General features: G+C 38.9%; 9 protein-coding genes and 1 long non-coding RNA gene across 16 annotated transcripts in view; 4 read left to right on the plus strand and 6 right to left on the minus strand.

Moving 5' to 3' along the window:
* Positions 1-2,141: 2,141 nt before the first annotated feature.
* Positions 2,142-50,645, minus strand: LOC139941957 (conserved oligomeric Golgi complex subunit 1-like). The gene is made up of 29 exons (XM_071938604.1): positions 50,611-50,645; positions 47,907-47,994; positions 46,953-46,997; positions 45,916-45,982; positions 45,491-45,594; positions 44,433-44,499; positions 42,824-43,009; positions 42,517-42,558; positions 41,947-42,033; positions 41,773-41,809; positions 41,018-41,122; positions 40,585-40,641; positions 40,371-40,442; positions 39,403-39,590; positions 38,977-39,081; positions 38,229-38,470; positions 36,797-36,988; positions 36,078-36,179; positions 35,305-35,418; positions 34,274-34,325; positions 33,577-33,644; positions 33,105-33,198; positions 32,110-32,187; positions 29,999-30,075; positions 28,601-28,784; positions 27,474-27,596; positions 26,712-26,900; positions 25,765-25,920; positions 2,142-3,126 (listed from the first exon to the last, which is right to left on the minus strand). The coding sequence occupies exons 1-28, from the start codon at positions 50,633-50,635 to the stop codon at positions 25,777-25,779; spliced, it is 2,934 nt and encodes a 977-aa protein (XP_071794705.1). The 5' UTR covers positions 50,636-50,645; the 3' UTR covers positions 2,142-3,126; positions 25,765-25,776.
* Positions 8,916-10,873, minus strand: LOC139941744 (uncharacterized). The gene has a single exon (XM_071938359.1). The coding sequence runs from the start codon at positions 10,871-10,873 to the stop codon at positions 9,095-9,097; it is 1,779 nt and encodes a 592-aa protein (XP_071794460.1). The 3' UTR covers positions 8,916-9,094.
* Positions 32,839-104,155, minus strand: LOC139941959 (S-adenosylmethionine-dependent methyltransferase Rv2258c-like). 2 transcript variants are annotated; one of them, XR_011786635.1, is made up of 5 exons: positions 103,593-104,155; positions 89,704-89,915; positions 88,069-88,191; positions 85,223-86,811; positions 32,839-32,853 (listed from the first exon to the last, which is right to left on the minus strand). XR_011786635.1 is itself a non-coding variant. In XM_071938607.1 (4 exons), exons 1-4 carry the CDS (start codon positions 103,934-103,936, stop codon positions 86,246-86,248), a joined length of 1,245 nt encoding a protein of 414 aa, XP_071794708.1. In that variant the 5' UTR covers positions 103,937-104,155; the 3' UTR covers positions 84,729-86,245. The 2 variants fall into 2 exon arrangements, 1 of the variants encoding a protein (XP_071794708.1); XM_071938607.1 differs by lacking the exon at positions 32,839-32,853 and having other exon boundaries at positions 84,729-86,811.
* On the plus strand, positions 50,901-57,946 carry LOC139941958 (uncharacterized). Its single transcript, XM_071938606.1, has 5 exons — positions 50,901-51,188; positions 51,898-53,138; positions 53,527-53,610; positions 54,343-54,423; positions 54,936-57,946. Exons 2-5 carry the CDS (start codon positions 51,992-51,994, stop codon positions 55,010-55,012), a joined length of 1,389 nt encoding a protein of 462 aa, XP_071794707.1. The 5' UTR covers positions 50,901-51,188; positions 51,898-51,991; the 3' UTR covers positions 55,013-57,946.
* Positions 63,143-67,807, minus strand: LOC139941801 (anti-apoptotic protein NR13-like). 2 transcript variants are annotated; one of them, XR_011786624.1, is made up of 3 exons: positions 67,069-67,807; positions 63,402-66,538; positions 63,143-63,347 (listed from the first exon to the last, which is right to left on the minus strand). XR_011786624.1 is itself a non-coding variant. In XM_071938423.1 (2 exons), exons 1-2 carry the CDS (start codon positions 67,615-67,617, stop codon positions 66,419-66,421), a joined length of 669 nt encoding a protein of 222 aa, XP_071794524.1. In that variant the 5' UTR covers positions 67,618-67,807; the 3' UTR covers positions 63,143-66,418. The 2 variants fall into 2 exon arrangements, 1 of the variants encoding a protein (XP_071794524.1); XM_071938423.1 differs by having other exon boundaries at positions 63,143-66,538.
* On the plus strand, positions 68,272-71,183 carry LOC139941961 (uncharacterized). Its single transcript, XR_011786636.1, has 2 exons — positions 68,272-68,560; positions 69,331-71,183. It is a non-coding gene; the product is annotated as an uncharacterized lncRNA (long non-coding RNA).
* Positions 71,461-79,150, minus strand: LOC139941960 (fructose-1,6-bisphosphatase 1-like). Of its 2 annotated transcripts, none has more exons than XM_071938609.1 (7): positions 78,999-79,150; positions 78,000-78,210; positions 77,199-77,454; positions 76,452-76,595; positions 76,021-76,158; positions 75,636-75,755; positions 71,461-74,934 (listed from the first exon to the last, which is right to left on the minus strand). In XM_071938609.1, exons 2-7 carry the CDS (start codon positions 78,167-78,169, stop codon positions 74,746-74,748), a joined length of 1,017 nt encoding a protein of 338 aa, XP_071794710.1. In that variant the 5' UTR covers positions 78,170-78,210; positions 78,999-79,150; the 3' UTR covers positions 71,461-74,745. The 2 variants fall into 2 exon arrangements, with proteins under 2 accessions (XP_071794710.1, XP_071794709.1); XM_071938608.1 differs by having other exon boundaries at positions 78,969-79,150.
* Positions 104,156-106,445: 2,290 nt separating the features above from the next.
* LOC139942331 (FAST kinase domain-containing protein 5, mitochondrial-like) lies at positions 106,446-120,679 on the plus strand. Of its 2 annotated transcripts, none has more exons than XM_071939159.1 (7): positions 106,446-106,566; positions 113,663-115,311; positions 115,789-115,889; positions 116,730-116,895; positions 117,726-118,125; positions 118,262-118,376; positions 119,139-120,679. In XM_071939159.1, exons 2-7 carry the CDS (start codon positions 113,664-113,666, stop codon positions 119,244-119,246), a joined length of 2,538 nt encoding a protein of 845 aa, XP_071795260.1. In that variant the 5' UTR covers positions 106,446-106,566; position 113,663; the 3' UTR covers positions 119,247-120,679. The 2 variants fall into 2 exon arrangements, with proteins under 2 accessions (XP_071795260.1, XP_071795259.1); XM_071939158.1 differs by lacking the exon at positions 106,446-106,566 and adding an exon at positions 112,539-112,567.
* Positions 120,680-123,174: 2,495 nt separating this feature from the next.
* LOC139941370 (uncharacterized) lies at positions 123,175-134,291 on the plus strand. Its single transcript, XM_071937831.1, has 10 exons — positions 123,175-123,517; positions 125,592-125,756; positions 126,022-126,171; positions 126,970-127,071; positions 128,062-128,259; positions 128,990-129,154; positions 129,769-129,895; positions 130,623-130,801; positions 131,654-131,786; positions 132,930-134,291. The coding sequence occupies exons 1-10, from the start codon at positions 123,302-123,304 to the stop codon at positions 132,983-132,985; spliced, it is 1,491 nt and encodes a 496-aa protein (XP_071793932.1). The 5' UTR covers positions 123,175-123,301; the 3' UTR covers positions 132,986-134,291.
* A 3,065-nt stretch (positions 134,292-137,356) lies between these two features.
* LOC139941368 (thrombospondin type-1 domain-containing protein 4-like) overlaps positions 137,357-143,702 on the minus strand; it is a 149,974-nt gene continuing 143,628 nt past the window's right edge. For 2 of the 3 annotated variants that reach the window (XM_071937828.1, XM_071937830.1), the window contains 4 exons: positions 143,033-143,206; positions 142,495-142,671; positions 141,463-141,610; positions 137,357-140,035 (listed from right to left, as the gene is read on the minus strand). In XM_071937828.1, the coding sequence (XP_071793929.1) occupies positions 139,920-140,035; positions 141,463-141,610; positions 142,495-142,671; positions 143,033-143,206 (615 nt within the window). In that variant the 3' untranslated portion in view covers positions 137,357-139,919. Of the gene's footprint in view, positions 140,036-141,458; positions 141,611-142,494; positions 142,672-143,032; positions 143,207-143,702 lie in introns of all 3 variants that reach the window. The other variant, XM_071937829.1, reaches the window with a different exon arrangement.

Consider the following 143,702-nt stretch of genomic DNA (forward strand, 5'->3'; position numbering starts at 1 on the left):
CGAATAAAATGTTGAGTTGTCGGAACATAGGGATGATGGAATGTTTAGCAGTCACCGTCAAGACGTACCATGGAGGAAAGTTATACTTTGTTCCTCCATGTTCCTAAGCTCTATAGACTCAACCATTTTCCATATTTTTCTCACATATAATCTGAAAGTAATGAGATGGAACTGGAGCTATACAACATCTCACTAGTATCAGTATCAAAAGATACCACAGACCAGATGGCGCATCGACAGCGAATCCTATCCAAAATCCATCCCAGCCTCAAGTAGGAGAAAACACTATCTAAAATTATCACAGATGGCGTGTGACAAGTAGACTTTGACGTTTCATTCACTTAAACCGTTTTGGCTCTTTCTTGGCAGAAGGAAGACAAAAAAAAAGTACTATGAACCTCTGTTAAAAGAAAATCACTTAAGAACAACAACACTATAGGGTTCTAATCTGGAGGCTAGACAGTTTATTTAGAGTGCATGTATAAATCCTGACCAAAATGACTTACAGTTCTTTAGTGAACATGATGTACTGGCACTGAATGATCACTAGTGAAGCTTCATATGACACACAGCATTACACTTAAACCCTTTGAGTGTACAATGCATTCCATTGCTTATGCTTTTAAGACCCAATAAGAAAATAAGTGCTTCGAAGCGAGACTTGCAGTATTGCATAATCCAGTCTTCTTATTATAATATGATATAGAAAAAAACATAGTGGGTTAACAATGTTGTTGTCTTAAACTAAATAAATACTTATTCCAAATGCTAAGTTGTACAGGCACCTTTGATGAGGAGTTGAATAATGTTAAGAGCTAATTATAACACTGTCATGCATTCATACAACTTAGGTAACAGAAACAAGGCAGACTTTGTTGTAATACACTTTCACTATTGCACCGTTTGGCCAGACTAACTGTTATAACACACTGTGACGTGGCCCAAATTTCATAGAAATGCTACGCACAAAAAGTAAGCACAACATTATTATGCTCACCAGAATAATGTGACCAGCCTAATCCAATTTTACATGTAACATTTGTGACTGGTACCCTGTTGTGTTTTGCTTAGCAGAAATTAATAAGCAACATTTCATGCTTACACAGCTCTATGAAATTGCAATACCATCTGTTCAGACACTGCACCTTTAAGACAGTTACTATACAGTGCTAAAAGGTAGCCCTGCTATAAATAGCCCATTGATTGGTATGCAAATGAGGAGCGACTGACTGGCTGACTGAGGTGTGTGTCATATTATGCTAATGAGTTATGAATCACAGGTTGGCCAATAGGACGCTCTATACAAACTCTGACTCATACCTTGCCTGGGATATTACTACTGTCTCAGTTGTGTGTGTGCTTTTTGTACAATCCATAGCACTTGTTATTAACTTAGCTGTCAAGCAAGCAGTCAAATATTATGAGGAAAAACAGCTTGAAAATGACTGGGGCGGTGGCAGGGGTTGATCTTTGCTTATGTTATATTTCAGGCAGTTTGTTTTTCTCCGCTAGTGTCAGTCCTGAGTCAATTTTATTTTTGTCAAATAAAAAAATATTGAACTGGAAGGCACTCCATCTCCACCGCACAGTAAAGGTGTTTATATTAATTATACTGAACTACAGTAGTAGAGCAATACCTAGGTTTGTAAAAAACATATTATGTTATTTACAAACCTGGGTACTGCTCTAGTCTGACAGCAAAGTCAGAAATAGGGACATGGGGGGGGGGGGGGGCAGATCTGTGTCTAGGCACACACACCTACAGTATATGAGTATGTGCACACAGACATTTGATTTGAGCGAAGGGCTGTTTCTACATTATATTCCGAAATCAGTGGGAACAATGTACTCAATTTGACTGCCTCTCCACGTTTAATTAGACATATTAATTATTCAGTCAGGCAATCGGTACCACCAGTAAATTTGTAATTATAATTTTAGCTAAATTATAAGAGCTAATCTCTCATTTCCCAAATATAAACATTTAATTAATATCTGCAAAGTTCATCCGAATAAATTTCAGTTTTATTGAGTAGCCATAATTTGTATAAATTGGTTTGCAGTAACACCATGTGTGTATCTACTTGCCAGGTAGAATTTGTTCTTTAGAGAACTGTCTTGCTTTATTCTATTACCGCAGAGCAGATGTTCTGGGGTTCGGGAGACTTCTCAGTTCTGAAAAGAACTGTCCTACTTTTTAACTACAGTCTCCTGACGATGACTAGAGCAAGCCAGTCGAAACGTTGAGACCAATTTAAGAACTGACTCTGTGGTAGTACAGTTAACCATAATCCTATAAGCTAAAGTAGTAGTCCCAGCCTATTTTCTATAGTATACCATCCGCCCGGATAATAGTTAAAAAAGCTGGACAGTTCTTTTCAGAACTGAGAAGTCTCCCGAACCCCAGAACATCTGCTCCGCGGTAATAGAATAAAGCAAGACAGTTCTCTAAAGAACAAAGTCTACCTGGCAAGTAGATACAGACATGGTGTTACTGCAAACCAAATATACATTGATACCTCACCATCAATGCCTCAAATCCTATAGCCATAATTTGCACTAATCATGATATAATAATAACCCATTTTGTTGTGCACATAATGAATATTCTCATAAAACTACAAGTATTTCTTTACTTGTAAATACAAGCAACAACTATTGGTATTTTTTAAGGGTAAACTATTGAGCTATGGACATAGCTAACATCATCAGGGGGGACATTTTATGTAAATCATTGCTGCTCAGTCACCTGCACGTGTACATCCCAATAATGTGGAGATTGTGCAGTAATTCACCAGAACCTGAACCAAAATAACCAGGACTGATGCTTCACGGAGGCATTGAAGGTGATTGCCTCTATGCCCCCTGGTCTTTGCCTTGGTGCCCTTGAAATATTCCAATGTCCTCATAGGATACCCTTCACTTGACAAAGTTGAAGAACTAAGTGTCAAACAATTCGCACCGCCCCCTTTCACGCCCATCTCCTGTTTGTCTTGCCTTCCCGGTACAGTTGTTGGTTGACTGATGACGAAGCTTACATCTCCCATCTAGGTACTCCTGAAATGATCTCATTTCTAACCCTGCTTTGACCCCATTGGTTGACTCACAGCTTCCCGCCAAACCGACCTGAACAAAATACCACAACAAAGAAAATTGGGTTATCACATCTTTATTCTGACACCTATGATGCTGTTTTATTTCCAAATTGTGGTTATTTCCAAATTGTGGCAATCTTTTGTGTGATGTCAGGGGCTGGTGTGAGGAGGGGGGGGGGGGGGGTAGAAGGAAGGTAGAATTCCAAGTTCAAGGAGCACTACAACATTGGCACATGAATGATTCTGAAATGTGCAATTTGTGGCTTTTCATTGTTATAGTTTTTCTTGTCAACTATCTAGACAAAATAAAAAAATGAAACAGTAGAAGATGATTGATTAATGTACAGAAAATTTATGTTGGTTACAAATTTCAGATTGGAATTACAGTACTTCAAATGAATTTACCCCCCCCCCCCTTTGAGTTTAACAGGTGATTTCAACAATGTCACAGCTTGTTGGCTCTTTTAACAGCCTTTATTGATCAATTATTTGAGTTACATTTTGTTTGCAACGTTTCCTTTAACTTGAATCGCTTTCATGACTCAAGATGACTCACTCCTTGTACGGTGTAAAAAAAAATATTGAAAGAAAACGAAGAGAAAAAAAACCTGCTCAATATCAGACCATCAGACGGTCCGGTACTTAAATCATTTCGCTTGTTATTGTGTTTCTTAAAGGCTGATGTTTGTCAAAAACGATCACGAACAAGAAACTTCTTCAGTTTATTATTGTAAGCTCAACAATTATAGAGCAAGGACCAGACAATGGCAAACAATCAATTGTTAATGTTTGTAATTGCTTATAATGGTTAAGTTTTGATAATTAACAGAAACAAAATTCTACCTAGGATTAATTTTTAATAAAGATTTTTTTTTTACAAATTCCACATTACAGGTTATGCTAACTGTGTTCTGAATTGAGTCACTGTATTTGGGAATCAATAAATGTTATACACCATGTCAGGCCTGTATGCTTCGTTTTTGAAAGGGCAAGGGCACCAAGGCATTTTCTTCTTCATAAAGGGCACCCTATGATGAAATTGCAAATTTGTACTGGAACATTTCGAGGGCACCAAGGCAATGACCAGGGGACACAGAGGCAATCGCCTTTGTTGCCTCTGTGAAATATCAGGCCTGCCATGTGCTACATCAAGTCAACACATCCTACCAAAAGCCAACCCAGCTCCTACACTACTGCATTGCTACTGCAAGAACTCTCAAGCTCTCTGCTTTGAGGACAAAGCAACTACCTACATGTACACATGCACATGTTCATATGCCTGTATATTTCTGTAGGCACTCATGCATCTATAATGCAAACTCCATAGGGGTTCAGTCCTCTGCCTATATTTGGACAATTTCTGGCAGTGGATCAGGTTTCATGCAATCAGATGCTCTGTATGGGACTTATTCAGTTACATTTGCAGCACACCCTAGACATGCTCAGATCTAATCAGCGTTTAAAGGGCGAGTGCAGCCGAACAAATGGGAAACCTTCTGAGTGGACTGTGCAAGTCTTGTGCAAATTTAAATATTGGACCCTGTTAAAATGCGCATCTTTGTTTTACTCACACGTTAGAGCAATTATATTATGGAACCATAAGTGAGAATGGAACGTGAATGCTTTAAAAAAAAATGTCATTAAGCAACTAAACAGCATATAGAGCTCAATAGCCAAGGGCCCAATTTTATAAAGCCTGTAAGCACAAACAAAACTTGCTAAGCACAGAAAATTAGCAGAAACAGTCTACCTGCCAAAAAAACATAAAGTTTGCATTTTTGTGGCTGGTGCCCAACTTAACTTTTGCTTAGCAAAACAATTTGTCAAGCTGTATTATTAAGAAATTTTGCCCATTTTTTTCTCTTTTAAAACTTACATTCCCAATAGCATACAGTCGGCTAACACTGTAACAGTATTAAACAAGATCGGTGGGTCTGGCAAAGTACCTCTTTAAAGGCAGTGGACACTATTGGTAATTACTCAAAATAATTATTAGCATAAAACATTATTTGGTAATGAGTAATGGGGAGCTGTTGATGGTACCAAACATTGTGAGAAACGGCTCCCTCTGAAGTAACAGCTTTCGAGAAAGAAGTAATTTTATACTAATTTGATTTTGAGACCTCAGTTTTAGAATTTGAGGTCTCGAAATCAAGCATCTAAAAGCACACAACTTCATATTACAAGGGTGTTTTTTCATTCATTATTATTTCGCAACTTCGACGACGATTACAAGGTTTTTTTTTCTTTCATTATTATTTCGCAACTTCAACGACCAATTGAGCTCAAATTGTCACAGGTTTGTTATTTTATGTATATGTTGAGATACACTAAGTGAGAAGACTGGTCTTTGACAATTACCAATAGTGTCCACTGTCTTTAAAACAACGTTAATATATTGGAGGACAGCAAAACAAAGAAACACGAAGCAGAAATGAGATTTGGGACTTCAGAATGTACTCTTTATAAGCAGGACCACATTGAATGAAACAGTGCTCGACTTTATAACGAGAGTTACTGTAAATTAAACATGAAACAAACTCCCAAACCAATGATCTCTGGATGGAGCCAAGGGGCCAAGCTTGGACAGAAGAGGACTTGTCTCTTAGTGTTATGAGGAATTCATGAGTTCAAGGGAGTCCGTGCAGGGTCCCCCTGCCATCAAGTTTAACTTTTAGTCATCAGTACTATTGTCTCCATTTGTCATTCTAGATCTGTTCATGAGTGTCTTGGGATCTGTGAACAGTTTGCCCCAGGGGTCACTTATCAGTCCATTTCATCTATCCAGTATTCCTGTATAATATTCAGTCCTGTGTGTTTTATGCAGAGATATGAAATGAGATTGTATTGCTGGATGGTGTGTTTATGATGAGCCTGGAAAAATAACATTGTCTCTCGCTGGGTTCAATGTCATAAAGGTTGTATACATAGAGAAAACATGTGCAGGGAACCAGTGATGGGAAATGTGCATTAAGTAAGTAACCAGTAAGTTCACTGAGAGGTTGTCTTCAGCTGACGCCTTCTTAGGAAACTCTGATGGTCGTCTTCCATGCATCCCGGTCCAGCATCAGCGTCCTATTACTAACCTCAGTTGTTTCTTTGTGTGTTGCATTCATGGGATTTTTGTCGGTATACTTTCTTTACTAGCAAGTTTGTTGTGTGCATTGCAAACTGTGCTAAGCAGTTACAACAAAATGAATGCTGGGCATTTTGCTTTGCTTAAAAAGTTTGTTGTGTGCATTGCAAACTGTGCTTAGCAGTTACAAGAAACCGACCCCTAGCATTTTGCTTTGCTTAGTTGTGTGCACTGCAAACTGTGCTTAGTACTAGCAGTTCTAAGGAAACCAACCCCTGGGTATTCTACTCGGTCATGCTTTTCAACATCAGAGATGTTGGTTGGACAGTCACTAGTGAGGTTATGCCGTACACTAGGTTCTTTTTGCCTACTCATACAACGGATACAAAATGCGAGTCTTCTGTAAGAAACATGAGGTGACTTTCACACTCGTCAGTCTCATCTCTCTGTGCTAAAATAGATTGCAATATATACGTGTTTGAGTCATAAAAATTACAATAAAACCAAAACAAAAAACATGTCCAGAGACATAGAGTGACTTCCCCCAACCTTGAGATTTGTAGAGAGGTGCTCACAGTAATTGTCACTTTACAACAACCGCTACAATCAACTTAGCATCAAATTTCATTTAGAGTTGCTTAACAAACCAAATTAGAGAGTAGTTTTACATCTTTAATTGGCCGTCAATGGTTGAGGTCAGGTATTGGACAATGACCACAAAGGAACAGTCTCTCCAGTATTATTCCGAATGGGTTTCATGGAAGAAACTAACAGTGGAGGTGACTCCCTAGCTGCTGAAGATTTGAAGCCACTTTATAAAGGAACAGTCGACAGATGATATTTTGACACTAATAACGGAACTATTGCCTCCAGCAGCTTTCAGAGGAGCAACTGATACATGTTGTGTATCATTTTGCTTTGCTATACAAGGGAAATCGTTCGCTTGACTTATAATGACACTTTCACATGATAGCTGTAGCCATTTTAACATCACATCACTTGCACCGACTTGACAACTTCTATTTCTGTATAACGCTGCTTAACACTTTCCTTTGTACTTTTGATGTATCTTTGACTTGGCCATCCTACTACTAACTAGTACTTTTTATTATATTAATAACGAGTTGAAGGTTTTTCAACAATAGAGGGCTCACTACTATTACAGAGTTCAGAAATTTGTTCAACGCAAATACTTCTGTATGACAATACTATGACTTGTCATTGGGTATTGGAACCACTTCATTGTGGCTTGAACAAAAGAAACCTTCTTTGCTACAAAATAACACAAGACTGAAAACGAAATTACATGTATGTATCTTTTTTTCAATAACATTTTGAAAAGAAAACACACAGTGAAACTCTTTATCTGGGTGAACTGATGTGATTGAGCGCCACTAGTTTCAGAGTCAAAAGGTGAACATAAAACCCAACCAACCACAATTGACTCTTTGTGACGATTTCTGTAAAAAGGATCTCTACTTGGGATATTGGAATTTTTTTTTAAATACAAAGCAGGGTTCATTTAAAGGGCAGCTTCATTACTGAAATTCAAAAGTGTCAGAAGTTGATTTTTGGAGTGAAATCTTTATAATTTAAAGGCGGGACAGTTGTCACCTTCGGGCCTTGAACTTTGGTCTTGAAGGGGTGCAGCAATTTCCCTCTGGTAAGAGGTACTTTAAGAGAGAAATATAATGTATTATATTACACTTTGCAAAGGGCAACAAAGCAAAAGCAAAGGGCAACAAAGCAAAAGTAAAGGGCAACAAAGCAAAAGCAAAGGGCACCACAGGAATTGCCAAGGGTGCTTTGGGTTAATTTGAGGCTTGCACGATCATAGCGAACCTGCGGCTGAACATGTAATTATGAACTATAAATATTACAGGGATGTGATAGGCTGTAGACAAAAAAAAAAACATAACATAACTTAACTAACTTAAATGCATTTATAAAGTGCTTTAACACCGTTTCAAAGCACTATACAGCAAAGAAAACATTACAATGGAGGGCAAAAAACATGAGCAAAAATAGCAATATGGTTTAAAAATACATAAATACGATATGGTTTAAAAATACACAACAGTTAAAGACATCGGACACTATTGGTAATCGTCGAAAGACTAGTCTTCACAGTTGGTGTATCTCAACATATTCATAAAATAACCAACCTGTGAAAATTTCAGCTCAATCGGTCGTCGAAGTTGCGAGATATTAATGAAAGAAAAAACACACTTTTTGCACCATGGTCACACGAAGTTGTGTGCTTTCAGATGCTTGATTTCGAGACCTCAAATTCTTAATCTGAAGTCTCGAAATCAAATTCGTTGAAAATTACTTCTTTCTTGAAAACTGCGTCACTTGAGAGGTAGCTGTATCTCACAATGTTTTATACTATCAACCTCTCCCAATTACTCGTAATCAAGAAAGGTTTTATGATGAGATTATTTTGAGTAATTACAGATAGTGTCCACTGCCTTAAAAAAAGAAGCAGAAATTTAGTAAATTTTTACTGCTTACTAATATTTATCATTGGTTTTAAATGCCCTACTCTGCAAGCTGGGACCTTCCAATGGTTTATATCTTCATGTTTTTATTAATTTGAAAAACACCCTCGATTTCCTGTTTAAAATGGAGAAATCACACAGGCAGCGCGAACATGCGTGCAGTAACTGGGTGAGCTCTAATAAGTCATAACTTGGATGTGTAAATGGAATGGTAATGCACTTGTGTGAGCGCTGCATGTTTTCAGTTTGCTCTTTAATATGTAAATTTTTCTTTGACCATCAATTTGATTTTTTACGCTTCATTCTGACAGTTTGTTAGCCAAGGAATCACTGCAGGAGAGTGAACAGTGGTTTTGTACAGGATTTCCTTCAAGAGCCAATATAAATGCACCAAATGTTGCAATGGGAGTGTATCAGAAGCTTCACAAGCTGTTGTTCATTTGTCGTTTCTGTTCCCTCAGAATGTCGATCTCGAGTCGCAATTTCTCCGTTTCCAACCACAGTTTATCTTTCTCCAATTGTAGAATGTCCATTCTCAAGTCCGCCTCGCGTTGTGATTGGACAGTCTCAGAGACTCGGCGCTTCTTCCTTGCTGGCTCTTCAGGGGGAGGAGAGGAGGACTCTTGACTGTGACTGGAGGATGGAGCAAGGAGTGGGTCAATGATGGGAGAAGAGCTTGGAGGGATGGTTGCTGTCGTGACGGGAGGTTGGTGGAGTGATTCCAGAGAGATCTGATTTAAACTGGCCGAGGCTGCAATGGTCTCTAGATCATGCTGGACTTGGATGTCATATGCAGAAGTGCTCGCTATGGAAGCGGTGCTTAAACAATTTTTATACATTGAAGTAGCAGGACTAATACTCCATACTCCATTTCGTACTTGGATGTTAGCTGTTGAGTTGGGAGATGGGGACACGGTGCAGTTTGATGCGATGGAAAGAGTGCTTCCTTTTTGGGTCCGAGTCTGAGGAGTAGGTTGGTTGGCAGGGCCTTCTGAGTTGGTTGAGATGGTTCCTGTTGCAGATCCATCTTGAGATGTTGTAGTGGGCAGGGGAGTGACGACAGCTGACGTAGATAAACCACCCAACTTATCTACTGAAACAAGGCTTTTGTTTGATATTTTTCTCTTGGCTGCTATACACTTCTTAGGTTGGGTGGCAGGGCCTTTTGAGTTGGTTGAGATGGTTCTTGTTGCAGATCCATCTCGAGATGATGTAGTGGAACGGTGTGGCAGGGGAGTGACGACAGCTGACGTAGATAAACCACCCAACTTATCTACTGAAACAAGGCTTTTGTTTGATATTTTTCTCTTGGCTGCTATACACTTCTTAGGTTGGGTGGCAGGGCCTTTTGAGTTCGTTGAGATGGTTCTTGTTGCAGATCCATCTCGAGATGATGTAGTGGAACGGTGTGGCAGGGGAGTGACGACAGCTGACGTAGATAAACCACCCAACTTATTTACTGAAAAAAGGCTTTTGTTTGATATTTTTTTCTTGGCTGCTATACACTTCTTAGGTTGATTGGCAGGCCCTTTTGAGTTGGTTGAGATGGTTCTTGTTGCAGATCCATCTCGAGATGATGTAGTGGAACGGTGTGGCAGGGGAGTGACGACAGCTGGCGTAGATAACCCATTCAACTCATCTACTAAAATCTTTGATCTGTTTTTCTTTGCTGCTATCCGTTGTTTCTTTAATTTTTCCCTCTTTGCTACATGCATTACTTGATTCCGCGTTTCTGGTGAAATGGAACAAATCAGCTCTCTTATATTTAGGGGGCATAGTTCTTTAGCATTAGTTGCAGCTGTAGGTTTACGTAAATCACTGTCAAAAAACCTTGAAGGAAGATCGCATATTGAATCTTTCCAGTCTTCAAATTTAATGTTCCAGCGTGCTTCTACGGCTTTAATGCTCTCTGCTGACACAGTCACTCGCCGCTTCCGTCGATCATTATGAGCTGCCTTCCATTTCAGAAAATCTTCCTTCCCCTTGGCAATGAGATGATACCATTTACACTGGACCTCAACAACTGATCGGTCAAAAGCTGTGTCTTGGTTCATCCGCTCAGTGATACTTGCCCAGCACACCTCACACAGTTCAATTTTGTCACTGTTTTTAAGACGAGATAACAGTATCCTGTGCTGTGCATACAGGTCCAGCAACAACATGTTTTCTTCCACTGTCCAGTTCTGCTGACATTGAGACATTTTTTGGCACCTTCACTGGAACTTTTCTTCCTAACAATCAGCCTTGCCTGTACTTGTTTCTCTATTGTTTGACCTATGGTTTGATGATACACTAAACCATACAGACTAAACTAATGCAACCATAGAGATTCAGCAAACAATCACATGCAAGGAGAGCTGTAGGAGAGTGACCCAGTTTGATGGTACTATTAAAACTAGTGCATGATGCACATGTACAAGTACAACATTGTACACACAGCTGTAATGTATTACATGTATGATGGTACCTGGCTAGCAAGTTCACACATAAACAGTACATGCAGATTAAGCAAGATTAGTGTGTACCATTTGGCCAATCAAATCACAGTATGAATATGATGACCTTTGCCTTGGTCAACTGAGTTTTAACTGATCATCATCTGTACCTCTGTGCATGGAGCAATGAACAACTTGCTCTATGCATGCTCTGTGTACCATGGTTGTACACAGAACATAGTGTACTGTCCAGTTGGTGGGAAATCCAGGTCAAAAAAACCTTCAGGCTTCAATGTGTATACTACACATGGATATGCCCAGGACATACACAGTCCAGTTGGTGGGAAATCCAGGTAAAAAAAACCTTCAGGCTTCAATGTGTATACTACACATGGATATGCCCAGGGATAGTGTACTGTGTCACAGTACATACACAGTCCAGTTGGTGGGAAATCCAGGTAAAAAAAACCTTCAGGCTTCAATGTGTATACTACACATGGATATGCCCAGGGATAGTGTACTTTGTCACAGTACATACACAGTCCAGTTGGTGGGAAATCCAGGTCAAAAAAACCTTCAGGCTTCAATGTGTATACTACACATGGACATTCCCAGGGCCCAATTTAATAAAGCTGTTAAAGGCAGTGGACACTATTGGTAATTACTCAAAATAAGTGTTAGCATAAAACCTTACTTGGTAACAAGTAATGGGGAGAGGTTGGTAGTATAAAACATTGTGAGAAACGGCTCCCTCTGAAGTAATGTGGTTTTCGAGAAAGAAGTAATTTTCCACGAATTTGATTTAGAGATCTCAGATTTAGAATTTGAGGTCTTGAAATCAAGCATCTGAACACACACAACTACGCGTGACAAGCTTGTTTTTTCCATATAATATTATCTCGCAACTTCAACGACCGATTGAGCCCAAATTTTCACAGGTTTGTTATTTTATGCATTCGTCGAGATACACCAGAAGACTGGTCTTTGACAATTACCAATAGTGTCCAGTGTCTTTAAGAAGAAAATACCGGTTGACAAGTTTCTTTGCTCAGCAAAATTAAAATGTAACGTAAAGTTAATTTAATTTAATTTAATTTAATTTAATTTTGCCTGGTAAACTTTTTCTTTTAAGCAATACTTTTCTGTGCTTAGCAAGTTTGTGTGCTTACAGGCTTTATGATGAAAGCACACAAAGTTGTGCGCTTTCAGATGCTTGATTTCAAGATCTGAAATTCTAAATCAGAGGTCTCAAAATCAAATTCGTGGAAAATTTCTTCTTTATCGAAAACTACGTTTCTTCAGAGGGAGCCGTACTCACAGTGTATTTTACTATCAACAGCTCCCCATTACTCGTTACCAAGTAGGTTTTTATGCCAATAATTATTTTGAGTAATTACCAATAGTGGCCACAGCGCCTTTAAATAAATGCTGGTCCGGTTAATATTGTAACCTACAATGTGGTCTTGTTGTTTTTCCCCCACAAACCGAGCCCTTCCTAAAGTGCAATACCACATCAATAAAAAAAAAAAAACTGAAGATTTTATTGCACAGATTAATTTTTAACAATGCAAAAATGGAACATGTTCACACGTGTTTTTCTCAAAATTGTTCAACTGCACACCCTCTTCTTGAACATCACAGTCACACCGAACGAAAGCTCAACAATTGCTCTAAACAACCAAATGAGGGCGGTACATATGGGTGTTGCATTTTTTAAGTTATGACTGTTCAAAAAATTCCAATTTTATGTGTTTTTGTTGGTCGCAAGCCACCGTCTTGTGCACCAAAGGGTTAACAAGGATTCACTTTAAACCCTGTGGAGTTTCAAACTGCTTTTTTTCTTCATTTATTCCTAAAGAATTAATATTCTCCTCAACCATATCCAGCAACTAAAAATGAGGCACTTATTTAACGATGAGGACACCTGTCCAAATGTCCAGCCAATTGTTAGGATGATCAGGATAAAATACAAATGTACTTTATTACCAAACATGAACAATAAAATATACAAAAACACCTGGAAACTGGTCATGAATAACAGCATTGTGTTTAAAACCTTTAAAGGCAGGTTAACGTTTGGTAAGCACTCTAAAGATTAATGGCAATCAAAGCATTTGGCTAGAATCCTACAGCACCTCGCTTTTCGATAGTATAAAGCGTATTTCACTCTGAAGTATAATGCGGTTATGTTAAGGTAATTCAGTTTTTGTGCCTCAAACTTTCAACTCAGATTTGAAGGATCAGTCTTCCTGCATGAACATTTATTCGCTCCGGGAAGCGGATAGGCCAAACCCAAAAGCACAAACTTTTCACACAAAACCTTGATGTCAATTTGTTTTCATACACTCTAAAAACTAGCGAGTTGAATCCAACACTTGCATGAGTTCGGTGAGTGACTACACTTTGAAAGTGTTGGATCCAGCGTTGTGTTTGTTAAATCTAGCATTTTAATATTTTGATCCAACGCAAAAAGGGTTAATTCAACAATTTAAGTGTTAATTCAACATTTCTCAAAAAAATTCCTTTGAATTGTTGGATCAGCTTTTTAAACGTTAAACTGGCACTTAAATTGTTGACCGAATACTTTTAAATGCTGGATTTAACATAAAATGCTGGATTCAACACTTTCAAAGTGTAGTCACTCACTGAACTCATGCAAGTGTTGGATTTAACTCTTTAGTTTTAAGAGTGTACACAACTGAATAGGAAGTAGCTCAAAATTAAATCCTCTGGAACCTTCTATAATTTTTTTACTTCTTGGAGTAACTTTATGCACTTCAGGTTTTCAAAAACATTTGGAAAACGAAATCAGAAACTTTCACTGCATCACTACTGCAATACCCCAAAACTGTTACTTTCTCAGACTTTTTAGCAAAATTATCTGGAAAGAAGGACACAAAGTAGTCTTTGAACAATTTTCTGTGGAAGTGAACGTATTCTAAAGTGTCGTGTTCAAGAAAAGTTAAGTACTCACTGGAAAACAAATTCCCATCTGACTCTGATTGTCAAATCAGTACTGGGGAGAATAAAGAAATAATCTTCAAGATATGTTGACTCTTAACTGTAGATAAATGTCAGAAAATTGACATTCCTAAAACCCTGCAACTTGAATTGGGACTTTGGAAACTATCGACCTCTCATGGTGCAGCCGTCTTGAATTTTATGTAACCAAATCGAGGCTAGAAGAACAAAATAGTCTGGTTTCTATTTGCAAAATGATTATAAGCATTCATTTTTGTTGTTTGATAAAATGAAGATGACCAAGATGGAGACAGCATGATGAAGGGTTAGGTCTATTAACAGTTGTCTATTTGTTGTTTCTGTTTTCTCAGAATGTCAATCTCGAGTCGCAATTTCTCCGTTTCCAACCACAATTTATCTTTCTCCAATTGTAGAATGTCCATTCTCAACTCCGCCTCCCGTTGTGGTTGGACAGTCTCAGAGACGCGGCGTTTCTTCCTTGCTGGCTCTTCAGGGGGAGGGGAGGAGGACTCTTGACTGTGACTGGAGGATGAAGCAAGGAGTGGGTCAATGATGGGAGATGAGCTTGGAGGGATGGTTGCTGTTGTGACGGGAGGTTGGTGGAGTGATTCCAGAGAGATCTGATTTAAACTGGCCGAGGCTGCAATGGTCTCCAGCTCATGCTTGACTTGGACGTGAGACACAGAGTCTTTACTTGCGGAAACGGTGTTCTGGCAAACAGTGCTCGTTGATGCAGCTGGATTAGCTCTCCACACAACTTGAACCTGAGGAGGCTCTTGCATAACAGAGTCTTGAAAGTAAGTTGAGGGGATTCTGCTCATAGTCTCCGAGGCTGATGAGGACAGGTGTGTAACTAAGGCTGATGCAGGCAAGACACTGGTGCCAGGTTTCTCTTTTACTTGAACTTTGGCATTTGCTGGTGTGCTACCTGGTCGTGATGGAGCAAAAGGATTTTTTCCAGCGAGTTGCTCATGATTGAACATCTCAGGATCATTTAGGTCAAAATTTCTGATCTCACAATCATCCTGATTTGAGCCATCATCCCACTGAAGATCATCGGTTTGGTTTTTCCAGTTCTCAAATTTACTGTTAAAAAAGAGTTCCAGGGCTTTGCAGCTTCTAGCGGGCATAGTGCAGATTGTATTCTTGTCGTACTGCTGCATTCTCTTCCAATCGTAGAAATCTCTGCGTCCCTGCCCAACAAGATTGTGCCATTTGCGTTTGACCTCATCCACTGACCTCTTGACCCCTGTGTTGCCTTCATTCAGCTTGATTGTGATAGCACCCCAGCATTCTGCCTTATTCCGGGCCGTATTATGTTTAGATCCCAAAAAGTCTTTGTAGCTAGCATAGAGGTCAAGCATGCGGTTTTGTTCTGTTTCAGTCCAGTTTGGTTTCCTCTTTGGAAGTGCATGAAACATATAATAAGAATTCAAATCCTCCACTTCTTGTTTAATACTTTCTGAACCCATTTTTCTACTCCTACACAAAGAGAGCAAACTATAAATTGAACACAATCCTAAAGTTGAGTGGTTGAACGAATAACATATCACACATGTCTTATATGCAATCTTGATTATTATTATCAGCTGAGCATTGACTGCTGCATGCATGCAGCTCTGCATTGACTGCATGATCTGTGCATGCACCCACTGCATGGTATGTGCACCATTGACCAATCAGATAACAGAATAGTGACCTCATTGCCTCCTGTGCAGCATTTAGTTAATAATTATGCTCTGCCTGGTTCTAATCATATGGATTTGCTGAGTGTATTACAATTGTGTGGAGTGTATTACAATTAGAAAGTGTTTGCAGTGTGCACTGGTCTACTGTGCACTGCCTGGTTCTAATAAAATGGATTTGCTGAGTGTATTACAATTGTTGTATTCCAATTACAAAGAAGTGTGTTTATCATGGTTTACTGTCTCCCTCCATGTCTTACCAGACAATCTGTTTTGTATTAAAAAGACCAGCTGTGTGCACACTATACAATGCCCATGAACCACAGCTGCTAGCATACAAAAATGAATCAATGCTGCTTGTGATGAGTGAACAAAAATACACAACAAAGATGTGTGACTCATGAACAAAAGTACAGATTATTACAATAAACACAAAACTATCAACTTCAACCTGAATCACACATGGCAATCAGAAATAAACACCAGCTGATTTAACATTTTTTTGTTAGCCCAAATAAAACAGTTGATAATAATATAAAAAAAACAGTTGATCAGCCCCCTCTCTCATCCTATTTTGAGGCTGAATCCTTTTTTAATTTGTTTTTATATTATTTTACATTTTTTCCCCAAAAAGTATAATTTTTTTGGTATTTCTTAAACTTGCGTATCTTTAAAGAACTTGTAACACCATAAAGTATGTGGTGAATTTAAACTGAGGAATGGGTGGCAAATATGAGTTAAAATGCTTTGCGCCACCTTCGAAAAATAAAATAATAATAAAAAAATAAATAAAAAAAGGCCCTCATTCTCCTCCCTTTACAAAAACCCCGACGATCAACTGGTATTTTTTGTTTGTTTGCCTTATCCTTTAAGATTCCCTAGGTTCCTTGTATGCCTATTGTATTTGATGTTTATGTCCTTGTCCAATGTATTGTACTAGCAATCAATTACTTGTCCAATAAACAAAACACAAACAAAAGTCATCTCCTCCCACATATTTTTTGAAGGGTTACCATTTTTCCCCCCTTTTTTTTATTTTATTTTTTTAACCTTTGAGAAAGACTATGCTATGGTCAAAACATCAGGACATTCATTTTTTTCCCCATTTATACCATCGGTCCAATTGGTTGGTTAGTTGTTTGCATCAGCTGCTTCTATTTACTAATCCTTTTACAATCCTTTCAACACCGTCACACATCAAATTTTTCTATGCCCACCACATCAAATCATTTGGACTAATTGGGTCTATTTCAATTTTTTTAAATTGTTCTGACCCACCCATCCAACCCTACAACTTCGAGTTTTTAAATATTGAATGGTTTCATACTGAATGGCTAATTTATCTAAAACTAAAATTAACAATCTTGGCCAGCTGGTATTTTTTCTTTTTTTCCGTCTGATTTTATAAATGGTCTACAAATTTATTATTATTATTATTATTATTTTTTTTATTTCAGTTATTTCTTTTGATTCAACCTGAACCACCCACAATTTCGAGAGAAAAAAGAAAGAAAAAAAAAGGAATTAACAGCCCTGTAATATTTCACTTTGATGACTCAAGTGATTGCCTTGGTGTCCTTTGGAATATTCCAGTACCAAATTAAACTTCCTTCATCGAAGGGACTTTTTGTTGATAAAATTAAAGGGAAAGAAATACCTTACTCCTTCACCAACAAAGTACAAAACTTTTAAAGTCAAGCTAAATGCCCTCTTTACTTAGCAGTCAACATTCAGCAGATGAAACTAACAAGCTCTGATGATTCATCTTTCCAACCCACTCAAGTTTCAGGACAACCCTCAGTCCACTTCTAAATCCCAAAAAAAGCTCTTATTTACTCTTGGCAATGAGAACTGATATAAAGCTTAAGTACCCAAAAAAGAAAAAGCAAACATTCTTTCCCGGAGACAGGTTGTCAAATTCTGTTTGTTTTTCAAATGAGGCCAAATCTTTGTCGTGAAAGGTTTTGTCTGGACCATCGTCTGGAATGACAATGATGTTGAGATTGACAAATAGCAATTGTTGAACTCTGATCACACGCAACGAGAAAAAAAATATATATATATTCCAAGGGAAATATTCCCACGATTGAGAACAAATCAGAAGGGAAGGGGGTAGTTCAGTAGACAGCATGTATCTGAGTTGATGGAAGAGTAGACTTGTAGACAAGTCGTTAAAGGCAGTGGACACTATTGGTAATTACTCAAAATAATTATTAGCATTAAACCTCACTTGGTAAAGAGTAATGGGGAGAGGTTGGCAGTATAAAACATTGTGAGAAACGGCTCCCTCTGAAGTGCAGTAGTTTTCGAGATAGAAGTAATTTTCCACGAATTTGATTTCGAGACCTCAAGTTTAGAATTGAGGTCTCGAAATCAACCATCTAAACGCACACAATTTCGTGTGACTAGGGTGTTTTCTTCTTTCATTATTATCTCGCAACTTTGATGACCGATTGAGCTCAAATTTTCACAGGTTAGTTATTTCACCAACTGTGAAGGCTAGTCATTGACAATGACCAATAGTGTCCACTGCCTTTAAATCGGCCCCACGCGCTGAGATAGTCGAGTTGTGGCAGTGCTCGCGAGAGATCACTGCTCTCGCGCGAACTGATGGCTCCCCGATTTCTACGTAGAATGGAAGAGCAGTATAGGCAGCTCTTTTCACACATACATGCTGCCGGGACTTGCACAGGGGTATCATTCCTAACAAAAAATGTTTACAAACGATTGAAAACTCCAGTAAAGGCGAAGTGGGCCCCTATACCTTCGAATTTTTTTTTTTTTTAATGTTTTGATCAAACAAACATAGTAAATGTAGATATACAATTAGGCGTAATAAAAATAACTTATGAAAAGTCAAAAGGTGGTAGCATTTTTGAGATTATTGCCGAAAAACTGGGAGTAGTTTTGTCCGCGCAGGTCCAGGAAGAATAGTATGCAGAACAATTTCATGCAGCATCGTTTCTCAGATTAAAATTATTTTGAATCCCTCTCAACAAAAAACTTTGAAGGGAATTGTTTCTCAATATGTTATACTTCATCAACTGCTGCAGTGCTTCTTTTAAACAATTAAGTTTTGATGGTAATAAATTGTTGGAGATACCAACGGTACACTCTCCCTTGAACCAAAGATCTGCATCTCCAAAGTAATGGAGTAAGAATCCCAGTTTAAAATTGGGTTACAGCTTGTATCACTCTTTTCATAAGAGCCCTCCAAAAAGTGAACAATCAGTCCAAAAAGGGAACACAATTTTCTGTGTACATGAAATTCACAACTGCAGGATCAAGTTCACAACTGCACAACATTCATAACTGCCTTGCCCTGTCAAATCAAGCGGTCAGAATTAATTTCCAAATCACGTTCCTCATAATACCCTCTCACAGATATGTCAATCACAAAAGGTAATAGTAAGCTGTGATCTACCTCTTTTGGCGTTCTGGAGAACAAAAGATTGCTGTAGATCCTGCGTAACAGTAGATCTAACCAAGTACAAGAGCGCCATTAGGCACATATCAGCTACAAATATGCATTAAAGTTCCTCCCTTCTTCACCCAAGGGGACATTTCCTGTCGTCCCACCCCTCCTTCTTTTTGATTTATTGATTATTTGATTTACACTGGTACAACTTAAAACTTTTAGAGCAGAAGCCTACCACTTATCATCTCAAATTGCACCCCCATCAAACTATGGGGGTTATCCGTTACCGAGACTACGCGCATTAATTTGAATGAAATGGAAACGTTATCGGACAAAGCATGAGCCTGTTCTTGTAACCTCCATGGTAGAACGCTGCGGTTAGAGTTCATATGATAATACCTGCATTTTGTGCAATTTGTTGTAAACTGGGATTGTCATTCCAAATTCTAGCTAATTAGTTTATAATATTTGTGGTTGAACAATGAATTATTGACTAGAAAATTCATTAGGTCATTTAAGATATTCAGCCCAGACTTGTCTACAGACTTGTCTAACAACAAAACATCAATACTCAGCCATCCAATATGAACCTGAGTTTTATTTAGTCCAGCTTTGCTTGAACATGAATATTTATAAGATGCAAACGACTGGGGGACACCTGTTAATCAAAAACAAATTAAAGTATACAAAGGGTATTATGAAGACACACTAATATATAACTAGATTACTGCATGTTGGTTAAGAATGAGGATACTTGAAGCTTAGGTACAACTGTTTCAAGCAAGAACTACAACTAGCTAGCAAGAACTACCGCCCTCTGTTGGCAGCTGGAGATATTACACCGAGACCTTGTTCAAAGTTATCACTGGCACTTAGTCCTCTCATGTCATTTTGTGTACTTCATTGTCAACAAATCTGATACTTTTTTTCAAACCATCTATTAGTGTCAGTTGGAAAAACCCATTCCCAAGTACTTTTTCTGACGACCGCCCATTGTTTTCATAGACTTCATTCACAATTTGTTTTAACTGAGGTAAAAGGGGACATTCTTTGTGGCAGTGAGGACACACATGACATCTCTCGATTCCAACATTCTCTCAAAACCCATCTCTTCAGATTAGCCTTTGTAGATATTGAGTGAAGTTTTTTTCTTGTTCTTTGACCAGCGCCTTTGAATGTTCCACAGATTTAGTGCGCTTTATAAATGCTGTATTATTATTATTATTATTATTATTATTATTATTATTATTATTATTATTATTATTATTATTATTATTATTACTACTGCTTTGTAGGTGCTGGTCACCTGTTCCCCCTTGCCACTCACTGGCTTGGTATTTTAATCTAAATCTTTCCTTCTATCTTTATTTATCTATTTATATATTGTTATGCCAGTGTAAAGCGTAAAAACCAAACTAAACCACAAGGAAACAGAGGTTTTACATGAACTGTAAGCACATGATGTCATACAATTGTACACTAAGTACATAAACATAGTGCAGTGATGGAGGTGTACAAATGATAAAGTGCACAAAAGTCATGCACCCTTTCAGCTGAGGTCCCTCTAATAACAAAAAAATACATGATGTATCCAAGGCAACCACATTCCATACAGTTGAGGTACATGGGTTTTGATCACTGTAACTGGGAGTTTGCTGGTGGTCATTGGTTGTGGTTTTGTTAACATGACTGAGAACTGGTGTTTTATAATGCAGTAATGGGGCAGGGATCAAACACATAAAAGATACATGGATGTTGTCTGGTTTATCAAAGTTGCCAGAGCAGTGGCATTTGTCTTCAAAATCAATAAAATAAAAGACCAGTGACTGAAGTCAATTACTACATGGTGGCCTGATGATACGTTGTTGTTGTTGCTTGGGCCAGGCATGAGGGAACTGTAAACTTTCTTCTGGAAAATTCCAAAGTGCACCAAGGCATTGTGTGAGTGAATTATGAATGATTACAAGATTATAGACAGTTGCCTAGCCCTGGTACCTATTTGAAGTATCAGGGTCAAGTTTCATAGAGTTGCCCATAGAGTACAAAAGTAATATGGTTACCAGACAAAATGACATTTTGTAACTGGTATCCTGCTAAGACTTGCTTAGCTGAATTCTGTAAAGCAATATTTCCTGCTAAGCAACTTTAAGATATTGTGCCCTTGCCTGCTTAATGCTACCAAAGAGCAACATAATGGATAGCAAAGTCAAAATCAAATTCAAAGTTCGATTAGAAGCAAAGATATTAAGAAAACTAGTTTTATTAGGGTAATTTCTGAATCAATCCAAGATGGCGGCCATAACACTAACAGCATCACTGATCAGGGCAAATGGAAGCATTGGTTTTCAGACTGTGTAGGCCTGCACATATATAGGCTACATTCACACCAGCTTTCAAGAGTTAAATTGACAAATCCCTAGTTAGACCACAGCCAAAGATTTGGGTAGACCACAGATAAGAAGTAGACTAAACAAAATTGGGCAGGCAGCCAAATTAACAGTAACATACTTGCTGTTTTAGCTCAATGGTGGAAACATGCTGGAGCTATAAACCTCACCATTCATGGGGGTTTTGAGACCACACAACTGTAACAAACATCAGGTGTTACATAACAGTGTCCTTGGTAGTAAGGTCATCCTGGACTGCAGACAATTGGCCTCTAGGGGTGAGTAGAGACACCCAGCCTGGTGTTCTATAATCAAATCTTAGCTCCTACAGGTGCTTTCTCAACAGAGTCTATAATTAACAACAGACCCAGTGGACACTGGACAACAACAAGTAACTCATCACCTGACACTGATTGGGAAAAACACCATGGCAACACCTAAAAGTAGTCTTCAGCCTGGTGCGTACTTCCTGCAAATGGGAATGTGATACAAATTCTAAAGTTAAACGATTTTCCCATGCAAGTGCCCTTTGCAAAATGAAAATGGCCTTGCCCTCTCAAAGATGAAATTCCAAGTCTGCTCTTACGGTCTAACACGACAGACTGGGTGCACAGTAAGGAGATTCAACAGTAAGACCTAGGAGAGGTGTGTAAGACCAGACATTCCATACAATGGTGCATCTTGTTACAATGTTTAAATGTCAGAACAGCAAGGGGTCACTGAGCGAGCCTGTCCTAGGATGTCTGTTGAGTCCCACATGATAGCTGATCTCACTAGTAATTACATTCCTGTCTTCAAGGGAATACAAATTGCCATGTACTTTTTTTCCTTCTTCACCACTTGTCCTGGTTGAAGAGCATGCACTGTATAAATGTTTGTCATTGCAAATTGGTGTGGTGATGGAGCGTAAAGTGTCTAGGGTTCATTGTATAAATTATCCAATGATAAAACTGATGTGGCTTCTCGAAATAAAATTACTTCTTTCTCAAAAACTACGTTACTTCAGAGGGACCTGTTTCTCACAATGTTTAATACTATCCGTTACTCGTTACCAAGTAAGATTTTGTTGCTTATAATTATTTTGAGTAATTACCAATAGTGTCCACTGCCTTTAAGCTCCATCCACTTCATTCAAGCTTACTCTTTGCTCTGCAGACTCAGGTCCTTAAATCCAAAGACCTTGCCCTTGGTCTTCCAGCTGGCAGGAATATTTAACTTGACCCTTTGACCTGCTCGACAGGTTCTTATTACTCATACTTTGCCCATTGCTGCAGGGACCTACATACTACCCATGGGGCCCTCTTTCACTGTGGTCCCAAGCACTCCTTACTAAAAGACTGTCCAGCTTATCCTGAGCAATCGAAGTGTACAAGTTTGACCCTTTTTTCAAATCTGTTTGGACCCACGCAAAAACCCCAAACTTTAACAAATTTAAATATTGAGAAAATATAATTAGCTGTTGCGTTCCAACCAAAAGGTATTGTTATGGTATAAATGCAAAGAAACATTTTCACTTGGGTTGTTATTGTTTTCTGGAAGTTGCTTTCCAAGTTTTCAGAAAATTTCCCACAAATTATGCCTTGAGGATCAGGAAGAATGTTCTGATTCAGAATCCTACCTCCCCTTTAAATTATGACCAGTAAGTTGAGTCTCATTAAACAGTATGAGTTCTGTCATCATAGCAGATGCTGTCATTATACCATAGAGTCAACTGTCAGTGTAACTCTGGCTGTGCACTAAGGAGTTTCTGGCTAGCCTGCAGTCCAGTCCACAGTTGATCATCTCACACAGCATGGTGCCATGTAAAACTTCTTAATGTAATGGTATTAAGGCTAGATTACAGGCTTAGACATGGTATCCAAACAAGGTGTATAGGAAGAAACTATAAATAAATATGAAATTTGCAAGTACAACCATGTGTAAATCTCTTTTGTGGGAGTATTGGCTCTTAAAAGAGCCAGTGTGTCTCCTGACATTTCAAACAGTGTGCTCTGCTCGTCTTCAGGAGAATGCAAGGTTTAGCTCCACACTTAACCAATCCCATGAAAAAAGCTTAGACCTAAAGGCAATGGGTATACATGTATACAGATTATGCAGCTTTAGCAATTCCTCTTGGAAAGGGCAAGGCCATTTCAGTTTGTAACAGGTACTTCCATTGGAAAAACTTAATGTCTATGAGAAAGTTTTGAAGGGGCACCAAAGCCAAGACCAGGGCAACGGAGGCCATGGCCCTCCATGTTATTCCAGGTTTGTGATGCAAAGTTTTTGCATAATATATATACCGGTACAGGCCTGATACTTCTCGGAGGCAACAAAGGCAATTGCCTCCATGCCCTCTGGTCATTGCCTTGGTGCCCTTGAAATGCTTCAGTAGAATTTTACAATTTCCTCATAGGGTGCCCTTTACCAAGGAGAAAATGCCTTGGTGCCCTTGCCCTTTCAAAAATGAAGCATACAGCCTCCAGGCCTGAATATAAATATTACATTATATCAAAAATATGAAAACACTCCTCTCATAGTTGAGAAGGCCAACATCCCTATCGCTGAAAGTATATTTTGTATGATTTATGATAAATATTATATCAATGCCAAAATAGACGAGTAGCCTTCATACTTGTAGTGAGTGACATTCAAAGTTCAGGCCAAGGACTTACAACAAAAGGAACAATAGGTCAACGATTCGCTCATCCACAGCGCCTTGCTTTAACCAAAGGCGCTAGGATGGGCAAATGTATCATGCACTGTCATTGGTTTAATAATGCGCAGTCCCATCATGCATCACACTCACACTGCGCCATATTTCTATGCACTGCATACATGACGTACTTCTTGAACAAGAATCTGTCCAAGCGATTAGCCCATCCCAGCGGTCCTGGATAGACTGGCCGCTGGGGCCGAGCGAAGGTCAACGATTGCTATCAAAAAGGAAAACAATGGGGTCCACGTTTGCCTGGACAAAGAGTCGAACATAGGATAGCCTGAACATCTGAAGTCACACTTCGAGGCTCGTGAATTAAAACAGAAATCAGCTGTTCAGCCCATGTACATAATCACCTTTGACCTCATTGTTTTACATGGCCTTCATCATGGTTTTGGAGATTCGCAGTTATTCCGACATACATGTCGGATTAACTGCGACAACCACTAACTGTTCTTATCCTTGTGGATAGCATAGGGGACCAGTCTAGGCCCAGGACAGGGGGCCATTAGATTGATTTCTTCCAAACACCCCACAAAGGTTTTCAACTGGAGAGGTTTACTTCATGAGGGTAAGGTTTCACAAAACAAACCTTCCAGGTATAAAATATAGGTAGACACAACTTCTTCCAAGTGTTGACATCCAAATGGATTTAAATCAGATTTAAAGTTCAGGAGGTGTAGTACATTTTAAGCACAGTGTAGACTCATAGGGTGATATTTAGAGCTCACTGCTTGACATCAGGTCAAAGGTCACTGGGTCACACCATCTGTTAATTCTCACATGACCCTGCAACCAGTCCCCCACCCACACAAGGGTGCTAGCTGTAACTGAGCTATGTCAAGGCTACCTAATTACCAGACAGGGCTTCCACTTACAAAGTGATCAAAGATATGTAGCGGAATGTCACATTTGTTACATTTCAAAAATGTGAGACAGACAGACACCCTAGTTTCCAGAGAGCCTTGAAACTAGGTCTGTGAGGGGTTTCTGTTTCTGGGTGTGTCACTTCTACAGTCACCAAGGACCTGTAAACAACGTCTAGCTTGTGGGGTGGCTTAATGGATCATCTTGGAACAGGTGAGGGGGTTGTTTTATTCATGCACCTGTGGTTTGGATAGGGTGATGGTTAATAACCAGTGGAGGGATTACTGGATATTTAGGTTGACAACAATCCTCTAGTTTATGTAGGACACTTGTGGTTGTGGTATTTTTATTCTACTGTGAAACCTGAGACCAATTTTCCACACAGCTGTATTAATAAGCAGAAATGCTTCTGCCGTTTTCTGGGTTCACTTCTTTATTGTGCACTGTTTTATAATGTGCACATGTGCACTACCATCCTAGTGCATGGGACATATGGCTTAATGACTTATCCAAAGGACAAACCAATTAAGGTAACCATAAAATATCTCGCTCAAAGACACACAGTGCCTGGACTTGGGCCAGTACCCACTTGGGTGAAAATTTAAAATCACATGACTTACCATTTTAGCTGCCTAGTTAGCGCCCCCAATGTTGGCCAACCATCCCGTTTTGAGAGAGCCGAACTTAGAGTAGAGCGAGTACGGGGCAGTGTGCGACTTGTGCAGAATGGGCGGGGCTGAAGGCTGGTCCTGGTGAACCACAGAGGGCGCTATTGACTGCAATGTAATCATGTAATGAAGCGTTACAGACCCTAGCATGTTGAGGTTCAAATAACATAATGCACTGATAAATGAAGAATAAGGCAGCATCTTATTTGCCCTTTAAAGTCATTGGACACTTTCAGGATTGTCCAAAGGCCCACACTTTGTGAATCACAACTTATATATAAAATAACAAACCTGTGAAAATTTAGACTCAATCAGTCATCGGAGTCAAGAGAAAATAACGGGAAAAACCCACCCTTGTTTCCGCACGTTTCGCCGTGTCATGACATGTGTGTAAAATAAATCCGTAAATCGCGATATCAGGAATTGATATTGTTTTACCGTTTTCTCAAAAAGTAAAGCATTTCATGGAATAATATTTCAAGAGAAGTCTTTCACCATTACCTTCTGTAAATCCTGTAGGTTATTTGTAAATCTGTGAGCTTTTAATTTGTTTTTTGTTCCGAAAGTGTATAATGGCTTTAACAGGCCCTAAGGATCAGGGAATGTGAACACTCCTTAAAAATGGCTTGGTGGTCTGGCTCCCTCTCATTCTAGACACAGAACCGTGCAGATGTTACAATTCAGGAGAATTACAAACTCTATGCATCATAACCAAAACGGCAAAAAACAGGTTTGTTCACAACGTGGACCACTTCTATTTCATTTTGCCGATTGCTTTATTTCTTTCATGAAAATTAGAAGGCTCAAGGCAGTATTGAGGGGAAACCTGAGAAACCAGTAAAAAATCCTCAGAAATCAGGAAAAAACTGAAACAAAATCCCATGCTTGAGTACCCTTACCTGTGGTACCGGCCTTGGCAATGACCTGGGTAGAGATTGTGACGAGCTGGTGCTGAGTGGAAGTAGAGTGAATCGACCCTGGCTGTTAGACAGAGGGAGTATGTTATGCTGCTCCTGGTATCCTGATGGTACGGCACGGTGCGAGGAATAGAGGTGCTTCTCTGGGTTAGCTAGCGCACCCAACAGCATCTATGACGAAGAGGAGCGGTGATGTTAGGCAAAGCATTTTAAGCAGTCCTGCACGCTTCTTTTTTTGGGGGTCACATTACCAATTCAAAATGTGATTTAAAAAACATAAAATGCCAACTGACACATCAGAAAAGAAAAACTTAGTCTGAACTTAGCCAGTGCTGGTTACACGGTTCAAAACAGATCGTTTAGTTACACTATTCTTGAGAAGGTGAGCTACAGCTCAGGGAACTGTACACATTAAATAAAACCACTGTAAACATATTCAATGTCTCGTCCAACATGTTTCTGTCATTATTGTGTGTTGAACAGTGGCAAAACCAATGGTCATTTGAAATTTTTAAAAGAATGGCAGCCATTTTGAAAATTGGTTTCAAACAAATGTTAACAACAAAGGGTGACCGCCAACATTAGCTGGTAGAGCGCTGGCATGTTAATCCAGAAGTCGCAGGTTCACGTCCCACTCTAGTCTATTTTGATTTGTTCAACCCTAAATTATTTGAAAACTAATACCGTCAGTGGGACACACAAAATTGTGGAAACCCTGACCCGACATAATTCCTAGGTCCTCACCGTGCACCTCTGGGAGTGTCGACTTAGATTGGTCTGTAGGTGAGGTAGGAAGACGTCCAGGTCAAACGGATCAATTGCATTCTCAAGACGCTCAACTAACTTCTGTACATCTTCAGTAGTCCTCTGCAAGAGAGAAGATACAGAGTTTTTATCAAACAAGGAAATTCTTAAAGGCTGTGGACACTATTGGTGATTCCTCAAAATAATTGTTAGCATAAAAACTTACTTGGTAACAAACAATGGAGAGCTGTTGATAGTAAAAAACATTGTGAGAAACTGCTCCCCCCGAAAGTAATGTAGTTTTCCAAAAAGAAGTAATTTTCCACTAAAATATTTGAATAAGATTTTGAGGTCCCGAAATCAAGTATCTGAAAGCACACAACTTCGTGTGGCAAGGGTGTTTTTTCTTCCATTATTATCTCGCAACTTCAACGACCAATTGAGTTAATTTCACAGGTTTGTTATTTTGTGCATATGTTGAGATACACCAAGTGAGAAGACTGGTCTTTAACACTTACCGAAAGTGTCCAGTGTCTTAAAGGGTGTGCAAAACATTGGTAATATCAAAACCATAGATACTCACAGATTTGCACATAACCCACAGGGTATAAAGAAACACACAAGGTATAAAGATGGTTTGCTTTGGTGGACAAGGTTTGCCCTTAAATTATTCAGTAAACAGCCAGCAGGACCAGCTTGTCATTTCACAAGTTCGTCAGTTTTTACACTAGTCCAAATTTTTTATATCAGTTACAATGTGGTCGGCGTGCTTCAAAGGAGAAGTAGATCGATATTTAATGCAAAGAATGCTCAGTTAATGTCAAGTAAGTACGCCAACAAGCAAATATTCCTTGCTACAATCTCGGCAAAGATTCTTGGGCCACCCATTCGCAACGTGACTGTAAACATTCTTTCCCCCGTACCTGCGCTCAATGTTGATGGGAGCACAGACTGCGTAATGAGAGCCAACATTGAAAGGGGGCCCGGGGCCTTGGTGTGGGGGCACAACAAGATATGGCCGGCTTGTGGCCTGTGATATAGGCTTTCGTCAAGCGCCAACTTCTCTAGGTTTCCGTAGGTATCAGTTTTCGCTTACAGTAAGTGCAGCCATGAAATTGAGCCCTGACCTTAGCATTGTCTCCGCATCCGGACATGACGTTGGCGACAAAACGGATATCAAATAAGAGTTGTAGAGACTGCGTCTGTATTAAAGTCAGCCCAGAGCCCTTGCTGTAATTCTCATCCAGAAAACTCTTATAGAGACCAAAGATGCTCCTACTCGTCTCGCCAATCAAGCCGGTCAGAATCTTTCTGCAACAAGAAGAGATACAATCCAGTCAAATCAGGGCCCAATTTCATAAAGCTGTTAAGCAGAAAAAAACTGCTTAGCAAATTTATTTGATAAGCAAACTATTAGTGGGATACAAGTTCCATCAGTGTAAACTTTATGGATTTTTTTCTGGTACCCGTTTTCTGCTAAGCAAGAAATTTCTGTGCTTAGCACATTTTTGTGGTTACAGGGGCCGATTTCACAAAGAGCCAAGATTGATCGCAACTGAAAATTAAATCGTAGTTGCTTAGTAAAGTGTGATGTCACAATACAAATCACTATGGCGATACTGACAATTTGTCTTGATACTGACGATTTTATTGCTTTGTGAAATCGACCCCTGGCTTTATATAACTGGGCCCAGATTTGCAGTAAATACCATGGGTCTTTTTGCGCGATCGTCGCGAATCAAACTGTTCCAGTTGAAATGCCTATTGGTTAATCACTGGTCCATAACCGAAACAGTTTTTTGGTTACAGCTGCGAAAACGCACCCAAGTAAATGTACACAAACCAAATCTTTCTTGATATTAATTTTGGTTTTTACCCATAGTGTATACCGATGTGTGCTCGCACTCAGTACCTTCCCCGAGTCTGTGAAAAAATATCACAGGCATATTACTCGGGTGGGATTCGAACCCCTGACCCTTGCAATTCTAGAGCAGTGTCTAACCAACAACACTAACGAGATTGCCTGATAGCTAGAGGCAGTTCCAATCCTACATTTCGGCAGCAGGTACCGCAATGATATAATAGATATAAAAAACAAAATTAAAATCTTTCTTATTAGTAATGGTGGCGCTGGGATTAACAAAGACAAATTGACTAGAGTGGGATTTGAATCAATGACCTCCAGCTTTAAAGTGCCGGCGCTCTACCAACTGAGCTATCTAGCCCTATCTTGGCGGTCTCCCTATATCTTTGCATTCAGAGGTGCACGTCAGAAGCCAAACAACAATTGGCTGCCGTATAGCTAGGAATCACACCTAAGTTTACGATACAACCTGGGAAGCGGCAGCCAAGTTGTCATCATGTTACTCGAAATAGCACGGGTTATCTGATCTAGTCCAAGACTTTAAGGGTGAACGTTTCAGGTCGTTGCCGATCATAAAAACATGCATGCACTACAATGTGCACCAAGAGTCAACAGTGTCTTTGAGAATGGCAAACAAAAATCACTTAGGGTTGAACGGTACCTTGAGAGGGCATGTCCACCAACTCGATTGATTTCTTCGCAGAGCGAGTACAACACTGTTTGCACATACCACGATGCCTGTAAAGTAAACACAGAATAATGTATTTGCGTTTGTAGTTTCGGGGCACCCGGCCTCCATGCAATCGGTACTCTAGAACAACGAGGGAACCTGCATGAGTCAAGAAAAGTCTCTGATAAATCTAATTTGAGGGCCGTTCACAATTATCAATATTTTCACATGCGTACAAACCGTATGCTGGTAGGGAGGGGGGGGGGTTAATGCCCGTTTTGTCAGGCACTCATTTTCTAATAGATAGAGTGTTTATGGAGCAATCTTTTGTAAGAAGCAGATACAGAATCACACTTAGCAACAAAAATAGGCTACTATACAAATCGCCGTGTTGTTTTCAACGCTTGTGACAAGTCAACCTACATGTTCTGTAATTTTTTGTGCCACAGTATTCCCCGCCACAAATGTCAACAAAACAACACAAGGCAGCAAGTTTGTTTCGCTTTGGGAGTGTACAGACTACCACCATGGGAAACCCTGAACATTTCCTCTATTTTGACTTTTTGGGTTGGGTACAAGTAGATCAAATCTTGCTGCCATTTGCAACCCTATTTAAAAACTTTGGGAAAAGTCAACTCCGACGGGCTTCTATGGTCTGGAATAGGTAAAAAAATGTGTACTGATAAATCTAGGCTATCACATCGTTAACAATAACACATAGCTATTTTGGTAACATCACAATAGTATGTAGGTCAGAGTTTTTATTGTGAAACGTGAGAGGCTTAGAACAGGTCCAGGGTCACAAAATGCACTTTGTTTTCAAAACATGTCTGCTAAATTAGAACAAAATTTTAACAAAACCCCCAAAATAGAGTTATGTTTACATCAGTCTTTTCAGACACTTAGTGACAGGCTGATCCACTTGGCCTTGTCCTTAAAGCAAAATTGGTTCAGGCTACGGTCGCCTCAATCCACAACTAGGGTATAAATTTTGAAATATTTTTGAGCAGCTAACTCTTAAAGGCACATTACAGAATTGGTTTTGCTAGCACAAAAGTTGCTGGCAGTGTAAGCACTTTATGTAATCCACCATATACACAAACTGACAAACCTGTAGAAGTTTGAGATCGATCGGCCATCTGGGTCACGAGAGAATTGTGAAAAACCGATTACAAATTTTGCGTTGCATCGATGCCAAAATAAAATGAATAAAACTCTCACTGAGCGATAAACTCCAAATGCAAAGTTAGATTATTTATTTTTCATCAAATATGACATCTCAGACAGAAATAGTTCAAGGGATGTTTTCAACTATCATCATCATTAGACCGTGTAAGTTTGATGTAAATCTGTGATCTTCACGATTTGTGTTTCTTACCAATTCTGTAACGTTCCTTTAAGAGACTATAGCGTCTGCAATAGGTGTCTTGTACAGCAAAGCAATTGACCTATTTCCACTCACTCACTCACTGCTAAGAGTCTGTCTGGAATTAATGTTTTCCAGATAAACATAGTATGAGAGTTTATGCAACAAAACTTAATTTCTGTTTTCAGATTTTTTTTCTCAAGACACTTGAGAGGGGAGTTCGGGGAGAATTACACACAACTTAACTCTTATGGAATAAAGATTAAAGCTGTGTTCCCGTTGACCCGAAGACTTTCTCTTCAGTTGCCACATGGAAAGTTACCGTGAATGGCTTTGGTGTAATTCTACCGTGCGTTCCCACCCGGACCATTCTAGGACGTTTGCATATCGTTTTACAACGTGGTCATGGTAGGTTTACACAAACTCTTTCGGCCTGTTAATTTTACATCATGGTCGCGGTAAGTTGACAGAGGGGTCAGTTTACCATGCGTCCCCATTAGATTTAATTTCACAGAAAAGTCGCGGTACTTTAAAAATAAAAGGCTAATGGGAACACAGCTTCAAAAATTTGAATCAATATATTATTATAAATATATTTTTATGTTAATACAATTTTAAAATTTTAATGTGTTTGTAGTTGATGGGCACATCTGAAAAACAGTGTTTCACTGAGAGGTTTCCCCAGGGTAAATAATAAATAAATAAAATAAAATAAATAATTCTGTTTAATTTTTACCTGGACAGGAAGACGGATCTTAGATGTGACTTTCTTACCAGCTTCCGACTCTTCTTGAATCTCAATGATGTCCCAGTGCTACCAAAGAATAAAGCAAAAGTCTTGGTCAGGACTGATACTTCACAGAGGCAACGAAGGAAATTGCCTCCATGCCCCCTGGTCATTGCCCTTGAAATGCTCCAGTGGAAACTTACAATTTCCTCATCTTAGGGTGCCCTTTACCAAGGAGAAAATGCCTTGGTGCCGTTGACTTTTCAAAAATGAAGCATACAGGCATGCTTGGTAACTTTGTGGTCTCATATAAACATTGATTGATCATGAACCATTATTAGTATTTTTTAGCTCTTAGCTAAACATTTGTTGTTGCATTTGATTAGCTTCCCTGGGTCGAACCCCAGTGGGCTCCTCCCTGTGAGCCCCTGATATGAGCTAATCCAACTAAACTCCTCCAGCAATCACAGCCGACCGGTACTACTACTTTCATTGTGTGCATTGCGTCTAAAATCTTTTAATAGGGAGGTTAAATTGCACATTACGCGAGCAAAAGCGTTAATGTCAGGAAATTGTGTCATTAAAATCTCACATTTTTAGCATACGTGAAGTTACCATTTTTGATGTCAGGTACCTACGTGCAGACATACTACACGAGCTTGAAATAAGCCCTAAGTGGTGACGTCACCTAGAAACGACACAATTTTCTGAAGTTCACGTTCATGTTTTTGCTGGCGTTACGTGCAGCTAAACCTCCCTATAGATTCAAAAACATATGGCAAAAAAATTGTTCTTAAGGTAAAACTGCAACATTCAATTAACTTACAAGTCTACTTTGATACAAAGTTCTCCATATTCTTTAAATAATTGTTTTTTTAATGCTCACAAAGTCACTGTTTTTAAGGGTAAAAAGGTGTAAAACTTCTTGAAAGTGTTCCGCAAAATTACAAACAAATTGGTGGCTACTGAGAAGGGAAATGGGGGGGGGGGGTAAGGTGACTTACTGTGGCTGCTTTCAGAGATGCCTCAATGCTAGAATCCATTAAGAACTTGCTCAAATCTGCCACAACTCTTGATGATGTAAAATCACTCCAGATTCTGAAGATGTACAGAAATACAGTCAAACAGGTGTGAACTCATGGAAAGAGCCACAATTCTTATTGTCATAACACAACCGCAATGTATGACATGAGAGCATTATTGGTTTTTTATCCTTACAACAATGTGTGGTAGGCAATTTTTACTCGGTGGAATGGGCTTTCATGGTACATTTGCTTTTCGCCATCATTGGGCATTATTTACAAAAGCTCTCAAGGGAGATCTTGTTGCGGAAAATAAAGCCATGTCAGGGCTCGATTTGGGTGGGAAAATCCAGAAGACAACTGGGCTAGAATCTGGCAGGGCAAGGCGGAACTTGCATCAAGATGGTTGTTGCATAGGGACCTGAGAATTGAATCGTTGTTGCATGAAAATTACCTGTATGCATCCTGACTGCGCTGAAGCAGAAGTCCTTTCAGCTTATCCCATTCTGTCTCCTCATGACTCTGCAACCCAAAAAATGTAATCAATCAATCAATCAATCAATCAATCAATTAATCAATCAATCATTATCAAAACATCAATGATTTTGGGTTTTGCATGGTGCAGGCTTATTTTCCTATCTGGTTAGCATCACACTATGTAATGGAGGTAGTCTTGAAATTGCCGCAAGTCATCACAAAAAAAACCACAGTTTTTGTCTCCCGTGATACATCATCTTCATTTCAAGAGTTCTTCTCATAAAGACAATTGTTTGACAGCTGAAACCATCTTAGGGGTCTTGTCAAAATAATTTCAGGACAGATAGTCGAATAACAATTCTCCAATGTCAAGTATTTTTGATTGGATTTCCGTTGGTGCTAAGCAAAACATTAGTGGAACTTTGACTGGTAACCAGTTTCTGTTAAAGCAATATTTGTCAGTGTTTTTTTTTACAGGCTTTATAAGATCAGGGGTCGATTTCACAAAGAGTTAGGACTAGTCCCAACTTAGGACTAGTCCTAGGAGATATTAAAAACGTATGACTCGTCCTAAGTCAAGATAAGACTAGTCCTAACTCTTTGTGAAATCTACCCCAGGCCCAAGTTATTAACATGAGTATTTACAAAAACAAATTCAAATCATTTTAACTCACATCGGTCGTTTTGCTTGTAGCTCGTTTTCCCATCAGTTTGCTTCTGAGCCAGCTGGTTTGCAATTAAAAAGGTAATCAAGAGACGAGATTATAGACAAGTTAAAGGATAAATGAACAAAACAACAACAACAACAATGACTGAACAATAACACAGGTACATATGTTCTTAAAATGTACATGGGATATTGCAAGATGATGTGTATTTAGTCCCAAAATGTTTTCTGTGATACAAGGTCAGCAGCCGATTGTGTGCAAACAGGCCAGCACTTTCCACTGTGTGGCATGTGCACTGTGTACTGTTTTACACTTTGTGAGCCCCGTAGAAAGAGAGACAAGACAAACTGGAATTCATACTCTATTTTGCCAGATTTGCAATTCCCAATTCTAGATCTTCGTCATTTTGTCTGAGACATAGACCATATAGAGTAGAGACATTCATTCATTCATTCAGTCGATGCGAAGCATTGGATGATGGCCCTCCAACACGTTGGTCCTCATTGCTGTACACAGCTTTTCCCATCGCAGCCCAGAGTCCCGACACAAGGTGTGTGTCCACTTAGGTGGTTTGTGGTCTGCCACGGGAACAGTGACCCTGAGTAGGGACCCATATACCCATAAAAACTGTCGGTACGGTTTTCAGGGGCGAGAGTTATTACTAACGAAAAAGTCTGAAACTTGGATACAAATTCAAAGGTATGTTGAAATGATGGCAGTTCTACTGTTTGGTAACCGTGGGTTATAGATTCCAAGGAGCTTTTTGAAACAGTATCCAAAGCACTAGAGAAGTAGACCAATGAGCAGGATTTCTTTATTTGTAAAAAAAATATTGTCTAATTTTCTTCACCAGGCCGACATAAAAAGTCTGAATTCAGCCAAAAGTTTGAACAATCTCATCCCTGGGTTTTATGTGCCTCATCAAGTCAACAGAAATGAAACATTACTGAATTGGACAGGGCCATCATTCATTTACAATCAGCTCCTGAATCACAAAGCTGCTCACTCTACAAAGTGGCTGGCTTTATTTGTCTTACCTCTGAGGTTCAGGTTTAGCCGGCCTGGATTCAGGCTCGGATATATTAGCAGCCTTCTGTAGATTAGGGCAGAGCTCGGCGATAGCCAAACACAGACGACCCAACAGCAATGCCCTAAATAAGGTAAACAAAGTAGATGGATAAATAACAAGGCTCTGGAAGTTGCTGAAATGCATTCTCGACAAAACACTACCTATTTAAAGGGAAGGTACACGTTTGGTAATTACTCAAAACAAATATTACCTTAAAAACTGACTTGGTAACGAGCATTGGAGAGCTGTTGATAGTATAAAACATTGTGGAAAACGACTCCCTCTGAAGTAGCATAGATTTTGAGAAAGAGATAATTTCTCACTAAACTAATAAAAGACTTCTAGCCAGAAGTCTTTTATTCCTATCTGAAAGCACACAAAGTCCAACAAGGGTGTTTTTTCTCTCATCATTTTCTCGCAACTTCGATGACCAATTGAGCCCAAATTTTCACAGGTTTGTTATTTTATGCATATGTTTAGATACACCAAGTGAGAAGACTGGTCTTTGACAATAACCAAACGTGTACCTTAACCTTAATAAATACACAGATGTTTGTAAAGCAATGTACAATAACAATGTAGCAATAGCTCTAGTTGTTCAGCTAACCTAGAAACCTTTTCACACAACAGTTCAGCTCAGTACAAACAGACCGGACTTGTTCAAGACCATTAACACAAGGACGTAATATAAAGTTAGGCAAAGAGTGGAGACATCCAAAACATTTAAAATACGTGTGTTACCTGTCCACGACATTGGAGCTTTGTTTCAACTGCCCAAGATGAATTGAAGAATCCAACTGAGTTTTAGTCTCCTCTAACTGCTTCTGGAAGAAACTCAACATTCTAGAAAGAAATAATACACAACATTATTAAATAAGTAATGGAACAATCAAGATCTCCAACAAATTATTATTATTAATATTATCATGTTTTTTTTTTTTAATTATCTGTATTGCATCTGATCACTTCAATGGTGCTGACCATCACACACTTCAGTTACACTAAACGCAAAACATGACATCTAAATTCATGTTTATTGTTTTGTGGCAGTTGTAACTGATTTATGAATGTTGTTGGAAGAAGTAATAAATGAGTAACAAATATTTGTAAAATTATGTTGAATTTCGAAGTGGGTACCCAACCGACAAATGGAATTTCTTCTCTAAAAACTTCTTCCGATAAAAGCAGTTTACATTAAAAAATTTTTTTTTTTTTAAATCTCATTTTGATCCTGGGGTCGATTTCACAAAGAGTTAGGACTCAACTTATCTCGAGTTAGGACGAGTTACTTGGATTATTAATCTTAAGGTCTGCATGCTACAGTGCAGGGTTGGGACTCATCCTAAATCCTAAGATTAGTCTTAAGTTAGGAAGAGTTTTGTGAAATCGACGGCAGGTTTTGTAATAGAAATCTGGTGCACTAAAGGTTTTGAGGTAGAAGCCATGGAGGTCCGACTTACCGCTGCAGGCACGATGTACATGAAATCTGCAGGAAGCTGTGTAGAGTACCAGAGTCAGCTAGTTTATCAAACGGCTTAGTCGCTTTCCCCGCCTTGTCGACGTTCAATTGTTTCCCCTGGTCTTGGATTTCAGTGTAGTAGGTCATATCATCTAGGAGTGACTTTAGTTGTCTGTCCAACGCAGAGCAGATACTGAAGAAAAAGTGTCATAAAAAATGGTGTAAGATTCATACACCACAGTTTAAAGGCACTGAACATGTTTGGTAATTGTCAAAGACCAAGGTCTTCTCACTTGTTGGTGTATCCCAACCATGGAGGAAGAAGTCCCAACATAAGCGTAAAATAACAAGCCTGTGAAAACCTGAGCTCAATTGGTCATCGAAGTTGCGAGAAAATGATGAAAGAGAAAACACCCTTGTCGGATGAATTTGTTTGCTTTCAGGTAGGAATAAAAGACTTCTAACTAGAAGTCTTTTAATAATATTTTAGTGAGAAATTACCTCTTTCTCAAAAACTCTATTACTTCAGAGGGAGTCGTTTCCCACAAAGTTTTGTACTATCAATAGCTCCCCAATGCTCGTTACCAAGTCCATTTTGAAGTTAATTTTGTATTTAGTAATTACCAAGCGTGTACCTTCCCTATAAATGGATTCTTGTTTTTCCTTCCACGTCTAAAACTGAGCATTTGTTGTGGTTTCCTGCTCATCCTATTATTGCCACTAGTTGTGCTGTTGGATGTGTAATCCAATAAACACACTTGCATCAGGGATAATCATTGGGTTTTTCTCACACACCGATGGGTGTAAACTTAAGCACTTTATACTCAATACTTTCCCAGAGTCCTGTGACAAAAATTACTTGGTACGCCCATATAAAATAAAGGATTCGAACTGCCTCTAGCTATAGAGCAATCTTGTCTAGTGGTAAAGACATCTGCTCTCGATTGGTAAAGGAGGTGGGTTCGAATCACACCAGAGTGACATGGTTTTTGTTCCGACACTATAGATGATGTGACCTGTGACACCACATTTACAAAAGAGCCACAGAGCCTGGACTTCCTGCAGGCACGATTTGTACACAGCCTAATGGAAGAAGTCAGAAATCTTATATTTTATGGAGATTGCACTGTCTAATTCCTATCAACTAGGGTTAGGGAAAGGGGGCACATCTCAAAACTTGTCTAGCTTTTACTTTCATAATTCTTGGATTTATGTGGAAATTATGACACAAAATGTCAACTTTCTCATATGAACCGTCCAGTATTGTGTTTGCCAGAATACGCAAAGAATGTACAAGGTCACACTCATTGTACTTATTGTAAACAAACTTCATGTGGTCTATATTCAGTAAAGTTAAAGGAAATATCCACAATTGATTTCACTGTGCTGGAGTTTAAGATGTTCACAAAATTTATAAAATTCACAAAATTTACCCCTGTGTTCTTGGAGTGAACGCTCTCGCCTTCAAGTACAACCCTCCTGGCTCAACAACCTCTTTAGTGTGTGCCCCTCTAGCCTTCCAGGCAGCTGGGCTAGGGGTATCACTGGGTGCCTCAGACCATATGTAGGCAGCTACATCCCTATCGGCTGACGCAGTGTCTAGATCATTAAGTGCTTGCTGGGTATGCTTCTGGGTGCTGGTGGACGTCTTGTCTAAGGCATCTTGGATGATGGCCTGTTGGGGTTAAAATGATTTGTTCTAAATCTTAGTTTTTCCAAAACTCAACATACATAAAAAATAATACAAGATTATTATGTTTAATAAACGAGTTGCTTTACTTTTGCCGATGGAGCCTTCTCAGTCTATGGACCCAAACTCAGGATTAATACCATACCAGGGAAGCGACATCTAAGACACATTTAAGACACTTCTGAAAGCCCAATCGTTTCAGGAGGCATACCATCAATGACTTATTTAGTTATTTCTTTAGTGGTTCAGCCCCTTTAAGCAAACCTTTGATTAAGCAGCGTTATAAAACTGGAATGATTGACTGATTGACTGATCTTATCAAAGCCATTATTTCATACCTGGACATCCTTGTACTAAAGCAGCAAAAAATGCAACTGGGCAACCGAAATCAAAGAGAAAATTGGCAAACCACACTTCAATTTGTCAGTGTTTTTAAGCTTTCACATACACTAATATTACACAAAAAATTATGCTTGTTGGAGCACACTTACCTGCACTCTAGTGAGAAACAATGGTCTGATGAATTCACCCCACAATGATAGGTGTCTGTTGACCACACACTGACAGATGACCGACCAACTAACGTCTACATTATCCTGCATAACATAGTAGGGATGAATAAGTTTTATTGTCTCTACTTTAAGTCATTTTAACACTGTGTATCAGTACTTTCCCCCAGAGTCCTGTGAAAAAAATCTACGGGCAAATCACCCAAGTGGGATTCAAAAGGTTGTGGGTTTCGAATTCAACCAGAGTGACTTGCCAGTGGATTTTTTTTCACAGAACTTGGGAAAGTACTGAGTATACAGTGTTTAATACACATCGTTGTATGGGTACAAAGCAAGTTTTTAATCCTTGTCCCCCACTGCTAAAAAATCTGTCCAGGAGAAATATGGTTTGTCTAAAATCTTGCCTACCTCAGTCAGAAGATCACACACAGCGTCTCGTATGGCAGCCAGAGCCTTCATTGATGTTACATGATTGAGTAGTTTGCTAACACCGTTGTGTACATCTTGTATACATGTCTCAATCCATTGCTCTACACTCTGCTGAAGGTAGGATGCAGCTATCGATGAACTGGGGGTGCTGGGCGAGGGTCGGAACTCTGTCGATGGAAAAAAATAAACATTTTAAACTCATGATAGTTTGACTGCTTTAAAGCCATTGGACCCTTTCGGTTCAGAAAAAAAAAAAGTTCACAGATTTACAAATAACTTACAGGGTTTACAGAAGGCAATGGTGAAAGACTTCTCTTAAAATATTACTCCATGAAATGCTCTACTTCTTGAGAAAACATCAAAACAACGAGAATTACGGATTAATTTTAAACACATGTCATGACACGGCGAAACGCGCGGAAACAAGGGTGGGTTTTTCCGTTGTTTTCTCCCGACTCCGATTGAGCCTAAATTTTCACAGGTTTGTTATTTGATATAGAAGTTGTGGTACACAAAGTGTGGGCCTTGGACAACACTATTTACCGAAAGGGTCCAATGGCTTTAAAAGAACTTCTTAAAAAAGTCTTAACAATGGCTAAGGTCGTGGATTCAAATCCTACCCCAGTACTATGTCTGTGCTTCGGAAATAAGGGTAACCCCAAATAATAGTGTTTTAGTTGCTTGCACGTAAAAGGTCCTAAAAACGTTACTGAAGATGTGGGCTTAAAGAGGAGTAACGAGTTGTGAGGAGCAATGAAAGAATAGTAAATTAACTGACTTGGTGCAAGAACAGACCCCAGTAAAAAGATTGGACAAGTTGTAAAAAGTAGGGTTTACATTGGGCACACATTGCTAACAAAGGCAGGGGTGACTGTCAAATTTAGGGACACTCAAAGGTAGACAGTATACTTTCAAGTTAACTAAGGAGTTTAATAATGTGTACTTACTAATGACTGATAGCGGGAGATGTTTTGTGAATGATGCTGTCGCCATCTCACTTTGCAAGATGCCCTTCTTATCTGTTATAAAGAAAGTACAGAGTTGGTAATCATAAATTTGAAAGAAAAAACAATGATGTACTCGTACAAGAAAGCGCTTTCGGAATACAAAATAGATCGTACATGTTCGACCTTGGAACTGAAAGAGTTGACAGCTACTCACTAGAATGCTGATCACTAGTCACCTCCTCCAGAGTCCTCAGTAACAGGTTGCAGTGGTCTGTGGATATAAACATCAAATTCATTGTCAATCAAATTAGTTTTATCATCAAACCAAGAACGCGCTAAATGTGCTGACTCATCCAAAACAAAAAGACTATGGTTCTTGAAACTCAAAGTGGCATACGCTCCAGTAGAACATCAGGACTCTACACCTGACCGTTGGGCATCATATTCAAGTTGCTTCGTTTTATATTAGTGACTCATAATTAAATCAGAGACTTGAACTCAGGAGTACACTACTTTGATGAAGACTACAGCCGCAACCTAAGCATCATTCATAGCCATAGACACAAATAAGGATAAGCCCTAAATTCCAGTGAAACAATAACCAAAGACTTTTATTGAGAACTATGGTGGGCTTGTCTTTCACTTACCTTCTTCTGGCCTGTCTTGCTGGTGGTAGAATACTGCATACATCTGCTTCACTGTCACACATATCAACTCAATAACACTGCATATCTGACCTTTCACACCCATACCTGCCAAGAAAAAGCCAAATTCGTTGTTTTGATCAAACGCTATTGACAGGAATGGTAAATTTCATTATTTTTTTTTTCTATTTTCTTTTATGTGTTTGTTTGAATGATTACACATCCAACAGCACAACAAGCACCATAAACAGGATGAATAGGAAATGAGAAGAAATGTTCAGCTTTGGATGTGGGAGGAAAACCCCAATGGGGAAACCCATGCAATCTGGTAGTGACTGAAAACCCAGTCCACATGCAAGGCTCTGGACTTAGGTGGGATTTGAACAGGGCTCCACACAAACCACTAAGCCAACCTGATTCCACATTTATTAGGCTACATATCCAAGTAACTTAAAGCCATTATACCCTTTCAGTACAGAAAAAAAAAAAAAGTTCACAGATTTACAAATAACATGGGTGGGTTTTCCCGTTATTTTCTCTCGACTCCGATGACCGATTGAGCCTAAATTTTCTCAAGTTTGTTATTTTATATATAAGTTGTGATACACGAAGTGTGGGCCTTGGACAATACTGTTTACCGAAAGGGTCCAGTGGCTTTAAACAACATGTAAACATCTAAAAGCAACTACAAGCCTTCCATTAATTATGAATTTGTCATCTTAGATTTATAGAAAATTAAACAGAGAGTGATCCCTTACCGTGTTGACTTGAATGAAAGCAGTGCTGGACAGCCGCCTAAATGCAAAATATAATAAGTGACATAAGTAACTTTAGGGACATGCTAATGTTGATGTGACAATTACATCGAAGATAAGGAATATTATCTTCCTGGAAAGACTTAATGTCTTCAAATGTGAGTTAAAAACACAAACCTTTCTTGCCAGCAGGAATTCAGAGAACACCTGACGGGGTGAGGTTTCCTCCAGCAGCATGATGGAACAAAGTGCTTCAGCTGTTGCCTAAAGAACCATTCAGAAAAGACATGTTAAGAACTCAAAGTACCTGCCATTTATCTTTTAACTTATTTATTTATTTATTTCCTCAAAACCTCCGAAAAATGGAGAAGATAAAAAGATTTATAAAAATTACATCAAACATACAGTATAAGGGACATAAACACGTAAATAAAGAAACAGGATAACCCTGACACTCTTGGACATCCCCCAGACCATAATGAAAAGTACGCAGTGTTAAACATAGTGTTAGCACTGCAGTACAGACAGATTCAGAAGCCAATATTACTACAAACTTTCCAAGAACAACTTAGGAAAACACATACGCCAAAAAACAGTTAGTTCCCTTATACCATTCAGTATTCCAAAAAGTAATGATAGCTGATGATTCTTGCACGAGTATTAAAAAATTGGAAAACCAGTTCTCCAAGTAGAACATTTTGCAGTCCAAAGTTTAGAGACGTACTTAATTATCGTTTCCTAACTCACCTGATCAGAAACACTGCCGTTTTTCAGCAATTTCCGGCAACTCTGGAAAGTACAACAAATAGAGCAAAGAAGTGAACAGATCAACAATTGAATTGCCTCATTTATCAGTATTTGTGTTTCCTTTCACATTTTGATAATCTATAGCTAGTTTGATATACTGTACACAGCGATGCAAGTCAATTGATTAATGAAACAATCATCGCATGTCATCCTTTATTTTGCCATGTATACTTCAAAAACGCTCCAAAATATAGGAGTCCTACATGGATAATTATAGTGCGCTTGCAGACTACTGAGTTTTACTGACCTGTAGAATACCAGCCTTGAAGTGGCTGATGGCAGCCCACTGACGTGATAACACGGGAAACCATGCAAGAAGTTTAGCAGACTGCTGAGTGTTGCCATCTAGCTGTAGACTGCTCACAATGTGGCAGGACAAGAGGTACAGTTCAGCTGCTTTAAGATGCTCACTGTTTTCAACAGCACTCCAAATCTACAAACGAACATAAATTCTTAAGCTCTCACACTTTATTTGATTTGATTTTTTAACACATCGAGCAGCACAAACAGCCCGAATAACAGGTTGAATAGGACAATGAGGAGAAATGTTCATTGTTCAGTTCTTAGATGTGTGAGGAAAACCCCAAAGGGGAAAACCCATGCAATCAGGTATGGAATGAAAACCCAATCCACATGCAATGCTGTAGTTTTGAGGTGGGATCTGAATGGGGGTTCACAGAGTTGAAAGGCACATATCTCACGACGAGTCGATCACCCACTCAAATACACCTTAATAATTCCAACCATTAATGCATACAAATACGCCTTCTTCCCAAGTTTGGAACAGGCTCCCACCATTTGCTGCCCTACACATAGCTCCATCCATAACCCTAATCCATACACATAGCTCCATCCATACAGGTTTTCCAAACATCAGTCATCCCTGCCATCAGAGCAATGCAGCCTCTGCGGAAGGCACTAAATACTAAACTCCACAGCGGTTCGGCCCATCGGAGAATACCCGAGCGTAACAACCAGGTCCTAGTGGTTAGTCCACTCTTATGTAACAACTCCCCAAACCTGCTGCTACAAATGTACTTGAATAAAGAGGTCTGAAGCAGTGCTTGCATCTTTTAAACATGAAAATATAAACAACCAGGTCCCAGTGGTTAATCCACTCTTATGTAACAACTCCCCAGGCCTGCTGCTACAAATGTACTTTAAAAAATATAGAGGTCTGAAGCAGTACTTGCATCTTTTAAACATGAAAATATAAACAACCAGGTCCCAGTGGTTAGTCCACTCTTATGTAACAACTCCCCAAACCTGCTGCTACAAATGTACTTGAATAAAGAGGTCTGAAGCAGTGCTTGCATCTTTTAAACATGAAAATATAAACAACCCGGTCCCAGTGGTTAGTCCACTCTTATGTAACAACTCCCCAAACCTGCTGCTACAGATGTACTTGAATAAAGAGGTCTGAAGCAGTACTTGCATCTTTTAGACATGAAATCATTAACAACCAGGTCCTAGTGGTTAGTCCACTCTTATGTAACAACTCCCCAAACCTGCTGCGTGGGGGATCGTCGCGAACCGGGCCGGAATGTTCCGAGAGCACACATAAAGTTCCGAACCGCTGTAGAGGTTAGTTTTTAGTGCTTTCCAGCCTCTGCATGGCAACATTGTTCTTTAAATTCATCCCTTCTTTTCCTGCACCTGTAAAAAGTACACCTTTTATCTTTTTCTTTTGGCACCTTATCCATCCGGCTGTTGACGTCACTTTCCCACAACATCCCAGTTCAGCCCGAATGGGGCTGTAGAGAGATTAACAAACCAAGAATCAAGGAAAGAAACCACTGAGCCAACCTGAACCCTTCATTGCCAAGCACCGAGTCATTACCAACGAACATGCTTACCTTTTCTGGCATGTCCATTAGAAGTTTTGTTTGAGAGGCAATCGCATAGAACTCATTTTTGGGCGATCTGTAACAAAATTAGACATAAACTGTTTCAAACAAGTAGAAATTACTAGAGCGGGATAGAAACTTGCAACAATCAAATTAATGTGCCGGCACTCTACCAACTGAGCTATCTAGCCCTAAGGTTGGCGTTTGCCCTAGCTTGTCAATATCTTTGTTAAGGGGTGCCAGTCAGAAGCTATTCACCTGTAACTGATGCACACAGGGATCACAACCTTCTTTACCTGGGAGCAGCTCGAGAGGGATCTATGGTAGTGTTCCTTGCTTTATTCCCAAGCTTGACAAGGGAAGCTGCCGAAACCTTTGTCCATGCTTTCATCACATCCAAGATAGATGCATGCAACTCGATCTTATACGAAATTAACAATACGCAACTCTCTCGCCTTCAACGATTACAGAATATTGCAGCAAAAATCACTTACACCAAGAAAACGGAACACATCACACCAGTGGTAGCCGACTTGCACTAGCTCCCCATCAAACAAAGGGTTAAATATAAACTGTGCCTCATTATTTTCAAGATCTTGCAAGGGGATGCCCCAGCATATTTAAGTGATCTCGTGTAGATATACACCCCAGGACATCGTGGCTTACGATCTACAAAACAAAACTCCTCCAGGAAAAAATGCCAAATCATCGATTGGGGAGAGAGAAGTTTTCAAAGCGCAGCGCCGAGGCTTTGAAACTCCCTCCCGGAAACTGTGAAAGTCTCCAAATCACTCAACATATTCAAGAACAGTTTAAAAACTCATCTTCACAGAGAGGAATTTTGTTTAATTTATTTTGTCTTATCATGTTATGCTTCTTTCATTGCTTAATGGTTGTTCTTTTGTAGAGCAGTGCCGGATACCGGCGCTATAAAAGTGTCCATTATTATTTATTATTGACGAGTTTAGCAGTGCAGTACCGAGTCCTGCAAGCTCACGCAAAACGTCTTCTGGATTTACGTAGTCAATTAACATCAACAAATAATGAAGGCAAATTGTGCTTTGTACCTTTCATCCTTATTAATTCTCGGCGAAGCCAACACTCCTTTGGTCATGTGGGTTTTCTGAAGCTTGCTGCAATATCCTTGCATACCCTGGACAGCTGTTACAATCTGTGATGGAAAAGAGGAGCCAAAAGTAAGGAAAGATGTCTTGAATACAAGCACCAAGATCAATCATAAAAGCCCATTTCAAGGATGAAGATCCCCGCATGGGATATTTTGTTTAGTCTTTGAAAATTACTCTTGTGGAGTTAAAAGTTAGGACATTGACACATTTTTCATTAACAATCAAGGTGGCATTGGTTGGCTAGCGGTTTTCAAAAATTTTGGAAAAGGCAAAAGACTTGATGGTCTATTGCCCTTAGATCTGCATAGTTTGGCATAATTTGCCCTTTAAGATAATAAAGGAGTAGTAGGATTAAGTAGACAAACCTTTTCTGTGCAAGCTTTCATATCAGAGATAGTATCTGCAGCATCGATAAGGTCTCTGTATCTCTCACTGGAAAAAAACACAGAGAAAATGGGGTTTAATAAGGAAGAGTCGGGTTGTCTTAGTGGAATCTTTCCTTGCTGGGGGCAAAAGGTGGATTGGATTTGCAGTCATCCCTCCCTGTCTGTGTGGGTTTTCCCTGGAATAATTCTCTAGGATTTTCCTCTCACACCTAAAACAAAAACTTCCTTCCTCTATTGGGTTCTTGAAAAGTACTGTGAGTAAGTTTGCTTTTCAGAGAGTCCTTGGGTTGACAAACAGAATAAATACAAAAGGAAATGAGTCTCAGAAGTCTGAAAGGCAGGAACATTCACATGGATCGGTACATGGACCAGTTCATTGGACTGCTTCAACTTTACATTGGAACAGTTAAAGGAACACGTTGGCTTGGATCGGTCGTGTTGGTCTTTGAAAAGCGTTCTGTAACCGTTTGTTATAAAATGGATATGGGTAGAAAGATGTTGTAAAAGTAGAATACAATGATCTACACAAATATGCCTTGAAATTGCATGGTTTTCTTTTAACCTCGTCGACTAACACGGTCGGCCATTTGGCCATTTATGGGAGTCAAATTTTTGACTCTCATAAATGGCCGATTGTGTTAGTTCGCGAATTTTGAGTGATACTTGTGTGGATCATTATATTCTACTTTTAAAACATCTTTCTAACCATATGCATTTCATAACAAACTGTTTCAAATGCTTTTTATAAACCAACTCGTCCGATCCAAGGCAACGTGTTCCTTTAAATTCCTAGCGCACTGATTCCTTCATATGGGACTGTTCCTGTGGTGCAGAAAGATTTTGGTGAAGCAGAACATTCTGGCAGTCCCCGTGCTTATTCCTACGGAAATGTTTTTTTGTCCCTAGAGCTCGCTCGCCTTTTGAGAATTTACCGAACAGCTGTAGAATAAATTTGTTCAATGATACTAACTACATCTGGTTTTCGAAACAAACAACATCTTGAGTTCAGAACTTACCCGACCATCTGTCTCAGATCTTCCTTCTTCTTCTCAATCTCAGCTCTGAAATATAGAATAAAAAAGATTAGAAGCGGTAAATCATTGGAGTGTCTTTTTAAATTAATTTTGTTCAATGCAAGTCCCTATTAAACACAGCTAAAAGCCACTATTGGAAAGGGGCTACAAGAAGAAACTATTTGAGAGGAAAATAGTTTAGGCGAACTGAAGGTAGGAATCGATATTCCACATGAAACAGTCTAGATTGTAGGATAGAGGGAAACATGCACCAAGCAAGAAGTTCCAGTGAGATGCAGTGCGTGGAATAAAGCTGTTTAAATGGGTCTGTTTTCTACATCTCAGCAAACCAAGAGTGTATGGGTGAAAAGAAGCAGAAAGCCTGGTTTCACGCTCAAACATTCTAAGGAATTAGGTCAGACACACATGGAAGAGATGGGGTAACCCTGGTGTTTCTGGTTCATATAGCAAGCACCCTTAGTTCAAATATTTCCTCAGGCTTGCGTGATAAAAGGCAGTGGACATTATTGGTAATTGTCAAAGACTAGCCTTCACATTTGGTGTATCTCAACATATGCATAAAATAACAAACCTGTGAAAATTTGAGCTCAATCGGTCATCGAACTTGCGAGATAATAATAAAAAGAAAAAAACACCCTTGTCACACAAAGTTGTGTGCGTTCAGATGCTTGATTTCGAGACCTCAAGTTCTAAATCTGAGGTCTCGAAATCAAATTCGTGGAAAATTACTTCTTTCTCGAAAACTACATCACTTCAGAGGGAGCCGTTTCTCACAATGTTTTATACCATCAACCTCTCCCAATCACTCGTTACCAAGTAAGGTTTTATGCTAATAACTATTTTGAGTTATTACCAATAGTGTCCACTGCCTTTAAGTTCACTTGTGAGGATTCCTTGGTTTCATTACCAGAAATGTATAATAATTATAATAATTACCTTGTGCTACGTTCAACTTTCCGAATCTCCTCGATGGTGTACTTCTCAAACAGTTGCTCCGTGTCCATATCGAGAACACTTGGGCCAGCTACACATCATTTCATAAGAAATAAAACAAAAATACAAATTATCTCAACAAAATAGTAAGTACCGTATTTTCCTGCGGATAAGACGCGTCTTATCTGACTTTTTAGACCCCAAAAACATCGATGCGTCTTATCTTTCGGTGCGCCTTGTCTGCTGACGATTGATTTTTTTTTTATGATCACTGCGTGAAATAAAAAATACCTTCATGTCCAGTTCAAATCAACGATCTTTGTGTGAAGAATCCTTACTCAATAATGCGGTCGAACAAGACTATTCAGACACTGTGACCGTATTTTCGTTCGAACAATGCCGCAATCCCCCAGACGGTCCAATTATTTCAACAATGCTGCAACATGTTTATTCCCCATGACCGTGCTTTCATTCCATTAATGCCGCAATGCATCTAGCTTTCGGCCCAACAGACGTCGGCAGTGTACAAACGTTTTTCTGTGTGGCCGGGTATTCGTTCCGAAAACGATTGATAGTCAATAACTTCATACAAACGTCATTCACCCAACCGCTATTGTGTGGTAAACTTTGAGGGTTTATTTTATTTTATTGCTTCAAAACTTCGGGTAGGAACGGTTGTTAAAATCATGGTTGCCCTTGCATGAAACTTGCCTGTAAAATCAACGATGTCCAAGTTCAGACTCGAAAATCTCTCAAAACGACACAGAAAATTAGCCCCAAAACGCAACCGTTCCAAGGTCTGTAAATTTAATCACGCAACACAAAAGCAGATATCGCCTATAGTCGTTGTTACTGTGAGTGTGACAATAAATACAAGAAACATTGAACGCTAGAGGGCGTTTTGGAACATTGTATTAGCGTGAGGTTAAACGCCCTCTATTGGTAAAAATTACGTGAACCAGCAATAAACGCATTGAGACAAGACTCGACGTGTCTGGGTTAGACTGCGCCCCTGTCTTTATCCGGAAGGTCCCTGCCGCTAGATCCAGTGATTCCCTTTGGATACAATGAACGTGCAGTGATATAGATGCCCAATAGTCACTGCTCTCAAGTCCGCAATGGAATTTGACTGCATACGTTCAGGCTATGTCTGGGCATGCTTGGGATCCGCACAGTCACGTGGGAATTTTGGCGCATTTCCAGGCAGCGCAAATGCGACGGCTTAGCGCAACCCGTCGGCGAACATCGTTCAATACGGTGCCCACATGGTCTCCAACATCTGTTGTGGATTCTCGAGATTGAGCAGCGCAATCCACTGTGTACATGTGCATATTAATGTGCATGCAGCGACATCCCGGCCGGAGGATACATTACTACACCCACACGCTACGTCCGTCTGTCGTTGCAATGTATCTGTAATCAGCAAAGATCCTCGTAGTTTGTGGGGACGTCGGATGTGTCCAGGGAGGCATTGTGTTCATGTTGCAAATAAAATTAACTTCAGACAGTGCGTGGACCATGGTTTCTGCCCGCTGATTGGGCCGAACTTTATGTTATTTACAATATACAGCGTTGGCTGATTTGATAAAGGTTGGTATACGTAGGTTCTCAAAGGCAACAAATTACGTCTTTGTGTCAATGTACCGACACCGGGTGGCGCCAGGTGTTCTTTTGTTTGCGGTTAAACGTGCGCCTTGTGCGGCGGTGCGCCTTGTCTGCTGACGTTTGAAATTTTTGTTGTCATTTTAGCGTCCTGCGCCTTGTCCGCCGAGCGTCTTATCCGCAGGAAAATACGGTACAAATTTTGGGGGCAAATTTTACGACCTCGCCACCAATTTCTGTTTTTTTTTTTTTTTTTGCACCCGAGGATGTATTATCCAATATTTGTTATGAAATAACACTCTCTATGTACATTACTCATACAATACAATGTTTGCAGTTTCTTTTACTAATTTTACTTCAGCAGCCACATCCAACAACAGTGCAAGCGCCAATTTTATTAACAGGGTGGATAAATACATTAAATTACATTTAGGTTAGTTATCACACAAGTGCGAGTGGAAATACAGAAAAATATCCATTAGCACTTCTGCATCCATTCCCGTACGGCCTCCTTGGATATGGGACAAAGATGCGCTGCAGTGCCAGTGTATCGGCGTCGGCAGACAGCCTGTTTTCAATTCAAATCAAGGTGTCCCTATAACATATTTAAAAAATTTAGGCAAATCTTTACTTTCGTCTTTACCTGACCTCTCTGTGCGGGATGTAAGTAAACTAGATGTCAAAATATCAAAAAAAGGAGTACAGCGCCCCAGTCACTGGGTCTAGGTCTAAATAAGTAAACAGTCCCTAGATAACAATTTTGACGTTTAACTTGCCAAGCAAAGAGTCTCCTCTGGCTTTGGACCGAGTTGGCTTCGGACCGAGATTAAAATGAACTAAGGTGACACGCCCCCCACCCCACCCCCCTTCCCAATGAACCGTTCCAACACACACAAACTCGCCCCGGCGGCCGGCCGCCAGCCGCCGGTCCCGGTACACACAGGTCAAACTTCCACCGTTTATGCCTAAATATGAAGCTTTAATCTATAATAACTTATCGTAACATTTGATTAGCCTTCATCATATAACGCAACAGTATCACCCTACAAAAATTGAAGACAGAAATCGGTAGTTTTCAAGTTGTTTTCAGTTACTTTTCACTTACTTTTCTTCCGTAGTTTATCGGCCATGTTGGCAGAATGATGCATTCTGGGATTTGTATATGACTCTTTCAGAAATTGTTGCTTAAGATTTTGTGTTGAAATACCTTTAAAATAAAATCTGAAGGCAAATGCGTTTTTGTTTTAAATAATAATTTTAAAAATATTTTTTGTAATATCTGAACACTTAAGTAATGTCTAATATTGTATTATGCGGTGTTACTTTTTAACATAATTATTGACAAAGGCGATGTAATGAACAGGCGCCATAAATAAATGAAGGAATGAGGACGAAGTGTGTAGAGACGAAAATATCATCACAAACGATTCTAAAAACATGACACTTTGACAGTGCAAGTTCGTCATGGTGAAAAGTTGTTATTTCATTACGTGAAGTAAAACATTGTAGTTACTTATTTGACCTGTTGAAAACAGAGATTTTGATTCACAACGTTTGTGATTTCTGACTTCAAATTCAATCACATCGACATCGTCATAACATGTCTTGCTCTTCAATTGCAATTGCATGTTGTTGTATCTTGTAAGGACACGGAATGTCAAGAGTAACATGGTCAAGACGGAGGTAAGTCTATCAGTTCTCACTTCGGATAATTTTCCGTATGGCGCCACCACTTTTTCACTCATTTTTACAAATAAAAAGGGATATCTCATTGAGGTTAATTAGGTACTACTATCATGACTATATTATTTCATATCGAATGAAAAAGTGGTGGCGCCATACGGAAACTTAATAGTTTCTAGAAGTAGCTGTCACTCATGTCACTCGCTTTACTAATACTATATTCATTTATGTTTTGTTTTGTTGTTTATGTGTGTATGTCAGCTCAGATGCCTCAACAATAAACTTTATTTTTAACTTACTTACAAACCTATTTTTATTTCTGTTAGTGTTAAGCGGAATTGGATTCATGGCTTCAGCATCTGCCACTCTAGCTCACTAGCAGTCTTCAAGAAATCTCTCAAAACCCACTTGTTCAACCATGGAGGAATAAATTATTATTCCTCCATGGTTCAACTAATTTGTTTGCTTATTTTGTTTATTCTATGATTTTTGTTAATTGTGTGTACAGTGCTGTGGTACTTTCCCCTGTTAGTTAGAGCGCTTTATAAATACCTTGTATTTTTTGTATTATTATTATTATTATTATTATCATTGGATATTTTCAGTTTATCAAGCAAAGCAATGCCTATCTAGTAATTAATCATTTAATATTCTACATTTTTTCTATTTTGTTCTTAATATTTTTTTTTCTTTTTTTCTTTTTCAACAGATTTTCTCTGTGATGCTGGCATTTTAGGGAAATATGATTCATCAGCGGAACAAGAGAATTTCAAATGTGGTATTCCTAGTGAAATAAACTCACCATGGAGGCAGCAGACAGAATGAGTTTGGTTGAAATAGAAGGCCCACATTTTGCCGGTATTTCCAGATCTCTGTCTCCAATACAGACCTTGAAAGTTTCAGCCGATCAACTGAATGATTATTGGTCCCATAGTCACAGCAGCGACAGTGGAGTTGGACAAGATTACAGCGGGAGGGCGGCTGTTATGCAACCACCACAGAGGTCCAGCATGGGTTGCAAACTACAAGTGAAACACGTTACCCAATTAGGCACCCAGTGTGGGCTCCTAGTGCCAAAATACCACGTCCATAACCATTCAAAGTGTATCATGTGCAAGGATTGTGGGATCTTCTTTTCCTACGACGCCTTCCTTGGCCACAGCCATGACAAGCATGGGAGAAAACGACACCGTCCTCAGGCTCCAGCATTGGAGCTTGACGAAGAGCATCCAAACACTGAACAGATAGGAATGTGGCAGGAATTTATCTTTAAAATAGGACAAACAGCAGGCTCAAAATCGGTTGTCGATGGTGACAACAGAAAGAGTAGTCATGCAGATTATCATCGCGTGAAAGTAAGGGAAACAAACCCTTCCTCGAACGAAGAAAATATTCACAGTGGAGGGACGTTTTTATCTGATTTTGACAAGAATATTCAAGAGTCTGTCAGCGCTTCGGAACGTCTCCTCAGAGAGACTTCACAGTATCTTCACTCTTCGACGGAGAAGCTCAGACACAGGAGGCAAAAGTCCCTTAGAAATCATCAACTTCTTCCCAAGACTCTCCTGCAGGATGACCCTTTGTCTACCTCAGCCTCTAAACACGTCCAGCCTGTGATCAAAGACTTGCATTCCGGACCCAGTTCCCGACGAGCAAATAGAAAATTTCTGGAAAAATACCTTGAAAAGAGCCGAGATAGTTTTCAACTCCTCACTGACTCAATGACAATGAGTTCAAAAACAGACTCGCTGAGAGTTGGTGAAGACAGTGTACTGCATCCTGAACTAGATCCAATTAGAGACAGTAGCTCAGGAGTGGGCGTGGAGAGAGAGATACATTTGGGAGGAGGGGGCGATGCTGTTCAGAAGGCCACCTCACCGAGGCCGGTCAGTCCTGGCAAAACCCCTCAAGGAAAGAGCAAGATGCTACAGGAGCACTTTAATCGGAATGGTAAACATTTGATGATGGGTCACTTAATACTCACTTTATTCTGAGAAGCAAACTTGTATTGTGCTTTAGTTACTCTTTCGAGTCTGTGAAAATAGGCCATAAATACCAAGAATAATATGTAGTGCAGTGACTGTTGTCTACTGGTGACTAGAATACAAACCTAGGAGCAGGGGGGGAACTCATCAACATTTTCTGCTTTATGGAATGACGCTGTGATGAAATCACAACTAACTTCTGCAATCTTAATTGAATTGATTTGCTGACTAGATGGGTAGACCTTAAATGTGAACATTTTTTTTTTTTTTTTTTTAAGACCATGATACAATAGTTTTACACAATTACACATGATATGAATAGGAAGTAAATCAATGTATTTTGTCCTCCACAGATCCTTTATTTATTGTTCAGACTGCTCAGGAACTACTCAACCTTGCAGCATTGAAGATGCAGGAGAAGGAACAGAACAGCCCAGGTATGTATACATGAAGAGGGAGATGGTAAAGTATGCTGCATGCAGAGGCTTTTAGTGACACCCGTCTACTGTCAACCATGCCTGAAATTTACACCGGAAAGCATGCCCGAGGTCACTGATTTCAGCAGCGGGCCAGTAGTACTCACTACTGGACAAGCCCTGTTTGGGTCTTGTGTGGTAATAGTCCACTCATTGTGCAGTATTGTTGTCAAGAGATGTTGGCTATGAATCTGATAACGATCTTTCAATTCTGTTGAGTGCATTTTATTTTATTTTTCTCATTTCAAATCTGGTCATGTAAACAATATTTTGGTCCATTTAAAGGCAGTGGACACTATTGGTAATTACGCAAAATAATTATTAGCATAAAACCTTACTTGGTGACGAGTAATGGGGAGAGGTTGATGGTATAAAACATTGTGAGAAACGGCTCACTCTGAAGTGCCATAGTTTTCGAGAAAGAAGTAATTTTCTACGAATTTGATTTCGAGACCTCAGATTTAGAACTTGAGGTCTCGAAATCAACCATCTAAACGCACACAACTTTGTGTGACAAGGGTTATTTTTCTTTCACAGTTATCTCGCAACTTTGATGACCGATTGAGCTCAAACTTTCACAGGCTTGTTATTTTATGCGGATGTTGAGATACACCAACTGTGAAGGCAAGTCTTTGACAATTACCAATAGTGTCCACTGCCTTTAACATTATGATCTACATTTTTGTTTTGCAGGGGGCATTGACTGGCAGAAGAAATATGAAGCAGAAAGGGAGTTGAGAAAAGAGCAAGACAAGCGGATCAGAGAACTGGAGGGTGAGTTTATCCTTTTGATATTTATCAATAGATATCTGCCTTTAAGACAGTAAGAGCGGGATTTCCCATAGGAGGACAAAGCAATATACCGATTCGTTAAGCTCTGCCCATTTCGTATTGACCATTCACAACACCAATCACAACCCATTGCGCCACCGAAAGTCTGTCAAAATAAAGTCTGTCATGCGTGTGTGTATGCTTAGCGCGCGTGGCAGAGTTGTGCAGAATGACATTGGAGAGGCTCACGTGTTCTTGCTCACACATGCGCCGTGGGTGGAGCCTAATGGATCGGTCTATTATGGTAAAGTATCCTGCAGTAGCAATATGATATCATGTGGTGAATCCATCTGACACAATACACATTATGATTCAATCCAACCCTAGAACTTTCTGACCGTTCAATATCATCCACTGAAAAACAGATTGTACAGTGTGTCTAAATGATATAGCGCCCTCTAGTGGTATTCAACTCGACAGAAATGAGTTTGTATTGTGATTTACAATGTACACAGGTCTGTACCAAGAAGAGATGAAGAGGAGACAGAATGCTGAGGTGCAGCTGAGAGCCATGCGTCTGCAAAATTTGTAGGGAAGTTTGAGTACTCTTTGTATAAATCCAATTGTGGGGACAATGATTTTTCATTTCCTTGATGTTTGTGATCCCCAACCCATTTCTCCACCCACTCCCAATGTATGTATTACATGAGTGTTGTGGAGGAAGGATGGCCGACCTACAATGCAAGTTGAAGCCTGCCTGCTTGGCACAGGTCCAGACATGCCAATCTAATCAGGGACCGTGTGTTGGACTGAAGGATGTATTTATGGAACCATTCCAAAATGTCTCCGGGGCTGGAGTGCCACTTTATAATGACAATGTCATCGGAAAGCGAAACAAGAATCATGTTAGACTTGGAATTACCACATGGGGGAAAACCAGGGCATTGTTTTCCTGGTCTTGGCTTTCATGCCTATTTAAAAAAAATGTTGATATTCTAATGGTACTCCTTAACACAATAACTTTGAAGTTTATGTTACAAATCCGAGCAAAAAGGTCTTTCTTGAAAAAAAAATGGAAAAAAATCCCCAAATCTAGCTTAATATGCTCAGATATACTCTATACTGTATTATCATTCAGCAAATGCCTGTGACAAAAAAACACACCCACAAGAACTCAATGTTGAAATAAATTGGATAATTAATTTTTGTCAAACAGATGTGACCAGAAACAATACTTTATCCAGGATTAGGTGAAATTGCTCAAAGTTTTAGAAACTAGGTGTCCAAATTGTTCACTTGCACAGATAAAACAGGCTGCAAAATCTAGAACAGGCTGTCCAAAAGAAACCCAGACACCCCTCTGGCTAAAACTGTCCTGATACTGTCTACATTCTACATGTGTTGTGATGCATGCATTGTTTACGTTGGCAGAAACTGACAGCAGTAACTTCAACCTGATATTTCTAACCTTTTAGACTATTATAAGTTTTCCAACTGAAGAATTCTAAAGTATCACAAGAGAACAAAGTCCTTGAATAAATACTAGGTCATGTTGCAATATCCTGATGCAGTTTGTTTACTTTCGGTTTACTTGTAATACATCATGCATGCAAACTTTTCAATAGTTGGTGCTTTTGAAAAGGAGCGAAACCAACTGAAAACAGTTTCGTGTTTAATGTGTTAAGCCATTTTCTTGTGAAATGTCTTGCATGTGTGATATATTAACCAGGGTTTGTTTGGCCATAACTTTTTCACTGACTAGCCAGCAGGAAACCAGTTAGCTTGTCTTTTTCGCAAGTCTGTCGGGTCGGATTTTACAAGAGTCCATCAGGGCTGTATGCTTCGTTTTTGAAAGGGCAAGGGCACCAAGGCATTTTCTCTTTGGCAAAGGGCAACCTATGAGGAAATTGTAAATTTCTACTGGAGCATTTTAAGGGCACCAAGGCAATGACAAGAGGCAACGGAGGCAATCGCCTCCGTTGCCTCCGTGAAGTATCAGGCCTGGTTCATATTTCATATGAAATAGGGATGCTTTTCGACAATGAACTAGCAAGTTGGAGAAAACTTTAACTGGCCTGCACATGTAGCTGTTTTAAGTGTAGCATTTGGCCATTGGACCTAGGGAGAACTTTGCTAATCCTAATCCTGAGACATCTCATAGCTGAGCTGCCAACTATCCCCAATTTTTGCAGAAACTTCACTGAAAACCTACACGTATCATTCCATGTCCTAATGAACAAACTTGGAAAACTCCTAGTTTGAGAAAACTTTTTTCCTTTTTTTGTTGAATGTTAAAGTATCACCCTGATTGTCACACAAAATCCCCATGCTTGCAAGATTAGATGCAAATGATGGCAGCTCTGCAATAGATGAATACACTCTCACCGAAAACCCTTACTCTTGCGCAACATGATTCGTCATAACTACTGCCTGGTACTACTCTGTCTGATGAAAAACCAAACAGAGTAAAACCGGTTCTCAGCCAGTATGCTCATCTTTTGTATAGAACTAGGGCATTCCTATAGTGTGAAATACGTTGGTATTAAATTCCCATCGGTATTTCTGTTGACAACAACCGCAGAATGCTCAGAATAACCCAAGGTTGACCACGTACATATTTTACTCATTTTCCGTTCGCATGAATAAACAGGGTAAAGGGTCATGCACGTTGAACATCTGTACCAGGAAAAAATGCAACAACAATATTTTTAGCCTTGGCTGGGTTGATTTTGATGAACTTGTTTTTGTTGATCTATTTTTTCTTTTATCAATTATGATAAACATTTGAAACCAAATGAATACCTTTTTAGTTGAATGGAGACTTTCACTGTTACCACCACTAATGTAGTTTTAATGATGTATTTTATTAAGTGTGCTACAAACGGAGGTTTATCTATTTTTGTATTTGTTTTTTTTAGTGAAAATGGACACTAATGCAATATTGTTGCATTTCTAACGTTAGTGGTTTGTCAATCTTGCATTCCTGTCTGTCACTCGAATGAATCAGGCCTGATACTCTACATATGATTCAGAGGTAATTGCCACCATGCCCCTGGTCATTTTATTTCACTTCATTTATTCTGGTTGTGAAGCCAAGGACTCTCGGTAAAGCAAACTCAATCACTGTAGTACTAGCCGATAACCTAATGGAGAGAAGACGAGGAAAAAGTGTCAGTTTTAGATGTGGGAGGAAAAAAAAACAGAATTATTTGAGGGGAAACCTACGCACAATCGGGTAGGGACTGAATACCTAGCCCTCGGCGGGATTCGAACTGCGGTCCTAGAGGTGGAGGGCAAGGTAAAGATACCACTACGCCAACCCGACCACCCACTCGGTGCCTTTGTGCCCCTTGAAATGTTCCAGTAGAAATGTACTTCCCTCGTAGAGGTGCCCTTATGGAAAAAGAACAAGCTACCAGGCTTGATTGGCTCTTGTGAGACAAAATCACTAAAAAATTTAAGAAACAGAGAGGAAGTCAGACTCCAATATATTTGTTCTCGTGATAATAAAGTTTGATGTAGTTAACCCATGGATGCCAGCATCTAAATGTTAATTTTGTATTGTATATTTACATTTTTATAGGATTAAAACAATCAAAAGATTTCCACCAACCAAAGGTATACTTTGCATTTAAATGTCATTATATACAGTTAGATAGATAATTAACAGAGATGTACTTATAAAAGGAGAAATGTTTAGCCGATTTATATTTCAATTTCATTGTATACAGTGTACAAGTAATGAGGTACACACAATGCTATATGGAACTCATCACCAAACAGGATATTTCTCATACTTCATACACACAAAGCTAGAAGTAAGATCAGTGTTTTGTATTCTCCAATCCATCCTTAAATGCAAGTGTTTGTATATATGACATCACAAGCCCAAAACAGTTCTCTCACTAAGGTCAATGAAGAGCTATCATTGGCTGAGAGTCGTGCATGTTTCCATTGTTTGACAATATCAAACATGGCTGCCAAAGGAATGGGTGTATTTGGTTTCTTTGTAGCAATTATTTAAGAAAGCCTTTCTGTTTGCAATGATTATTATAAAGACCAAGTGGCTTTATGCCATCATCAACAGTTTAAAATGTGTTTTCTTCAAAATGTTTTCTCAAATTTGGGGACGTGCAAAGTTACTGTCTAGGTTAAACTCACTGAGAAGAGCTGGTGTTTTTCCCTTGAGAACTTATTAGACTTTTTTTGCGGGTTGTTCTATATTTCAACTTCTTCATGTTCAGGCAGAAAGTAATACTTTGTGTGTTTTGTTTTATAATTTAAGATGGTCTGTATGATTTGTTTTTCCATTCTGTACATTGTACAAGAGTTGGGGAGTATTTTCTTTACTTGTTCGAAAATGCTGACAATATTTTACATTGTAACCCTTTTTAACTGTAACTGTAATGAATGATGTCTCTCTCTAGACAGATATTAAACAGTGATTATCTTGTTGAATATGAATTTGACATTTATAAATCAAGGAATAACTTCAATGTCTACCAATATTTGTCTTTTGTTTTAATCTTTAATCTTTGGTGGATTTATTTGCTTAGAAGTGAATCATCACTGACAAGACTGAGTAAAGTACAAAGTGCTACAAAATCATAAACCAACAATTACCCATCTGGATGGAGATAATAATGTCTTTGTCATTTCTGAGAATTAAAAATTGAAACCCCCAAAAGTTCTGATTTAGTTTGCTCAGCATTCTTGTTATTCCGAGGGGAACATGTGGATGCTTGAAGCTATTTGTAAGCAGTTTCTGACACATTATGCAATAAACTTTGCCGCAGTACATATATTATTCACTTCTAGAGGTACGATTTGACTTTCATTCGTAGAAATCAAGTGATGCTTCTCTCCACGTTTCATTTCTATTTATAGTCATCTCACAGTTTCCAAGGTTACTGTGTGTTCTTGGCAACATCACCAACTGTTCAGACCTGGCCAAATACTCAGTGTCTCTCAGAAAGGTAGTGTTTGGTTGTTATACCAACTTTAAGTTTAGATCTCCACGGCCATATCCAACCACAACAGGAATGTTGTACTTTTGTTGCCCTATTGATCCGGGCTTTGTACATTTGTTTGTGTTTTCCCACGGTGAGGCCAACGCAGTGCCATTGTTTCACAACACCCAACAATAGTTTAGCCACCAGAGGGCGCCAATTAGAATCTGAGTCACACATGACGTTTGCAGTTGTGTTTGTGCAATCGATTATGACCATCCCCCACACACTGTGCAAAGTCAGCAGGTTGTAACACCCCTCTGGTGAAGAATGGAATGTTCCAAATTATGTTCATGGTGTATGTGGTTAGTTGATGAAAGGTCATGTCTAATTTTCACAGGGCAAAATGGAGTCATCTTTACATATTTGAAGGGGTGAAAATTTAATTAAAATATGCAAGTAGTAGTTGCTATGTATGAAATTAATTTTAGAGACATGGATGGTCTCGATATAGAATGCTTGGCTTCAATTCAACATTCCTTGTCTGGGGACCCAGTTATCTTTTTCTTTTTGGTATGTGAATAATTTACAATGTTGGTTTATGTGTTCGCTGACCATGACAGGAATGGGCTGGCATCTTTTCAAGAATTCAATATTAAGGTCAAGTGTCCACTGTTCGGACTTGTAGATTTATTTTCTGCCTAAATATGGCATTGTGTGAAGGTCCTCAATTAAAACACACAGACTAATAAATGAATATATTAATTAAAATGAATATATGGAATTTCATCAGAATACAATTAGAGTGAGTTATCCAGATTTGCCTACAATTGCTGACCCCCCTTTTTTCTTTAAATGTAGGCCTCACAGTTGCCTGAGCACTTGAATTTAGCATAATTACACTAGGCTAAATTTAAAGACCAGATTTTGAAGACAAATTAGGTCAGCATTATTCAGTGCTATTAGAGCTTCCCATTGTGTCTAATTCTTCCATGCCTTTGTGACCCTGATGGCTAGTTTCTCTGCATCTTTTTTCCAATGCTGTTTGTGATAATGAATTAAAACCAAGGAATCCCTGACCAATTTTTAGTACAACCATTTGCTCTTGTTTTTCTTGGCAGTCACTGGCACACATATCTAAACAGATTGTTGGAACAAAATTGTCTAAATCCTAACCCACAAACCCACAATATTTCTCTCCATTGGGTTCTTGGCTGCTAATACAGTGATTAAGTTTTCTTTTCTGAGAGTTTTTGGCTTCATAACCAGAATTAATGAAATGAGAGGATGTAATTTCCCTTTAACCTTCACAAAATGTGTACATCATTGAGCAAGTCATTTGACATCCGTGTAAGATATTTTTGTTCCTAAAAAAGAAGCATGCGTGTTTACTTTTCAACCCCTCCACAAATATAAAATGAAATTTTCAGACAAAACCACTGGAATGTTTTGACATTTCAAAATACCAAGCTCTCCATCCACTAAAATACAGTACTTCCTGAAACATGCATAATGTTGGTGTGTATTCAGGGAGTACATTTACAAACAATACAACTTGATATGTGTTACATTCAAACCCAGCATGTAAAAAGCAGGAACCAGGAAATGGCACTGGGGCATGCTGTGTTTTGCAATACTGGAATTGAAAACAATAACAACTATTGTTAGGTTTCCTCTATTCAAAACAAGTGTATTACATTGTGTATTATGGTAAAGTGAAAGCACAGTTCCCTGTTTTTCACTTCTTGCATTAGCATTGCACAAGACTTGGCATAGTGGAGACTTGTTTTCACCAGCCTTGCATCAGCCCATAGAACCTGAGGAATAGAGTTCTAGGAAAACTGAAAGGGTTGTTATTCAGTGTCACAAAATCTATGACAAAAGAGGAATCTGATCAAGCTGAACAAAATTACAGGTTTAGGCATAGAGTAAGATGCTGAATGGTTTAGGCATGGAGGAATGGTTCAGGTACATGTAATAACTAATTTATGTCAACACTGTTACTAGCCCTATATACAAGCTTCGCAAATTAGGTTGTTACTGGTGAAATAAGTGGAAAAATGCCTGGTTGTGTGTCCACTAACAATTTTGATATTCTGACCCTCGTCTACAGAAAGCAAGCTTGGTGGAAATTACCAATTGCAATGTAGTAAACTTGCCAATCAAACCACCCCAACTAAGATATTGTGCATTGTAAACTACCCAAGTTGGAATCCTTGATCTCCAAAAAGAGGGGCTTAAATGTTGTTTTCTTAGCAAGGGTGTATGTTACATGGCTAGGTTTTCTCCACAAAAAAACCCTGTCGTGTTCATTTTAGTCATTGTGTATATTATTTAAGTGAAAACACACTTCCCTGATTTACACTTCATTTGATTGCACAAGACTTGGCACAAGATATGACGAGAGGTTCACAACAAGCTGAAATCATGACGGGGACAATTTCAATATTAACCACTAAATTATTTTAACATGGCTTCAAAGCTAGCTAGGTGGAAATGACCTATTTAATACTAGTGACCTTGCCAATAAACCTACCCCAACTGAGATATTGTGAATTGTAAACTACAGTTGTACCCAGATTGGAGTATTTGATCTCCAAAAGAGGGTATAACTAATGCTTTGCCAGGAAGGGTGTATGTTAATGACACAACTCTAAGTACATTTTGGTTAGAGCTTAAACAAACAGGATAGGGTGTACATGTTTAGTTTTATTATGACTGTTTTCCACATAAAGCAAACTTGGTAGATTTCATTGCAAAGATGAGTTATTATGGGATGTTTTTCTAAGTTGTACCTAATTTTCTTTTAGAGAATGATGTCCCAGTCCAAAACTAAATTAAAATTTGAGCAGGTTATTCTTCCTCCATGTTCATTTAACAAAATTGTTTCAGGGCGCACTGTAGTATCAAAGGTTGGTGATAATGATTTTCAAATTTTTTTTGTCCGTCCTCCTTTATAGGGTGCATGAATGTTTACGCACACACACAAAGCTGTTGCTAAGGTTCTTTACCAATATAGGGCGATCCATAGTTCTATTTGTACTACTTGCATCAGCGCAGACAGAAATTTCATGTATTTGCATGCCCAGAATACAAAGACAATCCCCAGCCTCTGTTTACACTTGACTTTTATAGGTACCTCAAGTTTATTGATTTGTAAATATTAATGAAGCATTAGAATATAATCATCTTGATCTGATTAGACCTTTGCACTACAGATAATCTGACTCATAGCAATATGGTCCGATAGAGCGACGCGATGATCACAATCAACAATTACTCTACGGCCACCGCAACAACAAAATCCTTTTTACTGAGAATTTGCCCAACACCCCGTTATTGTGTGTATTACACTGCATTACAAATAATGAGTAGTTTTGTGGCAATAGTAATATCCAGTGACGGACTTGACCTTTTAACTACAATTGGGTTTTGGGAATAATGGCAAACTTCTTCCTGGTGGTGGAACTGTGTACATGACTCTGTGATGGTATCAATCATTCTGGATATTTCTAGTATGTTATGGTTGTTGTTTTTGCTTGGTCAAGTTATACTCGCTTTGACATAAGTTGTTACTGGTGAAATTAGTGGAAAAACAGTCAAAAATATTTGCACATTGTGGGATTTGAGCTGTTTCAACTTGATTGTCCACTAAAATATTGATATTCTGAGCTACTAGGCACATCATTCTCAAAAAATTGACTGGCTTTAGAGGAACATGCGATCTTTACAAATACACTGTAAACTAAACAAAAATACTACAGTTGACATACTTTAGCTTGAAACAGTTAAGTTTATTACTTTGTATATACTGTTTACATGTACATTATATATAATAGTGCTCGTGTAGGGTTAAGAATCATAAACAAAAAGAAACTTCTCTTGGTAGTGAAGCTAAATACATGTGCTAGTCAATATACGAGCCCCCCCCCCCCCCTCCCTCCCAAGATAGGCTATCATGTTTATGACACTCACGACCTCCCCAGTGTAAGGCCATAGATTTCTATTAGATAGGTTGTTGACACTCACGACCTCCCCAGTGTAAGGCCATAGATTTCTATTAGATAGGTTGTTGACAAAAGTTCCAGCCTTCCAACATCCAGTCCTGGATTTCCCCAAGAGGTCACTTAAGGCCATGGCCTTTGTTGTTATGGTCTTGGCCTTGGTGCCCGTCCAAAAGTTTTCCACAAACTTTAAGATTTTCTCTTTAAGATGTACTCTGCAAAATGAAAATGGCATTGCCCTTTCAGAATTGAATTCCAGTCCTGAATATTACCAAAACTAAACAATGTAAATTGTTTATATATTATAACTCTATTTTGTTTGAATTGCATGTTGATTTTTTTAGAGATTCAACTTTACATTTTCAACCCCATAAGACTGCCGAAGGCCATTTTTTTAAAGTAAAAAAACCACGAGCCTTCTCATCCAACATGGAATAACTTGTGTATACAATTTAACATGTAGCATGAATGAAGGAAATTGAACAGCAGTGGGCAGTTTTGTTCTTGGCAATAACTTTACACATTCAAGCATAGCCACAAAAGTGATTTGTGCAAAAGACCAGAAAGTGAATTTAAAAAAACAAAAACACAAAGCAAGAAAAAAGGAGAATTGATGTAATTAAACTAAAAACAATCATTCAGTTATTCTTCTCGAAATTCAGGACTGTTTTTGTCCAGAGATCAGTAGAAGATACCGTTTTGTATCACTTGCTGTCCATACCCGTACATCATAGATAAAGTAACTACAAATATCTGGGTCCAGTCCATACTGTATGTGTACAGGGTAAGTTAAGTCTTTCCCGAGCCAATATGGCTAATCTGGCCAGTCTTTATATCCCCAAGCATTAAATGACTGAGAATATTTATATTCCCCTGGACAGGATACCAGTCTGACATAGGTTACTTCCCAGCTCTCACCGGTACCCATTTGTGCTCCTTGGTGGAGAGAAGCAATTATGATTAAGTGCCTTGCTCATGGACACAAGTGTTCAGGCCAGGATTTGAACCCAATTTCTGTAAATTACAAAACTCGAGTTCCTGCCCTAGTCCGCTTGCCTGCAACACACCACCTACATTACAGAGTACAATGTTTCCCAAATCATTTCAAATGTGATTTTAACTTGGTATATTTGTGAGTGACCTTACTAGCAACTTTAATATAACTCTGCATGTTACAAGCGCATTTGACATCGCTTAGATAAAAGAACATACTTCAGTGTGGTGCTACCACCTTATCTTCACAAATGTTTCAAACTCAAATTCTTTGGAGGTTTACAGATCTATGCAAATACTGTGTACCATGCCAATAATTCTAGTAGAATGTTATATAATGTGGACCAACCAACTCCTCCCAAGCCCAACCCAAACTCAATTGGAAAATCAAAATCCCAAAAAATGTTTAGGCCTTAAAATGCAATGTCAACAATGTCAAATCAATTTTAAAACCAACATTCTTGTGTAGAATTAGATAAATCCTTATGCGACAATTACAACATGTATGGTATTATGTACACTTTACACTTATCACATCACCACAAGAAAACATACAATATATTTATACACTGTACAAAAATGTATGTTATGCTTGTTATGAATACAATATTGCACTTTGTTAACTTCATTAGTGCATTTCCACTGGCATTGTCACTAAAATAATAACAACAGGCCATTCAAACACTTTCATGATTTTTTTTCAAAAATATACAAAGATCCCTTTCTGGACCTGTCCAAGTACCTCTGACTTTTTGTAGCGATAACCGTCTCAGATATGTAAAAGATTACTTGACCTTTTCATTCACGCTGAGATCACCAGCTTACCATTTAAAAGCTTGGTCAGTTGCCAATCGGGACCTTTGCACAATGATGAAAGTTAATTGGTTGATTCCCCTAATATTTTGCATCATTAAAAACAAAAAATGATAGAAAAAGTAGGACAGCACACACAGATTCAGTCAAACTGTTTACCCTTGAAGTCTCGGACTATCAAGGGTAGGCAACAACACACAAAACTATTTTTAATTGCCCGAGTTTTTTTCAGGCAATCTCTTATAACTGCCAGCTTGTCATAGGCACTATCCTGACCCACAGATTAACAATGTAGCCTTAAATATCAAAGCTAAATACTTGTAAAGCCAACTCCAAACTCAGGAAGGAATGTTCTTGTAAAATGACACAGCAAATGAGAACTTAAAAACAAGTAAGTAATGTTGCTCGTTTCATTCTAGTGAATGTAATTTTCAAATAAGTAAATACTTAGTGTTTTGTAACTTTCACCACACTGTCCCAGGCCTAGAATTTCACAGAGCCCATAAGCCTCTTGCCTTTGCCTTGGTGCACCTTGAAACGTTTAAAAAACTTTCTTGAAGAAGTGCCTTTTGCAAAATGAAAATAGCCTTGCCCTCTAAAATGAAATTCCAGGCCTGCTGTCCACGCTGGATGGTGGTCCAGGACCAATATCATAACTAAATAAATTTACTGATTTAAAAAGTTACATTGGAATTTATTAACAACCTCAAAAACCATGATAGTTGGCAAGCATCTGTCACAAGTTTGGTTCAATCAAAATCAGACAGTGACAGTACAGATAAACTAAAAAGTAAGTCTATTGTAATGTCAAAATTATTTATACATAGACAATCAGCTGCAATGTGACGAGCCTATTTATGCACTGCTTAAAATGCACATAAACCTAATGTCAAATCCAATGTCTCAGATCAAAACTGAAAAGAAAATCTTGAAAAAAAACCAACCCACTTTGACAGGAAATGAGTTTAGTTTAAGGGTTCAAGAGTAAAGCTTGACTTGACAATTTTAAAACGCCTTTAGATGTGTATTGCCTTCCAGAAGAGGGCATTCAATGTTCACGTCTTCAAAGAAATTGAAAAGCAATTGGTTACATTTTAAAAAAAGTAAATTTTCAAAAGTTTCAGGGCATATTCAAAGCAAATGTCATCATATAGAGTTGGATTTTTTAAAGTTTTTGATTCAAGTTTTATCTTTATTTATTTTGTTAATTTTTGTCAGTTCTTCAGTGTTTCCCTTCAATCACTTTGTGAGGAACCTCAGCGCTGCCAATCCACCAAGAACTGCTCCAGTAAAAAGTAGCGAGTTAAAAGTAGCCGTCTCCTTCCAATCTTTTGCCTTGAAACTCTCATTGAAGTTGTCCTGAAACAAAACAAAAACAAAAACAAAAAAATGAAGCCAACTTTTTTTACACTGTTTATTATACTTAGGTTTTTGGTACATTTACTCAGAATGGGTAGACTTACATTTTACTCACTCCTGCACAGCTTGTTTTTTTTTCTCATAATGTTGACGCTTTGTTTGGTAAGGGTTTTGTTTTTTGGGGGGAGGTGATGTGGAAAACATTTCAGTTCAAATGTATCTAAATCCTGCCATTACTTTTCCACTCATTCTATTTCTACCTCCATGTTTTTACCAAAAGGAATATCTCAATTGAATATATCAAATATACTATCGATAAAAAAGTGGTGGCAGGATACAAAAGAAACTCTGAAGTTCTTGATGTTTTAACAATTTAATTTCCACACAGACACAGAAAGATGTGGTCAAGGTGGTGGAACTGAATCATATTGAAGAACACGTTTTGTTTTTTACATTAATAAAAATACAAAACAAAGTTGGTAAACTAATTATAATATTAAGTGGTGCTTCAATAAATGTTGATGACTTACCCATCCACCCTGTTTAACAATCCACGGTGTTAATTTGTCAGCAACATATTCTCCACAAACTTCAATAATTTCATCTACATACTCCGAGTTTCCATTCTCAACGCAGTATTTGGCTAATCTGGCTGCAAATACATACACCATTACAACACGACCCCAATTGGCAGATCCTTCCTCGAACATGGCGTTCAAGCTGACATTGAACAGTTCCTGCCCAGCGCCATGTTTCTTTGGATCATACTGCAGATTGTTCACAAGTCCGTTCAAAGTGATGGCATATCTCTCTTCCACTTCGCTTCCTACTCTCCGCAATGTATCGCCGAAATGACAGCATGGCCTTCCAACGTTGGAATTCAATTTATAGTGTATAAAGTCTTCACTTAGTCGTTTGCAAATTCTTCTGCAGTCGGACTCCTGGCTGGGTGACGGTGCATTTCCATTCAATTCTGTTGGGCTTGGTGGTGCATTCTTCGAACCGTTCCCTGTATAAAACAGCTTAGAAATGCTGTTTTTCTGCGGAGAAACACTATTCAAAATAGTTTCCGACATCATGAAGGATGTCCCGAACCGTTTACGGATGAAGAAAACTTGCTGCAGCGAATATTTTCTACAAAATCTTCAATTTACTTGATCTTTGCTTCCCCGTTGAGTGGCTGGCCGTCCTGATGCAACCTCCGCAGTCGTCGACAACCGAGCTCGAGAGAGAAGCCCCACAAACGAAATCAACGTCCTCTAAAAAAATGCATCGCAACAACGCGTCTGTTTTGTTCGTACGAAGGCCCGAAAAGTCCCGATTCACAGCCGAAATAGACCGAATGGTTATGCCGAACTTTTGCGACGGGCTATTTTTAGAATGACGTCCAGACACATGCTTAGACGTCACGGCTTCCAAGAAGGAAGAGGAATGTTTCAATCATTTAGGTTATTCCATTTTAAAGGCAGGGAGATTAAATTTCAGAAACTTATCTAAACTTTTAATTTTATTAAACTTATCATCTTAGAAGAGATCAGTATAAACAGATAAGAATTAATAATAAGCATTTATTTTAACAATGACATTTTTTGAAAATTTACTGCTCAGTTGTCTACTTGATGAAACTATAATTTTACCGGTACATCATAATAATTACAAGTTTCCCCTCACACTGAATCGAAGGATCTTTTAGTGTGATGCAAGCGGGGAGCAAAAGGTGTTGTGTGATCGAATCGCTGATGCAAGTGCACGTACGTACATACGCAGATTGTATGATGTTTTGACATGAGAAAAAAACATGGCTGCGGCGAAAGCAAGCGATCGACATCAACGACAGGCAGTGCTAGATAGGAAATATAATAGAATTACAAAACCAGGATATCCTGGTCTAACAAAAATGTTTTTATAGATTGGATGTAGTGTTGCAACTTGGAAACCGACGCTGGTTATTTTGTACCCGACTTCGTAATCGTCCTCGAGCTCGGCCCAGGCCGTAAATCTTCCACCAAAAGAGAGGAAAAGGTTGGTCTCATTTTTTATTTTTTATTTGGCTCGACTTTTAACTTTGTTGCTGTGCTTCACTAGTTTTGTTGTTGTTATGGATAAGTTTCCGTATGGCGCCACTACTTTTTCACTCATTTTTACAAAAAGGGATATATCAATCAGGTAAATTAGATACTATATTATTTTATTTCGAATGAAAAAGTGGTGGCGTCATACGGAAACTTTTCCATAATATTTCTTGTTTGGAATCATGAGGGATAACTTTCCGTATGGCGCCACCACTTTTTCACTCATTTTTACAAAAAGGGATATATCAATCAGGTAAATTAGATACTATATTATTTTATTTCGAATGAAAAAGTGGTGGCGTCATACGGAAACTTTTCCGCGCAGGCAAATAAACTAGGTGTGCATCTTCATATTTCCTATACAAATCCAAGGCATCAGCAACTTTAAAGAGTAAAATTATGCAGGCAAAACATAAACTGGTTGCGATACTTAACCCTCCTCCCGACGGTGAAGTCGTAGGCCTCCCTGACTTGGTCATCGCAAGGGAGGGTTACGTTATCGCAATCTAACATAAACCACTGGAAAAAATGTGCATCTATCTAGATTTAATGTTCAAAATATATTTAAACAAAAATTGCATAGGAAGTTAACACCAACATGGGGCTCTTGTTGGGTTGCACTGGCCATGATGATGTTGATGATGATGATGGTTAATAAAGATAGTGGTAAATAATTTTCAGATCATTAATTTAATACATCCTTTTCTTTTGATATTCCAGGAAGAGTAAAGAAAATGGTGCACAGTGTCAGCGACTCTCAGAGGTGGCCGACTTCGCATCGGCAAGGCATCCATAACATAAGACATCAACTAGCCAACCACCTGCTCTTGGATCAAGAGTCCCTCTATAATGCATCAAGAGGAGCACAGTGTCAACCGTTTGACAACATCCCAGCTCGGGATGTTGGCGTCGCCTTGCGTCATCTTGCAGACCAGTGGCTGTACGAGCGACAAGTTGGAATGAAGATGAGAACAATTGCTGATGAGGTCAATGCAAGGCATCAAAACAGAAGGAGATACCCTGATCCTTCCTAGTGTCTCAGACACTGCCAGATGGTTGGCAGAAGAAACTTATTTAAACAATATCTTCAAGATTCTCTGGAGAAGCAACTCTTTGTCCCAATTCGTTATATTTTATGCACTGCTGTGTAGCAGAAGAAACTACGTGAACAATTGACCCCCTTCTATAGACTGCATGCAGTCACTGAGGTCAAACAATGGACATGCATGTACCAGCCATGCCAGCTCTCAGCCAATGAGTGGTCTTTCTTTGATCTTAGGGAAGGGGCTGTTGGAGCTTGCAAATCAATATGCAAGGACTCTTGTCTTCAGAGGCCAATTTCATAGCGCTGCATAACTGTAAGCAGATTTTTCTGCTATAGTTGGCACAAAACTAGGCAACCAGCTTGCGCGTTAACAATGGATTTCCATTGTGACTTTTTCATACAGTAATCACCGGAAGGTAAGCATGCCTTTTTGTGTGCTTACAGTTAGCAGAACTATGAAATGGAAACTCGCGCAGTAAGCATAAAAACGCCCGTTAAGCAACTCTATGAAATTGTGCCCAGGGCTCAACAAGTTTGATACCTCACATCAAAACTGAAGGAGAAGCTGTGGTCACACAAACACCGATGTATGGTAGAAGAATGTACATAGCACAAGAACACCCTCAGGGTTCCTAATAAGGAAAATACCTCAACATTGTGACCTGGTCACTAAGTTTTGAACGATGCTCATGCGTCGGTTACTATGTAGCTTAATGTTAATAATACCTTAAAGTATTTGGGTATTTTTTGTAACACAAAACACAATGTCCACAGAATGACAGATTTACATTAAACTTACACCGTTTGAAGAATGATAATAGAAAGCGTACCTTAAAATATTACTTACTGAGGTGCTGTAGTTTTTGAGAAATTAGTAAAAATGTCATGAAAATACATTTTTACATGCTAAAATAATTTTCGTCTCATGATCACCGAGACGAAAATTATTTTCATGACATTGTCTTACTCATTTCTCAAAAACTGCAGCACCTCAGCAGGTAATATTTTCAGGGAAGCTTTTTACTATTGTTATCTTCAAACTATGTAAGTTTAATGTAAATCTGTGGACATAAAGTTGGTTTTGTTTGGGTCAGAATCACAGATTAGTAATTATTGGTCACAAAGGAATCTGCTAATCTGAAGTTTAACAAAAACCCATCATATACAATTTAAAAAGTAAAGTGAACTTAAAGAAATTTCTCTTGAAGACAATCGGAGCATACTGATCGAAACGTCAAGTTGTCAAACCACCGGTTCTTTTCAGAACCACTACTACGCACAAAAGAGATTTATGCTCGTGGTGTCACCTCAAACCTCACTTGATTGTACTCCTACCATGCAAAGTTTTAAATCCACCTTAAATGGAAGAAGTATTGCAAGGTGACAGTGATAAAGATAGGCTAGGAATGTCTTATATTAACCCTTGCTAACTGGTTAAGCTAGAATTCTTCCTGTTTTGTTTTTATTCTTGATCACAAATATAAAGTGCCTACAACAAGAGACCTGTGTATGTAAAATGTTTTTTTTTTTTAAACAATATTAATGGTTTATTTATGTATTCACTTTAAAGGGAAGGTACACGTTTGGTAATACATGTACTCAAAACAAATATAAATTGACTTGGTAACGAGCATTGGAGAGCTGTTGGTAGTACATGAACAAAACATTGTGGGAAATGACTCGCTCTAAAGTAACGTAGTTTTTGAGGAGGTAATTTCTCACTAAAAACATAAAAGACTTCTAGAAGTCTTTTATTCCTATCTGAAAGCACAAAAATTCATCCAACAAGGGTGTTTTTTCTGTCATCATTGTCTCGCAACTTCGATGACTGATCACTGATTGAGCCCAAATTTTCACAGGCTTGTTATTTTATGCTTATGATGGGATACACCAAGGGAGAACACTGGTCTTTGACAATTACCAAACGTGTACAATGCCTTTAATATTAACGGGCATTTTTACCCATGCTTTTAAAATAATATTATGTTTCTTTTGAAACATAGTTGTTTATTTAATGTATTCGCTCTAATATTAATAGGCATTTTCTTCATTTACAAATAACGTGGGTTCAATTTTGATTAGCCACATGGCATCTTTTAAATTAACAACTTTTTATACATATGACTGTGTAAGCTGCAAAAAAACTCAAAAGCGAGCGAGAGATTTGTGAAAAAAATTCAATTGAAGACAAGGATATTTTACCAGTATTCTTTGTATCCAGTGGCAGATCACTTATCATTACGTAATTTATATTATAGTATCAAAACAAAGCAATATTTGACATTAAGTATTATATATCTGCTGTATAAGAAATAAGCACATCATTGGAATAGAGAGTGAACTTATTCACATACTCTAACTTTCAATAAGCAAAATTACTTGTCAAATTTTGGTCAAATCCAGAGTTCACATTTTGAGAGAAAATGAAATAAAAACTTGTTCTTTATCTTGAGGATTTGGTGGTTAATCAAAATAAGCAATAGAAGGGGCTACTATTTCCTCAACTTTGACCGTGTTTCAAATTATATTATTTCTCAGAAGGAATAGTGGTACTGGTATGACATCAATAATCAGTGAACTTTCAGATTAAAATAAATCATATTTATTTTATGATTGCCAATCCTGTGCTTTGTCTCAAAGGCAGAATTAATTTAATTTGGAAAAAAATGTTCTCCACAACAATTGACAAAAATGACAGAATGAGTGCAATGGTGACGAGTTGAAAGATAGAAAGTTCCATTCCATGAGGTATTACAAATCCAGTCGAATGGAACATTCCATCTGTCAATGTCGTCAAATAATGATCTCTTTATTGAACCAATGCAAGACAGTATTTTGATATTGACTTTTTAATTTGTATGGATGGTTGAATAAAACTCAAAGGATGACTAAATTGTACAAGATGTGTGTTTTGTTTTTTTTTGGTTTTTTTTGAGAACCAACAAGGTTTTAAACTGGCTCATACTGTAAGACCATGTGAGATGTCTAACCCTATAGATGTTTCCCATTTCGCTATTCTCAATGGTTTCCAGTCAGAAGCCATTCACCACTAACTGCCACATAGCCAGGGATCACATCAAAGGTTACGATACAACCTTAAGGAGATGCAACTTTTTTATTTGTTGACCCCCCCCCCCCCACCCCCAGTCAGTTAGTTCAACCCAATATCAACTTGCTACCTATCTCTGGTTTTCACAACTGATCTCTATTGTTTTCACTGCCAACCCGGAAATAAAGCTTGATAAATCTTATCAATAGAGGGCAGCATTCAACCTCTAATGGTCAGTCAGCCAGTGATGTTTCCTGCATTCAACCAATCTTTTTTACAGCAATCACATTCTTGTAAATTATTTAATAAGCTTATTATTTGAGGAGCTGAAAGTTGCATGGAATGTTGTGATGTCTCTCACATTTGTTCTCATATAATCTCACAAAGGCATCAAATAATTTCATAAAAAACCATTAAAACTGGACTGTGTCATGTTCGCTCCAATTTCTTTCCCCTGATCCTCACCTCTTTGATAAAAAATTTGAAGGTGAATGGAAATCTGATGAACCTGAAATCAGCAACAAACGAAATCAGGAACAAACCTGACAGCTCACAGGCCTGTATTCTTATAGCGAACATTAAATTTTTTGAGTTTTTATGTTTCACCAAAAACTTGAAAAACAAAATCTTTTCATAGACTTTATGTTTTACCTTTACCTTCAACAGTTCTTTTTATTTTATACTCACTATAAAGCACAGTTTACCTAAACCACTTGATAAATTTAATCATACAAAAAGTGCACAATACATTCATTTCAAATATTTTCCCCTATTTTTACATCCATCTTATACATAATTAGTAAAGAATACTTGAAAGTGTTGCTTATTTAAGAAAAATATAAACTACTTTCAAAATTGGCCAGAAATGGCCAAAGGAAAAATAGTGCACCCCTTGTGCCCCAGTAAAATGCTACCCTGGTTTTATTGCTGATAACAGTACACGATGCATAAATTGATGTATAAATGGACATGGTACAACAATACTGTAAATAATAGTTTGTACATCTCTACTCCCAGAGAAATATATGAGGTATTGCGAACTTTAATCAGCAAATATCAACACTTTAACAATAGATCTATGAAAAAATATAATCTAGATATACATTCAAACATTCAGGTTCAGTCATAAACAACTTTGGAAATGTTATATTCTTCAATACAGAAAATACTTTATAAAAAATATAAATCTTTTACTAGAAAAATAAATGTTAGCTAAAGTATAATATGTTTGTTTTTTATTGTCATTTTGTCTTATTGTTTAGTCGTGTTGGGGAGGGTGTCTGGCTGTTGAAGAATTTTGTTAAAAGATTATGTAACGGAATTCCAGGCACACCAGCCAGACATTATCCACACCAGGGACCAATTTCATAGAGTCGCTTAAGCAGGAAATAAACTGCTGAGCAAAAAACTTACATGAAACAAGTCATAAACAGTACATATTGTTTTGTGCTCATGTATTGTTTAAAAGCATCTCTATGAATTCAAATTGGACCCAGGGTCGCTTAAAGCCATTATACACTTTCGGTAAACAGTATTGTCCAAGTCCCACACTTCGTGTATCACAACTTATATATAAAATAACAATCCTGTGGAAATTTAGGCTCAATCGGACATCGGAGTCGGGAGAAAATTACGGGAAAACCAACTCCTGTTTTCGCGCGTTTCGCCGTGTCATGACATGTGTTTATAACAAATCCGTAATTCTCGCTAACAAGAATTTATATTGTTTTACCGTTTTCTCAAAAAGTAAAGCATTTCATGGACTAATATTTCAAGAGAAGTCTTTCACCATTACCATCTGTAAACCCTGTAAATTATTTGTAAATCTGTGAACTTTTTTTTTTTTTCTGTACCGAAAGGGTCCAATGGCTTTAAGCAGAAAATACTGTGTAACAGTTGTAAGATACCAGTCACAAATTGTACATCATGATAGTTTGCCTGGTAACCTTATTAGTCCTAAACATAATTTTGTTGCGCTTAGCTACTTTTTGTGCCTTTAGCAGCTCTATGAAGGTGGGCCACTCTCTTGGACTTCTCTGTTTCACTTCTTAAGTTTCTTAACGATAGCCAGGAAGTCTCTCACATCATCTTCAGAGCCCATGATGACGGGGCACTTCTGATGTATCTGGGTGGGTTGAATGTCTAGGATGTTCTCTTGCCCAGTAGTCGCTAGACCACCAGCTTGCTCCATGATAAACGCCATAGGGTTGGACTCGTACAACAGACGGATCTGTTAAATCAGACAATTCAAAGGAAATTTACACCTTGAGGGAAAAGTTAATAAAGGTTCCCATTAAATTTACTAGAGTTGGTTCACAATATCTTTTAACAATGTCAATTAATCAATCAATCAATCACTTAATGCAATTCAACAAACTCAGCTTTCTACTGCTGTCATTGCTCCATGGTTACGGGCAGATCATATTAACTGGTTTATTCAATTTCAACCATCGCAGCTGACTGCAGAATTACAGTCAGATTACTTAAAAAATGTTTACTAGCCCAGCTATTTTCGTTTATTTATTCTGGTTGTGAAGCCAACGACTCTCAGAAAAGGGAACTTAATCACTATGCTAGCCAAGAACTCCATGGAGAGAAGAGAACAAAGGAAGTTCCAGTTTTAGATGTTGGAGGAAAACCCAAGAGAATAATTCCAGGGAAGACCCACACAAAAAACCCAAGTGTGATTCGAACCAGGGTCTTAGAGGTGGAAGGTGAGGAAAAAAAGCACTCAGCCAACCGGAACATCCCAATGGCGTAAGACCGTGTCTGATTTTACAGCTGCCGCTGCAGGTACTGCTGCAGGTACTGCTGCAGGCCTCCTATGCTTAACACAGGTCAATATAACAAACCCTACTTGCAGCTGCAGCCACTAGTTTGATAAGGCCTTATAAAATTCAAAGCTTGACAGTTTTATCATAGGCTGTTTACCTTTCCATTGGGGCTTGCCTTGTTCCCAGGGTATAAGAAGATCCCTCCATACACCAATGTACGATGGACGTCAGCTACCATGGACCCGATGTAGCGTGCGTTGTATGCCTTCTTGCCCTCCTGTTTGGATTAATAATAATAATAGTCACAATAATAATAAGGGGATAAAAGAGTGGCGACGAGTTCTTTTAAGAACTCGTCGCCACTCATTTACAAATGTGCGATAAAGGCCCGAGCCAAAGGCGAGGGCCTTTATCGCACAGTCGCGACCCTGTGTAAACGAGCCGTTACAATCCACCTCAGCAAGTAAAAACCACACAGCACAAACCCATCCTTTTCATTTTTATTCTAATAAGAGCGTTATCCAGATCCAGATCAGACATACCTCAGGGAATTTCTTCTGTCTGACGTACTCTGTAATAGCAGGGTCCCAGGATGATGCGTAGCCCTCGTTGATGCTGAAGATTTTACCTCTTGGCTTCACTTGCATCGCACGGTCAGTGAGGACAAACTCCCCGATGGCCTGTAAATAAAATACCATAAGCAAATAATATCAAATCTGAAAAGTCCATTTCGTGGCAAGTCCAAGAAAAGGATTACTTTTGGACGGTCGTTTTGCACAAATCAGTCGGACCTTGGCGCACCACTGAGCATGGCAATACTGAGCATGTGTGCGCATGCTCAGAGCCGCAAAAAGCATTTTTTGTATTCCTTGTAATGCGCAGTAGAGTATATTTATATAGGTCATTGCGCAAGTAAATGTCCGTATTATTATTATTGGTGTACAGGGTAAAACAAAGTAACAAACTGACTTACTGGATCCAACATAAATCCATTGACACCACATCCTGTGGTCAGTACCACCATGGTAGCGCTTCCATATAGTGCATAACCTGCTGCGACGAGATTGGTACCAGGTTTGAGTACGTCATCTTTGAGAGATACTGGTCCTGGTGTCTCCTTGAAAGTTTCAAACAAAATATGAATTATCATTAATTATTTTGTCCTGATTGCGTTGTTGAAATGATACTTTTTGTAGGCCTACATGAAAAAAAACTAAAACAGATGAGGAAGTAAAAATGAGGGATACACTTTAAAGAATTTTGGAGTATTGACCAATCTATGACCCTACCTTTAAGTTAAGTGCATATATTTTTTCAGCAGGTACATAATGAGCAACATTTTTTCATAACATACAGGAAAGCCCTTTTCACATTGTATTTCTTATCACCATGGAATCAAGCCCTGGGGGGGGGGGGCACCCTAGCAAACTTTCACTCTGTCCCCGCATATAAGTCCTTATTTCACAGGGTTCCTATTGCAAAATTCAAGAAAACCCCAGGGTTATACTCTGGAGCAGGGGTGTATATTTCCCAGGGTTTGCTCATTTGCTGGGGTAGATTTGCGAGTAAAGCACTCAAAGTGTGAAAGGGCCGGCTGCTATTCCCCACGGTTACCCCAGGGATTAGGGTAGTGCGAACCAGCCCTGAAGTTGGGCTGAGGTTGTGTGTCAACCCAACACTTCTAAGGAAGAGAGTTACAACTGAGCTTCAAGGATTATACCTTCTTCCATATGGAGAATATCGTTCCGATGGACACCAGGCAATCTATGTTGGATGACCCGTCCAGGGGGTCAAAGGCCACAATGTACTTTCCAGCCTTCTTGCTGTCCACCACAATGACTTCTTCATTCTCCTCCGAGACAAGGGCGCAGGTCGTGAAGGAAGACTTGAGAGCATTGATGATCAGATCGTTGGAGAGGACATCAAGCTTCTTCTGCTCATCACCTGTGACATTAGTTGTACCAGCGATGCCAAAACTGAAGAAAAAAACAAAATAAAAATTACTACACTGTAATAGATGTGCATGCCTGAACAAAGGTAATTGCCTCCATGCCCTCTGGTCAATGCCTTGGTGCCCTTGAAATGCTCCAGTAGAAATGTACAACTTCCTCATAAGTGCCCTTTACCACGGAGAATATGCCTTGGTACCCTTGCCCTTTCAAAAACGAAACATAAAGGCCTGGAAGTCAAGTTTGCATTAGGGATAAAGAATACTATACATTATTGTAAAGAGATGCACAGGAACTTTGAACTTTTATAAAATAAAAAAAACAATGGTGGCCATGACAACGCTGCTCACTACATTCCACTTCAGGCATGAGTGGGCAAGAGTTACATCCAGGCGATGAAATGTGCGCTTGAATTTTTCTTTTAAAAGGTCAAAATTTCAAGAGGAATATCTAAAAAAGTTGCTTAAAAAGTGGTGGCCTGCTGCAGAAGTTTGTTTGACTGGCCTTTGTTGGCGGTCTCCAAAATTGGTTTAGGAGGCATCAGTCATTTTCCCTCGTGCTGTATTACTCACAGTTTAGAAATGCCAGCTTTTCTGACAGCGGATGAGATTGCTTTAATTGCCGTCATGAGTGAGTTAAGTAGTTGCGTCATCTCCCCTGTAGCGCCCTCACACCGCGACTGCTCCTCCAACATGAAACGAGTCAACGTCATGAAATCTGTCTGTATTTCTTCTGAACCCATCTTGAGGTTGAGGTAATGTCACAATTTACCTTAATTAAGACCTGTGGGAGATAAACCAAATGAAATGTTTTTGGAATGTTGAGAGTTAAAAAAAAAAAAAAAAAAAAAAAAAAAAAGGCTGATCGTAGGGTCCCACATATTATTAATATTATTATCACCACTAACATTACAATACAGGGGCGATGTTTTCTGAATTCTGGGTCAGCTCTTGTGCTAGCTGCAATAATTGAGCTCTGTGGGGGGGGGGGGCACCAGTTTAAAGCAAGTGCCCCTGTAGTTCGATAAACGTAACCCTCCTCTCGATGGCGGGAGGATGGAGGGACGATTATCGCAACTAGTGCCCCTGTGCCATGCCCCCAAATTATGCAACTGCAATAATTTTTCAATCTTATTGGTTTTTTTTTTTTTGTGGGGGGGGAGGGTGTTGAAGCAGTTCCACTTAAATCTCAAAACTCAAAGGATATGCTGAGCTGAGGATACTCGGTTTATTAAATAATACAGAGATGAACTTGAAGGGTTAATTTTAAGAAACACAATAAGTCCCTCACCCAGCCAGAGATGATGTACAATTTACAAAACAAGGTTTAAACAGAAAAAGGGTAATTGTACATAAATAATCCACTGCACTATTATTATAGCTACACTTCCTTGTTTTGAAACGGCCCTGGCAGTCACGCCTACAAAACCGTCCTGGCAAAAACTGGCATTGTTTTGAAAGCAACTTTTCCAAACTTAATAAGCTTTACAGCTAAAAAGAGATGTTTTCTTACTTCGAGACTAAACTAAATGTTTCACATACCACTTTCAAATCAAAGAAATCTAGCAGTACCTCTGTGTTTAACTCCCTGGTTCTTGACGAAACGCTGCTGGAATCAACAAGCTATGCTAGGTGTGCATGTCCGGTCCTTCCTTTTGATTGTTTTGTATTTTAGCCTAATCGCCGTGATACAGCAAAAATACACGCACTACTGCACTGTGTACACATAGCAAAGTTGCAGGTGCTATCAAATTATTTTGTTTACAAGTTGGGAGATATAGCGCCCTCTGTCGTTATCATCTAACGCTTTGCGGCTAAAACTTGTTGACAGTGACAATGAGTAAAGATTTACTACATTAAAATAATAAGAAGAAGAAACAAAAAATGTTTTTAAAAGGCCCCCGAAACCATCAGGACCCGGGGTGGGGGCACAATATTTTTGTCTGCAACTTTTTAAAGTTAAATCTGATTACCACAAAGCTTTTTCCCAAATGATATTTTTTAGCGCGTCATGTAACCCCAATTATCGGGGGAGGGGGGGGGGGTAAGCTTTTCCCATGGCAACAGTTTCTTTGGCCTTGGACCCAATTATTTTTAAAGTGATTATTGTCTTGTAGTGAGGTGTCGTGTGGTGGCGTTAATGCATTGTGGGAATTCAACAGATCGTCAACCTTCGATGGTGAAATTCTTATTCAGCTTTAGCTAGCTAAACTAGGATGGTGCAAAAGTGACTTGAGAAGGCAGGGTGCATAACAAATAAAAAGTGAAGATAAGGCGACCACAAGACAAATGGTCTGCGAAATGGACGATAAAAACTTAGAGTGTGTAAAAACTGTAGGGCCAATTAGAGGAGATGTGAGCCCACAACAGGTAGCCTCATCCCTCTGAATCTGATCTGGTTTATTTGAAGGCTGCATGCTATGGAAGGAGACATCACACAGCGGATGCTGGGAGCTGGTTCATAGGTGTTTGTCACAAACACAAAACAACAACGAATTCACTTTAAGTCCTTGAGATGGGCTTCCAGCAGTATGACCAGCAAGACCGCGAGTTGCACCGCCAAGCACTAGGTAAGTATTTTGTACTTGTAGAAAGAGCAATAGAACAATGCAGAATACTCGTTCACATGTTCTGGAATTCGGGATATTCAAAAGTGTTTTGTTCTTTAATCACTTCTTTTCATTTTACGGTCGTAGCGCAAAGCCAAGCAAATTGTTAACGTTCCATCATTTTCACATAAAAAAACACTACATACTTGGGTAGCATTGGGGAGTGTTCACTTTCAGAGATCACCTTTGCAGCAAGACCAACCAGTTTTACGAGCTCTTGCTCCGAAGTAATTACTGGCCCTAGTTGTTTCCTCCATCTTTTTTTGTTGGCATGGGAGGCAGAGGCAGCAAAGCTTGTGAGTACCGTAATTTTCGGATTATAAACCGCGCGGCGTATAAACCGCACTTCCTCAAAATATACAAAAAAATATTTAGGTGTCGGCGTATATGCCGCGCGGCGTATAAACCGCGACCAAAATAAAAATAAAAAACATGAAAAAACTAACCTCAAAACACGGAAGTGAAGTACGCAAACCTGCCGCGCGTTACGGGTGATTTTTTTATCTCACACTATCAGTCCTGAGTTATACTTTGTTTCCATCAACAACCCTTTTCAAGAATTTGCGATTTGATGATCGGTTGTGTTGACCATGTTTTGTGAACTTCTTTAGGAACAAACTGTCCGTGAATCAAAGATCGGTCGACAACGCACACCGAGAAATAGTTGAACTTTGCCCTGCATCGCATCGCCCTCTGTAGACAAAAGTTGTCCACGTTTGATTAGACTGCGCCCCGAGCCTCGAAGCGTGGGTCAGACGTTCAAGCTATTTGTTGTACAATGGGCAGCCGCTCTACTCGATCCGTTCGAAGTCGAGCCAAGATTTTATGAATGGAACTATCACCGGCCAATCAACAACGGCCAATCATCAAACGGCCAATCACCGCATGCGTACACACAAAGGGGCCGTGCTTGTTTGCGGTCCACTTTGTGGCGATGTGCAGTGACAGGCGGGCGGCACATCAGTCAGTCTTGTATAGTTGCCGCAATGTGGGAGTTGCGTCGTAATTGCGTAGAAATGTATTGAAGTTTACACTATTGATCGTAATTGAAATGATATATTATAGGATAGTATTCTTTTTGTAAGCTGGCAGCACCCCCTTTGCGGGACCACATTATTGTTTGTGTTGGATAATTATTGATGAAAGTTACAACTGAAAATACGTTTATTATTGTGATACTGAAAAAACCCAATAACAGTTTTAAAAATTGACAAAGTTAAATCCTACTTTATTTGTAGGTAAGTGAGATCGTGTTGCAATAAAAATTAACTTCAGACAGTGCGTTGACTATCGTTTCAACATAGGATTCGTCTGCAGAAGCAGTGATAAAGAAACAGTGCGAAGATTTATATCCAAGGAATCCTTTGCCTTCCGTTTCGTTTAAATAGAAAATAGACAAACCAAAACCAAACAGTCCTTTTCAGGGCTACATGTACCACAACACAAACGAGAGTTGTCTATGACTGTTGTATCTGTTTACAATGTTTAAAGGAACATTTTTTAAACATGTAAACAGCTCCTAAAAAAATTCCTTTATAAAATATAAACGAAATAATAATGGGGACGGCTAAAGTTGTTCCCTCACTTTTATTGTATAGCGGTTGAAACAAAATACGCTACCTTATTGTTTGCGTAATCATAAGGACAGGGGATTCACTTTTATTAAACATCGGAGTAGACGGGAAATGCACATGTACACATGCGAGTTCGTAAAGCTAGCAATCTGTTAATTGCGCTGCTCAATCTCGAAATTGCACAACCGATGTTGGGGGGCACCGTATTGAGCGATGTTCGCCGACGGGTTGCGCTACGCCATCATATTTGCGCCGCCTGGAAATAAAATTCCCAATGTTACTGGACTCAACAATCAGGCGGTTTGAAAACGTTTTGTTTGACCCCGGCGCGGCATAGTTCTTTGCGTACGTCCACGACGAGTGTAGCCTGGATGTCTGACGTCAGTATATAAAGATCGTGGGATAAATAGACAGGGGACGAGTCTATTTCGCTGAGACACGAGTATAGCTTGAATGTCTGACGTCAGCATGTACAGATCGCTAGGATAAATAGACGGGCACCAGTCTAGTCTAACCCGAGTTGCGCTGAGAGGGGGAGCTGAGGGCGGTTGATAAACGTTTTACAAAGGAAACACGGATCGGAATACAATTGTGGTAGGATTTTCAACAGGATTTTGTCATCACACAGGCAGGTTTTTGTTCTCGTTGAAGAAAAAAAACATTATTATTAAAATAGTTTACGAACGATCTTTCTTTTAAAAAATGCCGTTTTTCTCTTAAATATTTATACGTCGGCTTACAAGCCGCCCGGAGAATAAACCGCAGGAGTTCAAAAAAATGTCAAAATCAACATATAAACCGCGGTTTATAATCCGAAAATTACGGTACCCTTAGTTTTAGAGTATATTTTTATTCATTTTGTGGAACCAAAAACATGTTTTATACCTCACTGTGAGAGGCAATGCTTCACTTCGTCGCTAAATTTCTCCATATGATTTGGTCTGGGCTAAAAAATCATGTGGTTCCGTAAACATTTTTTTCTGGTGCCCAAAAAATATATGAGTCTACCATCTCGTTAACAAATAGTAGGCCTGTTGTGAACATTATTGTTGAGGATGATTTATGAGCGTTCAGATCAAACGTATTAATTGGTTCAAGAACAAGTGCCGTTAAACATTAATTTTTAAGAATACTGGGAGTATGCTCGCAGGATCCCTAAAAGGTAATCAGTGGATAGGTGAATATTCAAGGCAGACACATGTACAAGTTGCGTCTCTCTAGCATGCCTAGTGTGGGAGTTGTCAAACAAACCGCAGAATTTGTTTCAGGTCATTTTTCGGCGGCAAAAGTCATGTATTGATAGACAGGTCAATGGTGCGTTTATTTGGTGGCCATACTTCCCTGGACGCTGGCCCTGCCTACAAAATCGTCACAGAAGCAAAATGAGCATGAGGAGAAAGCTCATGAAATGGGCTTTCCAATGGTATAACTTTTGAAACTTGTTGAAATCAAACATTATTCTCATGGTGAATTGACCCTCTTTACTTTGTGTTTGCTCTTTGACAGCTCTGTGTCCATACTTTTCAGCACGTGAATTTATTTAAAGACTTTGGACACTATTGGTAATTGTCAAAGACAAGTCTTCTCACTTGGTGTATCTCAACAATGCACAAAATAACAAACCAGCCGTCGATTTCACAAAACTCTCCCTAACTTAAGACTAGTCTTAGGACTTAGGACGAGTCCCAACCCTGCACTGTAGCATACAAACCCTAAGATTAATCCTAAGTTAGGACGAGTTACTCGTCCTAACTCGAGATAAGACGAGTCCTAACTCTTTGTGAAATCGACTGCTGTGAAAATTTGAGCTCAATTTGGTCGTCGAAGTTGCGAGATAACAATGAAAGAAGAACACCCTTGTCACACGAAGTCGTGTGCGTTTAGATGGTTGATTTCGAGACCCCAAATTCTAATTCTGAGGTCTCGAAATAAGATTCGTGGAAAATTACTTCTTTCTCGAAAACTACGTTACTTCAGAGGAAGCCGTTTCTTACAATGTTTTATACTATCAACAGCTCCCCATTACTCGTTACCAAGAACTGTTTTATGCTAATAATTATTTTGAGTAATTTCCAATAGTGTCCACTGCCTTTTAATTTCTACTTCATATCACAAAAAATTAACAAAAAATTCTGTCGTGTAAAAAACAACAAGATCAAACGCCAATAATTAGTGACCACTATTTGGTTTAATTAATAAACAAAATGCCACAAACATTCAAAATGTAATACAACACATTAACTATTCACACTTTGTAGAAATTATAATATCTTCCCTATTGTTAAAATAACTTGGTCTATTTACAAAGATCCAGCCTCTTCCCTTCACGTACTATAAGAATACAAGTAGCGGCAGTGACTTTATTAAATAAGTACCTATGAATATTAAGACTATTATGTAATATATTTTAATATACAAAACCACGATAAATTATCGCACTGTACTGTAGTCTACATCCACTTTTAGTTAATGAAAAACATTAAAAATATGAATTTACAAGTGCATAAATACGTATAGAGTGCTCATAAACTCCCTTTTTGCACAAATTAATTTACAAAATAATACATTCATTTCCAGAGAAAATAAAATAAAAACATAATCAGTGTTCATCGTTACTCTGTTTACTATTAAAGGTATTGGCCCAATCCACTTGACGTCAGTCACGCCATAGATCTTGCCTGCGCCATTTTGAGAGTCATTTCCACATAATAATATGATACTATGCAGTGTGCGTTATAGACGCACATATCCTTTGGCTTTGGCTCTGGCTTCAGTGTGGCAGGAGATTCTGTCCCCATACACCATACTGTGTCTTGTGGAAACTTTGCCTTAAAGCGCCCTCTTGTGACTCATCTTCCTTCAGCCCACCATTATGGGGACACGCGGCACGCAGGCCGGACAAAACCCCTTGAGGCGTCTTAATCATCGTGCAAAATGCAAGCTACTTCAAAAGTTATAACGGGGCCCAAGCCCGAGCCTCGTAGCCCATGTTTGGAAAACACCCTATATCTTGACTCCCAAAATGGCAGACCATGGTCAGACTGTAGCAGCGTATGACGTCCCCGAGTTTAATTGGGATGCCTAACGTCAATATTCGTGTTTAGATTAATTATTTAACAAAATGTTCATTCTAATGATGAAACTATTCTGTTCCGTCTCACATGACGTTATCCAAAACAAATTTCTGTAAAACAGTGTTTAATTAATGATTTCCAGAACTGGCTTGAGGTTGCAAGGCAAATCATTGCCTACTAAATTGACCATTTCCAGCCTAAATAATATGGTTGGAATAACCCAAAACATCTACACACATTTTAAAGGTTCAACGAGATTGGTACCACTTTTAATGTTCCACATACATTCACAGCAACTTAGTTATGCACATTAGCGAGGTTTAGCTGCACGTTACGCGAGAAAAAACGTGAACTTCAAAAAATTGTGTCATTTCTACGACGTCACCACTTTGGCTTATTTCATGCTCACGTATGACGCCTGCACATACGTACCCGACGTGAGAAATGGTAATTTCACGTATGCTTAAAACGTGAGACTTTTACAGCAATTTTTTTTGACGTTCACGTCCACGTTTTGCTCGCATACGTGCAGCTAAAACCTCACAACTGTATTGGGTAATGACGTAGTACGTGGGACATGTCAAAATCTTATCTTCAGTTGAACCAACACGTAAGCAAAAAAAGTGCGCGTTTAGAAATCACAAACAAAGCTGCCCTTAAATCGGCAAACCGATATAAATACAAATTAACTGCCTGACCCAAACAAAATTTTGATTTTTTTTTTTCGAAACAGCTATTTATTATTAAGGTTCGAAGAGGTAGCTTATAAAATAAACTTTATCTATGTTACAGCTGAATTTTTAGCATTTTTTCCCCCAAGAAATAAACGGCCATTCAAAAAGTTACGAGCATGCTAGGTAAAATGAAAAGAAACACACACGTCTGTGTTTGTGAGTCTTTTCCTCGAAGGTTTTATAATCGATGCTAGCAAATATTTTACATGACCATAATAATTCTCGTAAGAGCAAAAACAGTTCGGTGGCACAACCTTTCCTTACAATATCGAGTCTATACACACAATATATTCATTCGTATAAATTAGAGAAACATTTACAAACTTTTGAAACATAAGAAAACAATAGTGCAACAGTAAAAAAAGGGAGAGAAAAGGGCATTCTTTTCCTGAAAAACGCGGGAAGTGTGTTGTTCAGTCTTGCTTACTCGTCTGTTTAGTTTAGACGCGGAAGGGTTAAAACCTCAGCGAAGACAATCTTGCTGTGTGGATTTTCTCGAGTTGCAAGTTTTCCTCACAGAGACAAGAAGTCTACCTTTTGCTCAAACTTGTCTCTGTTCTTATTCTAGTATAATTTGGGATGTCCTGTGATAAAATAATAAAGGGCTAGACAGAATTTATAGGCACTACATATGCATTCTCCTCTTGAACAAGGACAATGCCTTATCGTCAAAATCCATTCCTACATACCACCAAAATAATGTTAATATTCTGTACAAGGACTTACTATCCTGTTGTAGTGTACCGACTCACGCTGTTGTGAATAACATAAAATGGCGCCAGCAACTTCAAATTATTGCATACACCCCAACTTGACTGAATTCGGCCTTCATTCTTTAAGTTTACAGAGAAAGTGACAGTTAAATGACCCTTCAAAGGGCGATGGAAATGTCTCCACGTTGAACCCACCATCTCGTAGGGTCTCCTCCGCCCGTTCCCTGCCCCACATGTTCCCGAGGCCCTCGCCACCAGCGTTGAGCTGAACCGTCATGCAGTGGAACATGCTATTGGTGTAGAACGTAGACGCGAACGGCATGTCCATGTTGTCCTTAATCTCGGACCTGGCGTTCACCTCCATGACGGACATGATCCCACCCGGAGCAAGGACTTTCCGGACGCGTTCCAGGATCTTGTTCGGATGTGCCATGTCGTGGATGGAATCCCACGCTAGGATGTACTTGAACCTCCCCTCCCAGTCATCCGGAATATCGTGGGCGTCCATCTGAAGGAATTTGACATTGGTGAGGCTGTGTTTGGCGATACCCTTCTGCGCGGCCTGTGTGGCATGGTTGCAGATATCCACGCCCAGGATTGAGCTATTGGGAAACTCCTGTCCCATGAGGAGGCTTGCTCCTCCCTCGCCGCATCCAAGATCTAGCACCGAGATCCCCGACTCTGTTGGAGTAAAAAGGAAAACATTCTACGTTATTCTGCAAGACAAAACATTGATACAACGGCAACATTTCAACGGTCTTCGATCCTGGTCAAAACTTGTTTGCACCTCAGAGGGTGACCATAGCCATTATTTGGCAAACATTTCAACTCACTTGTAACAATTCAATAAAGAGCATTATTTGTCCATGTTCCACTGACAAGAAAACTGTTGGAGTCAGATGACTAGACAAACAAGATGGGTATACACTGTAAAAAATATCCGTACAATTTGCGGCACTATACCTGGCAGAGGGTGCCAGGTAAAAATATTTCACACTGTAAGTTTTGTAAATTGTGCCTTGAAGGGGTAGTTTGCAAAACTCCCACCGTGAAATTTACGGCACCTCAATACCTGGCAGCTAGGGTGCCAGGTAAAGTGCCGTAAATTTCACTGTTTTTTTTATACAGTGTACGTGGAATGAAGCTAATTTAGTGGCCTTTGTCACCCTTCACATTCATGATGTAGGCACGCTGGGTATCATCAACAAGGAGCTGGGCTGGTAGAGCAGAATGCACAAGTTTATAACTCCCTAACTTTTTACGAAGCAGCTATTTTGGTTAAAGGAACACGTTGCCTTGGATCGGTCGAGTTGGTCTTTGAAAAGCGTTTGTAACCGTTTTTTATAAAATGCATATGGGTAGAAAGATGTTGTAAAAGTAGAATACAATGATCCACACAAACATGCCTCGAAATTGCGTGGTTTTCCTTTTACCTCGTCGACAAACACGTCGGCCATTTATGGGGGTCAAACTTTTGACTCCCATAAATGGCCGACCGTGTTAGTTCGCACAGTAGAAGGAAAACCACGCAATTTCGAGGCAAACTTGTGTGGATCATTGTATTCTACTTTGAAAACATCTTTCCAACCATATGCATTTTATAAAAAACGGTTACAAACGCTTTTGTTTTGACCAACTCGTCCGATCCAAGGCAACGTGTTCCTTTAAGTGCCTTGCTAAATGACACAAGTGTCATGACTCATAGGTGTCAACCCACACTCTGCTGCTGACAACACTAGAGCTTGGGTCCGGTGACCTACGCTTGGCTACAACACGCCGTATTATGAGGCTAAACCCCAAATGGCAGCTACGGTTATGGCTACGACTTTGCTATGTGTGTTGGGATGGCGCGGAAATCTAGCCGTATCCGTAGCTGTAGCCGCTAATTCGGGCACGGCCTATGTAACGTACCCTGTGGGTTATTAATGCTATACGTACCTAACATGTCTTTGAGACCTGGGATTGACGGGATGAATGTCTGCACAAGATGCCGTTCCCACCATACGAGTGAACATTCATTCATAAAATGATGAAAGTCACCAAAGTGATCGTACGAAACGCCTGTAAAGAAAGAAAAACAACCAAGATATGAAGACGGTCACAGGTCATAAGGAAATAGATATGTGACCTGCGAAAATAACCAATAATCGGACATCAGGGATTTGACAATATTTGGACAAGCATTTGGGCAAATGTCTCTGCTGCCTACATTTTACCACGATTTATTGCACATTGGATCATATGATAAGCAAAATCCAGTCTTGTAAGTGTACAAAAGAGGGAAGCTGTCCGTAATTAGTTTCAAAATTCTCGAGTACCATGTGTCTAACAAAAAACTATTAACGGAAAACGTGTGCATCAGTGGCACTCTCCTCCTCTAAATGTCACCGACAAAGAGCAGAAGAAACAGATTTAAAGCAATTCCCAGTTATTTCTCTATTGACACACTGACCATTATTTATACCTAGGGGAGAACGACCTATGGACTTGCTTGACTCATGCTTTGCCTCAATCACTGTGTCCTTTTTGTAAACCCAATGATCAATTTAATTGAACTTAATTGCAGCTTTCGTGGGTCCAATTTTGCACACAAACTCGCATGGCACAAAGCAATTATTTCAAATGGGAAACACTGTTTATCAATATCATGTAATAGGCCTACATTGTCATGAGTTGCTAATAGTTTGTCATTGTGCCGAGTCTTATTTGCTTTGCCCCAAGTGCGTATTTTACGGCAATGTTCTTTAGGTGTATTCGCTGTTTAAAGCCATTGGACACTTTCGGAACCGAAAAAAAAAATCACAGATTTACAAATAACTTACAGGGTTAACAGAAGGTAATGGTAAAAGACTTCTCTATAAATAATATTCCATGAAATGCTTTACTTTTTGAGAAAACATTTAAACAATTATCAATTCTCGACAACGAGAACTGCGGATTACACATGTTATGACACGGCGAAACGTGCGGAAACAAGGCTGGGTTTTTCCGTTATTTTCTCCCGACTCCGATGACCGATTGAGTCTAAATTTTCACAGGTTTGTTATTTTATATATAAGTTGCGATACACGAAGTGTGGGCCTTTGGACAATACTGTTTACCGAAAGTGTCCAATGGCTTTAAGTTATTGGTCCCATTATCACTTGAATCACTTTGCCGAAATGGAAAATAAATGAGCCCGGTCTACCAGTTTTCCCAGAACTGGTCATATATGGGAGACGCTATCTGGCTGCGTTCGCAAAATGTGTACGACTGTATTCTCAATACACGAAAATTTTGTGGGTGTTTGTTTGCCTGCTTGATAAAGACAAGGATATCGTGATAGACTGCAGTCTTCAGGTTAAATTTTTGTCGAAGTGTATCATGATATTCGGCTTGTTCCCATAATGTTTTATTAAGACCGGTGTTGCATGCAGGAAATAATGTCACAGGAGTCCCCGACGCATAAATTCCCTTTGAATGTAGGACCTTTGGCGTCACTCATTATTAAGTTTTTGCAAAACCATGGTGTGAAGATTTCAATAGAGGGCAGTACATAGATTGTTTATCACATTGTCTGGGGTGACGTTTTACCTTTGGGCCCGTCCAGCTTAAAACTCTCGATGATATGGTTGAAGACCTTCCCCTGCATCGGCAGAGCCGCAGCGAGGATGGTGAGCTCATAGCCAAGTCCCGGGGTAGTCAAGAAGATGGCGCGATGAGGCGGGAGATAGAATCGTTTCCCCGTAGCGTCCATGTTGACTATCCGCCCCGTAGTCATCGCCCCGAGCCACTCACGCACGTACCTTCAAGAAAAGAAAATGTCAACAGCTTTTTTATAATCAAATAGCGGGTAAATGTTGTGATGTTACAGCTGTATGAGTTCATTATAAACAATTGAAGTCGCTAATTGCTGCTGGTTTCCCCTCGACACGGGGTGGTTGTAAGGGCGTTATTCAAGCATACAGTTGACACTCACCAAGAATATTTACCCACTCCTGGGACACTCTTAACCATATTAATACAGGCTTTCTCCATAAGACGATCTGGGGTGGGTTTCACAAAGAGTTAGGACTAGTCTTATCTCGAGTTAGGACCAGTTACTCGTCCTAACTTAGGACCATCCATGCAATTTGTATATCTCCTAGGACTAGTCTTTGTGAAATCGACCCCAGAGCATACTGATCGAAACGTCGAGTTGAAACCAACTGTTCTTTATCATTACATGGTGTTACTCCAAACCTTTCTATATCGTATTTTCACCACGCAAAGTTTCAAATCCTACGCAAACCCTTACACAGTTTCACACAAGAAAAACAAAATATATTACATTTTGTTTACTTAAACGTACGCTGGAGTTTTGTCTAATGTTTTAACCTCGAGATTGCTCTTCCCCCAAAAAAATCTAAATTGTGGCATGGTATTTTGGCTTGTGATATTATTTTTGTTTATATTATTTTTGTTTGCATATTTTTGTTGTGCCTTTAAGTTACTTTTTGTGCTCAAATTGGGTTCAGGTTAATGACTGCCAAAAAAACGCACCCGGTGTAGCCTACAAACCATAAGTGTTACAGATTCATGATTTCGATCAAAAGAAGTGTCTCCATCGTGACCGAAAGCAAAATTAGTCGGGAGGGGAGAATGTTCAACCATCCGATCAACCAGACCCCCTGGTCACAAAACTCGGAGAATGGGATGACGCTGATAAATACAACATTGACTTTAACAAAAAATGTATTTCATTCCCACGCCGTCTAGACAAACCATACAACTGACTTGTCAACAAGTTTCGAGGTCAAGCTTAGTTAAAAACAGCGGAAAATATTCAAACGGTGATTTATTTCGTCTTTTCTGCAATTTGTTAATAGTTGGTAGTTTAGGAAGTCTGCCGACTTTGTATCGACATTGTATCGACTTTGACAGATATTTTGCAGTTAGAAATATTTCTCTGAAGGATTCGACTCTAGAATCTTCTATTCATAATGACTCCTTCTAAGTTTGTATTCACAAATTACTAATCCTTGGGCCTATGCATGGGTTATTCACCCTCGCATACAAAGGTTGTTTTTAACCCACACAAAAATTGTCAATAATTGGGGTGTCTTCCTCATCAAAGATGACCTGTGATCTTTAATTTACGATCAACCTTATCTGTTTCTCAAAACACGGCTAAGGCGTAGTCTTCAGCTTCCGCTTAGTCCACGAAGTACCGTACTGAAAGTGTACGTTTGAAATGTTACCTATATAAGGAGCCCTATCCTAAGCCTAAGCACGGGCCTACGCGTGAGCCCAAATCCCAAGACTCATCCTGACCCCAAGCCTAAGCCTGAGCCCAATCCTACGACCATTCCTCAGCCCAAGCCTAAGCCCAACCTGAGCCTAAGCCTGAGTCTAAGCTAAAACCGTGGTGTATGCATGACCTCAATCTCGATATTGATATCGTGACGTGGATAGTTTGATAACGTGCACATGCGCTCTGACGTTTGTCCTTTCCGAAATCAAGTATTTAGATTGCGGTCTGGCTGTTTGAAGCAACGTACAAAGGTAGACTTTTTCAGATTTACTCACTGAGCCCAAGCATCAGAAATCATTGTTTAAGGGCACATGTTTAAAGGAAACCCTTTGATCTAACGTTTTGCTGAGCTGCCTAATTCAGAAGTACTGAGTTAACTTTATATATAGCGCCAAAAACAAACGATGTAGGCCTACCATGCGCATGTCTTTATTGACTGAGTTATGCATTGACCGGAATCATTTTACACTACAGTGCTCACAATGCAGTAAATTTATAATACAAAACTCAAACACTTGGCTTATGGCGTACAAAAAGGAGGGACCACTATTTGCGGTTGATTTATCTCAGATAGTTTAGGATTCCCTGTAATTTAATGATGATAATAGAGAGTGGGTGTTTGAAGAATGTGAAAGGTTCCATTTTCCGTTTCTCCATCCACGCTCTTGACTGAGACCTTGAAAGGAATATCGCTTACACCTTGTGCATACTCATTTTACACAATGAAAGTGTCTTAATACACGGTAAATGAGTTGCACAAATTTGCTTTGGTGGGCAATGACACTTGCTTCTGGCTAAAGTTACCAAATCGATAACATGGTAGCCGCCAGTATACCGCGCCTACCAGGGCACTCTACGAGCGACGGCAAACACGCAGGGCGATTTATTACCCGTTTTAAAAACCTAATTTTTGCAAAATGGGTAAACTATGAACGCTTCTAAAATTCAACTGATCGTTTCCCTCTTTGAGTTTGTTTAAAGATGTGTCTGCCATTATAGAAGTGAAACTTTTCATTCCAAATGTTCATAGTTTTTATTTTATTTTATGTATGTTGGAAAACACCACTTGAGGATACTGGTCTTTGACGATTTCCAAAAGTAAAAAGGTTGCGATATATTATCGACAGAAGCTGAACTTTTTGGCGTACCAATTTGTTTTCTTTTAAATAAACCGGTGGGTCCGGATTCCAACATCAGATGATTGCCATTTTAAAGTCAGAAAGGTACATTTCAGGTTTGTTCAGTAGTTTGCAAACATAGTTTGGCACTTCGTGATAAATTGGCATGTCTGGCTTTCAAAACGTGTGTGACATTGACTTGGGGGTTTGATCCCGTTTCAATAAAGAATAACTATATGCAAACATAACATCGGTACCAACAAAAGCACCAAATGTTTTTTGCTAATTGCAATTTTTCTGATTTTATTTATTTTGATTGGTTGATCTTAGTATAGGCCAGCTTTAATTTCGGATTTACTCAAACACTTCAGAGTTAAAGACGAACAAAGAGCACAATAAATTGAAGTTTTCAAAGTATAGATTGTTTTGCTTTAGTTCGTTGAAAGTGCCCATTCATCATCGTCCCGACCTAATCGGATATGTCAACCATATTTACTTATGGCATAATAGCGTAGCTTCGGACACCTGCATTCAGCAAAATAAAATAACAATCTGCGAAAAAAATAGAAAAGTCATAAAAGTTGTTTATTCGAGTTAATGAAGCATCTGAAAAGTCAGGAGAACCCACGGCATGGGGGCATGCTATGGCCACGTTATTGGCAGGGTCAATGGTGCGTTATACACCCATGACAAAAACCGTTCTGACATGGTTCCCTCCATGTTTGTAGTACGCCGCGATGACATTGCAGAGAAAAATAACGACACAACAACAACGAGCCCAAGAAGAACGTTACGGTTGTTGATTGTCCACCGGAAACCAGATTCAACCAACTTGAACGATACGACTGTATCTGACAAAAGCATTGTAGCAAACAGTGGAGTTATTATGATCCCCTTTTGTTGGCTCTAAACCTCCGAAATATGACAGCCTTGAGCGAAAATGATCATGTAATCAATAAAATAGGCTAAGGAGACCACTCTAAGATTAATTGCGCAAGGTAAAAATTGGGGAAAATATGTTTTGGATGAAGTGTTTGTGACAAACAACTATTTTACTGCAGACTTGGTTGCGAAACTCAGACTCAGAGTCACAGGCTATTAACGCACAATGATGAGATGGCACTATCTTTAAAGCACAATGATGAGATGGCACTATCTGTTAAGTTCTAGTTGTCTGATGCCCAGACGTGGCTCCTGGTTTAAATCATTATCCGAATCAATAAGCCGTGTCCAAATTGGAGGCTGCGGCTGTGCTCAAATTAGTGGCTACGGCTAACACTTGCTGCGTCACCATGCGTTGAGGTACAGTAGCTTACGTCATCAGACCCATAGCAACATTGGAAGCCATAGCTGTATCCGCCAATTCTGACACGGCTTCCCAGCCACGGCTACATCACAAGCACGCAGTGAATAGGTATCGCTTATGTATCGTAGCCGGTAGGCCTACATTAGGATTTTAAACTTTCAAAGTGGAGAAAAGAAATCTTGTAATGTTTAATGAATTTTTCCATCGACTTTTGGCAGTTCTGAAAACAGCCAGTTATGTAAAAAGGGCTACTGAAAATTATCTGATTTGGCATGACTTTATAACAAACATTTGTTGACATTATTTTGGCGGGAAACACTCAACTAAAGTCAAACCTTCAAATTACCCGAATGTTCATTGCTCGTTAGGTTTTGCTTGGTAAGAACAACCTTGAGATTCTGAGTTCATAATCTGGTGTGGGACAATTCTGTTGATTATTGACGCCCACACCTTGCATCATGCATTGATTCAATCACAGGGCAAGAATGACCATGCTCAATCGGTAATGACGGCAAACGTTAAAGGCAGTGGACACTATTGGTAATTACTCAAAATAATTATTAGCATAAAACCTTACTTGGTAACAAGTAATGGGGAGAGGTTGGTAGTATAAAACATTGTAAGAAACAGCTCCCTCTGAAGTGTAGTAGTTTTCGAGAAAGAAGTAATTTTCCACGAATTTGATTTCGAGACCTCAAGTTTAGAATTTGAGGTCCCGAAATCAAGCATCTGAAAGCATACAACTTCGTGTGACAAGGATAATTTTTCTTTCATAGTTATCTCGCAACTCCGACGACCAATCAAGCTCAAATTTTCACAGGTTTGTTATTTTGTGCATTATGTTGAGATACAGCAAGTGAGAAGACTGGTCTCTGACATTTACCAATAGTGTCCACTGGCTTTAATAAACACATTTTGACCGAAATTACTAGTTTGGATGTTGTCAGCTTATCCTCACATGAAAATAAGGGACGTTAATAGCAACTGCAATGGGACTTCATCATTGTCGACTTAGTGTTCAAAGATGGCTTTATCATAGCGAAGGGGGTCTATACAACACAGACCATCAATATAGCAGTCGCAGACACTCTGGCACCCAGTCGTCATTCCTATTGACATGAACACTTAGTTATACACAGCTCCTGGCCGTAATGGAAGTGACAACCCTCAACACCAAATCACAACACCATGATGTTTTCAAATTTTACAAAAAACAAGGAATAAAAACAGCAGGAGTCATATAGTTTTTTGTGTATTTGTTAGCCCAAATAGCCCAAAACGAAGCCGATGTCAAAAAAACATGTAATTTTTGAAAATTCCTGCTTTTAAAAGTGCCTTAATATTGGCACGTGGACATTAGACAAGTTTTCTCGATGCATGGACATCCAATCGGGAAAACCAATGTTTTGACATGAAATAACAACAAATCTTCTGAGATTGAGTGATGACTTGTCTTGTAAAGCATACCGAAGATTGTAAACCGTCGACATGTCCCCCTTCTCCTCGTATCAGCACGTCTTGGTTCGGCATGGGCCGCCCCAAGGGTAGGCTTACTCCGGTCCGCCCCTAAACAAGGTCCCCATCTTGTCACCCCTAGACCCTATAAAACGGTCCGGCATTCAACAACGACGTGGCCCATTTTGTAAGCGGAAAGCCAAGGCCACCGAAAATCTGACGGGGGTAAAGTGGGAAGCCAGCGACATATTAGAATGCCCATTTCGTCCAGCCCCGCGGCGAGGCTTAAAAATTGTTCCCCTCAAACAACGGAGCTTCAAAAGCCGCTTTCCGACGCTCAGATTTTTCATTGTGCAAAATTTTTCGGGTTTTTTATTTTCAAGGGGGAGAAAAAACGCAGGGCTTTTGTAAGTTAATAACACCAAAGGTTTTTTTTCTTCTTTCTATAGTATGCAGATGCCTGGTCCCAAGATTGATTGGGGAATTGCGGAGTTGGCAGGCGACATATTAATGAGGGATTGCCCTGTGGCGTTACAAACATTCACCGAGGAAAGGCCGGGAACTATTCACAAGCCCTCGCCGCCACTTCCAAACCTGGCCATATTCCATTCTCAAGCACAAAGTATTTGCTGTAAGCTGATTACAGAAAGCCAGCGGCTGTTGATGACAAGTTCAAGGCCATTTTAATTGGCTTAAACGTCTGAAAATCTTTTTACAAGAAAAAAAATGCAGTACGGGTGTGAAAAGCGGGATATTTCGGGACCGCTTTGGGCAATTGTAAGTTGGGGTTTTTCTTTTTCTTGTTTCCCCCTCTGCCTCTGAAACCGCCAGCCGCACTCGACTGCGGTCTATTTACCGGATACTCAGGGCTGTGTAACATTTGCGTAATGTGGCAAATTTGATTTTCGTTTTCGCCCCTCTTATAAGATGATGCACATTTTCCTTGAATTAATCAATAAAAAATGCTTTAATGAAAAGTGTTTCGCAAGGAGGCCTTCTGGCGTTTAAGGAGAAAATGAAAACCCACAACACTGAGTGTTTTCCTTCCGCAGCGGTTCAGACACCGGGATTTGCGAACCGTCTCAACGCGCCTACAGCCCGGGGTCGCTGCAGGCGAAGCTGATAAATTTGTACATTGGGATGGGGTAAATTTTGAAAAATTGAACGGAAGATGACCAAACTCTTCTCAAAATAAAACAGGAAAATAAATACAATAAATAAACAAAAAAACAATGAATACTCCATACAATATTTATGCACATAAATCTACTAAAACTAAAGAGAATCAAGGTTTTCGGGAGATATCATGACCGTCTCGCCTGATTCATTTCAGAAACGTGAAATAAAAACCAGGTTTACTGATTTCAAAGTGGGTAAGAAATGTTCCCTTGCTCTTTTCCCAAAAGTATGAGATTTATCTAAATATAAGTTGTTCCATTATTCTTTGCCATGGTGATTTGAACCGTGTCACATCGTGTTTTTGCTACGATGTGTCCATTGGCCAAACGTTTCCGTAAAATATTGTTCTCGTGTAATATTAATTCAAACTGCGGTGTCTGGCAAGTTTGCTTTGTCAAACAATGTGACGAAAAGCAGATTCAAACTCAAAACGACAACCCTTTTTTAGACCGAAGGTCTTTTCATGAATGGAGTTATATACCAGTACACCAATCATCAAGAAAACAAACTACCGGATTAAAACGCGACAAATTATCTTCACCGATCATTAACAACCCGTCTCTTTTGACTTCCAGCTTTAAATTTCTAAAGACTTCAGATATTTCAGGAAGTAAGGCTTCATTGACTCTGCCATTTACCATTCAGAATATGCTCCCATCATATGACAATTGGTCTGTTCTGGAATATCGGTTTAATCGTTTTGGTGTTTTGCGCCGGAGAGACCCTTTTGTTCTGGCGTACCACGAAAGATCCTTGGGAAACTGAAGCTTGTCAATTGAATATTTCTCACAACTAACTCTCAAATGCTGATTTAAGTTAGTGTTTAGTAAACCCACGAGTTGGCTAAAATGATTCAGGTAAACGGAGTTTCAGGAATGTATAATTGTTTTTTTTATGGGAAACAAGGAGCCTCCCTTTATCAATGTCCGTAATAGAATATTTTTTAAGTTGTCATTCTGAAGTAAGAAGCGAGACTTTACATGGTGGGAATACAAACTAGTGAGATTTGCGGAAGTGGTGGTTTATTTTTGATGGGCACATTATGGAAAGTTTTGTACTCTTTGTCGAAATTCAATTGGTTAAATTGAAGCACATTAATTTTCCTTGAGAAATGTTGATAATTGTATTGATTAGCTCCTTAAATATTTGTTCATCGTTTCTTTTTAGCGTGCGCTGGTAAAAAAATTACGTTCAAACAAAGTTGTTGACCAAAGAGATACAAAATTAAAAAAAAAGAATCGGACCTTGAAACTTTCGATCTGTAAAATGCAATTTAAGGAATTTTAGGAATTCGGAAGCACCATTCGAATGTATTTCGATTGAGTCAATTGTGAAATAGTCAACATTTCACGGAAGGTGCCGTTCTGTATATCTTGATATCCGTTTGTTTAAATAGAAATTTAACGCAAAAACGTCCGTTGTACCCTTTTTCGCTGTGCCCCTTTTCGTTGTACCCTTTTCCACTGTAGCCCTTTCTGTATACATCGATCACTGAAGGTTACATCATGATCATACCAAAGACTGTAGTCTGTATGTTGCATAATCTTTTCTTACATAAGCGGCACAGTTTGGGATACTGGTTCAGACTCCGTATGGAACCATCCTATTTGTTCAAGGCATGTATCTCTCCTTACAAAAAATACCGGAACGGATGTGAAGGTGATGGAATAATATGAACAATAAATGGATTAAACAAAGCCGATTTAGGATTAGCGAGAACTGGAGAAAGTCCAAGAGATAAAAACCTTCTTAGGCACTTGATACCGGCTTGTGGGGACACAGGGATAACGGATGGCCCAAGGCCCCATCATGAGGCAGGACCCCTGAGGGGAAAATTCTTTAAAAGGTATAGAACAAAGTTGCATTTAAAGGGACATTTGCAATCGATTGGATGGCATGATAAGATGGACGTCCCATCAAGCTATTGTCTCACAATAGTGAGATTTTTAAGATACTGTAACGGGTGTATACAGTGCATTGAAAAGACTTCTTGGCGAATCCAATACAAACAAAGGTTTGAGTGTTGGCTAAGACTTGCTGGTTTTAAACCCCCTCAATAATCTCAAAATAGCTTAAATCCCTTCTTTTCAAACACTGACTTGAAAAGGAGTCTATATGTATTACGCAACTCGTTTCATAACCGAAAGCTTTGTCTATACGCTATGGTATTCCGTACTTTTTTTGCAGTGAATTAGGGCCTAACATCTCAGTAATGATCTTTAACTGGAAAGAAAAGAAAACTCACAAATTCACAATTTGGCGATCTTTACTGAATAATCAATTGTGGGCCATCACAGATTGGATGCGCAATAAAGACAGTTCTTTTAGGAGTTTCAACAAACGAATCGGGAATCGGAAAACTGAGACGGAATTTCGGATGAAATTAGTCCCCAAATTCATGATTGTCATTTAATGACAACTACGCTGCAAAAACTGGGGTGTTAAAATTGACACCATTAGTGTTAATCTCCACACATATAAATACAAACAAAAAAGAATAAAATATTTACACTATAGGATAATAAAGCATAACACAGATATCTGTCGAATAACTACATGGTGTTATTTCAACACTTTTCAATGTAATTTTTATTTTCTCTTCGAAATCTATAAGGTGACACACCCATGGTGTCAACTTTAACACCCCAGTTTTTGCAGTGTTGACAGCTTCGTTGACACAGAGTGATGGTTTTCATACAGAAAATAAATATATATATTGTGTTATAACACTCTCGATTTCTGTAAACACAACCCACGTGTTTGCATTTCCGTTTCGATCCAATGTTTACTCTCCTTTGGGCGAATTGCTCGGCCGGGCTGTAGCAGCATTTGAACGGCTTCGTGCCCCGAGCGATCCACGGTCAAACGGAACCCTGCCCCGTAGTTAATTCATCTTCAAAAACGCATACTTTAAGTACACACAGCCATGCAAACAGAGGCCCCTCGATTTACTCATAATTTGATTAAGATCGTATCTATGTCCCCTTTTTCGATGGTAGTATTTCTTCTTCTAATCGATAGCATTATCATGACCGTCGCTAACACGAGACATCGGCCTACTCTTCATAAAGGGATCAAGATTGAAGCGACGGTTTGGATTTCAATATCGAGAGGGAAGCCCATTACATGAAAAACTGTTTTAAATTTTAAATGTGAGGTACAACAAGTTCTTATTTACACAGTGATTCAGTATAGAAATAAACAAAGTCAGTTAAATGTAACCATTGAAATAATTTTTTTTTTAAAATGTGCATAAATGGCTTAAACATTCATGAACATTATAGGAATTAATACATGTCTAATATAGGTGTTGTTCAGCAGTGCTGCTTTATTAGCGAGGCAGGAACCACACGATACCATGAGACCGGTTTCGGAAACAGTTAGACAAACATTGCGTGCAAACAACCCCGTCCCATCACGTGTGACCAACAAATAAATGATTTATGCTCACAACAAATTTTGTCAAAAGTAACATTTTGCATTTACACCCCCAAAATAGGCTGCGGTTGCGAGGTTCGACTCTCTTTCAGTATAATGACACCGAAAATGTTGTTGACAACTCAAACGCTTGGTTGACCATGTGTTGCGAGTGAAGCTATGCCGTCGTACGGTGCGATTGGCCCCTGCGATTTGTCCTACGGAAATCGCTTTCTAACGAGTGCTTTGTCGGAAAATTTCACCCGGCAACGCCATTCATCTTGATTGCATTTTGTTTAGTGTTGGGTGTTATCGCCCTACTCCCCTTATTTACTGTATTTATTTTTTGGGAAGTCCTGAGGCTGGCTTTGAAAAACGAGACCAGACGAAGGTTGAGATTAGTCAGTTCTAATATCAAGGGTATCATTTGCGTTAATCTTTGATTGACTCCCTGCTTTATAGGATCAACGGATTATAGCCGGACGAACTCTTGGTCCCAGACCAGTCAAAGACACTTGATCAGAGTTGACTGTAATTAGTGAAAAATTTGTCAAAACTAATTTAAAACGAAGATGTCCGTTAAACGGAATTTTGTTACAAATTGCTATGGGTGAAAAAAATAGTTGATGGCCTGACGTTTCGACCCTAGCAGAGTCTTTGCTATGGGGTAAGAACTTTGTACAAGCAGAGTTCAAAAACAAGATTTTATTTCATAGAAAAATATTCGTTCGTGATGTTTTCTCATTGGTCTGACGCGAGACTTGCTCGTACCAATTTTAAACTTGTCTTTTTGATATAGGATTTGAAAGACAAATGCTTGCCAAGTTAAATTATACGCTGACAGATCCGACCCATCCACTTTCTAACTGGTTTGTTTTTAATCGTTCTGGTTTTAGACCCTGCCCTCCACAACAAAGTTTTTGTCATCCGGCTCAATTCATATCGGCATAGCTCTGTAACCATGCAGGCGGTAAATATTATGCATCCACTGGAAAGGGTAATAATGTATAAGAAATTCGTTAGTTCGGAATTTCTGAAAATTTTGAATATTTATAACTTTTCAGTTTTAGTTTTATGTAATTGTAATTGTCTGTGTATTTGGAATTGAGTTTTTATTGTTATTACCGTGGTTGTCGTTGTAGGCCCTAAGAATTTTTTTTTTTTTAATGATTCCAGTTGCCATTGAAAAGCATTTATCTGTATTTATAATGCAGACATTAAAAAAAAGAGAAATATATTTATATTCGTTCAACCATAAGTAGATTTTCGGATAAAAATTGGGGGTCATTACCAACGTTTGACCCCAGTCTCTTTTTCAAAACTGATCATTTGGATATGGCATAATCATAAAGAGTTTATTTATTGAACGATGTGAAATTAGGACTAGGCCTAATAAAGTGACGATGTCGGGCAAACCGACAAAACAAATTTTTGTTATACCCAGGTGCAATTATAACCACATCCGTTTTAATGTTATCTTGATCAAGCATGTTTATCGAGACTTTTGACAGTACAAATCTGATTCTTTACAATTTTATAATGTTATTTCATATTTTTATGAATGTTCCAAGTGAGTAGACAGGAGGGGTAGGAAGGGGGGTATATCAGTTCAACCCAAACCAACCCTAATCCATCATTTTTAGTTCCAACAACATGATTGCATTGTGTGGTAGCAAGCTCGTGATGTATATAACAGAGGTCACGGGGTCACCAGCGTGCGAACTATTTAGCCATGGCAATCACTGTGACAAATTTTAGCCTAGGAAATGTCAGACATTATCGCTTTGGTGTTGTTGGCTGTGATTTATAATAAAAGGTTCACACGGTAGTCGTGTGTGCATGGGGACTTTAGGGCAAGGCAGGCAGGCAAGCAAGCATCTACACGCCATTAACCCCTTCTTTACCAAACTACAAACTTGTGCCCGCTCTTTGATGTTGCCTTATATATACGAAAGTTCCCCTAAAGCTCAAGACATGATTAATATACAGTATTCGTAATTACCCATGGCCTCATTGTATTTTAGTTTCAAGCTGAAGGCTCACCAATTAAAAAGCTCGTATCAGTACCAGTCACTCAGAGAAAATAAAGATATCTTAGACACTGTCAAGTCACCTTTCCCCCACTTCGGCCGTCGCTATACTTACTTTGACTGCTTAATTAAAATTAACAGTAACCATTATGTGAACGTCAAACTAACAAAAGTGAGTAAGTTTTTTAGTAGAGGTTTCCAATTTCCCACAGCTAAGCTAACCTCGAAAATGACTGTTTCATTTGGCCCAATTTGATATTGAACAATTTGTATAATACATATCACTGATTAAGAAACCTCCCCTCTTTGAGGGGGCGGGGCTGTTTGAGGAGTTGGTAGATACGACTTTAAACAAAGGGGTCCGACTATATAATTCCTCCAAGACTTAAAGTATTGTTTTCACGCGTTTGCATGCGTTAAGAAAGACCGTGAATGTAGCATGAATGTAGCCTCAGCTTCTTTTATTGCATTACTCTGGTTTATGTTGAGGAACACCAGTTTGTTTATTCCCAAAAAAGTAATTATTTACAGAAGGATGAGGGTAAACCATTAACGGAATTTTGCAAATATTATTAATATTATAATGTGATTGGACACATTTATATGGCGATATTAAATAAGTCAACATGGAGAAGATCAAATAAATGAAATGTAGATGGGCGTGGCATTTTCAAGGAAGGCAAGTCCGCAGATGGACCAAGAGATTCATGGTAACCAAGGACAGGGGGAGAAGATGGAGAAGACTTTAAGGAGAGATGGAGAGATGAAATCACCATGGCATCATGGAGTAGAATGACAAGAAACTAAATGAAGATGGGCAAGAAGGCAATACAACAGATTGAATGTAGAGACTCATAGAATGGCAACCAATGACAAACAGGAGAAAAAAAAGAGGAAGACAAAAAAGTAGAAAGGAAAGATGAAATCACCACCTTATTATGAACACGGTAACACGGAGTAGAATGGCAAGACATGAAATGGAGATCGGCAGGGCACTTGAAAAGAAGGCAAGACAACAGATGGACTAATAGAATCACAGAATGGCAACCAAAGACAGTCAGAAGAAGAAAAGAGGAAAACACAAAAGGAGATGGAGAGATGAAATCAGAATGAAAAGTAACAGAGGAGAATGGAAATTGCTTGAGGAGAATTCAACAAAGAATGAATACAGCTTGCAATGCTGATGATAATGAACTAATAGAAACTGAAAATTAATGGATAGCTACTTTTCAAGAGATGAAACAACAATGTCCAGTATAATTTTTCAATTCTCTCCATTTTGTGTTTATCTCAGATATTTTAACTTTCTGAACTACCTACAATGACAATAATGCTTAGGCTCACAAACAATATATTCTAGGCTATTATGAAAGTGAAAAACGTCTGGTGCTACACAGGGTGTTAAAATTGACACCATCATGGGTGTTGTCACATAGATACAAAAAAAATATCAAAATTTACACCATAGGGTGTTGAAATAACACTAATTTCTGCAAAACATGTACATTGGTGTTACTTTGCATCATAAGATGTTAGTTTGATTCTCTGTTCAGTATCTATAATGCCTATTTTTGTGACAACGCCAATGGTTTCAATTATACACCCCATTTTAAGTGTATTGTCCCACAAGTTAGTGTTGAAGTAACAACATTAATTTGAAATGCAGATTCATTGGTTACACTTACCTTTCTTTTAAACCAGCTTCATCAGCGATTTCTTGTGATGTTTTCGGCTGCCCTTCAAAACCAGCCAGCACACGGAACAAACCCGTCTCCTTTCCCACTGCGATCGACAGAGCGATAAAGCCAGCGTTCACGGTCTCCATGATCCGAGCTCCGAACTGCGGCAAGTTCTCGCCCGCCGTGCTCGGTGGCCTGGCTACGGGGCCGGGGACACTCTCGTCCGGTGCGATCACCCAGTCGACCATCGGTGGCGGTCCGCCGCTCATTCCCGGTGGGCCAGGAGGAGGAAAGAGCTGCCCGTTCATTCCCTGGCTGGACAGAGTGACACCGCCTTTCGCGTTCTGCATTATGTTTATTTTGATGATGAAGTTGTGAAATTTAATTTACAAAATCTGAAATGGATATAACGAGCCGTTGAAGCGTTGTTGTTCCTGGGACCCTTCTATGGAGTGCAGTACGCGATGAAATGACAACTTGCCACCTAGCGGTGGTTTTAATACGCTCTAATGCCCTGCGCTACCGTACACGAACTTTGCATTGAGATCTTGCGTAACCCGCCCACCAACCGGGCCTGCGGCACTTGGCCCGTCAGTTTGCCCTTCCGTCGTCACACGCTGGTTCACGAGGGGTGCGTGTGCGTTTCACGCGCAGTTTGTTAAGCGCAGTTAGCGACCCTTGATTGGTGACTGGCCTCAAAGATGAATGACGTCATGTCTTGAAATTATACACCCTCCTTGTCACTACAGTTTTTAGCCAATAAAGTTTGTGTTGCAGGCACAAAAATAGAGAATCACTGCATAAAACTTTCTGAACTGAAGTCAGACAGCGAGTTTTGAGATTAGCAGAAACAAAATAATAGCAAAAACATTTATTTTACAGAAATCAACTCATATGATTCTGGTACACGAATTCAACATTAAAACTTAGCATTGATTTTAGGCCAAATTTAATGACTTGGTATAGTAAAAACATCCTTTGAAGTAGTGTGCAGTTTGGAAGAAATAGGTAATTTTCACCCCAAAAGTTTAATCTGAGTATATGCATTTGTTGGGATATACACCAAGTGATAATACTTGTCTTAGACAATTATGTGTTCACTGCCTTTAGAAGGCAATGCATTGGCAGTGAGATGTACGAACCAGTTTCTGTACAATGTTTTACTCTTATGAACTTTTACGAAAACGTTTGATGGCATGATTTCGTTTACGTGGCTTTGGTTACAAAAGTCTGCAAATGCATCCAAACAGTTTCAAAATCAATCCATAGCTATCGAAAGTCAATTGTACTCTTTACAAAATACCTTTAAAGGCAATGGACACTATTGGTAATTACTCAAAATAACTATTAGCATTAAACCTGTCTTGGTGACGAGTAATGGGGAGAGGTTGATGGTATGAAACATTGTGAGAAACGGCTCCCTCTGAAGTGCCATAGTTTTCGAGAAAGAAGTAATTTTCTACGAATTTGATTTCGAGACCTCAGATTTAGAATTTGAGGTCTCGAAATCAACCATCTAAACGCACACAACTTCGTGTGAAAAGGGTGTTTTTTTCTTTCATTATTATCTCGCAACTTCGATGACCGATTGAGCTCAAATTTTCACAGGTTTGTTATTTGATGCATATGTTGAGATACACCAACTGTGAAGGCTAGTCTTTGACAATTACCAATAGTGTCCACTGCCTTTAAATACAAACGAAAATGACAAATCCTAAAAGCTACGTTTTGTGGATAAATAATATCGAAGTCTTATAAAATATAGCGCACGTATCTACCACACAAGGTACTCAAGGCGCTTAGTATAATACACATTAAAATATTATACAGAAAGAGAGATTATTGCAGTGATTCTGAGACCCAACTATGTAGCACCTTATAAGGGTTGACAGGGTGCTACGGCGCATACAGCAGCCACAGCCATGAACACCGGGCGAACCCCTTCTCTTTTTGATAAGTGCACTGGGTTCTTTTACATGCGTTGCGCAACACATGGGACCAGCGGCTTCACGTCCCATCCGAAGGACGAAGCAATGGTAAAGTGTCTTGCTTAGGACACAAGTGTCATGGCTGGGGATTCGAACCCACACTCTGCTGATCAGAAACACCAGAGTTTGAATTCGGTGTTCTTAACCGCTCGGCGCGCCACGACACTTACGTGGATACGATTTCGGTGGCCGTAGCGACCGGGGATAGAGCGATAGATAGAGAGAGAGTGGGGGGGGGGGGGGGGGTTGAGTGGCACCCCAATTATTTTGCTTTAGTCCATTTGAAGACTCAGCTGGCTAATGCCGACTGAAAATTTGACTGTAACTAGCTCCTCGAGTTTTCACTCTCCATTCTTGCCTATCTTGTGCTCTTCGGTGTTCCAGGTAGAAGGTGCTGTTAGCGATGATGTCGTTTCCCCACCTCTTCTAGTCCTACCCTGGCTATTTTTCCAAGTTACTGCTTCAAGTAGGATGCATGTAAGGGAGTCTATTGTTTTCCATTCTCACTATTGGCCAAACCAGGGAAAAGTAATCCATGAGGTTAATCAAAGTTTAGAGGGGTACAACTGAGTAACTTGATTTTTTTTTTTCTCAAAAGGGTTGATAAATTTATTTTTGAATGGCATCCTTACTGATAACGTGCCAACCGCATTTGTGTTAAATATATAAAGCAAAGATCAAATTGATATTATGTTATCATTTATGTGGCGTTTGAATGACATATCTCTCTAGTTCTTCAGTTGGGCACAATCTGCTGACTGACACCCAGGCACGTTTTTGATTTGAAACAGTAAATAATGATCAATCATGGACCCAAGTCGATTCAACTGAATCATATCACAACTGCAATCAGCAGACGACCAACAAAGAAATGGCGGGAATTTTTACGCTCACAAAATCTGCACTTTGGTACCAGTGTGCTTGGTTGGAATAATCGTGTTTGCCACAGAGAATGTTTGGTGGTGTAAACTTAAAGGAACATTACAGAATTGGTAAGAAAAAAAATCGTCTTAGATCACAGATTTATATAAAACTTATTTTTACACGGTCTATTGATGATGATTAGTAAAAAACATCCCTTGAAATATTTCTGTCTGAAATGTCACGATGAGAAATAAATGAAACTGATTTACATTTTGGAGTTTATCGCCTATCCAGTGAGCGTTTTATTATTATTTCTTAAATCGATGTAATGCAAAAAATAATGTGTGATCGGTTTTCACTTTTTTTTTCTCGTGACCAAGATGGCCGATCGATCTCAAACTTCTTCAGGTTTGTCAGTTTATGTATGGTGGATTACATGAAGTGCTTACACTGCTGCCATCAACTGTTTTGTTTAGCAAAAACAAATTCGGTAATGTTCCTTTAACTGAGTTTATATATCAGGTTTAATAAGCAAAACGATTTGTCAGCAACATATAAACAATCCTTCTGGGTTTCTCAGCCACCGCACTGGATGTTTTGTGCAGCTGTAAATGGAATGTCACATCATTGTTTCTTTGGGAGAAAGCATGAATTCAACTATATACCTTTGTGGATACTGTCACTGCCATACTTCCAACCGATGTGTCTCTTGACTTTGCAAGTCAACAAAGATCAAAAAGATCGGAGTAATGTAGTCTTTTTTATTTTGGACTTCAATTTTCTTGAAAAACGAAAACACCATTTTGAGAATGATTAAAATTGCATTTTAAAGGAACTGGACACTATTGGTAATTACTCAAAATAATTGTTAGCATAACAACTTACTTGGTAACGAGCAATGGGGAGCTGTTAGTATAAAGCATTGTGAGAAACGTTTTATTTTTTCCTTAAAGGCAGTGGACACTATTGGTAATTACTCAAAATAATTATCATCATAAAACCTTTCTTGGTGACGAGTAATGGGGAGAGGTTGATAGTATAAACAACTTTGAGAAACAGCTCCCTCTGAAGTGACGTAGTTTTTGAGAAAGAAGTAATTTTCCACGAATTTGATTTCGAGACCTCAAGTTTAGAATTTGAGGTCTCGAAATCAAGCATCTGAAAGCACACAACTTCGTGTGACATGGGTGTTTTTTTCTATCATAATTATCTCTCAACTCCGATGACCAATCAAGCTCAAACTTTCACAGGTTTGTTATTTTATGCATATGTTGAGGTGCACCAAGTGAGAAGACTGGTCTTTGACATTTACCAATAGTGTCCACTGGCTTTAAATAACGTAGTCTATAGAAAGGGTTAATTTCTTACTCAGGCTTCGGGCCTGAAGGTTTTAAATATTTGGTTAGGCATCTGGAAGCAAACCCATTTGTGCAACAAGGGTGTTTTTTCATTCATTGTTTTCTTGCAACTGCGATGACCAATAATGAGTCAAATTTTTTACAGATTCGTCATTTTATGCTTAGTGTTGGGACACACCGATCGAGAATACTGGTCGTTGACGATTACCAAAGGTATCCAAGATTAAAGTGACGAAAATATTGATGAACATTTTAAATCTTTATATAAACTTTGACATTTGTGGACAGCAGTAAAATCTGTCTTAACCCTTGTTCTTAAAACAAATTTACATTTTTTATAGTTAGATCAAAGGTTCAATTGCATTATTTTCAAACACAAAACAGAAAAAAGTGTTTGAAGTCTTGTGTCAACCTGAAACTTCATTAAAGTTTTCTTTACTTTTTATATAAAAAAAGCTCATGATCAGACTAACAAGAAGGTAGACGCTAAGGGTAACCAGAAAATATGAATAAGTCTTAACACGTTTTGGCTTCCTAATCACAGCACAAACATTCTGGAAGGTGGGTTAAAAAAAGAACCCAGCTACTACAGTTGTCTAAACAATTTACAATCACCAAGGACACTCTGTATGGCAAATATTTCCAGCATTATGGCTGTTGTATTATTATGGTTAGTGTGTCAACACGCACTTGGTAGCTCGACTTTTGCGGTGGTTGGCAAATTTGAACCACGATAAAAACTTGCCGGTCGCTATGCTACTCTTGATTGCAATAATTGAACAGCCCAAATAGTAAGTTGGTGGTCTTCACAATGACTTTATGTATCAAAATCTCTTACTGGACTCTGATCTCACTGGTAGATGATGGCTAATTGTTAAGCGGTTGTGTTATGATGAGGGGTCTTTGGTGTGAAAAGTTAAAGTGAATGTAAAGGTTTGCAGTCAATTGGTTATTATTGTGACCTTCGTCCGGCCATTGCGCTCACTTACCCTGGGCCCAGTTTCATAGCGCTGCTTTAGCAAAATGTTCGTGCTTAATGTAGCAGACAAATTTGCTAAGGTGAAAGCGTATTTCACAGGTTACAGAAAATTAGGCGGCCATATTGCGCGTTCACCATGGAATTGCATTGTGACGTCATTTATTTTCGTTCAGTATAAGCACCGGAAGGTAAGCACGCCTTTTTATGTGCTTACGGTAAGCAGCTACCAATGCTCAAAGGGTTTATAAATGAAAATAAATTGAAAATCGGGTATGTATTTCTGTCCCATCCATAGAAACAGTGCCCTGCCGTATAAACACCATGTTTTCATTCTTGGTCACTTATTTTACCCCTAGCACAGCTCATGATTTGAGCCATAAATTTGCCAGCATGGATCTATCGTCGATGTTGCAGGTAATATAGGCCTACCATGAATCACAGGTAACGTTTAGTAATCACTCTTAAAATTACTGGCAATGCAAACTTATGTTGTAAATTTTGCTTCGTTTTGGTACTTGTTGAGTAAAAACACCCAAGTTTTTGAACTGATAGGGCCTACTGGAAAAACCTGATATAGAACAAGGAAATGCATTGGTCCGTGTATACCACAGTACACCCAAAATGTTAACATAAAATGACTTAACAAGAACAGCCTGGAACTTTTATATGCAATAACTATATTTATGTGTACATAAGTCGTGAAGCAAATTACTTGGGAATATTTGTATTGCTCAATGTCTGCCTCAGATGTTACTGTACCAAATTTACATCTTCCCAAAACTAACCCTAAAACCTGAACCCATGGGTAATCTATGAGTTGTTTGCAAGAGATTAATTGCTCAATTAAGTGTGATCAATTAAGAATGACGAGTAATGAGTCAATGAGAATGAACGGGGGGAGTGAGTTTCTAGGAATTGGGGGGTTAGGCGTGACGGGTGATGAAGCAGGGTTTGTAAGGCTCGTCACTCTAAAATGCGTCTTTTTCAAATCGCTTTTCATAAAACGCTCAAAAGGAAAAAGGTATTTACGATGATGACTGTATGATCATAAACTAGATTGATTGTGACGCATTAGTGATGTATTTTGGTTTGTGACGGATGATTTTTCTCAGCATGGTCTTCTTGGGGGAAATTTATTGAATACTGAACTTTTCCTGTGCCGCCCCAACCGCCACAAGAAACCGCAACGCAGTAAAGGGGTTAATCTCATCTGCTCAATATGCTAAAATAAAACATACTCATTGTGTGACCAATTCAAAGGCAAAACTGGCTCACATACATATAAAAATGTTTCAGACTGTTCAAAGTAATACTTCTTTATGCAATAACAGAGACGAGACATTAATTTTTGGCTGAAAGTTACTACAAATTCGGGCGGTACAGCGGCAGGATACACAAATTCCAGTTTTTGCATTCCTGTGGAGACATCTTTTGTTCTTTTCTTTGTCCTTGTATTAAGAACCCTCCCATAGACTTTGAACACACAATTCCTTTTGAAGTAGTCTTTAGTTTCCCTTTTCTGTTTTTTTTTCCTCGGTCTCCATAAGATAGTGAATATGAAATCATAGTTTGGTCCCCTGTGTGTGTGAAATGGTGGAGGGGCGGGCGGGGTGGAGTGGGGGGGGGGGGGGGGCTAGGTGGGAGTACGGCAGCCGTTTCCGAAAGCAGCAGGATTAAGGAGCTCAGCCTACAAGGTGACATAATTGAGAAAAGACCAGACTGTACTGCCTTTGGGGTAGGGTAGAGGTTAACCCAAGTTCGCTGCGAACAAAATAATTATCCCCGTTGCCTAAGAATCTCTCAAGCCACACCCTAGGCCTGTCACATTGACTCTCTTTGACGGGGTAGGACTTCACTCTGACCGGTCAAATCTCCCCAAGCCCGATGCGAGCTCAACCCCCTCAGGGTTCGGAACAAGTCAACACGGCTTGGAGCAGAGAACAGAGGGTCATCAGGGAGAGAAGGTGACATTAGTTCCCCTTCACGGAGTTGGTTCAGAGGTGCTTCCACGCATCGACGACCCGACTGAAAAGCCTCCCTAAAAATCTTTACCGTCCGAGAAGGTATTGTGGTGACGGGACTAACAAATACCTCACGAAAGCCTGCTTTACACGGAAGGAGCTAGGCCTAAGCACTGGGGGCGGATTTCCGGCGGTTTTTTTCTCTCCACCTATTCAAGGAGTATTGATTAAAATTATTATCAATGGTTGTATCAGTTTCCGGAGCTTTGGTTCAGAGGGAGTTCACGAACAAATCAGAAGTATAGTCTGCTTTCCGATGGCCGAGTTTGTTCGTACAGTGCTTCTGCGCATCCACAAGGAATCTGAAACTTGCAAGGTCTAATTTTAAGAGCTGTGTAACACAACAAGTAGCTTAGCACAAATTAATGTGCTCACCGGAAAAGAAAAAAAATGTAGGCCTATGGGGTGGGGGATGTGGGGCATGGTAGTACCACTCTCTATTGTGTCTTCTTGTGTGCTTGGCTCAGGAATTCTTCAGAGGATTCCGGGGGTGAGGGTGACCTACTTGTGAACAGGAGGAAACATGGGGGTGGGGTGGCACCCCCTGTTCCAGAGCCGTACATTAAGAGAGTTGTGACAACTTTTATAAGCGATTTATAAGCCACTTTATGAGACCCCAAAGCACATAGGCAAAACAAATAGGGGTGTCAGACAAGACTGCACATTGAGTTGTGACGACAAAAATGATATCCCGCAGCCACGTAATTAATAAGGCAAACTCTATCAATACACAGTTCTGTTTCTGCCCACACCGCCATCGGGCATGTTTATTAATTTTGTCGTGCACTGTCACCCATATTCATCATCATCTTCCTAGGCTATAGTTTACTGCAGTTTGCCTAAATAGCATGTGTTATAAGTAATCTCTGCTTGCTGCTGTAACAAAAATTCCCAGAGCTTCCAGACTAACCATAAACAAATGGTTACCCGTCAAACCATGGTCGGTGTCAAACTACTTCTTAGGCTTTACTGCTTTGTCTGTGATTGTATTCGATTGGTGTCTTTAAAGAGAGAGAATTTTCTTTATAATTTTGGGGTTCAATAAGGACAAATTGGCTGAAGCGGGATTTGAACCAGCGACCTCCGGATTAACGTTCCGTTGTGGCAGACTATCCTGGTCCCCGATGATTCCGTTTGCCCCACACCACACCCCCGCCATACGGCAGTCTGTGTACAAACTTCGCTCGTCCCCAGTGGCCAGTCTGAATAAAAAGCAAGGCGCTGGGGACGAGAAACCTCTTTTGAATCATCTCCGGGGGACAGATTTCCCTATAGGTGGCGCCCTACCAACTTTTAATTAATAATGTTTGTGTAGCTTTGCGTGGTGTGGCTCATAACAAAAACATAATAGTTTGTAAAATTGCGGATACAACAATAATATGTAAACCACTCTTTGGAGAAATTGGCTCTGTGATGAGAGAGCTAGCTTTTCTCGACGTTTCGAACAGAATCTCACTCTACATGCTCGTCTTCAGGAGAAAAATTTAGAAGGCAGAATATTAAGGCATAAAGATAAACAGAAAGATGCGACAGGACGGGTGTCTGTAACCAGATATCAAGTTGGTATTCTTGTGTGGCAGATTTGTATTTCGCACATCTCCATGAGAGTGTAGCACTTGATTAGCTAGCCCCATAAATCGGTCCAATAACGCCACGGAGTGGATTGAGCCCACGCGTCTTTTTTCGTCTTCTGTTTACATTTGTAGCGCCCTCAAGAGTTAAACTTAAACTAGTTTTGTCACATTCACTAAGTTGTCGATGGGAATTGCACGTGAGTAAATCTTTGTTTTTCTAAGAATAATAAGAGGATTGGACTGGTTAATTATCACAAAATTAAACGAACACAACCATAAGTATAGCTCCATAAATAGTGACAATACTCTGGTCCCCCACCCCCGTTGTCACGTCCGAAATGGCAGCCGTCCGTGCGCGCGCCGTAACTCACAACTGGCTGGGCATGCATGCACTTGCAGACTGGGGCACTGTACCTGTGTACTCTCCTCGATCCTTTCAATTTCAACCATGCTTCAACAAAGTGTTTACATCTTCTGTCGTACAGTTTGCGGGTGAAGGTTACAATGGAACAGGGAAACCTGAGTATGCAATGAGCAAGTCAAGTTTGACTGGCAAACATTGAAGTTGAACCAATGAGAAATACTTCTCATTGTTAATAATTAAAAAGTTGGTTTCTCCTTTAGAATTAGGGTTGATTTAGTTAGTTAGGCCCAGTTTTTGGAAAAGTTTCCGTATGGCGCCACCACTTTTTCATTCGAAATAAAATACTATAGTATCTTATTTACCTGATTGATATAAATTATCCCTGTTTGTAAAAATGAGTGAAAAAGTGGTGGCGCCATACGGAAAGTTATCCCAGTTTTTCATTATCCCAGGGTTGATTAATGTTTGGTGCCTTTGAAAGCTTTGTCTTTGGAGTTTGTACAGTTGTAGGGACACACAATAAAAATAATAATAATAATAACAACAGACCGCTTTTATATAGCGCTTTTCATGCCCGAGGGGTGTCTCAAAGCGCTTCCGACATTATTACCCCTGGTCACTGGGCCTTAAATCATTCCTTAAACCATCTCAGCTCTCTGGGGAGTTTACAGCCTGTGCGCAATATATATATTTTGTTAATATGTGCTACTCTGCTAAACCAATCACAAGAACCATCTCTGCCCTCACAGGTCCCATTTACCCCTGGGTGGAGAGAAGCAATTAAAGTTAAGTGTCTTGCTCAGGGACACAAGTGTCACGACCGGGATTCAAACACAAATACATAAGTGGGCTGGGCATCGTGCAAGGTGTCAATTCAGTGAGTAAATGAGGTTAAAATAATAAACTAATTTGTATGTTTGGATTTCAGGATGAGCTGGAGACATTCACACTGTGTTGCAGTTCGCATGCTGTTTGACCTTTCACCTCGGGTCAAGATCAGGTCATCCCAGAGGAGGCTGTTTCAGTGTTGGAGACATTGTTATGTTGGGCACGATTCTGCTCAATCTTCGTCTTCATTCAAGTATCGCTCAACGAATAATGAAAAACAGGTCTTTGCGGACAAGACAAACTCCTCTAAAGTGGCAACTGGTTTATTCCATTTACGTGTAAATGTGTCAAAGTTCCTCATAAATGAAACTAATGAACCACTCACCAATGGTGGCGCTTTGCAAGGTAATGGTGAAGAGACAATTAAAAAGCACCCTTATATTCAACATGGAAAGCACCTGGATCCAGTGGTTTTCAACCAGCTGTCTCAGGACTGCACATCACTGAGACACAAAGACAGTGAAGAACGAGAGACTTTCCATCCCAAGTTTACACCAAGAATCTTCTACAGGGAGTCTGTGGAGTATGCGGATTCGGCGGTAGTATTCCCTCAGGTTAGAAACAAAAGTTATGGCGTTAGCCAAGAGGATTGCCAGTATGAAAGAGAAACAGAAAATCTGTTGAACGACATTCTTATTTCGGACGAAATCGAAGATGGCGTCATGGTACAGCTTTTAGATTCCCTCAACAGGTGCAGTGATGAGTTCATGCTGGGGTTGGCCGAAGATGAGAGATTCCTCAGGTTGGTTGAACATCTTGGCCACCATTGCGCAGACCTAGAGAGTAAGACCTTAGTCAAAGCATTAGTGGTATTTGCTAGGGCTCAGATCCGAACTAGTAACCCAGTTCTAAGGATACTCGAGACGAAATGCGAGGAGCAATGGGTTCGGTGGGATGTTAAGACATCTTTACTAGTCTGCGATGCGTGGCGATTGATCGGCCTTCCAGTCAGGCATCTAAACAGCAAGATTTTTAACCAGATGGAGAAACAGTTACGCCTACTAACAAAACAACAAATTGTTCAGGTGATGTATCTTGTTGGGGAGAACAGGCATGCCAAGACCAGTTTGCTCAACGGTCTTCAGGATCTTGTCTTGGAGAACATCGCCAGCTTGTCCAACCTGGAACTAGGAGTCATCTGCCAAGGCTTCTTCAAGTCCAAGACAAACTTAAAACCAGGGTTGGTTGGTGCACTAGTCCGGAGAATACAGTCCAAACCTCTTGATGACATCAACAGCTACTACCTGGTTGGGATCCTGAAGGTATTCCGTCAGGCCTACTTTGGTCACAGCAACCTCTTTGATCAAATTGGCGACCAGGTCAGCGGGAGACTTCGGACCTTTCCCGTTTCATCCATCATGCATATCCTGTTAACCTACGCAACTCTACACCTCCATCATGCGGCCCTCCTAGAGGCTGGAGCACGAGAGCTCATCCTTAGGTCCAACGAGTGCAGATGCAAAGATCTCTCCAAAGTCTTGTGGTCCTTTGGGACGCTGAACTATCTACCTCAGGATTCAGAGAGGTTCTTCAGGACATTGACAAGTAGGATGGTAGACCTCCTAAAAGAGTACAACCATTTCCCGATATTTTTGGTTTCAGGGCTCCTCTCTTTGGCTTACCTCGATATATATCCAGCAGAACTTCTTGATGTTGTCTTCAGTCCAAGCTTTCTTCTCAGAATCGAGGGTGAGACAAATTACATTTTAGTCTGACAATATTTTTTAATCCTCCCTAAATGGAGAGTATACCTTTTGGTATTTATTTTCAAAAGGTAATAACCATACAATCGTACTTGGTAAGAAGCACTGCAGCTGTTGTATTTAGAGAACATTTTTTTGAAGTAATTCCCTTCAAAGCAACAATTCTTAGATTGAAATGTTTTTTGAATCCCTCTCCGTAAAAAAACCCACATTCCTTTGAAGGTAATTGTTTCTCAAAATGTTATAAATTATCAACAGCTGCAGCGCTTCTTACCAAGTGAGTATTAAGGGTAATACTTGTTGGGAATGATTACCAAAGATGTACCCTCCCTTTTAATAAGCATTACCTTTTCCATTTATGTTTTTTTGTTAAGTGTTGAGGGTGTACATACATAAAGACAAATAGATGTTGAATCTTGTTGAAACTTTGATGGATTGAAAATAATTTTTTTTGTTTTTGTAGAGTTCACCAAACGATCCAGTATTGATCCTCGTCGGGACCTATTTGCACTTCACGCATCAACAAAGATTGATTGCCCTGAGTATGGACACCATCTGAACAAGGTACCATGGACGCTTTCCACTTGACCTAAACAGAAGTCATAATTGACTCATTTGCAGCAGCTCCTTTAGTGTTTTTAACCATTCGATTGTTTTAATCCTATATAAACGTAGATGGATAAAGTAGGCCTAACCTGTGAATATTTCATTTCAAAAAAGGGTCGCATTTTTGAGATATTGCCGAAAATCCGAAGCGAATTTGCCAATGCAGGAATACACAATCTGAGAAGCGTTACTTTCAGATTCAATTTTTGGGGTAGCAAACTGATTTTTATTTTGTTCATAACCGCATTACTTTGAAGTGAAATGTTTCTCAAAATGCTTTATACTATCGTAAGTTGCTGTAGGATTCTAACATAAACTTGTTATTGCTATTAAAGGCACTGAACACGTTTGGTTTATGTCAAAGACCAGTGTTCTCACTTAGTGTATCCCATCATAACCATAAAATAACAAGCCTGTGAAAGTTTGGGCTCAATTGGTCATCGAAGTTGCGAGGAAATGATGAAAGAAAAACACCCTTGTTGGACGAATTTTTGTGCTTTCAGATAGCAATAAAAGACTTCTAGCTAGAAGTCTTTTAATATTTTCGTGAGAAATTACCTCTTTCTCAAAAACTACGTTACTTCAGAGGGAGTCATTTCCCACAATGTTTTATACTATCAACAGCTCTCCAATGCTCGTTACCAAGTCAGTTTTTAAGTTAATATTTGTTTTGAGTAATTACCAAACCTGTACCTTCACTTTAAGTGATAACCAAACGTTTACCTTTCCTCTAGCCACACTGTGAGGGTGGTCTTGTGCTTGATATTTAAACTTACTTTTTTTTCTTTCTTCCTCTAGGAGTTCATGTTGAATAGGCCCTTACCACCAGGAATGTTTGGCAGTCTTCATGCAGAGCTGACCAGTCACCCGCTACTTAGAGCCGTCTACTCTACCCTTGCATCACTACTTGGTGGAGAACAGTACCTCAGAATGAGCTTTATTATGCCACATATGAAAACAGCTGGTACGTAGTGGTTAAAGGAACACGTTGCCTTGGATCGGACGAGTTGGTCAAAACAAACGCGTTTGTAACCGTATTTTATAAAATGCATATGGTTGGAAAGATGTTTTAAAAGTAGAATACAATGATCCACACAAGTTTGCCTCGAAATTGCGTGGTTTTCCTTCTACTGTGCGAACTAACATGGTCGGCCATTTATGGGAGTCAAAATTTTGACCCCCATAAATGGCCGACGTGTTAGTCGACAAGGTAAAAGGAAAACCACGCAATTTCGAGGCATGTTTGTGTGGATCATTGTATTCTACTTTTACAACATCTTTCTACCCATATGCATTTTTTTTAAAACGGTTACAAACGCTTTTCAAAGACCAACTCGACCGATCCAAGGCAACGTGTTCCTTTAATATTTTCTTTACTTCACTTTATTCACTGATTCCATTCAAAATACACGCAGGTAATATTACTGAGAGATTATTTTGAAGAGGCAGCGTTTGGATTCAAGTCCTGGTCGTTACACTTGTGTCCTTAATACCCCCATCACACCGAACTCGTCCTCACTGTGATCAGAAAAATGTAGTAGAGTGGGCTTAAACTTTGTGCAAACGGAGCGGACGTAGAAGCAATTTTTTATGGTCTGTTTACGAACATGTGATTTCAAATCTTTGACACATCTATTGGTTATGAGTTTAAAGTCCCGTTCGAGAAACTACAAGTTACTTATTGCTTTTTTTTCTTGTAAGGATAAGGCACTGTTTTTCTTAGAAAAAAGGACCTCTGAAAGACAATTTAAAACAATTTAGTTTTGTTTTATTTGGTTTACATTTTGTTTGCAGATATTGAAGTGCATTTAGATTCCAGTGATCGCCCCGTCCCCTTTGGAGCCTCAGAGCTGCAACCTGCAACTGATTCAATATCATCATCAAAGTTGCTGATGGACAAAATGGATCCAAACAGAGAGCAAAATGTTCCTCTGGACTTTTCTCTTATCGCCAATTTATCTGGTGAGACATCATTGGATAAGTGTAGGAATATACCCACTGGCATAAGAACAGCATCTGTTAAACCAGCTGGAAAAGAAACAGCTTCTCTTGACAATGTTTCCTCTGCAGAAGACACGAGTGTGAGTGGTAGCAACCTCAAAGAAAGTTTTACACCGAAGACTAAAGCTACAAGCAGTGCTGATTGGTCAAGATTCGAAATACCAGAGCCAATCACGGATGAATCTGCAACCAGGTAAATATATAGGTTTTGAAGAATTGTTTGGGGAGGTTTCAATGTCTATTTGACTGAGAATGAGGGAAACAAGTGAGCACAATAAATGTTTCAAGTATTGTTTACGTTGTTTACTTTTGTTTTGTTGTTTACCCAGGTTAGCTGTTTTAGTCTGGTCCCGCAATCACTTCCACTTCAATGGTACGACATTGCTGGGATTACACTCCATGAAGAGGCGTCACCTCATGAAGCTTGGATACCAGGTTGTAGATGTAAGTTGTTTAAACATAATGGTTGTTTTCTAGAAAGTCCATCTTACGTGACCTTTTGATTGCATTGTTTCATTGGGATTGAAGGGCAACCGGCCAAAATCCTGGGGTAATGAAAGTTCTTCTCTAACAACATCTAATTTGGCCATTCCTTGGTCTTTCTTTCAAGGATGGTTTGACACAGAGACTGTAGAAAAACATCCCCATCACCATACGAACCTCAATTTTGCTGCCTATTTAAAGGGTCTATGTACTTTTTGTAGGACAAAAACACAATGTCCACAGATTTACACAAAACTTACACAGTTTGAAGATAATGATAGTAGAAAGCTTCCCTGAAAATATTACTTCCTAAGGTGCTGTTTTTTTTGAGAAATTAGTAAAACAATGTCATGAAAATAATTTTCATCTCACTGATCATGAGACGAAAATTATTTTAGCATGTAAAAACACATTTTCATGGCATTGTTTTACTCATTTCTCAAAAACTCCAGCACCTTAGGAAGTAATATTTTAAGGTACGCTTTCTACTATCATTATCCTCAAACGGTGTAAGTTTAGTGGAAATCTGTGGATATTGTGTTTTGTGTTACAAAAAGTACCAAAGTCCTTTAAAGAAAGCACTTCAAAAATATCTGTTTTCTCAGTTGCTTTCTTTTAAATTGGTTCATTTGTTGTCCAAATCAATGGTGCTATGTAACAGCCCAGTGTATGTATGTCTGTTTTTGTTAACCTAAACGATATCATTGTGTTGTCTATTTTTAGATCCCTTTCTTCGAGTGGGACCGATTGACAGGAAATCAACAGCGTGAACGCTACATCCGAAAGAAAATATTCACGAAAAACATGAGTAATGTATTCAGACAAAAGTAAATTTTTTTTATTATAGGATTTGTTTTGTATTATCCTACAACTGAAATGAAATCCACAACTCAAGTACTATTTCCCTTTAAAAGGAACCAAGTATTGTGTAATATTAATAGCATTAAATGCTAAACTGAAGTTAACCACTTACTGCTCGGAATTATGATATTATTTTTTAGAATATCCGGAGTAATTTGTTGTTGAGAGAATTATATTTGTCACAATGAAATCATGACTTAACCAGGTAAAGACATCCCACATGACACATTCTTATAAAATTGTCTGCAATTTATTTCTTTTTCTTAGAGAAAATGTGACATTTTATTCACCATGAATCTGCAGAGTCTGATAATTGGCCAAACCGTGCCTTTAAGCGGCTGTATTAAAAACTTTACAGCAACATTAGAAACTAATAATACTTCACAAATACTTTTTAATTTGTTTGTTTAAAACTAAACTACCAAAATGTCATTCATTCAAAAGAGTTACTGCCTAATTCATATCAAAATAGTGTTTTACAAAACTACAACTTTTTTTAGAGTACATTCTCCTACAATGGAAGAGTTTAACAACAGTTTTGGCTTGAGATGTGCAGTTGTATGTATTTGGCAAGATTACATGTTAATTGCAAAGTATACATTAGTGTACAAATGAAAGTTGTAGAAATGTTCTTTTGAACAGTTTGTTTTTGTTAAAAATAAAGTTACCTATAACTCACCATCCTTGTTCAAAACAAGTAGCTAAACAACAGGTGATCATTCATTTTGTGTATTTTTTTCGCTGAAACATTTTAGTTGAAATTTCTGTCTGATATAATTACATGATCACACAACGACATCTTTCGCCAGTGTAAGTAACTGTGGGGAAAAAAGGAGAAGAAAAAAATATTCATTCTTTCATTTAAATTGTTTAGTTTTGGATGGGTTAAGTTTACTTTATGTAGCAATAGTAAAGCTATTTTGTGTTGACTGCAATGAAATTATGTGTTTTTTGTTGGATGCCATGTTTTTCTTCACTTGTCATTCCTTGCAAATAGTTGTCCTCAGAACTTGAGGATGTGGCTATTATTGGACTTGTCCCTTTCACCGATGTGTGTAAAGCACTGTATTCTTATCAGAGTCCTGTGGAAAAAACCCCACACAGGCATGTTTACTCGGGTGGGATTCGAACCCACAACCTATAAAGGATTTGAACTGCCTCTAGATACCGGGCAATCTTGGTGGTCTAGTTGGTAAGACATCTACTCTAGAATGGCAAATGTCATGGGTTTGAATCCTACCCGGGTACTATGCCTTTGGGTTATGGTTTAGTCTTTTGACACTTGCTTCTTTTCCAAACATTAGTTCCGGAATGGTAGCTATAGCATACTTCAGTGTTGTTGTCTAGTGATGGATTCCACTGAGCATGAATAACATACTTCAATTCCTGTTGGTTAAGATTAAATGTTGTGCAAATCATGAAATAAATCAAGTTCTTCATTTTATAAACTATTCCAATGGCTACTTAAATTTACTATCAAATATTCTTCCTTTGAATTGATACCAACCCTGTGGTGCTCCAAAGAATTTTTCAAACAAATTATCAACCCCCACCCTCGTGGGCATGATCCATATACATAATACTCCTGGGTGAAGAGAAGTGAAAGTGAAGTGTCCTGCCCAAGTTTTTTGCAAGGGCACAAGTGTCACCACCCGGACCCACACCCCGATGATTAAACCACCAGAACTTGAATTTGATGCTCTAAACCACTTGACCATGATGCCCCACCCCTAAACATGTAAAAAATATGGTCCAGGCACTGCTCATCATGCGCATGTCCGCTCCGCATCACTGTGATCACTACACAGTGGGAAAACACTCCCAATATGAAGCAGCCTATGAGGCCCAATTTCTTAAAGGTAGTGGACACTATTGGTAATTGTCAAAGACCAGTCTTCTCACTTGGTGTATCTAAACATATGCATAAAATAACAAACCTGTGAAAATTTGAGCTCAATTGGTCGTCGAAGTTGCGAGATATGAATGAAATAAAAAATACCCTTGTCACACGAAGTTGTGTGCTTTCAGATGCTTGATTTCGAGACCTCAAATTCTAAACTTGAGGTCTCGAAATCAAACTCATGGAAAATTACTTCTTCCTCGAAAACTACTTCACTTTAGATTGGGCCGTTTCTCACAATGTTTTATACTATCAACCTCTCATTACTCGTTACCAAGTGAGGTTTTATGCTGATAATTATTTTGAGTAATTACCAATAGTGTCCACTGCCTTTAAAGACTGCGAGTGTGAACACAATAGCTTGCCATGCACTTACAAGTATTGCTTAAAAAAACACCAGGTTACCAGTTAAAATTACATTAAGTTTACATTGTTGTGACTGGTGCTCCCACTTAACTTTTTTCAAAATTTTTTCCAAGCAGTATTTTCTGCTCAACAACTTTATGAATTGGGACCCGATGAGCCGCCAATTCGGATTTCCTGCTTGTCTTTTAACCTTGACATAATTTCCTTCAGCACTCTGACAATTTAGAGTGGTTGTGTCTCCGCCTTCGGTTGCACATTCACTGTTAGTGACTCGGGGGTTTACTATTTGTAAAAAACCCCAAAAGATATCAAGATATGACAACTAGTGTTTTCTATTTGAAAAATTCAAATTCCCCCCCCCCAAAAAAAAAAACCCGGGGAACCCCCCCCCCCCCCGTAAACAAAACCCTGGCTATGCTGCTGTTGGAGCATTAAGTACTTTGAAATTTTGAAACAATAAAACTCAACAACAAAAACTCAGCTGTTTCAGCAGCTTTCGAAAACGGTAGAAAGTGGCCAGTTTTTAGCGGACGGATACACACTAATGTATTTACACAGCACGCTTGTAATTGTGTTTAATAATAATATGCACTGTACGGGATCCCCTTGTATAAACAAGTGGAACCCCTTGCGCTATATTTAGCAGCCAATCAGAGAGCGCGCCAAAAGATGATGTCATTATCGGATCCGATGTAAACACGTTGTGGCGAGTCCATACACTCGGCATACACAACTTGCAAGATCACGATGTGGGTGACGCCTACATTATTTTGACAAAAAAGTGCGCATTTCCCGAAGGATTTGGCGCTTTCCAGTTTCCTCAGCTTGTTGATTAATTACACGAATCTGATCTGCTTGTCAATTTCGGGCCGCAGTAGATTTGATAATAGTCCAATTGTAAAAGGTATACAATATAATAATAACAAACATCGAAGTAGCCTGAATGGCGGTACTATAATGCTGAAAAGTACAGGCCTAGATCCAGACATTATCAACAATTGATACAGTTTAAGTGAATGAATGAATGAATGAATGAATGAAGAAAACGTATGTACAAAAAAAAAAAAATAAAAAAAAAATAAACAAATAAATAAATAAATAAATAAATAAATAATAGCCCACCATCCCCCATCAACCAATGAAACAAACAATTTTACATGATGCGAAGTAAAACGAGGTGTTTTTTCATTTATTTTGCTATTATTATTATAAGTATTTTGCATTTGAGTTTGACACCATTGTCAACGAATGTGCCATCATGGTGAACATTATAAAAAAACAAACGAATGTACATGTAAATGTATGTACGCACGTTTTATACAAAATTACGCACTTGAAGTCGTTTTTGCTCCCCTCCCGGTCCTCTGTCAACATAAACAGAATACAAGCTACAATCAAATGGTTCAATTGGATGACTTAATGTTTTAAAACCAATCAATAATAACCAAAGGTCAATGGGGGAACACACATTATTTTAAACCACCCTTCCCGAAAACGGGACCCCGCCTAAGCGCCGAAGTTATGTTTAGAAATTACGTCGCCGTTTTCAGCACATGCAGCGCTCGTTGCTTCTTTCTGATTGGCTGCTAAAAATAGCACTAAGGGCTTCCACATAAAACAGTATTTCACAAGATGGCGAACGCACATCACAAATCCGTCTACAAAAACAGAACTCCTCACAGGTTTTCTGCAGAAGTTCGAAGCTCACTTGGTCACACAACTTACTCCTGCAGTTATACTGAAATAACTTGACATCAAAATGACGATTGATGTGTACATGAAACTGACTACGGGGCGTGTTTTTCACATGCCCGTGTCGGAGCACGAGACCATACGGGAGCTATGCGAGAGAGTAGCGGTCGAAGAGGGGGTTCCAGGCAACTGTTTACGGTTCAAGTATACGGGCAAAGTGCTCAACAAAGATTATACCATCGGCTACCTCGGTGTCCGGCCAGAAACTATTCTCAAGGCAGATGTGAGTATTAAATCAATTTGATGGTTTGAGAAAACATTTGTTGGACAAGTTTCCATATATCCTACCACCACTTTTCACTCGTTTTTTTAATACATATAATAATCATGGATGGGGAATATGGATTTTGTTTTAGTCAGTACTCAGTATATCTAAACTAAGGCCAGAAATTGGTGGCGAGGTCGTAAAATTTGTCCGAAGTTTGTGCCACTATATAATAAAATGTATATTCACGTACACCCACCTCAAATTTTGTTCAACCTGATTATTTAAAAATCTTGATAAATATGTCATGTCGTGGTCGAGCAGAGGGAGAAGAGCACCAGACTCAAGCTCTGGTGTTTCTGTTCAGCAGAGTGTGGGTACGAGTCCAGGGGTGGATTTCACAAAGAGCTAGGACTAGTCTTATCTCGAGTTAGGACCAGTTACTCGTCCTAACTTAGGACTATCCATGCAATTTGTGTATCTCCTAGGACTAGTCCTAAGTTAGGACTAGTCCTAACTCTTTGTGAAATCGACCCCCGATCTTGATGGTCAAGTCCTTAACTTAAGACAGACACTTACCGGTAAACTTTATTGCTACGTCCTTCATTCGGGAGGAATATAAGGCCTTAGGTCATGTGTGTTGTGTTGCACGTAAAAGAACCCAAGGTGCATTTATTGATAAAAAAGAGAGAGGGGTTTGGACTGGTGGAGACGATAGCGGAAAGAACCTCATAGTTCTACAAGTAGGTTTTCCCCAGATCTTGGTTTGATTGGCTGCATTATAACGCCACAGCACCTTGTAAACCATTACTTCAAAAACGCAGATCCACAATACCTTGCAGGAAAATAACTAAAAGTTGAAGCACCTTGAGGTCACTGAGTGACAGATGTGATTAGGAGCAACTAGGCCTATATGTTAAAGGCAGTGGACACTAATGGTAATTGTTAAAGACTAGCCTTCAAAGTTGGTGTATCTCAACATATGCATAAAATAACTAACCTGTGAAAATTTGAGCTTAATCGTTCATCAAAGTTGCGAGATAATAATGAAAGAAAAAATACCCTTGTCACACGAAGTTGTGTGCGTTTAGATGGTTGATTTCGAGACCTCAAGTTCTAAATCTGAGGTCTCGAAATAAAATTGTGGAAAATTACTTCTTTTTCGAAAACTATGGCACTTCTGAGGGAGCCGTTTCTCACAATGTTTTATACCATCAACCTCCCTCCATTACTCGTCACCAAGAAAGGTTTTATGCTAATAATTATTTTGAGTAATAACCAATAGTGTCCACTGCCTTTAAGCGTATAATTCTTGTTTTCTATTTTGGTGTTGTCAAGAAAATCAAACTTTAATGTAAACATGCTGAATAAGTTTGACTTTTATAGCGACATCTTGTTAACATTGTGTACAGTAGGGTATTTGATATTCAGACACTTTGTACACTGGTCGTATTGTGAATCACAAAAACAAAAGCAAAAAGCCAAGGTCTTTTTTGATAAGAACGGAAATGGAATACGTGTAGGAATAGGCTTTGCAGGAAATACAACCTACACATAGGAAGTGAGCGTGACAGATTAGTTACTCATCTACCAAAGCCACCCCCAGCCAGGGACCTTGCTCAGCTGTGAAACTACTGTATTTAGAGGCCCTTTGGGGGATACAGGGTGACAACCTGCAGGGTGAAATCATAGTCCCCTATGGTACATCATGTTCTCTTCTCTGTTTTATTTTAAATGATTGCCTTGTTTTTTATTTATTTGATTTCACATCAGACAGCTTAATTTGCGGCAATTTTAGGATGGGTTCGATATTCGAAATGAGAAGAGATTTTCATTTTTTAGATGTGGGAGGAAAACGCAAATGGGGCCATGCAATCAGGTAGGGACCAATACCAAATCCGCTCGCAAAGCTCTAGTCCACAAAGGGTGAAAGGCAGGAAAAGAAACCACAGAGCCATTCTGATCATACAGACCATACAGACCGTTTAATAGAAGTGTCAACCATTTAAAGGAAGGAATACAGTCATATATAATCATAATAAACATATCATCATTAGTTATCTTGTCAATTTTCATCTTCTGTCTCTGCCAGATCATAAAACCGAAGTCACTGACAGTGCATGTGCAATGCCCAAGTGGAGACTCAATCACTTTAGTAATACAGAATGTCACAGAGCTAAAGGAAATCATGCTAAGGATAAAAGACCGGCGGGAAAAACTCGGCCAATACGATCCCCAAATCAACACAAGGTTACAAGTAAGTATTGACCTTTAACCTTTCAGGAAGTTCTTACTGTCAATGATAAGTTTAAAACCCTCAACTTAAAGGCACTGGACGACACCTCAGTAATTTGTCAAAGGCCAGTATTTATTCTCACTTGGTGTATCCCAACATGCTTAAAATAACAAACCTGTGAAAATTTGGTTACTAATGTAAAGCACATTGATATAAAAGCATGCTATTTTTAATAAATCAAAGTTGTAGTTTTGCTTAACTTTGATTTCTGATGTTTTCCTCGCAGTTGAATGGAAAAAACTTGGTGGGTGAGAACGATATTGCCCAAGATCTAGGAATTGTAGATGAGTCTTCCTTGAAGCTGGTTGAGCAGGCCCCTGCAGGTGATCCCGTCGCTGTTCCCCCAGAAGAAGACCTTGACCAAGCAGCTCTTGATGTAAGATCTTGTGTGACAATTTGTTTCTCAATCAATGAATTAACTATGTACAAAGAACCTTTCCAACTAACAAAAAAAGTCATTTGTGTGCACATCAGTTTGTAATTGTGTGGTTACAATTTTTATGTTAATGAGTTACAACATCAGTGTTAGACTTGAATTCAAGTCTGAGATCGCGGTTATTTCTCTACATCAGCTGCGCATAACGCTCACACAGATAAGCTGCCACAGGCGGCCACTCGTAGGTTCATGACGAAGGTCAGTCCACAAGAGGGTGCTATTTCAGACAATGATGAAATGGCTATCGAGTATACTTAAAACTAATATCACAGATATGGAAGAAATGTACATCAGTGGAAGTAGTTTCACAATCACAGCGCGCCATTTGGAGCCCCTAAAACTGTTTTGAGCGACATTTCAAAAGAATTTGGGGGGCATAGCTGCTCCTCATTTGTGGAATTTGTTACCACTGCATATTCAAACATCCTCAAACACTCTTCAAACTTCAAACATCTCCAAACAGTCTCTTAAGTACTTTTAAGTACTTAAGGGACTGAGACATCAAATGTGTTTAAAGATGTCTCAGTTCTTTTCTTGCTCATTAGAATAGGATCATAATTTTTCATAAATTTGTAAATTTTGTAAATTATTGTGTTGTATTATTGTAGGCACTCTATCGATGGATATTTGCGCAGTATCAGTTTTGCTATAACTATTATTATTGTAATTATCTTCATTTCAAAAAGCAGCAGTTTGGGATAAATTTATCATGAAATGCTTGCATGGTTTAAATTTCAGGAGCTGATGGCTACATTTGCAGAAGGTTTTGGTACAGACCAGGATGTTGAGGTTGTCTTCTCGTTTGATACAACAGGCAGCATGTATGGTTCCCTCACTGAGGTAAAGATATCAAAGGATTGATTGTATTGTATAGATCTTTATCATGCCGCATTCATCTTCGCCATGTTCCTTGTATGGAATAACAATAATGAGTGCTAATAAATCATTTTGCAAATAGGAACCAGACTCTTTTGATTTTCCAGCCTCCGTTTGGTAACATTGATATCAATGGGAAAAGTTCAAGATGGCTGCACCATGACATAGGTCTATTGTATTGTATTGTATTTTAGTATATTCCAAAACTGGAACAAACCCCATAAGCCTGGGGAGAGTAACATCAGTATAATAATAAAAAACAATTAGTGAAGAAGTTGTACGGTAAGCTAGGAGTCTTAACTTACAACAAAAACACACATTGGTTATATATTCCAGATTGCAAAATAACCCACGGCACTCGCAGCAATTGCCTTGGTGCCCTGTGCTTTTGCTGCGGTGCCTTTTGCAAGGTTCTTATTACACAATTACATTTTCCTCATAGAAGTGCCCCTTAACCAGTGGAAAACTGCTGTGCCCCTTCCTTCAAGAGCGAAATGCACAACCTGATATACCTCATTCTTACTAGTCCTTCAAGAGTTGTTTAGGCTTCTTCTGCTAGTAAATACTCGTCCACCTAGAAAAGAGTGCCTCTTCTGCTGTCCATATTTTGTTTTTACTGTTAAAGGGAATGTTTTTGTTTGGTAATAACTCTTAAAATGAATGGCTGTAAAATCTTTTGGTTAGAAGCCTACGGCAGCTTGCGATAGTAATGCATTATTGAGAAACATTTTACTTTAAAGTGAAGTGGTTATGTAAAAATACACATGTTTTTGTGCACTGAAATTTGAATCGGAGAGGCGTTACCGCGTAACATTTTTTAGATTGTGTATTCTTATTGGGGATTAATCTTCAAGCATGTTCATATTGGCTCCAGATTTTTCTTCGATATCTAAAAAAACGCAACCACCTTTTGAAATAATCAAAGAGGACCTCTTGTCTCTCCATTCTTTGCAGGTTAGGAGTAAGCTGGACCAGACTGTAACTCGTTTACTGCGGGACATTCCCAAGATCCGTATCGGAATCATGTCTCACGGTGACTTCTGTGACTATGAAACTTACGTGGTTCGCTCCATCGACCTGACCTCAAACCTTGAAGAACTTCTTGAGTACATCAATAATGTGCCCAGAACAGGTGGAGAAGGTCCACATGCTGTGAGTATAACAATTAAAAGACACCTGTTGTTAGTAAATGCTTCATTTGTTTCTTTTCCAAATGGGAGACTTTTTGAAAGCTCTGCCACTTTGCCACTAGAGGGCAGCAGACCCACCAGGTAAGGGTGCACAACTCCTATAGCAAACGAGGGTAAATGCTAAACATTCAAAAATACTCAAAAAATATTTAGAAGTCTCTCAGCCTCTTGAAAATTAAATCAGATACATTGTCATACCACTAAACTTCAGATTTCTTCTCATTTTTTGGTAGGTCAGCATTTTGGAATTTTTGCTAATTACCCTAGAAGAAACACTCCCAAAACCTCATGCACACCGCTTGTTATCATAATATGGGAACTCGTGTCCAGTACGTCCTGTTCCGGAACAGTTTGGTTTATGCTGGCATTGTGTTATGAGAAACAAAAATACAGTTTGGCTAAATCTAAATACACAATCAAAAACACGCAAAACACAATGTATTTGCTGTCAGTGAACGTCACTCATGCTTCTCTTATTCCTAAGTTGTTGACATTAACTGGTGGAGAGCGCCCTCTCTTGGTGATTGGCAGATAGTCTAAAGTTTCCCATTGTGGTTGATTTAATTTGTAATGTTTACTTTTGATTTTCTTTCCAAAGATGTGTCTATTATTTATTGTTAACTATGTACATACAATATAGGCTATATGAATTTTTTTGTTTACATTTGTTGACGTCTCCACCCCCAATGTAGTGCTATGAATGGGTATTGCACAAGGCACATGACCTATCGTGGAGTGAAGATGCAGCCAAAGCCTTGGTCATCATTGGTGATGTGAAACCCCATGAAGTCAGCTTCACAGACCAACACATCAACTGGCACGATGAACTGGATAGGCTCTGTCAGCGAGAAATCAAGGTATGTCTGGGTTCAGAACTTGAGGTCTAATGTTCAGAGTTTGGTGGTTTAGCGGTCCACAACTTGGTCACAACTGTCACAAGGGGCACGTTGCCACCTACCCCTGGGGCCGGAACAGGGTTTCCCCATTCACTGTTACTAAGGATGTAAGCATGGGTATCATCCACTAGGAGCCTGGCTGGTAGAGCAGAATGAACCACCTTCACAACTTTGTGTGAAGCAGTTATGGTTAAGTTCCATGCCCAACGGCACAATAGGAAACTTTCCAACAGTAGGTGGCAGCAGACTTACCGGGTAAATTTCCATTGTTTACGTAGTTCTGAACATGCGCATAATTCTGAGAATAATGGATTTACCCGGTAAGTCTGCTGCCCTCTATCGTCCCAGAAAGTCTCCCATTGTTATGAATAGGAATGCAAAGCCACACTCTGCTGCTGACAACACCAGAGGTTGGGTCAGGTGAACTAGACTGCTCTTAGTAAAAAGAAGTTTTCCCGTTTGTAAATTCTAGAGCTGAAAACAGCATTCCACTTTGACCTGCTGAAACATGTTATATGCTCACCTTTGTTGAATATTGATTCATTTCATTCGTTTTTTGTTCCTATTTCGTACAGGTCTATGGAGTTCAAGTCTACGACCAAACAGAGTTTACACCTTTCTACAAGGAACTAGCTGAGAAATCTAGAGGGGCGTATATCAAGTTTGCACATTTTAACTGCCTTACGGACATGTTCCTTGCTGGTGAGTAATCAAACACTTACAAGACACTTGACACTATTGGTAATTAATCAAAATAATTGTTAGCATAAAAACTTACTTGGTAACGAGTAATGGGGAGAGCTGTTGATGTTGATGTGCGACAAGGGTGTTTTTTCTTCCATTATTCTCTCGCAACTTCGACGACCAATTGAGCTCAAATTTTCACAGGTTTGGTATTTTATGCATATGTTGAGATACACCAAGAGAGAAGAATGGTCTTTGACAATAACCAAAGGTGTCCAGTGTCTTCAAAGCCATTGGACACTTTTGGTACAGAAAAAAAAGAAAAAAGTTCACAGATTTACAAATAACTTACAGGGTTTACAGAAGGTAATGGTGAAAGAGTTCTCTTGAAATATTATTCCATGAAATGCTTTACTTTTTGAGAAAACATTAAAACAATATCAATTCTCGATATGGAGAATTACGGATTTATTTTAAACACATGTCATGACACGGCGAAACGTGCAGAAACAAGGGTGGGTTTTTCCGTTATTTTCTCCCGACTCCGGTGACCGATCGAGCCTAAATTTTTGTTATGGTTTCTTATTTTATATATAATTTGTGATACACAAAGTGTGGGCCTTGGACAATACTGTTTACCGAAAGTGTCCAATGGCCTTAAGTAAAAGGGTCTCTGAAGTTCGTAAAGGAGATGTTCCTTTTTATGAGTTGTTGGTGATCCATCATATAAATTGTTTCCATGTAGTTTGTTATCGTGAGGCTGGGGAGGCTCAGCTCCAGCAGTACGCAGAGGAAGTCACACAAGACGGTCGCATGACGGAGGAACTGACAGACATGTTCAAGCAGCTGAAAGATAAACCTTCTACAACTGAGGATGAGATCGAGAAGGAGGAGGAAACAGCTGAAGCCGGAGCAGCTGAAGAGGTTAGTTATTTTGTTTGACAATGGGTTTTTTTATCCTGTAAAAAATTATCAAAGAGTGTTCAGGTTTATATAGGGTGTCATAGTTGCGTTGTTTAGAGCACCAAATTCAAATTCTGGTGGTAAAAGGCACTGAGCACGTTTGGTAATGATTGGTAGTCCAAGTTGCGAGATAACTATGAAAGAACAGTACACACTTGTCACACAAAGTTGTGTGCTTTCAATGTTTGATGTCGAGACCTCAATTTCTGAGGAAAATCAAATTTGTGTAAAATTAATTCATTATCAAAAACTGCATCACTTTACAGGGAGTCGTTTCTCACAATTTTTTGAACTATCAACCTCTCACCATTACTCGTAATAAAGAAATGTGTTACGATAACAATTATTGTCAGTAATTAAAAATAGTGTCCAATGCCTTTAACAACATTATGATGAAAAGAAATCTTGCAGCACGACGAAAGTGCGATATACACATTAATTACAGTGGGCATAGACAAGGTGTACAATTCAAGCCTACAAAAAAAGTACAATAATGTATGTCAAATACCAGTATTCTCAATTGGTGTTTCACTACATATGCATAAAATAACAAATCTCTGAAAATTTGAACTCAATTGGTCATAAGAATAATGAAAGAAAAAAACACCCTTGTTGCACAAAATGTGCTTTCAGATGCCTAATAAAAGTCTTCAGGCCTGAATGAGAAATGAGAATTAACTCTTTCTCAAAAACTACGTTACTTCAGAGGGAGCCGTTTCTTACAATCTTTTATCATTGCTTGTTACCAATTAAGTTTTTATGCCAACAGATATAACCAATAATTACTTAAATTTTTGATTCTTTTTTTTGCAGACCAAAAAAGGCAACTATGTAGCATCATCGTGGTGGGACCCCAAACTAGACGAATCAAAAGTCCCAGTTTTTACTTACTGCAGTGAAACAGACGTTTGGAGAAGAAAACCAGTAGTGTACAGACAACCTCAAGGTGGGTGTAAGATTAAAAAAAAATTATTTTAGGCTTGTACTCTAGCTCAACTTTTATCCGATTTAAATGTTTCTCTGTATGTGCCATGGAGCATTGCTTTCGATGGATTTGGCGCTTTATAAACTTTTACTACTATTATTATTATAATACTGAGTATTTGCGATAAGGTCTATAATAGTGGTGAGAGCGCCCTCTTGTGGCAATGGATCTTAGGAACTTATTCATAACAGGAGTGTCTTGAAATAAGGCTAGATTGGTAGAGCTAAAAAAAGACAGTGCTTGTATTTGTGTGACAAACCATTTCACATGGAATGCAAACTGTGAAAAATTTTGGTTTAACTTTCGGTAAACATTATTTTGAAAAAGGCACACACTTCGTGTAACACAACTTATATATAAAACAACAAACCTGTGAAAGTTTAGGCTCAATTGGTCATCAGAGTCAGGAGAAAATAACGGGAAAACCCACCCTTGTTTACGCACATTAGCCGTGTTATGACATGTGTTTAAAATAAATCCGTAATTCTCGATATCGAGAATTGATAATTGTTTTAATGTTTTCTCAAAAAGTAAAGCATTAATGGAATAATATTTCAAGAGAAGTCTTTCACCATTTTCTTCTGTAAAACCTGTAGGTTATTTGTAAATCTGTGAACTTTTTTCTTTTTTTCTGTTCCGAAAGTGTCCAATGGTTTAAAGGTTCTCAGACACAGTTTACCTGGATATGACTTCATTTCACAGGAATATTTCACAGAAAAATATGATTTTTGTATGAACTTAAGAATCAGTAAGCTGTCAGACTTTAATTATTTTTCTTCAGCTGCGCCTCGTATCTGGAACTCTCCTCTACCACTTAATCTAAGATCTTGTCTCTCTACCGCAAAATTCAAACACTCTTCTCAAAACAATCGCATGTCACAGGTTTTCAAGGACGAATTTTGTTGTGTCTGTTTTTCTTTCTTTCGTTTTGTTTTTGTTTTTACTGCGCCTTAAACAACCAGCAGGTTGGATTTGTGCGCATCACAAGTCTTTATTACTATTATTATTATTATTACTATTGTTATGAAACTTAAATAATAATGCTTTTTATTACCAATCCCGTACAATACCTTTTGATGTTTCTTTTCTTTATTTTCAATTTAGGTTATAATGATGGCCCACGAAAGAGGAAAGGAATTAAGCGATGTGTGGTCATGTAAATAAACAGCATCCCAAGGAGACGACTCCTTTAAATTCAAATAAGCCAGTATTAAATGGAAGGTATACATTTTGTAATTACTCAAACAATTTATTACCATAACAACTTACTTGGTAAGAAGCTCTGCAATTGTTGGTAAAGTATAATATTTTGAGAAATATTTCCCCTCAAAGGAATGTTGGCTTAGAGAGAGGTATTTAAAAATGTTTCAATCTGGGAAATATTTTTGCCTGAAGTGTTTCTCAGTTTGTGTTTTTCCAATGACAGAGTCTTCTACCTCTGCTCGGACATAACTGCTTTAGATTTTTATTTGACATCTCTGGAACGCTAATAATGCCTTTTGAAATGAAATTTTCACAGGTTAGTTTTATATCCACATTTAATATTGATATTGTTATAATAATATCAATATAAAAAAAACCTGGATGACTGAGAATATTCGAGAAGATCAAAACGATTGAACAAATCGAAACCCATAAGATACACTTTGCCTTTAGACGATGTTTACTTGCATCACAATGAAAAAACCCGAATCAAACTCGAAATTTGCTCAAGAATTTATCTTCAATATTAATGGTTCAACAGATTATAAATATTACACAAAACTAGGTGTTTTGCAACAAAGATGATAACATGAATGCTTGGAAGTACATTAATTGTATTATTTTATTATTTAAACAGTGGTGATTTGTAAAAATGAGAATTTTGTGAACATATTGGGATGTGATAATGTGAAAATGTCAAATTGATGTAAATGTTCTAAAGTTAGTTTAAAAAACTCACTTTGAAGGTTGATAGAAGAAGTATCAGCTGTTGGTAGACAACCTCGAGGCACCTGCCAAAGTTTGAAGTTTGATTATGTTACTCATCAAATAGTTGTCGTGGCCAAGTGGATAAGAGCACCAAACTCAAGCTCTAGTGTTTCTGTTCAGCAGGGTGTGGGTTCGAGTCCCTGAGCAAGACACTTAACTATAATTGCTTCTCTCCACCCAGGGGTGAATGGGTACCTGTGAGGGCAGAGATGGTTATTGGATTGATTTAGCTTAGTATTGCATATTTGTTGTTTACTCCCGTGGGAGCTGAGAGATGCTGAATTAATTAAAGGGCCTATTGCAGTTGGAAGTGCTTTTAAGCGCCCTTTAAAAGCCCTGTATACATATTGGTTATTATTGTTATTATAGATGAAACAGGAGCTTCCAAATAACATCTAATCAGGGCAACATGTAAAATGGTCAAGACTTCAAATCCTTTTGCTTTCAAAGCAGACATTTTAATAGTCTTAAGTTCTAATGCCATTTCAGGATTATTTTAAAAATGCTTGCCATTTCAGGATTTATTTTTTTATTTCAAGGAATTTTTTACTGTTTAGTTTTATGAAATAAGGTTTTGTATTTACTGAAGTAATTGAATGAATGTTTGTATCTTTAAAAAAAATGAATAAAAAAAAAGGTTAAAAACACATAACTTGTGACAGCAAGACAAATTCACATCTTGACAATACTTTTTAAAAATAAGCTATAAATATTTTATTTTTCAGTATTTGAGTATAATTACTGCAAAGGTATTTTAATAGTTATTAAGATTCAGTGGACTGTCAACCCAGAGACAAGAGGTAAGACATAAAATTGACGACAATAATCTGCATTTGATTCCTTAAAGGCACTGGACACTATTGGTAATTACTCAAAATAATTATAAGCACAAAACCTTACTTGGTAACGAGTAATGGGGAGCTGTTGATAGTAACGCAGTTTTTGAGAAAGAAGTAATTTTCGACGAATTTGACTTTGAGACCTCAGAATTACATTTTGAGGACTCCAAATCAAGCAACTGAAAGCACACAACTTGTGTGACAAGGGTGTTTTTTCTTTCATTATTATCTCGCAACTTCGACAACCAATTGAGCTCACATTTTCACAGGTTTGTTATTTTGTGCAGATGTTGAGATACACCAAGTGAGAAGACTGGTCTTTGACAGTTACCAATAGTGTCCAGTGTCTTAAAGGAGACGGACAAAATATTTCACTTTGTAATCTATAAATAAATTTTATGGCAATATAGTAATTGGAAACCTTGTTTACCAATCTAATTAGTTTTGGTGAAATGGAAATTGTTCAATTTATGGAAAAAAAAATTGCTGTTATGAATATTCACTGTCCCAATCCTAGAGCAATGCAAATATTTTGTGCCTAAAAATACCTCGGTGTCGTAACACACTTGATCAATTTCCTTACACTAATTGCCGTGTTCCAAAAAGCCCTGAACTCCCAGTGGATTATTCACAAAGTGGGACATCAAGATGTTTTTAAAAACATAGCTTTCCGGAACAAGTCCTATTATGTAATGAAATGTGTGACCTGTTCCTGAAGTAGTTAAGGATAATGGATTGATACTTCTCCAGAAGTCATCTTTGAGTTAAAAAAACAGTCTTTTTGTAAAAGGGTAAAGGCAAAAGTCAATACATTTCCTTACCCATTGTGATGTTTTATTTTCCTGCGCAAATTAAATGAAAATGCTGGACTTACCCCTTGTGATCTTTTCATTTTCCTGCCCAAATTAAACTAAAATGCTGGACTTGCCTCTTGTGATTTTTTTTATTTTACGGCCCAAATTCAACGAAAAATGCTGCATATTACCCCTTGTGATTTTTTCAATTTTTGGCCAAAATTCACCAAAAATGCTGAACTTACCCGGCCTCCTTGTGATTTTTTCAATTATCGGCCCAAATGAAACGAAAATGCTGGACTAACCTTTGTGATTTTTCATTTAAACGGTCACAAATTCAACGAAAATGCTGGACTTGCCCCTTGTTATTTTTTCATTTTCCTGCCCAAATTAAACTAAAATGCTGGACTTACCCCATGTGATTTTTTTCATTTTTCTGCCCAAATTCAACAAAAATGCTGGACTTACCCCTTGTGATTTTTTTATTTAGGCCCAAATTCATTGAAAATGCTGAACTTACCTCTTGTGATTTTTTAATTTTTCGGCCCCAAATAAACGAAAATTCTGGACCTTAGTATTGTGATTTTTTCAATTAGTGGCCCAAATTCAACGAAAATGCTGGACTTACCCCTTGTGCTTTTTTCAATTATCGTCCCAAATGAAACGAAAATGCTGGAGTTGCCCCTAGTTATTTTTTACAATTATCGGCCCAAATGAAACAAAAATGCTGGACTTACCCCTTGTTTTTTTTTTTTCATTTTTCGGCCCAAATTCAACGAAAATGCTGAACTTACCCCTTGTGATTTTTTAATTTTTCGGCCCCAAATAAACGAAAATTCTGGACCTTAGTATTGTGATTTTTTCAATTAGTGGCCCAAATTCAACGAAAATGCTGGACTTACCCCTTGTGATTTTTTCAATTATTGGCCCAAATTCATCAAAAATGCTGAACTTGCCCCTTTGTGATTTTTTGATTTTTCGGCCCCAAATCAACGAAAATTCTGGACCTACCCCTTGTGATTTTTTTCAATTTGGTCCCAAATTCAAAGAAAATGCTGGACTTACCCCTTGTGCTTTTTTCAATTATCGTCCCAAATGAAACGAAAATGCTGGAGTTGCCCCTAGTTATTTTTTACAATTATCGGCCCAAATGAAACAAAAATGCTGGACTTACCCCTTGTTTTTTTTTTTTCATTTTTCGGCCCAAATTCAACGAAAATGCTGAACTTACCCCTTGTGATTTTTTCAATTTTTTGCCCAAATTCAACAAAAATGCTGGACTTGCCCCTTGTTATTTTTTTCATTTTCCTGCCCAAATTAAATGAAAATGATGGACTTGCCCCTTGTGATTTATTTATTTTTGACCCAAATTCAACAAAAATGCTGAACTTACCCTTTTTTAATTTTTATTTTAGAGTCAGATTTGATGAAAATGCTAGACCATTTCAATGGAAATGCTGAACTTACCCCTTATGATTTTTTAAATTTTTGACCCAAATTTGATGAAAATGCTGGACTATTTTGATCACTATTGCATAGCAGGAACATGACACCAATTTTGACAATAATTATGGTATAAAGGTCAAGTCACACAGGCCCAATAACGAGAACGAAAACGATAACGATAAAAATGCATGCCCTCGATCGGTTGAATGAGCGTGGGTGTATTCTGCGTGGAGCATTTCAACCAACTGAGGGCGTGCATTTTTATCATTATCGTTTTGGTTCCTGTATCGGGGCCTGTGTGACTTGGCCTTAAGGATCTTATTCTCGTACTTTCATGGCCTCAAAATAAATAATGATTTTTTTCCGGGGAAAACTCAAGTCCTCAGGGGAGTCCATAAAAAGTATGTACATAAATAAAAGTTAACAATAATTATAATTTCAACTCATCAGTCACAATCAAATAGAATAAACTGCGTTGTAGTTTATGATAACCATTTGTAACATTTTTAGTTGGTTCATCAAAACAAAAAAAACTTAGTAATACATATACAGTAATATATCTACAGTTTTTACAAACAAAACAAATCAATCCATTTATGTTCATTTTAAAAATGCATCTGAATCATCCTTCACTCTTCCAATGCAAGAGTCTGTGAATGCCATGGCAACCAAGTAATTTTACCTGATGGTCTTCCATACCTCTCGCATTTGTAAGAAAGTCCGACATCCCTCCCCTTTCACTATTTTTTCAAACAAAGTTTATTTTGTTGGAGTTGCAGTCGACATTCTCATTACAACGTTTCGCATACTGTGTTCTATCAACTCTGAGCTTTCCTGAACAATGCTCCGATCAAACACTCCAACCCCTTTAAAAACCTTAATTTAAAAGATTCCCTAAACCCTCCCCCCCAACAAAAACCATAACAAAAACAACAACAACAATAAACAATGCACATCAATAAATAAATGCAGATTACATTCATAAATATACGTTAATGTAGCTATTATGGTCCTAAACATTCATCGCCTAGACAATCAGAGGCAATCACAGTAGGGGCAAACAGTATATACAAAAGCCCATTCAACACAAACCAAAAACCCTTGTAATTGGTCGAGAAATAACACAAATTAACTGGACCCACTGTTACTTCACTAGTGCTAAGTTTGACGCAACTTATTGTTGTGGTAACTGAACACATCAAATGATTAAATACTTTAAACTAAAGTGTAGATATTAAACTCTAAACTGAAAGCAACATTCAACAATGAGATGTAGATGGTTGTGGACAATTGTAACCAACTCCCATAAGAAGGAAATAAAGTTGCAACTTCAGCCAAGGTGAATTTTATTTTGACGGTCGACCATTTTTAGAGAAGTCCAACTATTGTCAACTAGACAGAGTTTGGGCTAACGTAGTTGAACTTTGGTCAACAATAGTTAGTGCGCAAATTTGGCTTGGAACAGCGACTTTCCATGAAGATATAGAACAACAGTTCACCTTGACTTATAGCTAAAGAAGCACGAGAAAAGCTTCAAAATAATCTCTAATAAACCATTATCATGCTGCCTCCATCTTGGTCATGTTCCTCATATCGAATAATCAATGCTACATTGTAATTTTGACTTTGCAAATAGGAACCAGACTATTTTGTTCGTCCAGTCTTGGTTTGGTAATAAATTGATGTCAATAGGAGAAATTCAAGACGGCTGCCCTGTGATAAAGGTCAAAGATTCTAGTTTGATTTAACACTGATGCCTGACAGAGTCCCGTATCCATCATTCATGTCATGAACATTCGACTCGGAAATAAGGCCATTTCAGCTCAAAATGTCTCGCAACTTGATTTTCATTTTATGGCAATAAGAAGGTCATGGGTGGATATTGATGCATCCTGTTAGTCACAAAGTGTCTCCTACATGTACTTTACTGAATAGTGATTATGCAAGATTAGGACAATTTGAAACACTGTGTAATCATTTGAAAAAGCGTAAGAGATGTTTGAAGCTTTGTATGGTGTGAAGGATAAAAATAAACTATTAATAATAGTAAACTTGGGGGTACAACCATGTAATAATTCTCTTTTAAGGGCGTGTTGGCTCCGAAAAGAACCGGTTTGGTCCCCTGGAAGCCAAACCGGTTCTTTTCTGAGCCAACACTCCCTCAAAAGGGAGAAAAGGCTTGATCGATTAAGATCTTTCCAGACTTAAATCTGAAGTACCACACTAAGCAAGGTTTGATTTAGTAAAGATCACAGAGCATTTAAACGATTACTACTTAGAAACAGTATAACAATATGTGCCTCACAATAGTTTGTATGTATACATTTTGTTGATAATGAGCGTTAGATTTGAGAGAGATTAGACATGGTGTGACAAATAACCAGATTTAAATGTCTGGTATAGACGATGTGACCTCTGACATCACTCGAAAACCATAACATGATTCGCGCGCATACCACCGGGCAAATCCTTTGTGTTTTGGCAGCAAGCTAGAAAATACATGCAATCTTACCATGACTACGCTGCTTTTTGCCCAGCGAAACATGACGTGTACAGTGTGTTGTCAACAGAGGGCGGTTTGAATGTAAACATAGATCACATCGACTATACATGTAGATTATATATTTTGAGATGAACAATATTTTTAAAAATAGTTTAACTCTTTTACTGAAGCCATGATTCAACGCAGCATGATCTATTTCAAAAACCAAAGTTCCTTAACTTTGAAGTTTTTTAAAATGAGAACCTACAACTGTTCCACTGTATGACCAACCCTCCCACCCCAAATCTAAGTAAGTACCAACCAAACAAATTTTAGAATTTGTCAATAGTACCAAACTCCGTTTACAATGTTTGGCTTGTAATCATAGCAATCTGCAATAACTTTTGTCTCTCTTTTTTAATCAACGAGACAAAATTTAAGTGTCAACAAAATTTACTCCCTGAAGAAAGAAGAAGAAGCTGAAGAAGAAGACGAAGAAAAACCTTTAAGTTTATTTGACGGTTTCAGACATCAACTGGTACTAATGGGAGGAGTTTTTGTATCATCTTGAGTGACTGAAACATGAGTAACAGCAGTTGCTCCTGTAGTACATGTAGGTACAGAGACGTGCTTTGGCAACTTTCTCGCAGTACGGGAACTTGTCTCGACAGTCGCTCCCTGGAAACAGGAAACAGGAGAGAGAAATAAGAATGGGTCGTTAATAATCAACACACATTGGGGGTGTTGGACACTTTTGGTAATTGGACACTTTTGGTGATTGTCAAAGTTCAGTATTCTCACTTGGTGTATCAACAAATACGCATAAATGACATAATCCGTGAATTTTTTTAGACAAATGGTCATCAAAGTTACAAGAGAATAATGTAATAAAAACACCCTTGTCTCTCAACAAGGTTGTTTCCTTTCATAATTCTCTTGCAACCTCGATGACCAATTGAGCCCAAACTTCCACAGATTTGTTATTTGATGCATTTATTGGGATACACACCACGTGACAATACTGGTCTTTGACAATTACCAAAGGTGTCCAGTTACTGCAAGATACACTAAATAACCGCAGTCGAATTCACGAAACGCTAGGATTAATCCTATCTCGAGTTAGGATGAGAGATCCGTCATAACTTAGGATGGGTTCAATGCGTCCTACATCTTTGGATAAGGAACTTCACTCAACTTTAGTCCTAAGATCAATCCTAAGTTAGGAAGAGTTTGGTGAAATCGACGGCAGATCTCTTTCTATCTTATTTAAACCTTTTTTTAAAGCTGTCCAGAGTAATTTGGATTACTAATGTTTCATAATTTCAAACACGTTTAAAGCATTTCCAGGCAGGTGTGTCACCTAGCTTTGGTTGAAGAGGTCAAAAAGGACACGGAGTAGACTGGGAATTACTCAATCTCCTCCACTTAGTGTAAATGGTTCAACATTTGGTGCTCAATATGCAGCATATTGTACCCTAACCCAAACCAGGACCCAATTTCACAGAGCTGCTAAGCACAAAGATTTGCTAGGCATGACATTTTTGCCTCGATAAAAATAGGATCACCAACCAAATTTCCTTGTGATTTTCAGGACAAGCAAACAGCAGCTGAATACCAGTAACAAGCAATATGCAACACATGGAAATTTGGTTGGTTATCCTGTTTTTATCAAGGAAGAATTAGCAGCTCTATGAAAAAGGGCCCTGGTGTGTCTTCAGTGTGTTATAATAATGATTTCATTGAATAAACATGCATTGATGTAAGCTTTCAAGGTGATGTAGTTTGTCAGCTTGCGACTGTGGATTTATGAGGTCAAATGTCCATTTGGCAGGTCGCGCCCAAGTGCCCAAGGCAGGAATCTAGCTTTATTCACGAGCCTCGAAGTGTGACGTCAGATGTTCAACCTACCCTACACTCCCCTAACCATTTACAAAAATCAAATTGTTACTTGATGAGGCAATCTCCATGCTTGCGTCTTCAGGGTTGTAACCAATAACTGTTTCGGTTGAACTTGCCATTTGGTTGATCGCTGGCCGTTGACTGAAACAGTTATTGGTCACGTCTGCGAAAACGCACCCCAGTGCCGTTGAGATAGAGTGACTTACCTGGTATATTAGTGGTGCATTGTTGAATATTACATGACTGTGTGGCGGACGGTCTCAACGACTCATCACAACCGGTACTCGGACTCATGTTGGTGTCCAGACACTTGACATCTCGTTTCCTCTGCCCTCCTCCGCATGTTCTTGAGCACTGCAATAGGACGGGGAAAAAAAGAAATTTAGTTTAAAAAAATATGCGGTTTGATCAAGTCTTGAGGTCATCATTTCTCAAACCCCTTCCCTCTACCCCTGGGGTCCATTTAACAAAGATAGTCCTAAATTAAACTTAGGACTAGACTTAGAAGTCTTTAGGAGTTTTTAAAAACTTGAGGCTAGTCCCAAGTTAGGATGAGTAACTCGTCCTAACTCGAGATAAGACATAACTCTTTGCAAAATCTGCCCCTGGCCCCTTTTGTCTCCTTCTTTATTGTTCATCCTTTGCTCCTTCTTTGTGTGCTTTCTTTCCATTTGACCAATGTACATCAGTATACTTGTATATGTGTGTTGTGTTGCCATTTACTTTTTGAGAAAGGCTCTGCTAGGGTCGAGACGTCAGGCCATTAGTTATTTGTTTGCTTTTTCCTAATGATTAGAAAAGTTACAAGGAGAAGCATGTCTTAGGGTGACTGATACTAGTAACATCTTAGGGATTTCGGTTTCTCACAGCAGACTGTGATTTGTCTGGGTTTTTTTCCTTCTGATTTCAGGATTTTTTCACAGGTCTCGCTTTACCTTCACTATTTCTTGAGTCACACCTGACCATCCAATAAAGGAAAAAACAGAGCTGATAAGAGCACTGGACCCAAACTCTGGTGTATCTAATCAGCAGATTATGGGTTCGAGTTCCAATCGTGACACCTGTGCCCTTAAGCAAGACATTTAGCCAATTTTGCTGCATCCATCGAATGGGTTGGAACATAAATGTTATTTACCATAACCCCCTTTCCCCTACACCAGATGGAATGTATTTTCTAGCAACCCCTCCCCTGCAAAACAGAAAATCACTTCAATGCTCATCTTATAGTCTCCATTTACCTGAGTCCAATCGGAGTTGAACCACATTGAGACACATTCCTTGAGTTTACAGGGTTGTGTGTCGGTCGGCTTGGGCTTCATGGCACACTGCTCTTCATTGACGACAATGTGAGGCTCATCAGCACCAGCACAGAGCACCATACGAGTCTGGCTGCCGTCTCCACACTCTACGGAACACTGATAGGGTTAGAAAGAGACAAGATAATACTGTAAGCCGGTTTGGTGAAAAACAGATTATGGGAACTTTTCCAGTGTGTGGGTTCCAATCCTGGTCATGACACTTGTGTCCTTGATTCTCACAATGTTTCACAAACATTATCTGTCCTAGGGCCGATTTCACAAAGAGCTAAGATTGATCTTAATTGTGTAACAAATCTTAATTGCTAAGCAACATTTGATGCCACAATACACATCACTATGGTGATAATGCCAACTCATCTCAAGATGAATCATAATGCTTTATGAAATCGAGCCTAGCTTCGTTTATTTTCCCAAAGACTGTTCTCCAGTATTTGGGGCAAACATGTTCTCCACATACCTGGTTCCATTCTGATGTCAGCCACACCGCACCACAAGGCATGTTATTACATGTTCTTGATGTTCTTGGTTTAGTGATAGTGTTGCAGGCGTCGTCGTGTAAGACTTCAGTAGTGCCCTCTGTTGAGCAGACGACATAACGACTCTTGTGTCCTCCGCCACATTCTGATGAACACTGTGAAAGAAAAACCAATCCGTCAAAATGAAAAACAGTTGTTTGCTCTACAAATTATTCTACTCAAGGGGGACTGATGACAAAAAGAACATGTCTTTTGGGGTAGAAACAGTAAACCAAATGGTTATAAATGTTATAAGTTCTAAGTTTCATCTTATTCGGTATTTTTATTCCATTCGGGAGGACAGGGGCACTGTTTCTTTGGTAGGCAAACATTGAGTGAGGCACCAGTTCCAACAGTGTAATGTAAACTTGATGGAATTTTGGTTGATAACCAGTTTCTGTTAAGCAGGATTTTTCTGTGAAATTGGGCCCAGGTGACTATGGCGACATCTTTAAAAAGCTTTCTGTTTAAAGAAAAACCCCATCATCATTTTATTACAAGTTAATATCAGTGTAGGGCTACGCTAAAATAAATACCACAAATGTCAAGTGATAATTTCAACCAGTGTCTGACCGTCATTCTTGTTCCTGTTTATGTTATGTTTGTCTGTTC

The sequence above is a fragment of the Asterias amurensis genome, chromosome 9, assembly GCF_032118995.1.
Source record: "Asterias amurensis chromosome 9, ASM3211899v1".
NCBI classification, from domain to species: Eukaryota; Metazoa; Echinodermata; class Asteroidea; order Forcipulatida; family Asteriidae; genus Asterias; species Asterias amurensis.

Excerpts from the sequence above, each read along its gene's own strand:
- LOC139941801 (XM_071938423.1), bottom strand. The coding sequence starts at position 67,617 with ATGATGTCGGAAACTATTTTGAATAGTGTTTCTCCGCAGAAAAACAGC. Across the intron at positions 66,539-67,068 it reads TTGTTAAACAGGGTGGATGG|GACAACTTCAATGAGAGTTT; the intron begins GTAAGTCATCAA and ends GTTTTGTTTCAG.
- LOC139941959 (XM_071938607.1), bottom strand. The coding sequence starts at position 103,936 with ATGCAGAACGCGAAAGGCGGTGTCACTCTGTCCAGCCAGGGAATGAAC. Across the intron at positions 88,192-89,703 it reads TAAGCTGGACGGGCCCAAAG|GCGTTTCGTACGATCACTTT; the intron begins GTAAAACGTCAC and ends CTTTCTTTACAG. Across the intron at positions 86,812-88,068 it reads AGGTCTCAAAGACATGTTAG|AGTCGGGGATCTCGGTGCTA; the intron begins GTACGTATAGCA and ends TTACTCCAACAG.
- LOC139941370 (XM_071937831.1), top strand. The coding sequence starts at position 123,302 with ATGACGATTGATGTGTACATGAAACTGACTACGGGGCGTGTTTTTCAC. Across the intron at positions 126,172-126,969 it reads TTGACCAAGCAGCTCTTGAT|GAGCTGATGGCTACATTTGC; the intron begins GTAAGATCTTGT and ends TTTAAATTTCAG. Across the intron at positions 128,260-128,989 it reads GTGGAGAAGGTCCACATGCT|TGCTATGAATGGGTATTGCA; the intron begins GTGAGTATAACA and ends CCCCCAATGTAG.
- LOC139941960 (XM_071938609.1), bottom strand. The coding sequence starts at position 78,169 with ATGGGTTCAGAAGAAATACAGACAGATTTCATGACGTTGACTCGTTTC. Across the intron at positions 76,596-77,198 it reads TATTCTCCATATGGAAGAAG|GAGACACCAGGACCAGTATC; the intron begins GTATAATCCTTG and ends GAAACTTTCAAG. Across the intron at positions 75,756-76,020 it reads GACAGAAGAAATTCCCTGAG|GAGGGCAAGAAGGCATACAA; the intron begins GTATGTCTGATC and ends TAATCCAAACAG.
- LOC139941744 (XM_071938359.1), bottom strand. The coding sequence starts at position 10,873 with ATGTCTCAATGTCAGCAGAACTGGACAGTGGAAGAAAACATGTTGTTG.
- LOC139942331 (XM_071939159.1), top strand. The coding sequence starts at position 113,664 with ATGAGCTGGAGACATTCACACTGTGTTGCAGTTCGCATGCTGTTTGAC. Across the intron at positions 115,890-116,729 it reads ATGGACACCATCTGAACAAG|GAGTTCATGTTGAATAGGCC; the intron begins GTACCATGGACG and ends TTCTTCCTCTAG. Across the intron at positions 118,377-119,138 it reads TTGGATACCAGGTTGTAGAT|ATCCCTTTCTTCGAGTGGGA; the intron begins GTAAGTTGTTTA and ends GTCTATTTTTAG.
- LOC139941958 (XM_071938606.1), top strand. The coding sequence starts at position 51,992 with ATGGAGGCAGCAGACAGAATGAGTTTGGTTGAAATAGAAGGCCCACAT. Across the intron at positions 53,139-53,526 it reads GGAGCACTTTAATCGGAATG|ATCCTTTATTTATTGTTCAG; the intron begins GTAAACATTTGA and ends TGTCCTCCACAG. Across the intron at positions 53,611-54,342 it reads GAAGGAACAGAACAGCCCAG|GGGGCATTGACTGGCAGAAG; the intron begins GTATGTATACAT and ends TTTGTTTTGCAG.
- LOC139941957 (XM_071938604.1), bottom strand. The coding sequence starts at position 50,635 with ATGGCCGATAAACTACGGAAGAAAA. Across the intron at positions 35,419-36,077 it reads AGCTCCAATGTCGTGGACAG|GGCATTGCTGTTGGGTCGTC; the intron begins GTAACACACGTA and ends TACCTTATTTAG. Across the intron at positions 30,076-32,109 it reads AGATCCGTCTTCCTGTCCAG|GCATCGTGGTATGTGCAAAC; the intron begins GTAAAAATTAAA and ends TTTACTTTACAG.